The following is a 109,049-nucleotide window of genomic DNA, read 5'->3' as shown; positions in this document are numbered from 1 at the left end:
GTGGTGAGCTGGGGGACACCCGGGTGCCTCCCACCTATGGCAGGGCCATGTGTGGTCAGCAGGGTGCTCCATCCTCCAGCCTGCTTGTTCCCATTGGGTTGACCCATGCTGATGGGCACCAGTATGTCCCTTGCCACCTCCCTGTTTCTCAGCACCCTGTGTAGCTGTACCCTTGTGGCCTCATGTGAGGACAACAGCCTAGAGTCTCCCCTCCAAGTGCCAGCATGGTTCCAGGGGCATCTTTCCGTGGGCACCAGGGAGACAGTGAGGGGTCACCTCACATCTAGGGGTCCCAGCAGGGCTACCTGCCACCAAGCAGGGATGCTCGAGGCAGCTGCAGGCAGCTTTCCCAGGAGCAAACTGTTCTGAGCAGGGAAGGAGTGGAGTCTCTTACAGGCGACATGAGCAGATCATCCCCATCCTCTCTGCAGCCAACCCTTGTGAGGCCCCTAAATCTGCTTCAAAGGTCACTATGGCCACAGGTGTCTTCCAACTGCCCCATGGCCGTGGGCCTGACCCCAGGTCAGGGCCATCCATAAGCCCTCCTCCCACCACAGTTTGCTTAATGAAGACAAGATGGCCTGTCCCAATTAGACAGGGGCTTCATTAATCAGAGAGTGGAGGGGTCTGCCAAGGGTTCTGCCGCTGGCCATGGGCCCGGCGCTGGCGGAGCAGCTCAGGGTCACCGGTGCACGGGCAGAACTGGGCACACAGTGATGCTCTGCAACCACCCTGGGCCTGGCAGCATAGCCAAACCTGGCAAGGGGCAGTGGCCATGGGGAGAGCCCTGCAGTAGCATCCCTATGCAGGGCATGCAGGGAACCCTAAAAGCTGCAAGCCCTCCTCTGCAGCACGAGGGACTGCTGGTGCTTCCAGGCTCCCCCGCATACCTCGACTGGGGAAGGAATCTGCGCCTGCGGAGGGGAAGCACCAGGTGTGTGTGAGTCACACTGTGGGGGGAGCAGCAGCCCTATTCCCACCAGAGAACCCTACTGCAGGCATTCCCTCAACCCCCAGCTTTAAATCCTAAACACTCCTTCTACTCTTCCATCCACCCTTTGTCCCTGCAGCCCCAGGCCGGTGCCCTGCAACGACAGCGTCCCCAGTCCCACTGGAACATCCTCAAAGCTGCTGTCTGTCCTTTCCCAACCCTCAAGGGCCAGCAGCCAGTGCTGGTTCCTGCAGTCTAAGGCTGGGGTTCCCCATCTCCTGGCTGGACTGGCCCCAAGGGAGCACGTGGTCCTCCTGATGGCATTGATCAAAGCGTGCAAACCTGATCCTAACCCTAACTCTAACCCTTCTTTTAGCCCCAGCCCCTCGCCCTGCAGCCCCTCGCTCTGCTGAACACAGGCACACGCAAAGCACCAGGGCTGAGCCTCTCCCTGCCTTGCGCGTGCCTGGCAGACGCCCTCACCGCCGGCTTAATGGGAAGGGAGGGAAAAGCTGCTTTCTGCAGCCTGGGGTGCATTTCCAACCCCGCATCATGCCGAGCAGTGAGTCACGCGGCACAGCTGGAGCGGGGCTTTGGGCTGCAGATCTGCACTGCTTTGCTCCAGAGCGCTGCCATCAGCTCCGCTGTGCTACGAGCGGGGAGCAGCGAAGCCTGGATGGGATTCCGGATGGGATTCCTTTGCAGTCTGGCAGCAAAGCCTGTGTATGTGTGCATGCATGCGGTGTGGCGGCTCTCGCTCCTTCCCCACAGCAAGGCTGTAGGGATTCGCAGGCTGCAGAGATCCCTGCCTGGCATCTCCAGCAAGGGCAGGCAGAGAGGGAGGGGGCGGCTTCCACTCCATCGTGAGCTGGTGGGGGTTCAGCTCTGCCACTGCGCTGAGCGCATGGGGCTGGGACAGCTGGGGGCTGGTGCTACGAGGGGAGGAGGGACTGGGGGGGCCGCCCGCAGCGGGGCCGGTTGGGACAAGCTCCAGGAATGTCTCCCATCAGCAGCCGCCGCCGGCTGTCCCGGCAAAGCTTGGCATGGCTTCTGTGTGCTGGGGGAGGCACCTCGTGGCACCCCATGTCACGAAGCCACGGCGCAGCAGGGCAAAACCTCAAGCTGAAAGCCCTTCTCTGCCCAGAGGGATGCTCTCGCTGCTGGTTCATGGCCATCCCAGCATGATAGAATCGAGAAGCCTCAGTCAGGCTCTGGGACAGCAGAGGGGGACAGTAGGGAGGGGCTGTAGTGCCCCAGCTGCAGGGGACTGCCCACACAGCCCGGTTCATCCTGCAGAAATTCAGCTCCACGGTCCTGAGCACGGGCTGTGTCCCTCTGCTCCCAGCCCCGCTGCCCCCACCCACAGCAGGATACGGCTGTGCAGAGGGAACCCAGCTTGCTCGTGGGGATGGACAGAAGCACAAGGGATGGGGAGCAGCAAAGCTACCCCTGCATTCTACATGGGGTTGGTGCTGCCTTTCCCTGTGCTCACCCCATGGATCCTGGCACAAGTCTCTATCTGCTGCTGCTTTGCAGCAGCAAAGCACCCGCCCTGGGGGCACGTCGGTACAGCTGCGATCACTGAGCTCCCTGCCCTGCCCTGCCCTGCCCGTGGGCTCCGCAGGCACACACCGGGGTGATCTGGTGCACAGCTTTATAGGGCTCTGAGGGTTTGTTCTTCCTTCAGACAACAGCAGAGGTGACCACTGCTTGGACCCAGCTCCGCAGGTATGTAAGAGAGGTCACTCAGCTCAGCTGTCACAGCCCTATACCCCTGCACCCCCCCCACTTTGTATAGCCCTGTACCAATCTCCCTTATTTCCAGCCTGGGCTGCAAATCCCAGTGCCAGGAGGTTGGGGTGATTGCTCAATGCTTCCTCCCTGTCTCTATTAGAGTGTTTCACAACCCACACCCACACCCCTCTAGAAGGGGCCTGTGGCTCCAGGGGAGTTCCGGCAGCGCTCACAGAGTCCCCATCACACAGTGCTGCACAGGGGTGTGTGAGAAGACGTCCCTATGCACACCTCGGGTCAAGGCACATGAATAATGGCACACACTGCTTTACCTGCAGGATGACACTGTGCATCCATACTTCTTACACCAGTTAGCAACACCGGGTTCCCAGCAGCACCTCTGTTTAAAGCTGCCTACAGCATGCATGGTGTATGGGAAGGATAAAACTCTGGGCAGCGCTCTGCTGGGACATCCCATGGCTGAGGAATAGAGGCTGCAGAGGGATGGGAGCAGCCCTGTTGTGGACACAGGGATCTGTGTTGCAGAAGGATTTGCGCAGCACACGAGACCAGACTTGTCCTCGCTGCTCTCCCCTGAGAGGCTGTGCCATTGCTCCTTCAGCTCTTTGGCTGGGCGCCCATCTCCAGAAGAAAAGAATAAAAAGGACCAAACATCCGCCCTGCCCCGCCAGGGTGCATCGCTGTCTGTCACCATGGGAACTCATCCCCTGCGCGGACCCATCCGGGATGACTTCATATCTCCGTGAGCAGGAGGGCTGCGTCACCACCTTGGCACGGGGCCGGCGGCCACACGGCGCACGCGAGGACCCTCAGCCCCACAGGCAGGGAACAGCACTGGGAAGGCAGAGGGCAGGAGCTCTGCACCCACGGGGACAGATATAGGAACAAAGGGGGGCTCTCACAGTGGTGCCACGCTCACCTGTGAGTCACAGCTGCGTGCAAGGCAGCAGGAGATGGCTGTGTCCCCACGTCACTGGGGCTGCGGCCAAGTGCAGCACATCTGGAACAACTATAAACAAAGTGGGGAAGCGGGACAGCCACGGCCACATGTGGTTTGGGCTACAGGAGGCCTTCAGCCTCGCAGTGGGGGGGAAGGAATGGGAGTGCAGAGCTGCCACGTGGAGCCTGGGCGCAGGGCACGCAGAGCTGGGTGCGCTGGCATCACTTCGTACCCAAGGAGCCAGGGCAGCACCTGCTGTGAATCGGCGCACTGCGGAGTTGGATGCTGAGGTCAGAACACCAGTTTTCTGAATCTGAATGCGTTATCAAATCCTAAATCCTAAATCTTGAAGCAACACAATGGTAGCACCCTTGGTAAAGCATTAAAACAATGAACCACCCCTTCTGTCCTCCATTCCAAAAAGTGTCAACCCCTAACCTAAATGTAACACACAAGGGATAGGCAGCACATTTCCTTTGCAGCTTTATCCAAGTGCTCACCCTTCACCCAAGGTGCACACATGCAGGAAATCACACACAGCACTAATGCAGTTTGTTACAAACACTGTGCCTGAGGACCGCTCCGAGTGCCAGCTCCCCACAGACAGTTGGGTGCACAGCAAGCTGAAGGCTCAGCATCCTGATGCTGGAACTTCCTGGTATAGCACTCGAGTATTGAAGCTCCTGTTTCAATATCTTAATTACATAATTAGCCTTGCCCCAATCAGGTCACATAGCATTCAATCCATCTGCTGTCCTGTGCTGTATGATTCTCATACAGAGCCTTAAACCATTCCAGTGTGCAGGAAGTTCAGCAAGCAGCTCCAGCAGGCGATACAGGGCATCCAGAAAACACATGATGGAATGGAGCTGGAGAGATGAAAAGTGAGAACCACTGATCCTCATTGAGTGGCGTGTGGGGGTAAGGCAGCTTTAATGAGGATATCCAGCTCAGGCTCATCCCCTTCCACCCAGGCTGCTGAAGAAAGAGCAGAGACAATGCTGACAAGTCCTGCACCGTGCCCCACTCAATCTCACACCGCCAGGGATGGCTGGAGCTGGCAGTCAGGCCTGGATGGGCCCTTTGTCCGCTTCTTTCCCAAGCAAAGAATGCACCACAGCTTTAGATGAGCCTTTCCCATAGGGGATTTCAGGATATGCATGCAGGCAGTGCTGCTCTCCTGCTGTGCCATGTCTGCATGTGGCACAGAAGGCACAGTGAGGTGGAGGTCTGCCACACGCTGGTACCACCTCACCCCAGCAACCCCGACCTTTGCTGTGGCGATGCTGCATCATAAGGAACATTCAGTCTTCTTGTGAGCCTCAGCAGGAGAGCTGGTGGAGAACTGGCCCGGAGGGCTGAGGGCTCTCTCCTCCCAGCAGCTCACTGGCACCGAGCAGAGGCACGGCTCCAAACCTCCCTGGTTCCCTGAGGACAGGCTTGGCTCAGCACCTATGATTAGTATCAACTGTACTTTCCGGGGGGTGGGGGTAATTAGTTCAGGTGAGGCAACTACCGACAATTGGCTGCTGCAGTCCGTGTCTCTTGGCAAGCGCCCACATCCCCAACAAGCAGCTCACATATCAAAGGGGCTGCCTGCTGCACAGGCAGACCCACCCTGCACAGCTGCCCCTGCCCCACATGCAGGGGGTACTGAGAGCTTTCCTTGCTACATGGCCCAGTGCAAGGCTGCAGCATGGTGGAAAAAAAACATCATTGAGGTACTGTGCAGATGGCTTCACAGAGCCTTGGGTATACGTGCACAAAGCATCCTCCTTCCCAACCCCTCCTTTCAAGGTGTCAGAGGGAAGATGATTGCCTGGAGGTAGTGGAAGGTGTAAGCTTCAAAGAGGGAACTATGTGGAGGAAGGATGAGACATTTAACTGCGCAAAAGAGGAGGGAGCCAAGGCCAATTCCTACATCAAATGAAGTTTATCAGCACATTCTAATGGGATCCCAACTAACCTTTCAAGTGAAGTAGCAAAATAAAACACTTCAGCCATTGAGAACTAGACTGGTCAAAGAGCCCTGACAAACAATCCTGCATTGTCCAGGCAGCCAGGAAACAGATTTATTGGGTCACCCAGGCCATCTCCAGTTTCAGAGAATTGTCCTGTCCTAGGGATGGTTCCAACTCCTCCTTTGGCACTGCTGCTGTCCTTCATCAGACAGTGGGAACCACAGGAAGGGGAGGAGAGAGGTCCAGGAAAACACCTCGCTTTTTCAAGGTTCAGGAAGAAAATTTCGGGCAGATGCTTCTGTCGTGCCAGATATTTCCCAGGTTGGGTTCTCTTGGACTAAGGCTGCTCTAATGGTGGAACAGAAACACATGCCTGTGGCTCAAACAGTGGCGACCTGCCAACTGGATCAGGGCTTCACGTCCTCCAGCACAGAGGGACTCAGCTGCCAAGTATCTGATGAGTCTGCCCGAGTTCCAGGTTGTGCTTCCCAAGCCCCTCATCACTAAAGCTCTGCACACAACGCTGCCCACCAGAGCACAGATCCCACTCTAGATCAGATACATTTCGCATGGATAAAAGCATGTGTGGAAATAAAACAACCACCACCCTTCCAGCACTGCATAGCCCAGGCAGCCTTGCAGAGCTGCAGCTGCACGCTGCTCTGCACCACCTGCCTCTTCTGCACAGAAACAAAGCCTGTGAAGCAACAGTTGCAAAGGGGGTTGAATCTGTTCCTCAGGACAAAGTAGTGCAGGAGGGGCTGCAGATTTACGCAAGGAAAAGCCTTTCCAAGAACCCCCCAACAAAGAAAAGGTGTAGGAAATGCTGAAGCAACAATGTACTTCTGCCAGAGCGCTTTGCAGTTGGTGAGAAACACAAGGAAAGAAAGATCACCAAGGGGGAAAAAAAATATATCAAGCAATGGAAGACAGGAGGATTACAGGCTAATTGCAATCACAAACCCAAGGCAGAGCAATTTAGTGGTTCCACAAGGCGTAAGTGAGCTTGTTTGGTTTTGCAGCCCTCAGTGCACTTCCAACGAGCCAGAGCTTGCGATGGTAGTTAAACCCAAATTGCAGAGAACATTTAACAGTTTCAAACTTGCCTACTATACGCAATGAGTTCAGACACACTGACTCTCTCCTCAAGAATCCAGATTCAGCACAAATGATTTAGTACACTGGATTAGTCTCAAGTGTAATGACTAACTCTTAGAAACTTTTACACTATTTTTAAATCCCACTTGTCAGGGCAGCACCTAGAAATTAAACGAGAATCCCCGGGAGACCAATTCCAGAGACAAAAACCAGAGAACCTTGCAGCTTCCCAGCGTAAGCTAGTGCCACCTGGTGGGAAGCTGCCCTTCAAACCCTCTGCTTGGTTTCATCCTTTCTGCTTTCAGTTCTGCGTTCCAACTTCCTGAGGGCAAAATACAGGAGCATCCAGGTAACTCTTCCAGCTAGTCAGACTTTGAGATATCTTCCAGGTGCAGGACAGGTCATTCTATACTTCAGTACAGATGGGTGGGACTGTCTGGATGGATGGTGGCTCATCTGTATTAGGAACATGTAGGTAAGTGCTCACTGAGCTGGCTTACAGCAACCAAATTCCTAAAGATGACAGGCACCACATCCCAATAAGGGCTCTTGAAAAATGACTGTCTAGCAACAGTTCAGCTCCTCAGAACTCCTGATTCTGCTCAGCTGCACTGAGGCAGCATCAGGCAAGGCCAGGTTGATCACCTTCACCAATTAAAGCAGGTGGTAGGGACTCAGCTGATCAGTTTTGCATGAAACTAATCAAGGAGAGAGACATTACACAGCTTTTCCCAGGGAGGCAGCCAACCCAACAAATGGGCAACAAATAGCAAGGACAGAAATATTACCATCACACCTCAGGGCCAGGAAGAGGCAGCCTTTCTGAAGACACATTCTGATCTCCTTGACAAGCAGTAATGACAGCACAGAAGTCCTCTTGGGCAAGGGACTTTCATTTTCATTTCTACAAAGCAGGAATGCTATAACCCCTATTTGACCACGCTGCCACTCCACAGCACAGCCAGAGCTTCCTCAGCAGTTTCATACCAGGGAAGAGATCCTGCAGCCAGCCTAAAGACAAGACTGCTGGCATGGCAGGACAGTGCCAGCTCAGGACAGAGTGAGGAGCTGCAGACAGACAAGTTTCTAGCACGAGCTCTGACAAACCAAGGCTTACTGCTCCCATACCTCGCCAGTTTGGTCAGATCAACAACGCCAGCACCTGCGGCCCAGCAAGACACAGTCAGCACCTAGCAGAACCAACTTCATAGAAGATATATTTATCTTTTTTTTATTGTACATTTAACACCAAGACAGCCATTTGGATAGGACTCCTCCTTGTCCCACAAGACGTTCAGAGCCAGACAATTCTGGGAGCCCTGTCACAGTACAGAGCTTCACTGCTCCATCCAGCAGGGACACATCCTACAGACGGATCCAGTACATGCCACTGCGGATACGGTTATAATCCAACAGCTGTTCAATGGGACCTGAGTGAACAGAACAAGAGTTAGTCACTGGAGCTGTAATTAAAATCACCGTGTGGTTTCCCATAGCTGTAAAGCAGATGGTGGCAGAGTATACCGTGCTCATAATCCAGAACAGCTACATGCAAAACCAGGTAACTGCAGCTCAAACCTGAATCAGGAAAACTGGCAAATGCCGTCTCCTGACAGAGAAACCATTGCTTTTTATTTTTCTTCCCCTCAGAATAGGTTCTTTGCTCATGTTCTTCCACAACACCCAGTACAGCTTCACATACAAACATGAAATACAGGGGGCAACCAAATAATGGAAATTCTGGCTAATTCTTTCCAACTTCCTGCTTGAAAATCCTCTCCCTTCAGCACTGCTCTACTTTGCAGGCCCAGAGTAAGCAAACGCAAGGAGGAGGGGAACCCACGATGCAGGAAGGAGGAGGCAGCAGAGCTGAGCTGCTCAGGCAGGTTTTCTGGGAGGAATTTATCCTTGGCCAGACAGACATGCCAGAGCAGCACAGCAGGACTGGGCCCCTTCGCTTCACTTACATAAACCACCATGACCCCAGGGTAAGGACACCTGGCAGATGCCACTGGACCCACACCCAGCTATGGGACTCCCATTCTTAGTCACAGCTCCACATCCAGCAGAGGTGGGAGGACGGCCAGCAGCTCACTGTCACTGCGTCTCCATCACCTCCAGGTTTGATCTCCTGGCAAACGTGCTTTGGCACACCTAATGTTCAGAGGCAGGAAGGTAATAACAGAGCCAGAGCACTTAAGAGGCCAAAACAGACGTATACAAAGTGCCTGCACTTTGCTTCTGCTCAGCTCTTGACCACCCCATTTATTGAGCTACCCCAGAAGAACTGACTGGTCACTCACCGACTGCTGCAAGCGCTGGGCATTTGTCATAGATGTATTTACTGCATACATCCCTCACCATTTTTGCATCAACAGCCTAATGAGTAATAAACAAGCAATTAATGACCCTTCTGGCAGACTTAGATTTCTCAAAGCTTGAAGTTACTACTGTTATTACATATCAAGATAATTAAAAACGTGCTGTTGGATCCACAAGGGCCATCCACACCAACTGTCCAGCCCTGGTCAGCAAGGACAGCTTATGCTCTACACAGTGCACTCCTCTGAGGGTACTGAAGACATAGCAGTCCAAAATCTGAAGGCTCCAAGGGGATACAACAGCTACACAACTATACAAATTAGATGGTGGCCACCTCCAGGACAACTATTAAAGGAATTTCCAGTTGGGTTGTTTAACAAAGCTGGGATGTTTAACTCTCACTGGGATGGAGTGGATTTAGACTCAAGGTCACAGGATACATCAAGTCTTTGCCAGTACTCTACTGTACTCCTACTAGTGACCTGAGTGCCTGGGCTCCAGGCTGCATACCTAAGGGAGAAGTAAGCCTTGCATTACTGAGGCAAACTAAGGCCAGAAAAACGGCAGTGCCAAGTGTGCTCAGGACTCCCAAAGAAAACAAACAGGTACCTACAGAAATCCTGGAATCCCATTCCTCCAGAGAGATACGGCGTCCGTAATTTAAGAGATGGCTTCCAATTGTTTCACACACTGGAGTAGTACCTAGGTGTTGAAGATACTGTCAGCAAAGTTGAACGGTTTCCCAAATTTCACAGCCTGATCATCAGCCAAGGCAGACAACTCTAGCCATTAACCAGGTTCTAATGAAGTCACAGTAATCACACTAAGCAGCTTCAGCAGGAATTAAGCAATGCAAACACTCTTCCTGATCTCCAAAGCATTACTGCCAAGGCAGACCTGCTTGAACATCTAAATTCCAAGTTCACCAAACAGTACATATGTATTATTCACTTGCAGCAGGAAAACGACAACAAGTTTACAGACTCTGACAGAGTCAGAGTAAGCCTGTAGCACAACAGACTGTAATCAGCTACTCTGAAACCATAGAAGGAGAAGGAGAAAGGGAGTTTTGCCCAGCACCTGCCAATAGTACTGTAATACATCTAGCAGAGCTCCCACTCCCCACTAGAGATCCAAAAGCACTGAACAGCTTTTATTCTATAAGCCAGAACATACCATCCAGCTGAGCCACCATGGCACTCCGCAGATAGTTCTTGGCTCTCTTCACTTCTGACTCCGTGGTGCTAGTGCACAGACGCATCCTGCAACAGACACAGGACCACCAAAGCTCTTAGAGGCGTTTGTCCGTTCAGGCAGAAAGCGCATTCTTCCCTTCCCAAGTCTGCAGAAATATGCTATTAGCATCACTTGTCTTGCAGGCCTGAGATTCAGTCCTGACCACCACAGCGTAGCTAAGGAATAGAGAGCAACAAACAGCAGGAGGCAAGTGAAAGAGCTGAAGCTGATAGGCAGGGAATATCAGCCAACAGTTTCCATGCTGAGTTGCACTCACAAAGGTCTAAGCAGCTCTGGTGTCGACTCTAGCTTGCCTATCAGGCACAGCAGCAAGCGGTCTGTGGTATGCTATCACAAGAGAAGGCAGGCGTGTCAGCTATTCCCACACATGCCAAGCTGCTATGGAAACTGATGCTGAAAGAATAAGACAGTTATATAGAATCTGTTTGGACTCCAGCTGCTAAATCCCTTCCTCCCCTGCCAACCGCAACGTCTCTGGGGCAAGGGCTAACTCCATCTGCTCTATTCACAGCACAGCACGGCTCTGAAGCTCAGATGCAACCTTGAACCATTAATGGCACGTATGTATACAGAGTAAGACCAACAGAAGGCCACAAATGCTGGCATGGCTCCAGCAGCAGGGCATGTGTCAGTCACAACACAACCGTTTGGAAGACACGAACTCTGCCTGCTTTGCCCAAACCTAACGAGACAGCAGGCACATGTCTTTTGTACGTTTGTACCTCAGAGAGCCCTGTCTTTAAGGAAAGGTCTTACTTGTACAGAAAGAGCCAAAGCCTCAGTGCTAATGTGTGGAAGCTATGCACCAAAGACCTGAAGAACCCAAAGGGATTAAAATCCTCAAAAGCAATCCTGACACAATTACAGAAACCACTGACAGGATCACACAACCAGAATGCAAGTTACTGAGGCATTCACGCAGAGATGCAGCACTCTGGAGGCCAGACATGACCTCCACCAGCTTACCCTCCCACAAGGTCAGATCTTTTGCCAAACTTGTACTTACCACTCGCCCTGAGCACAAAACATCATATCATCTACAGACAGAGGATCAGCAACAAAATGAAAACCAAAGAGGCCAGTATCAGAGTAGGAAGTGTTGAACGTCTGGAAACTGTGGCAGAGTTTATGCTCCACAGCGAGCGCAGCTAGTCTGCTGGACTGGTGCTGTAAGGAAGGAGATACCATCAGCCATTTCAACCAGACAGACTCCTCAGAGCTCAAATTCCTTCCCCCTGAGCTGTTTTCACAAGGACCGCAGACAAGACAGAGTGTAACGCTTTTCAAAGGAGAGCTTAATTTAGGCTCTTCATGTGGGCAACAGATGAGAGTCACAGTTGGAAAAGCCACACACAATGGCCTAGAAGTCTATACAGCAAAATCTTTTCTCTTCCCAGCAGCAGATGAGGAACTGGTACATATACCGCTATAGGAGTGGAGAAAATGGCAAGTACAAGGTTTCCCAGTAGCAGGGGTTAGCAGTCAAGACAAATTATAGACAAGAAAGGATGTAGTACTGGGGCTTCATATAAGTTCCAACTGCTTTACACCTGCAAGGCAGGCCTGCATCATAAGACTATGGATTACTCTGTCCTGTTTCTACCATTGCTCTCCTGACTGAGCAGTCAGGTTAAGAAGGCAGGAAAAGCTGCTGAGAATTCATCACTTGAATTTCTTCCAAACAGCAGAAAAGGCTCAACTCATTTCCTAGCATCACATCTTAAAAACTGTTCTGGGTTAGCCTCCATTAAACTTCCATTTTCCACATCTCTGACCAAAGCTGGAAACTAAACAGAACAGCCTCCCATAAATCCCTTTCATCTGGTGGCTCCACAGTATTCTACAGAAAAGGCTCCAGGCTCTCCCTGTCACATTCCCAGGTCTCCTACCTTGCCACCTCCAAACGTGCGGTCGTAGCGTCCCATGATAGCATTTGCCACATGCAGGACAACGTTGTCGGGATCAGCCCATCCTGGCCCCTCCACAGCAAGAGCAACATGGGCAACAGGCAGAGCATCGTCTCTGGCACGGATCTAGGAAGTCACCAAGGAACAGAGAAGAGCTGACTGAGCATGGTGATTTTGTCTGCAGCCTGCTGCAATCCCAAGTTGACAAACCGGAGAACTTAATGTTACCCCAGCGAAACAAAATTGCCTCAGGCTCTACTGAGGACAAATCACTTGCTGTGATAAGTATTTCCATTAGATGTTGTGAGCAACAGCCTCACATTCTTACTGGACTTTGTTTCTATCTAAAACCCAACATATTGTGGCAATAAGCCTAAAGAACAGAACATGGGAACACTACCAACACGCTGTGCTATCAGCTTCTGAGATGCGTGAACAGGAGCGACTACAGCTAGTCTTGTATCCATTCAACAGTTTGGCAACAGCTGCTTGTTTTGACTGGAACAAAAACAACTTTACCTCACTCCCTGTGAAACGACAGCGTGGCAGAATAGGCACAGTATCTTCTTTGTACGCAAAAGACAACCCACTGAAGTGCTGCCTAGCTGCATCTACCAGTTCCTTGTGAGAAATACCTGGCAACAGGAGAAGTTGATAGAGCTCCATTTAATAAAATCATGTTATTTCACATTAGAGATGCATGCCAAGGGGGTTGACCACCAGAGTCTCTCTCTAGGGCTTACCTCCAGCAGCTGCCAGGACCATACGAGGTGCCTTGAAGTGAGTATCAATATATGAAGCTAGGTCTGCTCGAGTCAGATGCCTAGAAAGCACAAAGAAATACCTAATAGATCAGCTTCTCAGAGTTGAAGGGATAAGAGACTGAATTCACTGTGTAGAGGAAAAAAGTGATGCTGCTGATTCAGTTAGTTATAGGGTAATAATACTTCCCTGAAGTACAACTGTACTGCCTTTTTTGCCTGCACTCTAATTCTGGAACACAGACAATGGAAACAGGTGTTCAAGAGGAAGAGTTAAAGACAGTGTTCACACGCAGACTAGAGTATCAACCCTTGGTACAGGGAAACCAAGGCTCTAACAGGTGTGTATGCTTGAGGCCACCGCTTTAATGAGCGCCACTAGCTCTTAATGCCTTAAAGGTGTAAGCCAACAAGTATGGGCAAAGGTTCAGCCAAGCCCTACCAGCATCAGATCTTGCACAAAGACTGATTCTAGAGAAGAACACGTGCAGCATTACACATGTACCAGCATCAAGATGGAAAACACAGTCAAGACATGAGAAGCCCATGGGCACGTATCACCTCCACATACAGCCTCACTTACTCCCTGCATACACTCCAACTGGTTTCCTTGCAGGAGTTACGCACCCCAAGGACTGAACCCACAAGCTGCATAGTGCAACCAGTCTGTAGCTCACTTGATATTCTCTGTGGTCCCCTCGACGGTGCGGGCCAGTGCAGTGCCTTGGAAAGCAGTGGCATGAAGGTAATCAAAGGTGACGTTTGTCAAGTCATTGTCCATTTCTTCGAGCTCCTGAAGGATGACACCACGCTCCTTCTCGATCTGAGATTCCTCCAGTGCACAGTTCTGCACAACGTCAGCCAGAAGCTCAACCACTGCAACATATTTGCTACATTAGCAGTCTTGCTGCCTCACTGCTACCCAGCACTGCTGAAAGGAGAAAAGACAGACAAAGCAGCAGGGATACAGCAAGAGGGGAAATAAACTGTGCTGGGATGGTGGCACAACACAACATATCCTTTCCCACAGCATCGGAGAAGGACAGATAACACAGTTTTAGCATGAAGAAATCTCTAAATCAGCTTGCCAAGCATCGGTGATAGCTCACCATTGCCAGCAGAAAGCTGGCAGAAGGTAACAAACACAGAAGGTGATGCATGCCAGAAACAAGGTACCGTTGCAGAAACAAGCTGAATTCCTGTGGAGAGCCTGCAATATCTATAGCATAGTCCACATCAAAAGTAGGACTGAGTCATAACAACAGCTCTGACTCAAACCACCTCCTCTGGACAAAACTGACCCAAACAGCAGCCTGCACACTGTAGGAAGCACAGAGCATATGCGATATCCACAAGAGTGGCACTGAGCACTTCTGGCACAGTAGCTGTTGCTGACCTCATTTTCTTAGCTCCATAAAGCAGCTACACACTACTGAACCCTAGCCCCTGCCTTCCAGCAATACAGCACAGCCTGAAGAAAAGAGGTCTGCAAAGCTGCTTTTAGGCACAAGTGAGCTTGCAGCCTTAAAGCACCATTTCTTGGCAGTGCTCCCTCCAATTGCCAAATACCATCTTCAACTCACTACTCAGCAACAGCCTCATTCCCTGGTCAATTGCTAGAAAGTATACTGGTGGGGGAGAAGCACCTGCTTTTCTTCACACTGCCATCCTACCTTTCGGCATGTCCTTGGACAAGGCTTTTATGTAATAGGCAGTCTGCTCACGTGAGGTGTACCCATTAAAGTGAGCTCCCATACTCTCCACTTCCTTCTCCAAGGCAGCACAAGGACGCTTCTTTGTGCCCTAGAAGTATGCAGAAATACAGAGATAGTGAACAGCTTTCCCATGTGGCTGAAATAAAGCAGTAAAAAGAACAGTAAAAACCTTATACAATAAAACCTGTCACTTGATTTACAAAAACAAGAGCTAGTGCAGAAAGCAAAATATTTGGCACTTGGCTTATTTACTGTAGCTAAAAAATGGCTGAAGTGTATTTTGAAATGCCAAATGAAACCCAAAGGGAAGGAGAAGATCTAAGCTAAAGTACAACGGTGGCTGAAAAATCACATCAGTGTAAGTAAACAAGGGCAAGTCACCACTAAAAACAGGAAGCAGGTTTCTAGCCATTTAACTAGCAGTATTCAGAAGATACCAGAATAGGAGCAGAACATGGCTTCTGAAATAGAGCTCATCCTTAGGGAGCAAAACAGATACTGCAGTTGTCTGCAGTGACATGGGCTGGACTTATATCAACAAGCCCCAGGCTTAGATGCTTTTTGTCCTAGGCCTGTTAGCAGACACAGCTAGAGCAAAGCATGAGATGCAGTCTCCAAATTTCATTGACCCACCAACAAATCCAAAGATAAACAAACAGTTATAAGGAAATGCTGCATTCAGCTCTGCCTGCTACCCTGAGAAAACGTGTTTCATCAGTTTTATGAGTGTGTTATAGTAAGGAACAACAGCATCTGAGAATCAGTCCAACCTATGACTTTCCTCCTTCAAAAGGAAAAATACCAACTAATAAATGACAGCCTTTGTTCATGCAAGTTGCCCCACATTCAAACAAAGAACACCATACAGACTAGATGCTTTTTAAAGTTTATTGTTATGCTATACGCAAAGCCTCTAACATTCAGATGAACTAATTCTGATTCACACCTACACTTCTTCTAATACCTACAGCCTCCAAAGCAAGAACTAACGTGTCAGTGAACTTCTGCAACACTGTCTCCATTGTCTTATGCCAGACCCAGTCTTACCTTAAATGCCAGATGTTCCACGAAATACCCAGCCCCACTGTTCTTCTCATTCTCATAGCGGCTCCCAGCCCCAATCCACACACCCACCTAACAGCAAAGATATCAAACACACGTATTAGAAAACTAACAAGCAGGCAGTATGTTCAAGACTCATGCCATAAGTGTAACAGCAAGGAAAAGAAGCCTGCTTCAACAGTAGCTCCAAAATAGTAACAAGCAACTGGATTTTGTGTTGAGGACGTTCGGATTTTGTGTTTCACGTTGAGGGACATGGTTTAGTGAGTACTATTGGTGATACATGGATGGTTAGACTGAATGATCTTGAACGTCTTTCCCAACCTTGGTGATTCTGTGAACTATTTCCAGCACACATTCAAGCATTTAACACAGCAGTTTCACAAAAACCTTTGACAGGTTTGCCAAAGATGAAACTACTTCTGGTCAGTTACAGCTTACATGTGGGACTACATCAAAAACTACAGAGCTCAGGAAACCAGTACAGTGCAAAAGCTTGGCCAGACTTGTACAAAGCCAGGCTAGGCCTCCTACTACTACAGCTTGACTGAAGTCTTCATCAAACTTCAGTTCAAAGCCAGGTTTGTCACTGTGGGAAATCGGTGACAGTCTGGGCAAAGCTGACTACTGTCGAGTCCTCAATCTGCCTGAGGCTCACCGTGCACGTTGGCTGGCTGGACTCCTCCGAGGCCACCCGCAGCCCGTTGTCCAGCGTGGTGATGTTTGTCTCAGGGATGTTCTGGAGTGTCTGCGCGTAGGTGGCGGTACCGCGGTTCCTTGTCAGAGGCAGCAGGGCCGCCTGAAATGAAAGCTCTCAGCACCAACCAACACCTCTCCTCTGCCTCACAGGCCTCCAGCACGCAGACAACTGGGCACATTGTCGGGCCAGGCCGGTGAGAGCGGCCTTCTCGCATTCGCGGCTCCCATCCGCCCCTCGCTGCCCACCCGTCCCCATGACCTTCCGGGCCAAGATACGGGCTGAATTCCGCCATTCCGCCGCACAGCGCAGCCGAGCTGCCCGCCCGCCCACCCACTCCCCCAACCATCCTTCCCAGCCGCCCCACCGCTGCCCCAATGTCCCCACAGCGACTCACGCAGGGATGCGGGCCCCGCAGTAAAACCCGCCCGGCCGCCCGGCATACAGAGGACGCCGCCATCTTGTCCCTGCAGCGACCGAGCGGGCTGTAGTACGCCTGCGCGAAACAGGAGGCGGAAGGAAGGAGCTGAGGGGCGGGGAGGCGCATGCGCAAAATGCTCAGCGGCTCTCGCGGGCGGAAATGTGCATGCGTGCGGGGACAGAGAGCTGGTCCTCGGTGCTGCGCCGCCTTGTGGTGGGAGGGCGCGATGACAGAAAGGGTTTGGGGCAGGGCCCGATCACCGGTACGCGATCACCGGTACGCGATCACCGGTACGCGATCACCGGTACGCGATCACCGGTACGCGATCACCGGTACGCGATCACCGGTACGCGATCACCGGTACGCGATCACCGGTACGCGATCACCGGCACAGGGACGGGACTCCCGGCTTGTGCCCGCGCCTGGTGTAGGTCTAGACGACGGAAAGGGAGGCACGGTGGTTGCGGTGAGCCTGGGGCCGCCCGCAGGGAGCAGCGGGTCACGGCTGGCCCAGCAGCGCCGTTTGCACAGATGAGACCTAGCGGGCTGAGGACGCCTTTATTGAGGAACCCGTGCTGTGGTGGAGCCGTGCTGACAGCCCCAAGCATGGAGCAGGCCGGCTCCAAGCGCCCCACGCTGTCCCACAGAGGCTCCAGGCCCCGGGCAGGGAGGCGGCGAAGCCCTCCCGGCAGCATGGCCCTGCTCCTCCGTTGTCTCTTCTGCAGGGCTACATTTTGGTGCTGAGGTTCGCCTAAGGGGGCAGAGAAGAAAGTCGGCTGTGCCGTCCCGCAGAGCGGTGGCAGTGGGGAAGGCGGGGCTGGGCGCTTACTGGGGCTGGGCGCGTCCCCCCATTGATGTGGAGCACGGCATCGTTCACCGAGGGGAAGAAGCAATGCTTGGTGATGGTCGAGCTGAAGAAGTTGCCCCGCTCCAGCTGGGCAAGAACAGATGCTGCACAGAGGGAGAAGCAGTGAAGCTCTGGCACCTGGCACCAAATGAGCCTCCCACCCCCCTGTGCTCCAAAGGATGCTCAGGACATGACTGGACAGCCGGTATCGCAGAGCTCACACTGGGACCCCAGAGCAATGTGCAGCCAGTGTGGACAACCTGGCACCCCATGGTGTGGCTCTGCAGCTACTCTTCTCTGGGGGAAACCTGGGGTAGGGGACACCATAGAGGGCACAGCAGCCCCGTGGCCAGCAGCTGTGTCCCACAGAGGTGGCTGTTCCCTGCAGAGGCTGATAGCCCTGTGGTTTCTCCTCACCTGGGCAGCTGGCAACAAAGACATCCACTTCTATTTCATGGAAATCCCTGAAGATCTGCAAATGGTAAAAGTCATGTCAGGGAAAAGGGATGAGCAGCCATCTGGCTGTCCTTCACCTGCACCACCCCTGATTCCTTACGTTCTTCAGGATTTTGATGGAGACTGTGTCCACAAAGTTGACGGGGCTGAAGTCCAGGATGACAGCATGGAAGTCAGGCTGGGGCAGTCCCAGTGAGCGCAGGGTGGGTTCAGCAGGTGTGCTGCCCTCCTCTCCACTCAGCTCAATCACCGCAACGCCTGGCCCATTGCACTCAGCCTCTGTGTCCTGTGGGAAGACCCCTTCACCACGTGGGTGCTGGGGGCACTCTGCAGGGCAGTGTCCCCCCAGGACCCTGGATTTGTCCTGCCCTATTGTGCATTGGGGTTTGGAGGAGCTCTAGTTGTGTTATGGTGGTGGATGTGCCAGAAGCAGGCACTTTGCTCACACTCAAGTCCCGCTTCTAAGTTCTTTCCGGGTCACCTTGTGGGCTCACCCCAATGACTGGTACTGGCCTCATTAGACTCCTCTCCCCAGTTAGCCTTTGCTCTCACTCTTCATTTTGATGATTAACTTGCCACAGACTGTGAATGACTCACCAGCTCCCCCATCTAATCATTAATGACTGCAACCTCTTCCACTGACGTTAAAGGTGATGCTGATAACCCAGATGCGTGCCAGTGCCTCTCCCTGTTTGGTGGCCGTGGGCCAAACTGAAAGCTCCATGGGCTGCCTAGCATGGGCAGAAGGCTAGGGCCAGGCAGGGAAGTGGTGTGGGACAGCACGAGAGGGGGGTGTTGGGAAGCACCTTTTTTCTCTTTGCCTTCTCTGCTTTCTTTTGCTGTTTCTTCAGTTTCTTGAGTGCCTTCTTCTTCTTCTCGATTAGGCGATCCACATCGATGCCGCTCTGCAAACCCATACAGCCCCGTGGCCATGGTGTCAGGAAGAGGGGCAGAGCCTAGGGGGCTCAGTAATGCCGTGGAAGTATGTGAGGGACGCCATGCTGCTGCTAAGCCAGCCTTGATGTCCAGGACCACATCTCCCCTGGCCACAGGGACCTGGGTGTTGTACCCTGCCTGCTGTGCTCAGGGCAGATTTTCCTACCTTCTTCTTCAGTGCATCGGAGTACATCTCCACGTTGGCAAAATAGATGGTGGAGGAGGAGCGGAAGATCTTTATTCCAGGGACCTCCTGTGCCTGGGGATGGATGGAGTGGGTTTGCTATCCTGTGGACAGAGATGTGCCCCTTCTTGCCCTCCCTTAAAATGCCCTGGGGGTGCTCCTAATTGCTCCCACCTCTAGGGGGTGCTTCTTCCCTCACCATGCCAGCACCTTAATGCTTTTACCTTCTTGTATTCAGCCACATCCTTGTAGACATCGGTATCGGTGACACGCCCCAGGATGGAATAGTGGGGGCTGTGGGGAGCAGAGCAACAGGCTGTTCCTGTGGGCTTCCTCTGCCCTTGGGAAACTGTACCAGGTCCCCAGCACTTAACTCCTCAACAGCCCCGCACCAAGGACATCCTAGTGCTAGCCTTGGGAGTTAGTACAAATGTCCAAGGAACCACATCTCCCTTCTGCCCAGCCCAGCCTAAGGGTACTCACAGCTGTGTCCGGAAGATGACAGTGAGCAATGCAAAGGCCACTGAGGCTCCCAGGCCAATGTCCAGGTTCAGCAAGAGGGTGGCTATGAACGTCACTACCCAGACCATCTAGAGAGGGCACAATCAGTTGTGCCATGACCTAATCGCATGGCATCATAAGCCCCGGGGAGGGTTGAGGAACTCTCTCAGGGCCAATCAGTGCCCTACCAGGTCCACACGGTTGGACTTCCAGAGTGTGCGGAGGTCTGTGAACTGCTTGAACATGCCTTTGAGATTGATGATGATGATGGCAGACAAGATGGCCTACAAGAGAAGCCTGCATCCATGAAGGTGCCAAGGGCACATCTGGGGGGCACTTGGCTGTGCCCCACATCCAAGGCTACCTCCAGTCACTTCCCCCCCCTGTGCTGCCGTGATACTGGATGTGCAGGACTGGGAAGTGATGTGGAGGCTGTGGGACTGGCTGCACCTTGGGCAGGTCATAGAAGAGCTCTCCGATTTTCAGGATGGTTACCAGGATCACCAGGGATGAGATGACACCAGCCACCTGAGGGGAGAGATGGAGGCCAGGGTGAACCTGGATGTTCTCCTTGCCCTGGTTCATGCCTCCCAATGTTGACACCTCAGTGTGGGGATGTTGGGAGGGATTTTAGAGAGCAAAGGCAGGCAGAATCACCCGCACCCACCTGGCTGTTTCCCCCTGTGCTCTCCTGCACCAGGCTCCGTGACATAGAACAGCTGATGGCGAAACACTGGAAGAAGCCCCCCAGGAAGTTGGAGAGGCCCAGAGCAATCAGCTCCTGCAAGGACAGAGAAGCACCATGCATTCTTGGGCTGAGAGCTGTGAAACACTACAAAGGAAGGGGCTGCATATGTGTCAGAGCATCACCTGGTTGCTGTCCACTTTGTAGCCATGCTTCAGGGCAAAAATCTTACCCAGGGAGATGCAGATAGCATAACCCACCACAGCGATGGCGAAGGCATTGCCCACCACCTGCCCAAAGTAGCTGACGTTAGGGACCACAGGCGGCTTCAACCTATGTCCAAGGCAGGAAGATGGGGCTCAGGAGGGGACCTCGTGGGCACTGTGGTGCCCCAGCACAGCTGCCCTTGCCATCCAGCCCCACTCACCCACTGGGGATGTTGCCCACCACAGAGATGCCATACTTGGAGTTCAGGTTGACACCATAGGATATGCCAGTGGAGATGATGATCTGTGGGGGTAGCTGGGTGAGGCAGGGCCTCCCTGCAGAAGCACACTCATGCAGGAGGACAAGGGGATGTGTGCCCTGGAGCCACCTTTGCAGAGGCACCCTGTCCCACCCCCCATCACCCTGCAGGGCACAGAGACATCTATGGGTGATGGCACCTGCCCCAGGCCATGGCTGTGTCCCCTTGGAGAGCTGGGACAGCTCTGAGTACCGTGATGAGCTCGATGGGGATGGGCATGGGGAGCTTGGCAGAGAACTTGTGGTTGAGCTCCTTCACAATGAAGATGGCCACCATGGCAATGATGGCTGTAACCAAGGTGCCCACATTGGTCTCCGGCAGCTTCTTGCAGATCTCAATGAGGGTCTGGAGGATGCAGGAGGGAATGAGAGAAAGCAGATAGATAGCTTGCTGTTAGCTCTTTTGGGGAGACTCTATGTATCCTGTAGGTGATGCTTTACCACATCTGGGGATTCCAGAGTGTCAATGAGCCCCTCACTCACCACAAACAATGAGAGTGGCCCTGAGTGCTCTCCTAGGGAGACACCAAAGACATTCTTGAGCTGGGAGATGAGGACGTGCACAGAGGCAGCAGTAGTGTAGCCACGCACTAGTGGGTCTGAGAGGTAGGTCACCACAAAGCCAAACTGCAGGAGGCCCAGGGCCACCTGGAAGGAAAGGTGACAGTAGGAGGTCCCACAGCTTGTGGGCATGGGGACACCACAGCCACAAGTCCATGCTAGGTCCTTACCTGGAAGATTCCTGACAGGACTGTGATGGTGGCTACCAGCTCTACCCTGGCAGCATCCCGCTGTGCCTCATTGACTACTGTACCATTGGTGCCATTGTCAAACTCCATAAAGTCCTCACTGGGCACCAAGGAGTCTGTCACGCTGCCAATCATGACGGATATGACAGCGAAGGGACCTGGGGATGTGCAGGAAAGGAGTCCAAGTTCAGAGCTTGGCAACCAGTTGGGGCCTCTCTGAGAAAGTAGGCACATGACCACTTGTTCAGTGTGCCCATGGTGCTTTGGCTCTGTTTTGGCCAACTGCCTTCTTGGTGAGGTAAAGTGAAGGCAGAAGAAAGGCCCCTCCACCCTCTTGCTCATTGGCACGGCAACGTTGTGCCATAGATAAAATCTCATCCCTCTCATTCTCTCTCCCTCCCCTCCGTTCCCATGGCCGCACACAGCCCCTTGGCTCACCCACGGAGTTGTGTCTGGATGTCCCGAAGAAGAAGTAGAGGAAGACGGGGTAGAAGGAGGAGTAGAGGCCGGTGACAGGTGGCAGCCCAGCAAGCAGTGCATAGGCAAGCCCTGGGCACAGCAGAGCAGGGAGAAATGTTATGGATGGATGAGTCCTGGCCCTCACCCCTTGAGAACCTCACGCAGGGCACGGCATGGGGACACATCACTCACCCTGGGGCAGGTGCATGATGCCCACACTGAAGCCTGAGGCAATGTCCCCAAGCAGCCAGTCCTTTACAGGGTAGCGGGGCAGCCAGCGCAGGACAGGTAAGAAGCGGAAGAGCAGGGACTTGGCGGTGGAGGCTGAGCATCTGCAGGGGAAGGAGTGGGAGCCAGGGCTGAACGTAGGGGCACCAGCACTGCTGGGCAGCAGAGGAACCCAGAGATGCAGCCCTGCATGGATCACCCAGCTCTATTCCCCCAGCCCTACCTTGCCTTCGGGAGACAGTCGCGTGTTGAAGTCTTGCTGGGAGGCTTCCTCTGTGCCAGCTCCTCCAGGTCAGCCTCACTCAGAACTTCACCGCGGGGCTGCCCGGGCCGGCGGCTCAGCACCATCTCTGCCGCCATGGCCCCTGGCTCTGCTGCACTGCTGGCAGATGAGAGATGGCTCAGTCGCACCCAGGGATCCGGGCAAGGGGCAGGGAGGGTGCCAAGGTCACAACAAGAGGTGCCTTGAACGTGGCACCGGATTGCACTGAGTCCAATCCATCCACCTCTGTAGGACAGCCTTGGTGCTGACCACCTTTCTGCTCCATCCAGCCCAGTCCAGCACCCTATACGTACCGCAGCACATGCAGGGCAGCAGGCCAGCACTGCTGCAGAGCAAAGCCCCGGCCAGCCCCGTAGACTTTCCTGCAGACTTTGTCCCTTTACACATGAGGGGAGCAGGAATTTCAACCCTTCGTGAGTGTCACTGGCTCACCAGTGCCCCAGCCCCCTGCACTGCAGAGCAAGGACTGAGCCAGGGGCACAGAGGTGTGGGGTAGGGATGGGTTCATCTACACAGCCGGACAGAGATGTCTCTGCAGCCCAGGAGCCCTGCCCTGCTTGTGCCAAGGTGCCTCCATTTCTATGTTGCTTGCCCAATTGCAGCCAGATATGTGAGTTGCTCGTGGGATGCCCCAAGAAGCTTAAGCCCCTGCATCTCCCCCAGCCCCCTTACCTGCTGCACCCGCACCGGTTGGTGCCGCCAGTTGGGTGCACTCTCTGCTCCCTCCTATTAATACCTGCCCGTGATCTTTGAGACACCGCTCCCTCCCATCTGCCCTCCCTCCCACCCTGCCAAGATTCCTGGGAAGCCAGCACCTTATCACTGGGACTCCTAGGGGCACTCCTGTAGCCTCACCACGTCCCAGAGCAAGAACTATGGCCTGGCACAGCAATGCCTGCAGCCACTGACCAGGTCACCTGGGGTACTTTCGTTGCACTGCAGCCCCTGCTTACCTGCTGGAAATGGGTGTGCTGTGCCCTGTGGACTGCCCCACTTTTCCCCAGCGTGCACAGACCTGGCCATTATCTTGTTCCAAAGTTCCCTGTCAGGTACCATCGAACTTTCACACCTTCCTGCGTTCCTGCTATTGCCGTTATTTCTGGAGTGCTTCCAAACTATGCCTGGCCCAGATGCACAGTAGAGACACAGCCAGCCATGGATTGGGCTAACTGGCCCCGACCCCATGTAGTGTGAAGTCAGCGGGCAGGGCACAGCAGGAGTTGGGGAGTCCCAGTGGCTCTTTGTGGTGGGACAGGACCACAATCTCCAGGGTCAAAGCAGCCTGTTCCCACCCCATTGCACAGGCAAGGAATCTGCCCATGGCAATCACACATTCAGCATGACCCATCACCATGGCCATTGCACGCAGACTGCTCATCCAGCTTTCAGCACCAACAGCACCAAATACACACCCCTTGGTCTCTGCAGCATCCCGACATCTCTCAGTGCCTGCTCACTTGTTGTCTCCCCACTGATTATTTGCTCACCTGGCACTAAATAGGAGGCTGTCACAGGCCTCATCTGGTAGCAACTCATAGCACCAGATACCATTTACTGCCTGCTTATCACTTCAGCTGCTGGCCCCTGTCTGACACTGGCACACCCAGCCCATGGCCACTGGGCCACCTGATCATAGCCCTGCCTCCCAAGTGTTCCCAGCAGCCCTCCCTTGCCAGCCAGGTCTCCAGGCCCATTAGCACGGCAGGACCTAGGGGCTGCCAGCATGCACCACCCATGGAATGGGAACAGTGGCAGCGCCTGGGGCTCAGGCTCGGCCCCAGCCTCCATCAGGCTCAGCCCCCGATAAAGACAGCAGGGGAGGGAGAGTGCTGGTTGACAGCAACCCTTGCTCTGAGTGCTGTGGGTCAATACTGCCCTTTGCTCACATGCTCTTTTCCCTCCGTCAGTAAGGAAGGGAGGAACGGAAGAAACATGATCATGCTTGGTGCCTGCTCTACTTCCCTGTGTCCTCACCAGGCTGCTGGACACGAGTGCTGGCCACTGCCATTCCCCTACAGCCCAGAGCCAAGGGCACTGCAGCAGCTGACTCCACTTTGGGAAGCCCCTCACCCAGGACTGGAGACCTCTTCCAGCCCAAGGGATGGCGGTAAGCTCCCACCACGTCATGGGTGCAAGGAGAGAAAACAGAGCCGGGTGCCATTTTATAGACTTTTATTTCCAAATCTGGCACTTCCATGATACACTTTTACACAGCCAGGGAGGGAGCATGGGTATCTCCCTGCCCAGAGGATTGGGATATGGAGACAGAACAAAAAGACCCAAAACAACAACCAAAACCAAATCCCCAAAGGAACAAATCCAAACCCAAGGAGGGTGCTCCCAGAGCCCAGGTAACAGCATCACACTGGGGTTGAGCCACAGCCATGCAGGCTGCCCTGCTCCCTGCCTGGCCCTGTACTACAGGCACAGCCGCCCCGATGCCATCAGCTCCACCGTGTCTTAATTATTTTTTGGCACTTGTCTCTTGCTCTCCATTTGGCACTAGTGGGCTGCGGTCCCCTTGCCCAAGCTGGAGAGAAACATGTAAACGAGCGGTCCCATAGGGTGTGTAAACATGTCAGCGGGGAGACGGGCCTGTGGAGCTGCTAAGCTCCGTGCCAGGAGCAGGCCCAAGGCCTTCCCCAACCCGAGACCTTGGCCTGCCCAGGAAGAGCCCTGGAGGACAGCAGCACAAATCCTCCCGTGTAAACATCCCAGGCTGCGAGGCATGGCAGTGGGGTGGCAGTAAGGCAGTGAGCACCATGGCCCTGGTGGCACCCGGGGACAGCTGAGCAGGGGCATGGCCTCTCTGGGTGGGCCAAGGGGAGTGTGTCAGCCCCCCAAGCCAGGGGCCCTGCTCCGAGTGTAGGCACAGAGGAGAGCCAGCTGGTGGGGATGGTGGGGGCCCTGGCTTAACAAAGAAGCATGCAGAGCAGCCTTTCCAGAATTTCCAAAGGGCAAAATGCCATTTGTCTCTGTCTCTCTCCATCCAGGCTGCCCGGTGCAGGGGTTCTCTGCTGGCAGGGCCTGCATGCACAGAGTCTGCAAGGAACCAGCTAGAAACAGCTTCTGCAGGCGATGCCTGTCCAAAAGACCAGAGAGTTCCTGCAGATGCTTATTGGCTGCCTGGCACCAAAACAGCCCAGCCTACTTTTGAGCTGCCCAAGCAGTGCCAGGGTTACCCAGCTCTGTGCCTGAAACCCTTGTTCTTGCCCCAGATCATGGACAGGGCCAGCCCCACACCAGAGAGGGCTGAGGGAGGCTGGGCTGCAGGGCCAGCACAGCTGCAGGGCACTGAGGGATGCAGAACAGCAGGAGGACCCTGCTGAGACACCTGGGGAAATGTGGGGCAAGGAGCAGAGGGCGCTCACTGCCTGCTTCAGGGAGGGGACTGAGTGAAGCTGGCAAAGCCATGAGGTCTGCTTAGCACTGTCCCTACAGTCCTCTAGTCCCTAGCACCCGAGGGAAGCCCGAGAAGGGCTGCTAGCAGACAGACGCCCCAGGTCCTGGAAACAGACCACCCGCAAAAATAACCATAGAAATTTCTCTTCTCTCTGATTACAAAGATACAAAAAGGTAGAAAAACCCTCCTCCACCCCCATGTCCTGGGCTCCATTTCTGTCCCCCTGCCCCTGCTCCATGCACGCACACACACATACACCCACACACACGTGCACATCCCATGTAGAAGTGGGTTGCAAAGGAAGAGTTCAGCCCCAGGGGTCTCAACACAACTCTCCCCTGAGCAGGCTCCTGCTATACCTCTCACATCAGGCAGGCAAAGGGAGCAGAGCAGCAGAGAGCCTGGAGGCTCCGGACGTGGGTGGTTGGGTGCCAGCCCCTCAGCCCTGAGGGCAGGGAAGGCAGAGTTGGTTTTTGGGCCTCTGACCGCCATCAGTTCTGCCCCTGCCCCTGCCCCTGCCCCTGGGGATGCCAAACCTTGGCTGGTAGTGTCTGGCTAGGCAAATGGCCCTGCCTCTTCTATCTCTCTTCTGGATGTCTTCAGCCCCTCAGGAATGGCCTTCGTTTCTCATTATTCTTCTCGGAGAAAAGAAAAGCAGCATTAAGACACAGCACTCCCCTGGGCTCCAGCTGCACTCCCTGCTGCCTCCTGGCTACACCATATGGGAACAGAAACCCATGCTACTGTGTCCAAATCCCTGAGTTCAGGGAAGAGGAAAGAGGGAACGGAACAGGGATGGATAGCAGCAGTGACAGTGAGATACGTGGCCCTCCCCTCCAAGCTGAACCCCTGAGAGAAGAAGCCAGGCAGACAGACAGTGCCCAAGACATGGCTGAGGAAGGATACACTTACTCTGAGTCTGGCGACAACTCCGAAATGCTGTGAGAGGTGCTGGAGTGAGGTGTTGAGGGGCACATTCCAGAGGGCGTCAAGGTCTGCATGGCAGAAGGGTTGGCAGTGATCTGGGGGCCTGAAGGAGTGCTGGAAGATTGCACCGAGGACAGGACAGAGGTGTTAAAAGAAGCAAGGATGGAAGATAGGATATCTAACTGTTCAGTGGAAGGATGTCTGCTGGGGATGGCCTCCAGGTTCTCTCTAGAAGGCTGCCTCCTAGAGAGCGGTTCCAGGCTTTCCCTAGAGAGCTGTCTCCTAGAGAGACTCCCCAGATTCTCCTGTGAGGGCTGCCTGCTAGGCACTGTACCCAGAGGCTCTCTGGAATTTGATTTTCTGGAGAGAAAGTCCAGCTGCTCTCTTGAAGTTTGTCTAGATGATGCTAGTTGGTCCCTTGAAGGTTGTCTTCTAGAAAGCAAATCCAATTGTTCTCGAGAAGTATCTCGACTTGGCAATCTGTCTATGCGGTCTCTGGACCCTTGCCTACTTGGCAATGTATTTAGCCACTCTTTTGAGACCTCTCTTACCAGCCCACAGTCTAGCTGATCTCTTGACCCAAATCTGCAGGGTAAAGTTTCAAGGTGGTCTCTGGAGCCCTGCCTCCGGGGCAGTGTGTTCCCATGATCTCTTTGACTGGCCCTAGGAGCAAGTAGATCCAAGTTTTCCCTTGACCCATGTCTGCTGGGGAGATTTTCTAGGTGTTCGGTAGACCCGTGCCTGCTGGGGATAGTGTCCAGCTCCTCCCTGGACGCGTGCCGGCTGGGCACCGTTTCCAAACACTCTCCTGAGTTGTTCCTGCTCAGCTGCTCCCGGGACATCTGTCTCCTCATCAGCATGTCAAGCTGTTCCCGAGATGAGTACCGACTGGCTGGCTGCGACAGGCTGCCAGCCCCGGAGTAGATCCTGCCATAGGAGGCAGCGGGGACAGCCCTGTGACCCAGCGTGGAGGTCTTGTACCAGGACAGCTCGTTGGTCATCCTGCCGACAGACGGCAAGCCCTGCAGAGCTGGAGGGTACTGGAGGCGGTTCTTCAAAATCCCTACATCAGACAGAAAGAGAAGTCACGTCTTTGCAGAGCAGTGGAAAAAGCACGAGAGCTATGGGAGATAAACCTCCCCAAGGACATGACAAAACAGATGCAATGCTGAGCCTTCGGGGCCACATCCACCAGGGACAGGCCAGGCTGCCCTCAGGCTGTTACCTTTTCTCTGCCGTTGTGTCTGGGTGAGGGAGTTCTCATCCCCGCTGGTCAAGGCCAGGTCTGGCTGATTGTTGTTGGCCGCGTCCTTGTTGATGTCAAACCCCAGTTTCCGCTCAGAGCCCCACTTCTGTAGGGAGCAAGGGTGAACCTCACACTCGCCCAAAGCCGGCCAGTACGACATGAGGTCGTTGCCATCCACATCTGGTGAAGGACACACCGCCAGAGAAGGAGAGAATTCTTCTGTGAGGGGTAATGAAGCCGTGGCAAGGCACAGCCCTTCCCCCATGCCACCCCAAGGTACAGCAGACCCCTGCCAAAGTCTAGGGGGGGGAAGGAACTTGCCTTTGGGAGCAGTGTTTGTGGGGTTGGTGAGGAGGCGCTCACTGTGTGCTGCACGCTTGAACTGGCGCGGGAAGCGGCCCCGCAGGCGCACATTCTCCTCACTTTCTGATGACGGGATGGAGAGGCTGCGTTCCTCATCCAGAGACAGGTCACTGTCTGAGTCCGAGTCCTGGTCTGTATGGACATGGTGTGTGTTGGGGTGACATTTGGAAAGAGAGTGGATGAGACTTATCATCAGTGCAAATGGGAAGGACAATTCTTGCCTCCTTCGTTTTTAGCTCTCTGGAAACTAGTTATGCCCTTTCCCATCTGTCCAGGAGGAGGCTGTGCTAAGTGACAAAGCTGCTGATTCTTATTAGCAGCCTAGTTGGGAGTCACAGCCAAACACCAGTGGGAGGACATAACCACGCAGTCACAGCCTACACAGGGAATAATTTAAGCCAGAGCTAATTTGGGATACCTAGGGTTAGACCCTAACCCAGGTGCTTACCTCCTCCAGCATCACGGTGGAACATAGCCACATCGATGTCTGTGGGGCCAGCGTGACCCAGCAGGCTGTGATCCAGAGCTGAGCCCTGACGTGCTGTCATGTTGTCTCTGAAAGACACAGGGTCCAAGCAGTGACACCAGCACGAGCCCTCGGCTCTGCCTGGGTGCTCCTGGCATCCTGCGCCGTGCCTACCTGAGGTATCCCCGCTGGCTGGAGTGGGTGCGGGCAGAGCGCACGCTGCTCACCGATGAGATGGTGGAAGCCCCCAGGGTGATACGGATGAGCCCGCTCTCCTCAAACAGCGCCGTGTTGTTGTAGGTATTGGGGCCCTGGTAAAGCAGAGAGAGAGGCACGGACTTTTAATGAGGTGCAGCACAGAGAAGGACCTTCCCGTCCCACCCCTTAGTAAAGAAGGGACATCCCTTCATCTCCCAACAAGCAGCTAGTCCCCAGCTCTCCAGGTGCCCACTTACCTGTGTGCTCCGAGCAGTCTCCTCACTCTGCCCCTTCTTGCCAAGGCAGGCCAGCTTCCAGGCTTCTTGCACCTCCTCATTCAGCACACAGAAGAGGACCAGCACAGCCAGGCCCTGCAGGGAGAAAAGCCATGAGCACGATGGCTGCAGGGAGAGCCCCTCACAGCAGGTTGGCACTCTGCAGCAGGGACAGGAGGGGTTGGCAGTTGAGGGCTATAAACACAAGCCCCCAGGCCAGTGGTCACGGGAGAGGAAGGAAGGGCCAAGGTGTCTGTGAGGCAGGCAGTGCTTGAGGAGTGGCTGTCAGGGTCCCCTGCAGCACCATCAGCCCCACGTGGGTATCCTTAGCAAGGAGCCTTGGGGAAGCCAGGTGCCAACCTCTTCCCCAGCAGCAGCACACAGGGCCTGGAGCAGCCAGCAGGTCAGTACCTGGGTGCTGCACATCCCTTGCACCCCTGTTGAAGGTGCTCACGGTCTCTGCAAAGCCCCCCCGCAATTCTCAGGCTGATTATGGGGGCAAAGAAATTACTTTTGCCCTGTGAGCCTGCCCTGGTGGAGGCTGGGCAATTACCTGGAGGCTGCAGAGGACAGTGTAGAGGTAGTGGAAAGCCAGGACACTGTTGTTGACAGCCAAGAGGCCAAAGAGCCAGGTAGCGCTAATAACTAGAAGCAGAACAAAGGAGCTCCGTAACGTCATGCTGGAGGGAGAGAGAGACAGACAGGCACACACACACACACAGAGGTTAGCACATGTTGTTAATCTACAGTTTAGTGCTTGCAGACAGAGATTCAGAGGGGAAGGTCTCCTCCTGCCCAGCCCTCCATTCTGCCCCACTGCAGGCACCGCTCAGCACAGCAGTGCTGCTCACTCCTGACTGCAGGCCCTTCCCTTCTGAAGCACACATGGCAAACGCAGGGCCCAAATGACACGGATCGTTTGGAGCCACAGAGAGCAGCTGAGCCAAGCTCCCAGAGGAGGGTGAGTGGGGAATGGTTTCAGAAGGAGCATTGAGGAGAAGAAGCAGCAGGTGCTGAGATCCAATGTGAGTAGATGTGAGGGATGGCTGTCAGGGCAAGCAGGGAAGAGGGACAGGCTGGCAGGGCAGCATGGAGATAGGGAATTTTAGGAACAGTTAACACAGCCACCAGGTGGGAGAAGAGAGTGGCTGCAAGACTGACAGATGCACTGAGCGGCACTCCACAGTGGTGGAAGAGGGAGGAATGATCACTGAAAGTGCTGAAAACTAAGAGCTGCAGGAGCTCTGCTGGGAATTTGGCCACTAATACTCACAGAACCGATTTCTTCTTGGTCTCCTTTTGGCCTGGGGAACAGGACATCTTGGCCACAAGCAGGAACATCACCCCATTCATCTGAAAGCGTTGGCACTGATTAGAAGCCGTGCCAAAGGCTGGCTCTGACCTGATACCCCCAGGGCAGAGCATGAGCAGATTCCAGGTCCACCAGGCCCATGTGAAGCTCCCCTCCTTGCCCCTTCACACCCGAGCTCTGGCCTCCCCCAGGTTTGGCTGGTGCCAGGAGGGACAGAAAGGGGCTCTAACAGAGGGAGTACAGAGAAGGGAGCAGGCAGTGTGCAGCCAGGGAAGGGGCAAGTGTCTGTGGTGCAGAGAAGGGAGGCAGGAGAGGGCTGTGGGTGAAACAGGACAGGGTTTTACCACAATGACGACAGTAATGGGGCCTGCAAAACTCCAGACCAGCTTATCATGAACGGAAATCCAGCAGAAGTCAGGGTTCCCATAGCCCTCAGGATCCAGGCCAACAGCCAGCCCTAGGGAAAGAAGGGAGAGGACAGCTCCAGACCTAGCAGGTGCTCCATGCCTACTGAGGGAGCCATACAGAAACACACTGAGGGATCAGTTGTCCTCAGAAGTCAAAACAGCCTGTGATACATGTTTTCAGCTGCATAGCACAGCCCCCCTCCCCTCCCCACCTGCACACCCTCTTTTAGGACCACACAAACAACCCAAATGGCTGGCTGTGGCCTCACACCCCACCAAGGTGACACCAGGGGCTCAGGAGGCTGCTGAGAACTGGTGTTTTTGGCATGGCCACGGGACAAGCAGCTCCTACCGGTGATGATGGCAGGCACTCCCCAGCCGATGGCATAGTAGAAACGCATGGCCCCGAAGTTGACATTGCGAGCTTCGGTCTGCATGCGATAGATGTGGAGGCCCTGGACGAAGAGCCAGGCAAAGGTGGAAAGGAAGAAGCAGTGGAGGAGGATGGCAATCACTGTGCAAAGAAACTGGGGAAACAAAAACCATTCAGAGACAGTCCCACCACTAACTGCACCAGCCACACCTCCCCCCCAGCCCCATAGTGTGCAGCCCACAGACCTGATTTTCAGTGTGGTTGATGCCCAAGAGGAAGAGCAGCTCAGAGAAGAAGAGAGTGACTGATATGTTGGAGTGAATGCCACGTGTGTTGGACTTGAGGCCTTTGAGGCAGGTCAGGAAGGAGAAGGTCAGCAGCAGGGCCACAAGGGAGAGAGACACCAAGGAGTAGGTGACAATTGCCAACGTCTCCAGGTCACCTTCTAGTTGCTGCAGCAGCAGAGAAACAAAGGCCAAAGGCAGTGTTACAGGGAGACACAGGAAGCTCTCAAACTCTGTTCGTGCCCCACACAGCCTGTTGCTGCATATCCTGGTGGCTAACAAACCCCCACTACTGCCCACAGCCCTGCAGGCTGAGGTTACCTCTCGGTGCGAGCTGTCCATCAGAACCCCAAAGGTGCCAAACTGGGAACACTGGCAGTGGACGTGCGTGGTGTTTCGGTACACAAGATCACAGTCCCTGGCTGTCCAGAAGCCCAATGGGTTTGTCCTGTGGCCACCAAAAAGCAGATAATATTCAGGGGAGAAGACATTGTGGTGTATGTGGAGGGAATTGCAAACAGCCCACTGGCGAGGCTTTTCTACCAGCACTCTCACAGCTGAAATACCAGACTCAGAGCACTGCTGGGACTCCACTGTGCCCTCCCAGCAGGAATTAATCCCCTGCAAGAGGGTGGAAGCCCCTATACCTCAATGCTCTCCATTCAGAGCTCAGGAGACTCTGGGAACTAGGAGCTGCCCATGGGAAGCAGCTCAGAGCAAGCAGCTTGTGGCACAGAACTGGGCCCAGTCATGTTCAACTCACGGGCTGGAGTGGTTCCACTGGACACAGAGAGGTTTGCTCCTGTTGGCCGTCTCCAGCAGGCGAAATTCCAGCACGAGTGGGGTGTCCAGGGGCCCCCGCAGGAAGGTGTGATTGCTGAACACAGACACACTCACAATGGGGGAATTCATCACAGGATTCTTGGGGAGCCTGCAAGGAGCAACAGAGCTCTACCATCACCATACCTGGGGGCTGCAGCCCTCCCTGGGGCATCCCAAGGCCCTGTGCTGACATCTCGGAAGGAACAGTTCTACTGAACCCACACTAAGGGGTCAGGAAACATGGAGCATAGTAATTCCATGGCAGGGACAGGCTGGGAACCAAACTGTGGCTACTGAACAGACTCTGTGGCTGCCAGTCCAGCCAGCCTCTTTCCACCACTGCTCACGGAGGGTGAAGAGGAGGACGTACCTGACACTGCGACGATCCACCTGGTAGCGTGCAGGTAGCAGCCCCCCCAGCGTGCGGTACATGATGAGGATGATGACAGTGAGAGCAGGCTCAGGCTCTGGCAGTGCCTGCCTTGGGGAGGAGCTCTCCACAGTGTAGTTTCCTTCACCCCCAGGCACCGTGGGCACTGATGTGGGGACAGCTGAGGCACAGAAGGGGATGGTAAGAACAGGCAAGGCCAGCACACAGCATTCCCCAAACGATGCTCACCTTCAGCTTTTGGGGGGCTCAGCACTGACAGTGGCAGCACAACGTGGGTGTGGGGGTCCCAGGCAGGCTGGCCACGGAAGAGGCTGCTGTGGTAGCGAGGGTAGCGCCGACGGATGTGTGAGTGGTTCTCCATGCGGTCGATGCTCAGCACTGCAGAAGAATGAGGGAGTGAGAAGCATCTCTAAGGCAGCCATCTGGAGAGCATACACTCCAGGTGGGTGATGCAGGCAAAGGGACTGCAGGAGCCACAGGGAAAGTTCTCCTATGTTTTGGTGTGATGTGAGATTCAAGCATCCACAGCGCTCCTTCCCAGTGCAGCCCCCTCCCCTGTTGTAGGGGTTCAGCCCCGCAGTACAGGGCGATGGAGGCGTGCTCTGCACAACCTCAGCCAGGCCCCACCACCAGCTGGCTCCTACTCACTGATGTTGGGGGTGACGACACCAACAGGGTTGAGGTAGGTGAGTTTCATGTTGCTGGCCAGCGTGCCCGAGTAGTCCCGCAGCTGCTCCATCAGGCTGGCACTGCCGTGCTCGCTGTGCGGCAGCATGGCCCAGTGCTCCCGGTTCTCAGGCGCCAGCACAGAGCTGCCTGCACGCAACAGGTTCTGCATGGGAGAGACAGCAGAGCATGCGGTGAGCCCTTGGAACACAGCCTGACCGCTCATGGGCTGCTGGCACTGTGCCCTCTACCAAGTTTGCTGCACAAACATGGTAGTTTCCCTTACAATGGACACTGCCCCATCAGCAAGCATCATGCAAAGATGTCTTCTCTGCACCTCTCCATTAGGGATTAAGACCCCTCTTTCGCTTTCCCTCCCCCACACTGAGCAAACCTGGTGCTCTCTGCCTTTCCTCCTCCCTCTCGTGCTCCAGCCTTGGCGATGCAGGTGGCCTCCAGCGGTCTCACCTCTGTGGGTCAATGCCTGTGCAGTACTGAGGAGCCCAGAGCTCCTAAAGCAGTCTTGTGATATCCTCAGTCCCTACACAGACCCAGGTGGCTGACAGAGCAGAGCAGCATCAGAAGGCACTCTAATTTAAGGGAAGCTCTCACCTCATTGAAGTGGGCATCCTGCGTGGCTGTCAGGCCAAAGCCATGCTGCCGGCTTTCAAAGGCCATCAGGCGGGACAGCAGGCGGTAGGTGATGTGCACATCATTGCCAAAGTAGTGGTCCATGTGGTCTGTCACGGCCCGGAGGCGGTGGGCCAACTTCTTGGCTTCAATCGTGTTGAGCTCAGTCTCATTCCTCTCCAAGCCCTCCAGCTGCCAGTGGGAAGAAAGGAGAGGATTAACTCATCAGCAGGTTCCTCCCTGGAGGGCATTACAGTTCCAAGAGATCGGGATGTGGGGTGCTGCAAGTCCCACTGCAAAGCCCTTTCCTATGCTAAGAGCCACAGAGAGCTGAGCTCCTGGCTGTGAGCTCTAGTTCCTACATCAGGGCTGCAGAAGTAAGGGGGGGATTACCAGCATGGAGAGTTCCTTGAAGGCAGGTGAAGTACAGTTGAAGAGATCTGGCTCCAGCCAGCCCTTCTCCTCATCACAGTGTCTGACAGCTGAACCTGAAACCAGGAGGAAGAGCAAATCAGAGGGTGCAGGACATGTAGCTCCCCAGCTGCAACCCCCAGCAGAACTCTGCACCAGTTAACCCCAAAGAGCAGCAGTGGTAAGCAACAGGAAGAGCCTGGTGCACCCCAGAGCCATCTTCCTGCTGTGCAGAACTGCAGCTGTTCCACCCTTGGTCTGCACCTCCTCTGTGAGCTGCTGCCATGAGTTGGGCTCTGAGCACACAGCCTGCATATCACCAGACACCATTACACAGCAATGCAAAGAGGAGTGACCTGGTAAGGCTCTGGCTGGAGAAATCCCTGGTTCCTGGTGAGCTGTGCCTGTGTCCTTAGGGCACATATGATCCCAGTCTACAGAAGCCCAGGCAACTCCAGGCTCTCCCTGACTGGCAGACTGCAACGTCTGCTGAGGCCCTTCTATGTGTGGGAAAGCTGCTGCAGGAGTGCAACAGCAGGTGAACTTGCCCTGGAGATGGTGGTGCACTCCTAGAGGTTACAGCAGCCAGCACTGGGTACCAATCCCTGGTTGGTGCCCCAGCACTGTTGGACAGCAGCAGAGATACCAGAAGTGACAAGGGACCGGCTGTTAAGTACCACTCACACCAGGAGCATCACCATGCATGCTATTAGACACACGAAGTGGGGTGATCCCAGTACCCAAGACCCTCCTGAGGAAAGCGCTAGGGCAGGGGAGCTCACCCAAGCCCATGGTGTGAAGAAGGCAGCAGCACGCCCAGGGAGGGGTGAGGGAGCCTGCAGAAGATCCCAAGGCCCAGTGCCCATCACTATCCTCAGTTCCCAGCTGTCCATCTCAAATACCCTCTCCCCAGCAGCATCAGCACAGAGACCAATGCCACTGCAGGTAGGAGCAAAGAGAACAAAGCAACACCTGTGCTGCTGGCCTTTCTTCCAGCACAGAACAGGACCGTGCCGGTATCTGTAGCCTGGCTCAGCTGTAGATCTGGGCAGGATCTGACCCTGGGATGCCTGCACTTCGCCTGCCAGCCAGATAGCAGGACCTTGTGCTGAGCTTTGTGCATCAGCTCTGCCCTTGCTCTCTCACACCAAGCATCTCCCTCCTTCCAGCCCACAGCAGCTCCTTCCCCTCCCAGCCTAAGCAAGCAGGTGCCCACCAGGACAGCCAGCACATGTCCCAGCCACGGAGGAGAGCACAGTAGCCTTCCGTGCCACCCAGAGCCCATGCTGCAGGACAGTGGGTAGCAGGGACTGCATGCAGTTACAGCCAGCTCAGTGCTGTTAGTGTGCTGGGAGCAGGGAAGCGGTGCGTAGGAGCGGTGAGGCCAGGCAAAGCATTGAGGAAATACTCGGTGGTTCCAGAAGCAGCGGGAAAAGTGCAGGGGTGTGCAGGGTGCCAGGCAGGGAGCAGGGAAGGAAAACCATGTGGCGCAGCCCTTACAGCAGGGAAGGAAGGAGGTGGGAACAACCTTACCTGCACCCCTCAAACCTGAGCACGGATGGCGAGAGAACCAGGGAGAGAAGCGACAACAGTTAGGAGCCGAACCTGCCTCTTCCCAGGGCGAACGGCTGGAGAAGGACAGGGTTTGTATTGTCCCCTGGGGCTTGCGCTGCCCTGCAGTCCCACACACCCTGCTCACACCTCTGCCATCAACCAGGACGGCCTTCTCCAAGTGGGGCTGTGACTTCCACCCAAGGAACTCACCGAGCGGCACGCCATGCCCTGCTCCCCGCACAGCGCTCAGAAGGGGCCCAGCTGTGCAGCACCAGGTGCTACATGTGCCCAGCTGTAGTGTCAGGCCTGACCCCAGCCTGGCTGAAACTGAGAGGTGACAGAGAGAAGCTGGGGATGGAGGCTGGGTGACAGCACCAACCCTGTAGGGGCTCCCAGCCCTGCACCAGCCCCCTCTGCTCGCCCTCAGCTTGGTGCTTCCTTCTCCATTTGCTATCTCCCAGCCCTCCAGACCAGCTAAATGGGACTGAGACAGCTTGGGGTGACCTTGCTGGGGCTGTGACAGCTCCTGCACAGCAGTGAGATTCTCCCAACCCTATGGCACCCCTCACTCACCCAAGGAGCCTTTGGGACACAGCACCACAGCCGAGAAGCCAAACTTGGTCTGAGGCCACCACACGCCTGCTTTCAGGCTTTTGGGACATCCATCATAGAGCACTGCAGAGACAAGCACCCCAAGGACCAGTCACAGTGGGCAGCTCACACCAAGCCCCACGGTGCCGGTGCCGGTGCCATGCCACCTCCCCACTCACCCTTGCAGCCACTGGGTGTCACCTCAGCGAAGGGGCTGTCACAGCTGTTGCATTGGCGGCCGATGACTCCAGGCCTGCAGTGGCATCTGCCGGTCTCCTTGTCACAGGAGCGCGAGGAGGAGCCCACTGGGTAGCAGTCACAAGGCAGGCAGGTGTCGCTGCCTTTGGGGCGGTAGTGGAAGTCCTGCAGGGAGATGGGGACGGCCATCAGACAGCCCATGGGGAGAGCAGGAGCCTGGGAGCCATGTGAGTGGGAGCTGAAAAGGGTCTTGCTCTCCTCTCTGGGTGCTCATCAGGGACTCATCACAGAGACCCTCGTTTGCAAGCATCCTACTGCCCCTACTGTCACCTTGCTGGGCCAGAAGGGCTGCAGACAGGAGGTGAGCAAGGAACAGGCACAGAAAGCAGCACCTCAGCAGCTGCCAGCCCTGAGGAGTGGACAAGAATCATCAAGGACAAAGAGGGCTCCAGGGATGCAGGTGAGTCACGGCCCCTCACCTTGCAGTGGCACTGCCCGTTGGTTTTATTGCAGTCAGGGTCAAAGCCCTTGCTCACATCGCAGTTGCATGGTCCACAGGAGGGGTTCCCCCACCAGCCCTTCGGACACTGCTGGTCCATCCTAGGAGAGAAACACCTCCAGTGTTACACCAACCCAATTTCCTGGGCCTTCTGCCACCAGCCCGCCTGCCCAGCAGCTTCAAGGAGCAGGGTAGCAGCAAGGTGTCACACAGCTGGGATGGGAGAACAGCACAGAGCCAGGCACTGAAGGCCCTGCCGTGTGCCACACATCTCACCTGTGCTCGCAGTACTGCCCGAAAAAGTTCCCTCCGCACTCACACACGTAGCCCAGAGGTGAGCCCGGCCTGCGGCGACACACCGACTTGTTCTTGCAGGGGTTGAGGTGACATGCATCCACACATTCTCCCCCATAGTACCCTAAGGTGTTGACAGAGAGCAGAACATGAAGAAAGTACCTTTTCCCAGGAGGGGTCAGAGCACCCCACAGTAGATCTCAGGAGGGATTCTGCCCTCCACCAAAGCTAATACATGTCTGGCAGGGATTTCTAGGCACACAACTAGCCCAAGGGAAGGGCAGGCCGTGGGAGTCACAGGGCAGAGAAGTCTTCTCACTCTAAGTGAGAAGAGCAATGGGGTGGCAGAGTGCTGCATGCCCTACCTGGCTGGCAGACACAGGAGTAGCTCTGCCACTCATCCTTGCAGATGCTGTTGGCTGGGCAGGGGCTGGAGTCGCAAGGGCTGGGCACGCTGCAGCCAGCCTCCACCCGCAGGGCATGGCTGGGCTTGGGCAGCACGGTCCCAGTGATGCTGTCACCCAGTCGCACCCCCTGAAACACAGGAAAAAAGTTGAAGAGCCAGGAAAAACACAGAACACTTCAGTCTGCCCAGCCCCTACAAACCCCAGAGCAGGCACCCTTCCCATCATCCCTGCCACACTGACTAAAGGCTGCCCCCGCAGCACCTCCGACTCCCAAATGCTCAGAGGGAGCACATCTCCAGCAGGACGGACACTGGCAACAGCTGCTAGCCCACGTTTCCATGTTTCCCATCAGTCACCACAACAGATCCCTGGACAAGGAAGGCTCAAAGCAGTGGACTCACCTGTATGCAGCCCCGCAGCCCATTCTGCACCTCGCCAGAGCTGAGGACTCCACCCACATGCAGGTGTTTCACCTTCAGGCCATGCAGTTCATTTCCAACAACCACTGTGTCCTGCAGAATGTACAGAGGGGTAACATGGTGCAACTGCCATCACACCTGAGGGTGTAGGCGAAGCTTCCCCCACAGTTCCTATCCCAGAGCCGGGGTGTCATGCAGCATTCACCTGGTAGAGCCCAAAATCCAGCATGATGGTGATGACATAGCGTGAGTCCCGCCCGCTGCGGACATCCCGCAGCTCCAGCTGGAGGTCGTGCCATCGCCCGTCGTTCAGCTGCAGCTGGTCCAGCACAAGGCTGGTGCTGCGCCCTGAGCCCCGGCTCACCATGAAGGAGAGCAGGCCTCCAGACAGCTGCAGAGAGAGAACAGCAATGGCAGCAGTGAGCAAGATCCTGATCCACTTTGGCTGCCTCCAACCAACCCTCCCCGAGAGCTCTGAGCACAGGGAGGGAAACCCAGTCCTCTGCGTGGCCCTACCTGGCACAGCAGGGTGGTGTACTGGCCAGCATGGGCCTGCAGAAGCACGCCGTCCATCTGGCGGGTCCGAAACGCCAGCCCCAAGTACCATGGCACTGAGATCTTCATGTCTGCCTTGAAGTCCCAGCTCAGGACACTGTTGCCCTGGAAATAGTGGGCATGGTGCATGGCTGGAAAGGAAAGCGGAGATGAGGAGAAGGGACGGGGACCACCAATCTGCCCTGAGGCCTTTCCTCGTGCAACTCCATTTTCCAGGCACTGGTGATTCTAGAGCAGCAGATGCAGTGATGACAGAGCCAGCTCAACTCATCTGTACCCCACCCTGCGTTGCTGCGTGCATCCCCCTGTGCACGCCCAGCAGCTCACTCACCATGGCGGCAGTCCTTGCCCCCGAAGCCCACAGGACAGAGGCAGGAATAGGTCCCCCAGCTGACCGAGCAGGTGCCGCCGTTCTTACAGGGGCTGGAGTCACAGAAGCTGTGCTTGGCGTGGCAGCCTGAAGGTACCCAAATCACCCACATCAGCTTCAACCCACCTGTCACCTCCCTCCAGCCCACAGGGCAGGCACTGCTGGCACCCAGCCCTTCCCTGCTGCTGGTGCAGGGAGATCTGGGGCTGCTCCCAGGGCGGGCAGAGGCACAGGTACCTGCAGTGGTTCCGTTGTTGGCAATGTAGGAGGCCAGGTCGATGCGTTTGTTGTCAATGTACAGGTCTCTCATGCATCCTACAAAGTCCCGGTGAGAGACAGGGAAGTTTTCTGGCAGGTTAGGGACTCCTCCAAGGAGCAAGGGACCTGTGAGGTCCAAGGACCTGTGAGGAGAGAAGCCCTGTGAACTCTAGCTGGCCAGGCTGGGAAGTTGACATCCAGTCAAGACATCCCAGGTGTGAAGGACGGGCTTCGCTGGGGACACAGGTGCCCTGCTCCTCTCCCCACTGCAGGTCACCCCAGTGAGGAACTCACTTCTTGGAGCTAGTCTGCACTCCTTCTGCAGCACACGAGTAGTTCCCAATCTCACTGCCAAACTGCAGGGCCACAGAGGCGTCGCATTCATCCACTGTCAGGATGGCCACCTTGTCCTTGGAAGGGCCCTGAACCACTCCCAGGGCACTGAGCTTGGGCTGAAAGCAAAGACACAGTGTCAGCAGCACATGTCCCCCCAGATCCAAACACCCCACAGCTCACCTTACAGCAAGAAAAGGACAGGGAGCCTGGCACCACTGCACTCACTGAGCACAGCAAGCCGTTTGAGGTGGGTACAGATGGCCTCAGGGGACAAAGAGCTGGTGCACAGTTGGGCACGATACCTTGTTGTAGTAACGGAGCTGCAGCGTGTGCCACTGCCCATCGCTCACACCCCCAGGCAGGTATGGGCTCACCACTGTGCTGGACTCCCCTGCAGGGACAGAGATAAATGCTGCAGGAAGATGAACATGCAGAGCCAATGTGATCTGCACAATCAACACCCATCCAAGAGGGTCCTCAACTCCAAATCAACCCGTGGCCAGGCAGGAGGCGAACTCAAGGTGATCAGCAGCTGCAGGAACCCCCCTCTTTGCAGCTCCCATGGCCCAAATCCCACAGTAGGTAGGGCCAAGCCTACCTGTGGAGTACTTCAGCTGGACCTGCCCCTGGATGATCTCCACTGCCAAGAAGTCGTGCCGCTCGTTCAGGCGCCCATTGTACAGCAGGAGGCCGCCAGGCTCCACCGTGCTGAACCTGGGCAGGGAATCAGTGGGAACACTGGGTGCACGCAGGGAGCATGCGGCAGCACCCAGCATGGGGATGGGAAGAGAGGACAGGAGGTCCAGAGGGCCACCAGCAGAGGAGAGAGAGAACTCACGAGAGGGAGAGGGTGAGGTGGAAACGCTGGCGTAGGCCCCGGAACATGACAAAGGAGCGGGGTGGGAAGGAGCGCGTGGACAGCTCGCAGAAGGGGGTCTCGAAGCCGCCCGCTGGGCACTGGCAGCGGAAGCCCCCGTCGGCGCCATTGGTGCAGGTGCCCCCGTTGTGGCACACGCCGGGCTGGCAGCGCCCCGAGCGGCTGTCCACCTCGCAGTTCTCACCTGTGAGAGACAGAATGGGGAGTGTGGGATGTGTGCCCTCAGCTGCTCCTCACCCACGGCACCAGGAGCTCCCTAGCCCTGCAGGTGGGTGCTGGCACTTGGGCCAAGTAGAGAGGAACCCAGCTGGGTGAGGAAACCGACCACCTTGAACCTTGCTCACCTCCAGTGAAGGGCTGGGAACTCCTCCCTGCTTCCTCAGTGCCCACAGCTGACCTCAGGGCCAGCCCACCAGGTTTACCTGGCCTCTCTTCAGCTGGCTCTGCTCACCCAAAGGCCCTGGCGAGGCTCACAGCAGCGCAGTAACCAATTGCTCAGCCCTACGCCCCAGGCCTGGTTCCCATTGCTTGCTCACACACAAGGAGGAGGATGCGGAGACAGCATGAAGTGACAGTGAAATGAGCTCATTAACCCTTCTGCTAATGGCTGTTCACGCTTCAAATGCCAGGGGTTAATTACCACTGACTCCGCTTATCTCACCAGGAGCTGAGCAGCACTGAGGCAACCATCTGCTGCCGCACTCCCCTGCCTCCCTTGTAGCCACAGGCCACCTTCTCTCACCCCATGCTGACAGTGGCTGGGCACAGGTCTCCATGGCCTGGTGGGGCCTAGTGTGGCTGCAAGGCACTGGGGGGGAGTCCCAGGGGCCAGGATGGATCCTGCCCAGTGAGACAGCGGGCCCTCCCTGTCCAAGCTCAGGGGGAAGGCTGAAGCTTCCCATCGTGTTAGTGTGTCACCGGCTTAAAACTGCTTTGGATGGTCCTGGAGCCCATGGGAGGGGGACAGCTGGGGAGCCCCTGGCTGGCACTCACCACTGAAGTGCTGGCGGCACACACAGGTGTAGCCGCCCTCCTTGCGCGTGCAGGTCCCTCCGTGCAGGCAGGGGTTGGAATAGCACAGATTGATCTCCGTTTCGCAGTAGTCACCAGTGAAGCCCTGCGGGCAGCGGCACCTCAGGCCAGTAATGGGGTGGATGGGGCGGAACAGAGTGGACGGGGAGGTGATGAAGGGCGCAGAGCTGTCAAACTTGAGGACAGAGATACACTTCATGTAGTTCTGGCAGGGCTCCCGCAGGCAGACGTTATCATCAAAGGGCAGCACCTCCAGCATGGAGGCTCCCGTCAGCGCCATGCGCTTCATGTACAGCTGCTCCTGCAGCTCCTCCGAGCTGAAGTAGTGCCCACCCCGCGGTGCCAGGGCCGAGAAGCTGACGTTGAGCACTGTGCCACCCACGTCCGTGTCGTTCTGGATGTTGAAGATGAAGACATCCTCCTTGGGCGTCGCAAGCACAGTGGCCACCCCTTCCAGGAAGGTGGCCAGCAGCGGGGAGAGGAAGCGCTCCTGCCACATGTTCTCCAGGCGCACTGTGATGCTGTTGGCCAGCATGTCCTCTGTGATGATGATCACCCGCAGAACACACTGGGCTGTCACGCTGTGGATGCCGTCTGCGGGACAGAACAGAGATGTGCTGCAGGTCTCCTCCCTCCTGGCTCAGTGTATGAATACAGTGTGCTGCATTCTTGGCTAAGAAACCTTGAAGTTGTAGCCCAAGGAGTAACCTGGGTGCTACCTGCACCAGGCTCTCCTCTGAGATAACTGCCAGGTTCCTTCCTCATTCTGGATCTGGGCAGCCGACTGAGCTCTCACAACAAGGATGCTGCTGAGCAGCAGGCAGAAGGCAGCCACAGCAGGAGGTTGGACAAACACTGGAGCCAGTGCCAGCACCCGGGGTGCTTTACTCCCCCACTGCCCCCCTCTGTGCTGCCCTTACCCACTCTCTTCCTGCCATCTCTTTCCTCTCTCCTCCAGGGCCTCCAAGGCTTTTGTGCTGGTCTCCCTGCTTCCCCTGTCTCAGCATCTGCTCCACATCCCTTCTTCTCCAGGCCCACCTCCGGTTTGTTTAATTCTCTTTCATCTATATTTTCCTTGGAAACCATCTCCCCGCCCCTCAGGGCCTCACACCACGTGAACCACCTCCAAGGCAGCACAATGCGCCCTCCTTTGTGGCCCCAGAAACATCTACTGAGGCCCACCAGGAACCCCACTAACCTGGCAAAAGACAGCAACCCATCTCCCAGGTCATTCACATCATTCCAACACCATCAGCCCCACACGTCAGCAGCGCAGGGTGATCATCCATGACTCCATCTCCCACTCTACATTCACCAAGCCCCAAACCCAGTGTTTCTTTGGAAACTCTGCTCTCCATCATCATCACCACTCCGAGACACAATTTGAACTAGCATTTCTCAGCAGGAACACCTTCTATAAGGTTCACCTCGCAGCCAAGGCCACCTCCTTGTCAGCTCCATGCAAGAGGAAGCAGATGGTTGGAAGAATGACCCTCTGTAAATGAAAGGGGGATAAAAAGAAGAAAACAAAAAGCTACCAAAAGAAAACCCAAAGCTGGCTGGAGGCACTGACCCCCATGGGAAGTATTTTAATCACGGATGCTCAGCCTTCCTGATTAAATCCTGTGGCTGGAGAGCTGGTGCCTGGTGAATATTCATGCAGCAGTAAGAGGTACCCCAAAACATGCCTGCAGGACAAGGAGAAAGGCCTGAGGCTCTGATCACAGTGCTGGGCAGTGCCAGGTCAGCATAGCTGCAATTCCCAGAGTGACATCTAACAGCTTCAAAAGCAGCGCAGCCAGAGACAGACCCCATCGCCCCTGTCCTCCTCACTGCTCCCAAGCCTCCTGTGCAGCACCCACCCGAGGGACTTTGGTGTCCTGTCACCAACAGGGCACACTCAGGCTTTCGACCACTCCTCCATCCTACAGGCCAAGAAGCCACTGGAGGCCATTGTGTGAGCCCCACTGCCACGTCTGGTTGCCATCAGCATGGCATGGCCAAGCCTCACTAAAACCCCACAGGGCTTCTGCAGAACTCTCTCTCAGAAGTAAATCATAATTCCCAAGACAGCGCTATGAATGTCGTTCTCCCAGCATCAATAAAGACAGGGACTGAAGTATAATAACCAAGAAGACATCAGACCCACTCCCTAACCAGGAACAGAAACCCGCATTTCTCATCACAAGTCACGGTCAGCTCCTCCGGCTATAGGGGACCTAACAGGGAGGAGGTTCCTGAGACAGGGCTCCTGAGGAGAGAAGCGATACAAGTTGCAAAAGGGAGAGGCAGCCCTGGGACTCGTGCCTGACTTGAGAAGAACGCCGATCCGCTCAGCCCCCGGAATGAGGGCGGCTCGGAATGAGCAGCCATTTCCAGCACGCACGGCGCCCACGTGGCTGCGAGGAGCTGTCCGTGGTGCTGAGCCCGGTGGGTCCCCCAGAAAGGCGCTGGTTTGCGGTGGCCGCCCTGTCCCTGCGAGCCCCCAAGCGCAGCGGCACCCAGCTACGAGCTCGTTGCCTTCCCTCAAGAGGAACGAGCTGGGCTGGGGCAGACAATGCAGCCCTGGAGCTGCACGGCTACGGCGCCGGGGGCGGACGGGCTGTCGCTGGAAGCCTGAACAATGAAGAAGGGAGCAACAAGCCAGCTCTCCGCAGCTCTGTCAGAGCCAACAAAGGCCTGCTTCCCACTGCCTCGCTGTGTTCCCCCTCTCTCCCCCCCCCACTGCACGGCTCTTCCCCCTCCATTCTCCCCTCTGCTAGTGCACCTCTCCTATTCTCCCATCCTGCTAGAAGATGACGACACACTAATTGCAGGGGCCCTCTCGCTGCCAGGCAGCTCAGCGCAGGACTTTGCAATGTGATTTTCTCCTGCCTTTGTGAGGGGTTAAGTGTGCAAGGAGGCTGGGCTTGCAGAAACACACTGGGAAAGAAGCTGAAAAGGTCAAAACCAGCCCCCACCTCCAGCAACCAGCATGCGTGTGTGTGTGGGGCCAACCAGCCCTGCAGCTACAATTAGTCCCCAAAGAGACTAATTCCACCGATGGCTAGAGCTGGCCATGCCCTGAACAGGTCTGCTAGAGCCATCACTCCATCTTTTGAAATATTTTTTCCTCCTGCTGAATAAGCTGGATAGAATGGGGGTGGGAAGGGTGTCAGCTGGTAGTCAGGGGAGAACTGCAATTTAAAGCACAGTTCTCAAGCGTGCTTTGTGATTCACTGTTTGGGCCCTTCAAAGAGGGCTCCTGCCCTCCCTTCCCCAGAGCTGCTCCTTGTTTCAGCACTGGATGGATGGATGCCTCCATTTCAGATGATGCATCCACAAGCAAAGAAAGGCTTGCAGTGCTAGCAAAGCTCAGGCAGCTTCACACACAGACACTACCTCAAATTCAGACAAGCCCTGGGTTGATCTGTGCCCCACCCCCTCCTAGCGAGAGGTGACCGTTATGCTTCCCCTAACCACTCCAGGGAGCCACCACCAGCATCTGCATTTGGATACTCCAGCAACACAATGGGAGTTTTAAACACCTCTCTCCGAAGTCCGTTACAGTCATTATATGCAATGCGAAGTTGACTTCAGAACACAGACCCCAAAATTTAGAAGCCACAGGCATCAATAGATGTCATGGCCAGAACCCAGACCTGAATTGTTTGCTTAATGGTACCCTCCAGCAGTCCAGCCCATCCCTCTCCAGTGCAGCTAGGAAATGCATCCTTTCCTGGCGAGGAGAACTCGCCTGGGGCTCGGAGTAGCGTGGCCAGCTTGGCCACCCCAGGAACACACAGTTTGCTTGGCCAGCACCCCAGGGCATACATCACTGATTCACTGGTGACAGCATCTCCAAAGGTGTCTTGCTGGCAGCTAGATGAGATCCTCACAGCTGAGTAACGATGCTTTGTTCTTTCACACCACCAGTGATCTCAGCCCCTTTGCAAAATGCTCTCCTACAGCATGCAACCCTTTCCAAGATTCCCAGACCCTTCAGCATTTCCCGATTTGACGTAATTCCCCATCCAAACCTTGTTGTCAGTCCCAGCCCACACAGATTCACAATGGGCTGCCATGCAAAGAGGGACTGTGCAAAGCCCCCCAGGGGATAACACCCCAAATCATGCATTTAAAGGTTTGCATGCCTACCTGTGACAGTCACCAGCATGGAAGCCACGAGTGGACGGTTGTTGTCCAGCTTACGGCTCAGCCTCAGCTCCCCACTCGACTGGTTTACAATCAACAAGTGCAGTTCATTTCCCCGTTCAAAGGTGTAGAAGAGACGGTCAGACACATCTGGATCATACGCTGGAACCTTCCCTATGACTCCGGAGGGAAAGGTATTGGATTTATTGGACACATAGTTATTGAATAGGATCTGGAAGTTCTTGAGAACAGGGCTGTTGTCGTTCTGGTCAATGAGTTTGATGTGCACCGTGGCTCTGCTGACCAAAGGGGCAGAGGTGGCCTGCACTACAATCACATACTCTGGTTTTGTCTCATAATCCAGGTCTATCAAAGCCGTGAGCTCTCCAGAGAAGATGTCCATCTGGAATATCTCAGGGATGTTGCCTTCCACAATTTGATACATTATCTGGGCGTTGGGTCCCTCATCCGGGTCAATGGCTGTGATTTGAGCCACAACAGAGCCTACAATGCTGTTCTCTTTTACCAAGACCTCAAACTCCTCAGCTGGAAAGACGGGGGCATTGTCGTTCACATCCTGAATGGTCACTTGGATATGGACAGGAGTTCGCTGAGCAGGGATGCCCCTGTCCACAGCATATGCAGTCAACTCATAGACCGGGACATTCTCCCGGTCCAGCCTGCGGACAGTGCGAATGATCCCTGAGGTGGGTTCTATGGTGAAGTCTCCATCCCCATCCTCCCCGTTCTGGAAGGTGTACTGTACTCTCCCATTGGTGTGGGCATCCCGGTCGGTGGCAGAGATCTGGAGCACGCTGGTGAAAGGAGGTGCGTCCTCAGAGATCACGCCCTGGTAATGAGTGCTGACAAACTGGGGCGCATTATCATTAACATCATTCACCATGATTTCAACATAGGTAGTGTCTGCTTTCTGGGGGATCCCGTTGTCTTTGGCTGTGATAGCCAACGTGTAGGTGACCTGGTCCTCATAATCCAGCTCTGCCTGGAGAGTGATGGCCCCCGAGTCCGGATCGATGCGAAACTGAGGGACGTTGTCTTCTAGGTAGTACGTGATGCGAGCGTTTTCCCCCACGTCATCATCTGTGGCACTGATCACCACCACAGTGCTGCCCACGGGCCGGTCCTCATTGATGCTCACAGAGTAGTGCGCACTCTGGAATACCGGCCTGTGCGTGTTGGCATCAGTGATGTTGATGTGCACATGACAGTTGTCCCGCAGCGTGCGGTCGGAGGCCGTCACAGTGAGCACGTAGCGCCGCTCCTGCTTGTAGTCCAGCGGCAGGGACAGAGTGATGATCCCCACTCCGCCCTGCGTGCTGATAGCAAAGCGGTTCCGCGTGTTGCCTCCTGTGATCTGGTAAGTGATGGCACTGTTCACGTCCCGATCGATTGCCGTGACACTAAGGACGCTGGTCCCCACAGCCGCATCCTCATTCAGGCGAATAAAGTACTCCTTCTGGGTGAACTCGGGGCGATTGTCGTTGACATCCATGACTGTGATGGTGACGCTGGCGGAGGCAGATAATGATGGAGAGCCGTGATCACGAGCCTCCACCCCAAAAAAATAGTGCTCTACCAACTCCCGGTCCAAAGGCCCGCTGACCGTGATCCATCCTGTGGCACTGTTCACCACAAAGGGTGTGTCGGCCGAGACCCCGGTCAGCTTATACTCCAGACGTGCATTCTCGCCATAGTCTGCGTCCACAGCCTGGATGTGGATGACGGAATGGCCGAGAGGCGCGTTCTCCAGGACGGAGATTTGGAAAGGGGTGCTGACAAAGATGGGGGCATGGTCGTTGATGTCCACCACCTGGATGCTGGCCATGCCGGTGTTGTTGGAGAGCGGCGGGCGGCCCGCATCCTGCGCCCGGATCCTCAGGGCATACTCGCGCTCCACCTCAAAATCCAGCGGGGCAACGACCTGGATCTCCCCAGTGACACTGTCGATAGAGAACTGGCCCCGGCTGTTCCCACTGATGATGTTGTAGTGGACGAGTGCGTTGTTGTCCTTGTCCAAATCGGTGGCGGTGACGCGCAAGATTTCGGTGTGTGGCCGTATGTCCTCCCTCACCTGGACGATGTAGCGCTTCTCACTGAACTGCGGCGTGTTATCGTTCTCATCGAGCACCGTGATGTACACCTTGACGGTGGCAGAGCGAGGTCCCGGTTCCCTGCCCTGATCGTTGGCTTCCACCACTAAGGAGTACCTCTCCATCTTCTCCCTGTCCACCGGCCCGCTGGTGGTGATGAGCCCAGAGCGCGGGTCGATCTCGAAGACGGCGTGGGCCGCCCTCTCGTTGACGAAGCGGTAGCGGATGTTGGCGTTGGGCGGCGAGTCGACATCGGTGGCACGCAGCTGCAAGATGGGGTAACCCTCCTCCACATTCTCTCGGATGGTCTCCCGGTACTCGCCCTGCTCGAACACCGGGTCGTGGTCGTTGCGGTCGGCCACGGCGATGGCCACCATGGTGGTGGCAGACAGACGGGGCGCCCCGTGGTCAGCGGCCGTCACTCGGAAGTAGTGCAGCTCCATGCTCTCGCGGTCGAGGGCTTGGGTGGTGGTAATGAGCCCGGCGTGAGGGTCGATGCTGAAGAGCTCCAGCGAGCGGCTGTTCATCAGCGCGTCCATGGAGTACACCAGCCGCCCCGCCTCGCCCCCGTCGGGGTCCTGCGCCGCCACCGCTACCACGGCCGTGCCCGCGGGCTGGTTCTCGGCCACCTCCGCCTGGTAGTTGTACTGCGGGAACAGCGGGTGCCGGTTGGGGGCCGCCCGACGCCCCCTCCGCGGTCTCGGCTGGGCGGCGCGGGGCGGGCAGCGCGGCGGGGAGCGGCGGCGCGGAGCCGCGGGCGGCCCCGGGGGAAGGGCGGCCGCCCCAAAGCGCGGCGCGGCGGCGGGACGGCAGCCCCCGAGACACGGCGGCCCCCGGCCCGGCGGAGCGGCGGCCCCCAGCCCGGGGGGAAACAAAGGGAGCAGCAGCAGCGGCAGCAGCGGCAAAAGCGGCGGCCCCCGCCGGGCTCGGCGGCGGCTCGGCGGCCGCTCCTCCGCCGCCATGCTGCTCGGCGGCCGCCGCCCGGCCCGGCCCGGCCGCACGGCGCTGCTCTCGGCACCGCCCCCCGCCCCGCGCCGCGCCGCCGCCGCCGCCGGGAGTGGCGGCTCCTCCCGCATCCCAACATGGCCGCCCCGCCCCGCCGCCATCTTGGGGAGGGAGGAGCGGCGGTGCGGGGTTGCCCGCCGCCGGCCGGGGACGGGGCGCCGCTGCGGGCCGGCGGAGTGGGGCGGACGCGCGGTCCCATCTTCCCAGGGCGGCTCCGCGTGGGCTTTCTTACGGCCCGGCTAACAAAGATCGCGGCCTCGTACGTGTAACGGCCCGAGGGCGGGCGGGCTCGCGTCCTCGCGGGCGCTCGGCATCCCGCGCTGCCGCACCGCAGCGTCTGCCGTCACGGAGCCCCAGCAGCAGGGCCCATGCTTTTAAAATGTGCTGACGGCTTGCCAGGTGACTTGTGCTAATTACCCAGCTGACAGCTCGGGGAGGATGAGGAGCAGTGCCGGGATGCTCGGAGCGCTGGAGCACCTCTCACATGGGGACAGGCTTCCAACACTTGAAGGGAGCACGAGTAGAAGCAGGAGTGAGACCGGCTTGTGACAGGGCTGGATAGCAGAGGGGGAATGGCTTTAAGCTACAAGAGGGGAGATGTAGGTTAGATGTTAGGATGAAATTCTGTGCTCACGGCAGCGAGGCAGTGGCAAGGCTGCCCAGAGCTGCGATGCCCCATCCCTGGAGGTGCTCATAGCCATAGATGGGGCCCTGGGCAGCGTGAGCTGGTGGGGGGCAACCAGCCCATGGCAGGGGGTTGCAATGAGACGATCTTTAAGGCCCCCTCCAACCACACTGCAGGGCTCATCACGGCCAGACAGGGCTGTGCTCACACAACTCCAGTTTAAGACATCTTTATTCCTCTGCATGTTACACTCAGTGTTTAAGAAAATACAGCATCCCTTTTGACATTCATACATTTTTACACAGGAAAAATAGGTTTCTCTACGAGGGCGGTTATTAAGCTTCAGGCATTCCCAGACCAAACCTTTCCATTCCTGAGCATGACGGTGCTCAGAGCCCAGGCCTGTGAGCAGAGCTCAGCTGTTGTCTCCTAAACCTGTACATCTGTGCCCAGTGCTTCCAGTTCCAAACGCCCATAGCTTCTACACAGGGTACTGCAGAGGAAGAGCTGGGGACAGGAGCGACCAGACTGCGCACACGGATACCTAAGGGACCCACGTTAGTGTGTGACTATCTGTAACAGGGATACAGGTTAGTCCTGTTGGCTAGAAACCTAAAGGGGATATAAATAAGGGTTCCCCACTCTCGTGCATGGTCACAAACAGCCACTGGACACCAGGCGCACGCTGCCTCACGGACAGGAGGGCAGCGAGCAGAGCTACTGCGAAGCTCAAGGCAAAAAACCCACAGGCGTTATGAACAGAGCACTGCCCACATGCAGCCCCTTTGCCTGGGGCAGTGCTGCTGTGGAGGCAGCAAGCAGCAGCCGTGGCTGCACAGGGCACTGTTTGTGCCACAGCCACACCAAAGGCTCCTAACAGCAGCACCAAAGGGTCACAGTTCTAGGCTGCTGCAGTGTGCAAGATACTCAGATCTAAATGTCACTACAGAAAGCGGGTTGAACAAAGCAGCTGCTGCACTAAGAGCAGGACCCCGGGCGCAGTGCTGCCCCAAGCGTTAGCTGCAGGCCAGCAGGGAGGGTCAGGCTCGCAGGCGAGGCGCTGGGCAGTGAGCCACTGCCTCCCGGGGCAGCGCTGCAGCACATTGGCACGAGCAGCAGAAACAAAACAGATGTTACAAAAGCTTCTTCCAAGCACCAACAGACTCCACTTGGTCACTGCAGGGAGAGATGCACATGGAAAATAAAGTGATGCTCTAAGGCAAAGGCCTTTCACTTCAGGACGGTGGGACACCAGCGTAGCTAAACACACCCCACCTGGCTGCTGAGTCCCTCTGGGCTCTGCCCTTCCTGCTGGCTAAAAATGCCTCCTGCTCAAGCGCTGGGAGCAAACCAAGCACCAGCACCCAGCCTGCTGTGCCCAGCGCTGCCCTCCCTGGAGCACCAGGCCCCAGGGCACCCTGCTGACACTCCTACAGGGCCGGTGAACACTGTCCAAACCTTAGGCCTCGCACAAAGGAGGATAAGGTATGAGCTGTACTGGAAGGGAACAGGGAGAAAGTGTCAACAAGAGACGCCTTTGATCCAAGTGGTTCAAACTCGAGTCTGAGGGGCGGTTAGCTGGTACCAGGGGAGATTTCTGGGAACTCCTTATAGATCTCCAGGATGATCAGTTTGTCCATCTGGCACTGCTGCTCCTCCTCCTCCTCCCCCAGGATGCGCTGCAGGATGCCCTGCAGGTCAGAGAGGCGGTGCTGGTGCTGCAGATACGGTGTGGAGCGGATGATGGCGTGCATCAGAGACAGATACTCCATCCTCAGCTGCCAAGTGGGAGGGGAGAAAAAACAGGGCACAATGAAAAACTCAAAATGAGATAAACAAGAGTGCCAGCCTCCATTATAGCATGAGCACAGGAGCAGCTGCTGCTGCATGACCAGCCAGAGAGAACTCCAAAGGCACTGCTTTTCTGGAGGACTCATCATTAGCTATGGAGAACTGTGCTTTTCCCACATCACCTCAATAATGCTTTGATCACTCCCAAGCATAAGCACATTCCCTGCCTCTAGCACTAATAAAACACAGGAGATCCCTCCTTCTGCTACTCACAGAGGGGCTCTTTTCCCAAAGGTCGCTGAACAGAAGGGCACAGACCACCAGAGCCTGGCAGACCTTCCTTCAAACACCTTCCCACTGCCATGTGCCAGGCAGGATAAATCCTCCCTTCCTCCTCAGCCCCTCAGACAGAAATGTTCTGCCTGCCCCAGCACTCCACCCCTGTCTGCACCATCAAGCCCCACAGGTGAGGAGAAACACCACCGCTTTGGGACCACGCTCCCCTTCTCAGTGCCCATGGCTTTGTGTGAGCACCTTGTCTCCAGGGGAGAGATCAGCAATCTGCCGCACCAGGATGTCTATCAGGACCATCATGTCTGTGTGATAGAAGATGCTGGCTGTATCCTTGCTGGCAAAGATGTCCTGCAGGAACTTCAGCACCGAGTGCGGCGGCTGAGGCTGATGCTTGAAGATACAAACTGGATCATCTGGGGGTGGCAGGGAGATCACATTAAGCCACACACTCCCTGCTGCCCACCTCCTCCAGTGCCAACCCCTCCATTGTTCCCCACAGGTTTTGGGGAGGCGCCTGCCCCCACCTCAGCCAGTTGCTCCCTGCCCATGGCTAGCTTTTGTGCCAGCAGTCCCGAGTGCTGTGCACAAAGTCGTGTAATCAGGATGGCAGCTCTGCAGGGCACCAAGCTGAGACCAAAGTCATTAGCATTAGCATTAATCATTGTTTATGTTTCACCTAACATCCTAGGTGAAAGCTCATTAGCACATTACCTCTCAGTGCCTCCCTTTCTTGCTCAACAGCCACCACTCATTTTCTCCCTGGTTTATTAAGTCTGGTCCAATGACCCCTCTGAAAAGCCCACCAGAGCCTGCATCAGAAATAAGCTTTCACCATGGAGACCAGGCTAGGACTGTTCTGGAAGCAATAAAAGAAACACCTCCAAGTTTAAATTACCCATTTTGTACCCTGTTTTCTATCAAAACATGTCCCTGCAGACCACAAAAGGGGCTATGGATAGTGCAGGAGGTGGGCACAAGAGAAGCATCTTCCATTGGTTGTGGTCCTGCTACTCCTCAAAGTAAGGAAATCCTTTTGGGGAATTTAAATATGAAAAAAGCTAAACAAAGGCTTTTGGACAGGGCCAGACATAGAAACACTGAAATGCAGGACGCCGTCAAGCTGGTATAGCATGGAAACTGATTTGCGATCCCAAAGAGAACTGAAGCCTGAGTAAGACGAGCTGCAAGCATCACAGGGTGAGTTATTTACCAGCATATCAACAAAACAAATCTCAAGCTGCAAAGCCCCTGTGCTCCAGAAGGTATTAGAAAGCACAATGGTGGCATGCAGCGCAGGCAGAAATACCTGGCACTGCTCTGCCTGCAGTGATCTCCAGCTTTCTAACAATCTGCTGTGCACAAGCTCTGTGCATACAGCGGATTTCACTCTGCCCGGAGCAGGCAGAAAGCTAACCCTCTGCTGGCCAGTCTGAAATGGGAAGCTTCACCCTAAGCAGCACGTCAGCCTGAGCTGACAGCTTCTCAGCTGCCTGCAGCCCCAGCACCCCCAGCTCTTACCAAGCACTGTTCCCAGGAGCTGCACCCCCTGCCAGGCGGGTGACAGTGCTGCACTCACCTCCCCTGTTCAGCAGCAACAGCAGCTTCTCCGTGAAAGTCTTGACATTGGAGTGCTTGCTTATCGTCATCATGATCACGCTGTGCTCTGGAACTAGGGAAGAAACCTGCTCAGCACATCCCTTTGTTTGCTGAAGACAACAGTAACAAAACAAAAAAGGAAAGCAGTACAGGGCTCCCACTTCACAGCATCGCTCTGGGGAACTGCAGGGAACCAACCCATCAGGGCTACCAAAGTTTTCAGGGTTTCAACCCTGAGGGCACTCAAGGCCAGGCTGGATGGGGCCCGAAGCAATGGATCTTGTGGTTGGCAACCCTGTCTGTGGCAGGGGTTGGAACTGGGAGATCTTTAAGGTACCCTCCAATCTAAGCCTCGCTATGACTCGATGAACACGACATGTTTCAGCAGAGTTTTTGAATCGACTGCACAGCTGCAATGCAAGACAAATGAGCAGGCAGAGAAATAACAAGTCAATCCACTGATAAGCAACCTGAGCATCATTTAACAGGTTCTTAGCATCAGAGAACAAGTCACTGCTCTCAGCTACACCCCAGGTGTGCAATGGTCCCTCAGAAACATGCTGCCTGTCACACATTATCGCCCAACTACTGCATCCAGGAACTCTATGGGTATCTGTGCAAAAGTGCAATGAATGAAAGCAGCAGAGCCTATACTTAATCAGCCTCTGTGCAATCAACTTTCACATGAGATTATAAACTTCCACACAAATTTTAATGAAGTACAACTCATAATAAGTAAATTACTAGACACGTCCTGCTGTTTTATCCTCCCCTTTCTCCACAAAGCCACGGATAAGGTCATGAAGCAGAAAAGCAGTAAATAATTAAATACAATTGGAGCAACAGGAGATTTTGCAAACTCACCCATTGTCCAAACTCACTCAGGGTTAACAAGTGGCAGGACCTTGCACTACTTCCCAGTTTTCCAACAACAAGCTTTGAAGCTCCCAGTCAGCCCTGCAGGGAATGGGCAAACGCCCTGCTCTGGGGATCACAGGCTTTGTCTATTAAGGAGCTCAGCAGAGGAGGGAGGATTGACAATGAGGGAAAGTAGGAGAGAGTGCAGCTCAGGCTAAGGATAATAATCTCAACTCCAACGTGTGAGCAGTGAGTAGGGTTCAAGAAGTGCAGCTGGGTAAGCAGAAGGTTTGTGAAGACCTTCTTAAAGCAAAAACTTTTTTTTCTGGACAGATACCAAGAAATGCCCATTGAAGCATGCTCCCTTCCAAATTAGCTGTGCCTACAAGTTAGCCATACACGTGTCCTGTAGCCCAGCAGTTGCTTTGATCCAGCCAGCTTGCATGTACAGACAGAAATCCACTGCACTTCATGGCTGCTGTGCTGTAGAGGGTCAGCTGGTTGGACATGGGCTCTCAGCCTGATTTTCCCTCTAGAGTTTTGTACGGTATTTGAACAGACAAAAGTAGAAACAGTGTGCTGCTGGAGGCTGAGAGAGCTGCACAGGTTGTCACAACACCATCAAGTCCCAGTGAGATTCTGCATCCCCACTCTTCATCCCCTCACTGGTCCTGACCTCTGGGGTCCTGCCAGGGCAGACTAGCACCAAACCGACCTGGAATATGGAGATTGAAGGCCAGAAGGACGTTGATGAACAGGTCAGGGAGTTGGTCGGTGGTGTCTGAGGGCAGCCCATCTTCAATCACATCCAGCAAGAACTGCACAAACTGAGAGTTGAGATGTTCTGCAGAAGGATAAAGACAGCACTTACATCACCAGGAAGGTACACCAAGCAATGAGGGACCACGTGAGCCACTTCTCCGTGCCTTTAGGCTTAAAGCCACTACTGGAGTGCCAGTGTTAGCCACCAGGAAGTTAACAAATGGCTTTGTGCAAGAGACAAATGGCTCAGAATTACCCACAGTTCACACAAATGCTGAATGCTCATTTCCCACTGGCTTTTTTTAAATTTATTGTTTGAGTAAACAGAATGCCAAATTCCGCTCCAGCTGCTGTTCCAGCACCACTGTCACCAATGAAGGCTTCAGGTAGGCAGAGATTTGTATTCTTGACCACTGGTCTAATCCATCTATTTAAAAAAAAAAAAAAGGGTAATCATCCAGATCATTAGTAATAACCCATTTTTCAATTTAGCTATTAGGAAAGCTCAGGAGCTCATGCAAATAAGTCCACCTGCTGGAAATAATTGCCAGGGTTACACGAGGAGAGAAAAGCAGGAGATGTGAAGACTCGCTCCTCAGTCCCCACTGCACCAGCTTATACCTTGCACGTGGTTATTGGAGTGTTAAGGTGAAGCTGCTGAGGAGATAATTATAAAAATCTTCATTGCATTTCTAGGAAAGCTGAATCCAGAGCTTCCCAAGTATTGGGAACACAACACGGCAGGGGAAGAAGCGTGCAGAGAGCACTTTCTAGCTGAAGGTTGACATAAAAGAAAGGGTACGACAGGCAGAGCTGGAGCAATGCCTGCACTTCCCTCTTGACTGCAATACTCTTAATCATCTCCACTCGCATGAAGAACTTGAAATTCACAGGGTTGTGCCACCTTCTTACCAGGGAGAGCAGGGAGAGGCCACATTATGCAGCTGATGGATTGAGTGGACATTCATGGAGCGATCTGAGTTAGCATCAGAAAGAATGTGTCTGCGGCAAATAAGAGGTGAGTGCTGTAGTGCAGGGCACCAGTACAACAAAACATTTGGATGAGTACGCTGCTGAGCCACAGTGCTGGGCAAACTGCTCCTTCTGCAGCGTGGCAGAATGCTTCTGCTCCAAGCCAGATTTGTGCTGCTCTTACTGAAAACCTGGCCTCTCCGCTCTGTGTTTCCATCAGGGAGACTCCAGTGGTGAAAAGGAGGCCCTAATGTCACCTTGCTGCCATTGAGCGTGCCCCAAGCTGTCCCACAAAAGCTCCATCCCCAGGTGCCCCATGACCAGCGCTGACACACGCACAGGCTGCTCTTACCATAATGATGGTATGGAAGGGGCTCCCCCATGGAGAATATCATTGCCAGCACCAGGGCAGAGTAGCACATCTTCTGATGATCTGCAAGAGAAGCCCAGAGGTTCTGCCACTGATTGTTCTGAGGGTTTGGTGCAGCACCCTCAGCTGCTAAGCCACATATTTAATACAGACACTGCACGCTGATTGCACTGCTCTTTGTTCTCGTATTTACTGAACTATCAGGGTGTTTTCCTGTTTAAGCACACGCCTTCTGCACCATGCATTGCTAAATTAATTTAAAAATAATCACAACAGAATTCTCTTTTTTTTTTTCTTTCCCTTCCACTTAAGAGGACGTGGGCAAACTCCACGTGAATAATGAAGAACCTCCCCTGCGCAGTCCCAGGACGCAGCCCATAGTTATGCAATTACTGCACCCAGAAAAAGCATCCATCTGGCCACCCTGAAGTGCCGCCTGTTCCAACCACCGCCGCCCCCGGAGCGCTGCACTGCTCATTACCACCTCAGCTCTGCTCCACTTCTGCTACCTCAGCTCTGCCTGGAGGGATGGAAAGTCTCTGGGGAGACCACCAGGTCCCTGCCCACGGCTCAGGCCATGCCTCTGCCCACTGCCCAGGCCGCACACACCTCCACCACCAACACATCCTGCAGCCCGCCGGTCCAATGCCAGTCGTGCTGGCAGCAGCTCCAAGTGAATATTCCACAGCCGGTGCCTTCCCTGAATGTTAATTAACGGATACACCTCAGTAGATTTTTACAGGGAAACAAAAGTCACAGGATATGAGCTGTGTGATAACAAAATGCAGCCTTCGTCCAGAGCGGTGAGGCTGAAGGAAAAGCTCCCTTCCATGTATGATGCTTCCCTGGTTCCGGCTCCCCCTCCAACCCAGAAAGACTTCTCTGTGCACAAATCAATCCATTTCTAAGTGCTAGCCAGCTCAATTTGATTTTGACCACTCAGGCTGGTGCCATCATCATTCCTAATGCTCCTGGAGTTGGCTGAAGGACTTGCAGCAGTTGGCAGCTTGCAGATTTACTCTCAGAACAAGAGAAGAAATGCTAGAGAATCATTTCAGCCCAATAACCCTGAGAATCCACCTCCATCAGCAGAGGCTCTATAAACAAAGAGCATGCAGACTTTGCCAAAGCTCCACAAGACGCCTGAGCTTTGAAATAGCAAACACTTCAGTGAAAACGTACATCATTTGGGGCCCAGCTAGAGATACTACACACTAACAAGATCACGAGTTTGTATGAGAGCAGCCTAGACAACGCGGCAGCAAAGAGAGCTCCTGTTAAACAGAGAGGGAGGACACTGAGTAACTTAAATCTAATTCATTCTTATCTAAGAAGCTCCCAGCTATAAGGTGTCAGTGATACCAAAGCTCGCAGTAATAGAAAAAGGATCTGACAGCAGCAACAGGCACCTGCACAGCCAGAACTGACAGGCAGAGGCGCTTCCAGGCACCACCACTCAGCCACTGTGGGCACGTCCCACGTCTGGCTGTGCTGTTTTCCCAACTATTCATCACAAGACCTCTTCACTTCTCCATCTGAGGCGCCTGGAGCTGATTATCAGAGGCAAGGTGAGGCAGAAGGTAGGTATGGGGAGCTACTGCTCCTGTGTTCTTCACAATGCTTTCACAAACAGAACTTTTCTCTCGTTTCAGTGCTCCTTGCACAACAATGATCTGAGAACCAGAAGCCAGCACTGAACATGCAGTTGTAGCAAACATAGAGGAAGAGATTAATTAGACATGGGATGGGGGGGAGGGTGGTTACGCATGTCTCTGCCCCATCTGCTGTGAACTGATGTCCATTTGTAGCAGCTGACTGCAGGCTCCACTGCTACGGATGCTGGATGGGAAGTTGCTGAAAAGAGTCTGAAAGCTGAACAAGGAGCAGATCTGGATTAACTTGGTGCACTCATTCAGCACACACTCTGCAAGTGTTTGAAGCACTCCCACTGCGATAAGGCTCAGCCAAGGCTGCATTCCTTGACATGCTTGCATCATCCTGAAAAACAGAGTCATTGCCAGCCAAAGCATAGCATTTTTTTTTCTTCCAGAGCAGCACCAGTGGCAGCAAGTGAATAAATAGCATCCAGAAAGCTCTCCTGAAGCAGAGGGACTTCAGTGACATCAGACTGGTAGGTGTCACTGAAGTGGCCATGAAAGACAGAAGAGATGTGGCTGTTTGCTCACCAGCCCGTGTTCCCTCAGCACTGGTAGGAGGGCTGCTATTCTGTCTGACAGGGATTTCTCAGCAGCCACCAAAGACCTTGCTTTTCACCTCCAAACACAGCAGGGCAAAGCCAGGGCACAGGGAGCAGACACAACTGTCTGCAACTCAAGTAAAGAGAGCCTGGCAGCTTGACTTGCACGTACACTGAGCTGCAACAGGGGAGAAAGTCACAATTACAGAGTGGATTATCCCCGTCTGTTTTCTTTGGAATTGTTCTGGCTAATTCTGCCTCGCTGTGCCTTATTATAAGCTCTTCTAATGCTGATAGATGCGCAGGCCAGCCGCATCAGAGAGAAGTGGCCATCCAGAAGCAATAAGACCCAAGCATCTGGCAGCAGAACTGGCCAGCAGCCAACACGCCTGCCTCAGCCCCAGGGTAAAGCTCCTTCTCATCAAAGGCACCCAGCATCCAGGCACAGAGCTTCAGCCTTGGCTGTTCCTCAGTAACAAGCCAGGAGGGATCCTGCAGAGCTGCGCAGTGGTCCCCGGTGGCTTTGTGCTGGCACCAATTGCTCTGGCCCCCGCCATCCACTGAAGGGATTAGCTAGTGCATGGCATGTCATGGATCAGCTGCTATTCCCCAGTTCCTAGTACCAAAATAAGCTCAAGTCGTTCCAGTGCTGAAGGTCGTGTTTTCACGCAAGGCACTGCTTGCCATTTGGCAGTGGGACATGAAGCAGTAAGCACCAGGATGGCAGGAGGGAACTACTGATGCCCTAAGCCACCTCTGAAGGACGGACATGTCTGGATCAAGGATGGTTACCTCTCTGTAGCCCTGCTGTGAAGGCCAGGAGGACTGCACGCTGCACAGATGGAATGCTTGCAAGTGCCTGCTACAAGCTTACTGTGAGGAAGGCAGCACTGCATCATGACTTTGGAAGGCTCCTGTAAGCAAAAGGAAGAGCAGCTTTTACCCTTTAACTGTACTGCTTGAGTGTTACCTCACAGAGGGCAAAAAGCATCTCACTTGAGAAAAATGTAAGGAAAGAAGAGACATCACAGCTGCAGGTTGGAAACCCAGGGAACACAGCAGAGCCACTTTCCACCCATTTCAGGTGGGATGCTTTTGGGTGCCCAAAGCAGAGTCTAACACTTGTTGGGAGATGATCCAATTCAGCAGAAGTGCCACGTGGACATCAGCAAGATGTGCAGAAGTCCCCCATGTCAAAGCTTGATGCTCTGCAGGCAGAGTTAGCTGTGCTGTCTGGAATGACGCAGTCCCTGGAAAGCACCCAGGACAGCAATGCAGTGACCAGGTGGGGCATGGCAAGCAGCTCTGAGAACCTGGGTCAGCCCACCCCGCCTGCATGAGGGCAGCTTGCAGAACAGAGCAGACGACTGAAATAAAACAGAAAACCTTTACCTGGAGACAATCTTTATGAATTAGTGACAGATGCATAATAAAGTTTATTTTTGGCTGCACAAAAATCAGGAATAATGTCAGAGATGCACAGTCATAGTTCCATAACCAAGTATTATTTGCTTCTCAGGCAGAAAAGCCTCTTCCTAGAGAAGAGGCTTCTCACGCATACCCAGGAAAAAACACCAACAGTGTGACAGGCTCACTGCATATAATTGATATGCTGCGGTAACACAAAGAGAAAGCTAAGCCGACATAGGCATAATGATCTCAGTCCCTTTCCACACTAACCTAACGTGCATTGTGCTGCCCTCAGTGCTTTTCAGTCATCCCCCACCTACGAAATGCCCACACTGCAAAGCAAATGTGACCACAAAGCCTTCCGGAGCAGGCTTGGCTCCCAACCCACCTTCCTATCCAGGCACCAGATCAGCCCCATTGCTCCTGTCCACAGCACAGATGTTCAACACAGGCTGCAGCAGCATGCTGGGGACAGGGACATCTATTTTGCACATCCATGGTGGTCTTCTTGGCCATTTACTTGGCTCACAAGCAACGGATGTGACAGTCCCCATTCTGAGCAGAAATATCCTACAGTCTCATCACCAAATTACACTTCTCCAAGAGTCCACAACACCCACAGCAAACCAGCATTATACAGACTGTGTCAGGGGACAGGTAGCAAGACCACAAACACTAATATTCTGACTTCATCCAAATGGTCACTCAACAGCTACTGCAACTGTGAGCTGCGTTTAGAACAAAACAATGCACTTCCAATATCTGCTTGGGAAGAAATATTGAACACATCAAGCCCAAAGGCAGGAAGGACGTTCCTGCTAACAACAGGGACAGGTCATCCTAACAAAGGAGCACAAAGTAGGAGGAACATGATGGCAAAGCCTGGGTATGGAAGGCAAAGAGCAAAGGAAAGCAGGGCTGTAGCAGCTCTGCGATTTCATTAACAGCATGACCACCCCTCCTCATACACAGACAGAGAGGGGGAAATTTCCTCTGATGCAACACACATCTCATCTGTCACCAAGAAACACCTCCAAGACCTGGGATAGAACACACAGAAAAACTTCCAATAAGGGGCTGCAGAGATCTGTAGGTGCCTCCTGTCAGCATCACGAAGCCGACTGGAGCAGCTCAGAACGTGCTTTAAGACCTCTCCAAGCAATGACACAGATCACTAGTGGCACGTTCAAGAACTGGAGGGCCTTGCACCACTGGACTGAAACATCCCCTCTCATGCATTCTCCATTTATAGCTGCAATAACCTGAGTAACTGTAAAAACAGGCATCCACGTCCCCAGAGCACACAGAGCAGTCAAGCAGCGACAGGCCACTAAGGCTGCTGTAATCCATCTCATGGGAAGATGTCCCCAGTGACCCCAGGACAGCAGCCCCAGCTCACCCTGTGTGTGAGTCTGCATGTCCCGCGCCAGCTCCATTGGCAGCACGGAGTTCACAAGCGTGGAGATGATGGCAGCATCCAGGTTGCACATGGCTCCAAAGCACTTCAGCAGCAGCAGCCTCAGCGGCACCCTGTGCTCCTGCAACAACAGTGTAATAGATCAAATGACGTGCTGCATGAGGGCTCGCTCTAAGGTGAGAGACATAGCTGGGAGAAGCTCCTGCTGCTGGGACAGCTGCAGACCCTCCTAGAGTAACAGTAACCCCAGCAGCTCTGCTGTCTTTCCAACAGTGTCATAGGATGCCATTTTCCAGGTGCCATTCACAACTGGGCTGGTGCAGGTTGTGGCCTGCTGCCCACTGCTCTCAGATACAGACAGCACCCAGCACTGAGCTCTGGGTTCAGACATAGAAATGAAGGCTGAATGCAGTGAGGCTTCTTGTGCTGTAGCTGGGCCCTGAGGGACAGGATGGGGAAAGCCTCCAACCCCAACAGCATCCTACAACAGCCAGGCCCAGGAAGAAGCAGAACAAAGCAACACTGCATAGGCACTGAAGACACAACTTCCACTTCTTCCTCTGAATACTGATTTTCTTCCTCGCTCCCAAGGCTTCTATTCACAACCTACTTTCCCAAGCAAAGCTATTTACTAATGCACAGGAGTGCATCAATTAAAAGAGGAGCAGTCCCAGCCTGTCAGCTTACCCTAGGCATCCTCAGAAATTCTATATTATAGATGCTGATTCTGTTCCTCAATGGAGCCATCAAAAGCAGCAAGCTTTACCCTTCACACTGCTAGCTACTGCTTCAGAGTCCGTAGCATTCTCTGCTCTTCCATACAGCTTGTATGAATAACGTGGCATTGCCCAGCACTCACAGGAGGTATGCTACAACTCCATTGCGTTCACAGGACTGCCCTACCCAGGGGGAACATGTAACATACGTTCATCACATAAACTTCCTCTTTTGCACCTTCAGGGAAATCTCAAAAAGAAAGAAATGCAACTCATGCTGCCACCTTACCATCTGATAATATGCCACCAGGGACAGGATGGATTCAAATTCATTCTTCTTGCACATTTTCTTGCAAACTTCTGGGTCTGCATCTGTCTGGAAGCAGGAATAGACAGGTCAGCCCAGCGTTGCATGATAGCAGTAAGGTGGCTGCTGCAGAGAGCTCCAGGGAGGCCAGCTGCTTGTTGGCTTCAGCAGCCACAGCCTAACCATCTCTCAAAGAAACTGAATGCAGAACAGAAACAGCTCAAGAACTGACACATGGAGACTTCTGCACCAAAGCTCTGCCATACAGCACATCTTAGGCTGAAAGCATCTCAAAACCCATGACCTGAGCAGTATCTCAGTGCGAGCATCTTACACACAACAGCTCCAGTTTTCCCACAGTGAGAAGTATTGTACCTCCCACTCAGAACCCCACTAAATCAGGAGGAAATGCACCAATCCACCCCTTTTTCTTGCCCTGCGGGCCTCACAACAAAAAGGGAGGTCATGTGTTGAGCTAAAGAGACAATGGCATTTACTCCATAAAAGATAAATCAGTTCTGCTCATACTAGAACTGATGAAGAGTACCAAACAGGTGCCATAACAAAGATGGTGATGGCACCTGTAGCAAAGAGCACGTCACTGCACCAGATGACAGCTCCTGTGCCATTGTGTTCCCTGTACAGACAGACTTGTACATGCTTGAGAATGCTGGGACAGTATTTCTCACTGCCACAACGTACCTCTCATACATACAAATATGCCTGCTATATACAAAAATACCTGTTCAGAAGTGAGGTTTTCTATTCTCCTGTAATAGGGAAATAACAGCCACTGTAAAAAACTGTTCTGTAATTCCTTAAGAGCTTTGCAAGGCGGAGCAGAAGGATCACAGACTTTCCACAAACAGTAAGGGATACACAGGAAACCTCCACTCTCTGAAACAGCAAGTCTGATGGCAACACAAGGACACAGGCAGCCAAATAAAAGGAGCTTCACCAGTGCTGGAGTGCTGTGCCGTGCCTACAGCAGAGGAGTTGGCTCACCAGGATGCGAAGCAGCTCCTCCAGGTAGCAGCAGATAACATTCTCATCCTCGTAGAGCGCCCAGCTGCGCTGCTGAGCATCATCCTTGTGCCGGGCCAGGTCTGCAAAGATCACCTCCAACCGCTGCTCGTCGTGACAGATCTGTCCTGAGGGCAGCCCCGAGCTCAGGTCCTGCAGGACAGCAGAACAGTGGTTACTGGGGTCCTGGCAGCTGGCTGTTGCTCCATGTGGTCTTTGACTGAGGAGTGCAGCTGACCTCATTCAGTCAAGAGCTGGCAGCAAAGACACAGCCATTATTTCAGCTTTCATACTTGCTGGGCCTCCTCCTCCTTTCCTTGCACAGCTAGTGCAGTGAATGAATCAAATTGGACTCCTGCCCTCAAAAATAGGTGCCAGGACTGGTGCACAGTCAAAGTCTTTAAATCCAAGCTGTCACCACCCTGCTGGAGCTCTGGCGGGCTTCTGAGAATGCTAAGGAACCCAGGAAGCCTCACTCAAACAAGCTGCACCGCTTTTTGCTTACAGCCTGCCACTACCTAAAGCCAAGCCAGTCGTGCCAGCGCTCCCAAAGCCATGGGAATAAGACTTATACCCAAGTCTTTTCTGGATCACAGAACTGTAGCACTGACACAGGGCAGCACAAGCAGGGCACCAGTGGCACAGGCACCCTGTGCCAAGCAAAGGGCTGTGCACCTTCTGCATGCTGGGAACCCCACGGCCAGAAGGGGGGAACGGCTCCGAGTTTATTAACTGCAACGTTTAATCTGCTTTATTAGAGCCAGGATTGCTAGTAATTTGCTTTGTGGTATTTGGGGTGTGAACTAATTAAGACCTTGATTCAGTGGTTCAATTATATAATTAAAGAAGCGTTCTTATCGGGGCTGCTCATTACATAAGGTTTGCCGAGCAGATAAGGAAGGAAGGAAGGAGCAGTTCAGCTTCAACAGCAGACCCTGCCTGTGTGATGCCATGGGAAGCTGTGGATGGCCAAGCAGGGAGCTGCAAGGCTGGGGCTCGGACAGCACGAGAGCTGTTCCTCCAGCAATTAGCACACAGACGATCCGTCAAAGCATTAATGCATTCCTCCTCCTTCTGCACTCACATTTCTTTCAGTATCTCACTAAGGGGTACAGCCAAACGAGTCGGCTCTGAGAGCGCTCACCTTGCTGACTGCCATTATCCTGGGCAAGCACAGGGACAAAGGCTCCCTTGGAGGAAAGACAAACCCCAGAGAAGCACCCGTGGCTTGTTAAAGCCATTCCTCCTTTAAGCACAGCCAAACTCAAGAACAAAGTGGAAGAGAGGGCGTGATGCTGTCCCAGCTGAAGGCCCTTCTCTCCCTGCTAACAGCCCACTTTTAGGCAGGCACCTGGCAGATAAGGAGCAGCGTGAATAAAAAGGAAACGGCGCGGCACTTCCACCTTCACAGCGCACTGGGAATAAGAGCAAGTTAATGGATTCTGGGATTGATTCAGTAAACCAGTGATCTGACTTCAAATTAAGACTGGAACGGGAGCAGGAAGGACATAACTAATTAAAGACTGCAGCACAAGAGGCTGAAACAGGAGTAATAGCTGCTACAACCAGAGCAAAGTTTTAATCAGGGGCGATATCTCACTTATGGAAAAAAAGAAAAAAGAAAAAAGAAAATAGCAACCTTGAAAAAATGTGCAGAAGAAGCAACAACCACGTATTTGCATGGATTGGAGTGCAGGGGGATTTCAAAAGTTACAAATTAAAGACAAAATGCCCTTGACCTAGAACAGACAACTCAGCAACAATCCTGCATGGGAACCCCTGAGACGACGCAATGATTTGGTACAACGAACAACACAGAGTCTGCAATAATAACCTGTACCATCACACGATGCTCGTGAAGCCAACCACCTGCAATGACACACAGCAGCCCCTGGAACTGGCAGAGCTGGTCTCCAACACCAGTAGGAACACCAGAGCCTGGTGCCAGGTGAGGCGCTATCGGCAGCATGACAAAATGACTCCTGTGGAATTATGCTTACTGTATCCTGAGAACAGGTGTTAAAGATAAAAATAACATCCCACCCTTGTCCAAGATCCTAATAACAGCAAACAGAACCTCTCTGAAATGAGTCAGAGCCAGAGTGTTTGCTTGAAAGAGCTCAAAATTTGTGCTGAATCGCACACTGACTGCATTGTTACTGAAGAGGGAAGCAATTAACCACTGGGTCACGGCCACAAACTGAGAATTCATGATTGCTCACAGGACACTATTCAAGTAGATTATGATTCCATCTAAAATTTGAATGCCGTAGTTTTCATATTCAAATGCCTCGGAATGGTTTGCTATAATTGTGCCACTAGCGATGGAACTCAATCTCAGATGTCGATATGAAATGCACACCTTGGGGCTGTGCTTAACAAGTGGGAGCTGAAATTTATTCTCTCTCCAACTAAGGCACAGGGCCACCCAGACGCACTTTGCTATTTTAACAACTGCTGCACGAAGCATTTCTTTATTTCCCCCCTTGTGTGCCTGTAACAGAGGAAGGAGGAGCATGTGATCATTTGGTACAAGGTTTAGAACAAGGTCACGATAATCCTCCTCCTCCCGTGGATGAAAACAACGCTCTACTCTTTGGTGGTTGTAAAGAAGCAGCAGCTGAGGAGTGTGCTGTAGAACGACAGAACACCCCCGTGGAAAAGCAGTTCTCTTCGTTTTGAGGAAGGACCAAGCCAAGCAATGGAGGCTTTGGGTGCTCTACAGTCAGGAGAGAAGAAACACCTGCAGGTGTACAGTCTGCATTGGCATTTACGCAGAGTATATGTAGCATAGTATGAGAAAAATAAGTTTATACAATGCCTTACTTTACACGGTGCTTTTATTAAATGCCACGTATTGCTAAGGCTCCATTTTCTGTAGCTTCTATTTGCAGCACTCGAAACAGAAAACACCTCTTGAAAAAGTCACTATTGATTTCTGTCTGATTTTACACCACCACAATGGCTCTCCATGAGCTTTCACAACCCGTGGTCACTGCCATCAGGGGAAAAAAGCAGCAAGGAGAGTAAGCCTGCTGATTTGTTGCAGTCCCAATCCATCTTTTCGCCACAGCCATGAGCTGGAGCAGTTCCTCTTCCCCTTCGTGCTTCTGCTCAGGTAGTGCTAATTCATTCTACGCACTCAACATCCTCTCTAGGTTTTTCCCCATTCTTTGATGGCAAGCTCCTTGCCCTTGTATTTATTTATTTTGTAAAATCTCTCTTGAGTTCTTTAATACCTCTTTGCATTCCTCACTAGATGATCTTAGTGCTCTTTCCAGCCTTAATGACTGTGGGTATGGTGGTGATGGGTTGATGGCTGCACTAGATGCTCAGTGGTCTTTCCAACAGTAATGATTCTATGATTCAACCTTTTATGGATTAACAACAGCCCTCGATCTCCCCAGCTAGCTGTTTACCCCCAGCCAGCACCTTCCCTTTGGCATCTTCCTGCACTTCCCATTCCAAACATCAGGAGAGAACTTGTGTTGTGCTCCCTACACTACCCCAGCCCTTGGCACCAGCCAGCCTATAGAGCCCTGCTTGCTTTACCTTACTCTCCACTACGGAGATGAGGATCTGCTCCATGATGCCGCTGGTTGCCGGGACCAAGGTCTGGATGTGGCCGATGACCACACCGATGGCCACGCGTGACAGCTCATAGCTGAGGTGCGTGTTCCTGCGCACCAACTCGATCAGTTCGGCACCTATGGTCTTGGGAACAGATGCCACCAGCCCGCTGGGTTCCGGTGGCACTGGCTCCGCCATGGCAGCCTTCTTATCTTCGAGACAGAGAGAGCTGAATGCTTCCAGGTTTGTGGGGGCCGCCGGGGCAGCTTTCTTGCCCTGCAGAGTCTTCTCCCCATCTGCAGCGTGGGACCTTGAGGCCCCCACTTCGGATGGCGGTGCTGGGGCAGCCCGTTTGGCCTGAGGAGATTTGCTGGCCCCATTCTTTGGGGAAGACGTATAGCGGGAGTGGGCCGCGGGGCCGGTGTCCAGGTTCCGTGTGATGGTGGTGTGCACACTGCGGCTGGGGACGGGAGGAGGTGTGGTGGCAGGGCTGGAGGCCGCCGTGGGCAGAGCGGCGTCTGAGGCGGAGGAAGGGGTGTACAGGGTGTCCAGGGACGTGGTGCTCACGGAGGAGGCACTGGAAGCTGACCCAGGGATAATTTCAACGGCATCTGAAAGGGAACAATTAAAAAGCCTTAGCAACAGCATCAAAGGGAAAAAGAACAAACAAATTGCTACAGCACAGTCCATTAAAAGGCTCATTGTGCATGCACCAGAGCAGCTTAACTCCTCTTCCTGCCTCACTTATCTCAAAGCAAAATTGTACCGAGTTCCCTCCGGAGCATTCCCACACAATCACCTCTTTAGAAGGGGGAAAACTGCTCTATTGAGATGAATATCCTTCAAAGGGCTTAGTGTTTTACACCGGGGATGGGAAGGAGGAAGAAACAGGACTAAGGGACAGAAGAAGCCTTTTCCCCATGGCACAGCAAGGGCCTTTTTCCCGCACTCAGGATATGAGCCATCACTTTGAATACCGGTGCCTGCAGGATGCGTGCTGGCACAGGCAGCTGTCAGCATCTCCCTCCTGCCCAGACCTCTCCCCGTGGCAGTGACTAAACCGCAGCCAGCACCGACACCAGGGAAATATTTGGCTGACACACATCTGTAGTTCCTCCTTCTCAGCACTCCTGAGAATTTGCTCACAACCCCACAGCCCCACTGGCACATGCTCCTATCACAAGCCTATCACCGCATTATCTGCTCTAATACATACTTGTACCAAACTATGCCCAGTATCTTCTAGGGGCAGAAACATAACTGAGCCCTTCCCTGACTGTGAAAATTGACATTTACTTGGGCAGACATCGGGATGTCTTCACCTAGAGGTTGGAGAGAAGAGCTGATGGTGGAGCACACGTGACAGGGAGCTCAACTCTCAATGAAGGCAGCTTCACTCTGCACAAGTATTTCTGCAGCCTTGCAGGGTCTGGTTGGGATTTGTTGGTAGGTTTTTTGTTTGTTTTTGATACAACTGCTTGCCCCCAGGAAACTCCCCTTGCCTTTGAGCTACACATCCTTCCCCAGCACCAAGTGAGTGATTGGCAGGACAGCCACACAGAGCACCTGCCATGTGTGTCCCACTGAGCAATCCATCCTGCAGCCAGCCCCAACTCCCTGCTGCCCCCAGCCCCTGCCCTTTGTTTCTGGAGGCCACTGGGAGGAAGGCTCCTTCTCAAAGCAAGCACAAACTGTGCAGAGAGGCCTCCTCCCTCCCATGGGGGTTCAGCATCCCTCTTTTTCCTTCCTCTTCACCCATGTTTCATTAAATCAAGATAATGAGTTCAAGGGAACTGACCTTTGTGAATTTCCACTTCCACAGTGAAAATGGCTCAGTATCATTCAGGGAGCCAGTGCCAGCCCCAGGTTTCCATCAACTATGCACAGCTCAACAGATCCTCCCTGATTTTCACAGGGGAACATGGGTGAGCTTGACATGGACCATGTGTCATCAACCACGTATCCATCAGAGCACAGGAGAGCAGGTGGGCAGGTTGGCAGTAAGTCAGCAGCATGACTGCTTGTTTCCCCTCCAGTCCCTTTGTGCTGAGGGTGGAAAATCTCCTGCACTGACCCTGTGGTCCTGCTCTGCTCAGAGGCCCTGTAGGCAGGGCACACACAGCTGTGCCTTCGGCATTATTTCTTCTTCATACAGAGACCAACTGATTTGGTGGAAATCTCATCTGACCACTGTACAAGAAAGTGCACGATGGACTGGGAGCCAAAAGGAGACCTGGGCCTGTGCCAGAAGCACTGCCAGTGAGCTTCCCCTGGTGAAGCAGTGCATTTAGCACAGCCCTGATAAAGTCCTTTTGCCATTCTGGGAGAGCTCTAAGGTGCCGTGGGAGGGACGCAGCCCCATTGCTCCTGTGTTGGCCAAGTGAGCCGGGCCAGCAGGCAGCAAAGCCTTGCAGGAGGATGCCAGCCATACCTGGATGGCTGTGCCAGGGCCCTTGCAGTGTCAGGACCACAAAGGTTTCTCACCCCAAAAGTCACCCTTACTTTTCAGGGGTGCGGCCATCTGCGCGTTCTTGCGTTTCTCTGGAGGTGGGGGAGTGATGGGAGCTGCACGTCGGGGCTGCGGCGGGATCTGCAAGGAGACATTTCACAGCAATCAAAGGAGGCAGGCAATAAAGACATTCTGTTATGAAACCTTCTTCCTTGCGTGCGTAAATCTGCCCTTACATCTCTCTCACCGCTCTGGGAAGTTTTCTCAGGAGGACGGATTATTAATAGGCAGCTTCCTAGAAGAACAAAGCAGGACTCACACCCGCTCCATCCCCTCCCTGTGACAGGAGGAGCAGCCCTTGTTTAATTGCTGCGTTCAGCAGCACGCAGCACATGTCGTGTAGACCTGTCAAGCATTTACTCCTCCTTTCTTCCCAGCGCAATCCCACACACTCACTATGGCTTTACATTACTCTCAATAGCTCCACAGAGGCTGCAAACAGAGCGTGTATTTAGGCACTCTTCTGGAGAGATCCATTACATCAGCCACGAATACCCTAGCAGAAAGACAAAGCCAATGTGTAAATGCCTTTTCTACACTCTCATCGCTATTCCTGCTCATGCAGGAGGGAAAAAATAGGGTAGACCCCCTGTGCAATTCTATATGACCTATAGCAAAATCCATAAGGGGACTAAGGAGCACAATGCATCGATATCCCAATGCGCTGGGTCAGGAGACACGGTTCTGGGGTCCCGTGGGACTGCTGCATTTCAGCAGCTGGCTGCCTGCAATGTGCCTCTGTGTTTGGGGTACTACAGTTGCTGCCTGCAACAAAACCATTCGGCTCTGAATGGGAAGAGGAAGGAGGTGATGGCTGAACATCTCCCACAGCTCAGGCTGGGACCACCTGGAATCTGCTACAGAGGCACTTGGATCACCATGTTGTTGATTTTCTAGGTTTCTCCAGCCCTGGAAGAAAAGTTTCCCTGTGAGCTGGGCAGAGAGCAGTGTGGCACAGCCCAGGCACACAGGGCAGTGCTACCCAACCCACAGCAAATAGAGACTGAGTCCTGAGAAGTCTCTACTTCGAATGGCTCCAGTACAACAAGGAGAAAAAGCGTACTTAGTGTCACACAGCAGGTCACTCCTTTCCAAGAGCCTTCAGCCCATTGAGTACAATGAGGTACTGCTGCAAACCCCCAGGCTGAGCCCTGCTGTTATTGTCAATCCATCTCCCATCCTTATCTGCATGAAATGCTACGTGATACGTGCATCCAGAACTGGCTGGAATCCACAAAGTAGGTGCCTGCCCTTTAAAAATGACCCACACTGGTCCAAAAGGAGCGGGCACAGCTGCGAGCACCAAAGCAGATGAGGAGGGACTGAACAATGCAAGGCTGGAGGGCTGCTCCAACACGCGGCACGCTCAGCTGTGCTAAAGGCAAAGCAGCAGATAACAACCCGAGCTGGGGCTGCTTGGCATGGCACAGCCACAATTACAGGAGCAGTGGATTTAGCAGGCAGGCGTGGAGTTCAGAGCAGCAGCGCGACATTATTTGGAGGCTGCTAGGGCTGGGACATTCTGGAGTATTTCCAGGACTTCGTTCTCCTTTCCAAATTTACCACACGACTTTAACACAACCATTGCAGATTCGTGTCTAAATTAATAGATGCAGAACTAATGTTAGTGCAGAGCCCCACATAGCCTCACGCAGGCGGCTCTCCAGCGCTGTGAGTTCAGCCCCTGAGGCTGTGGGTGGAATGTGAAGCATCAAATGCATTTCACTACCAGACACGGGGGTGAGAGATGACCATCCCCTCTCTGGCCCCGTGCTCCGGAGTGGGTTTGAGCAGAGGGGGGGAGGCATCAAAACCCCAAGGGAAGGAGGAGAGAACGGAGGAAGCATCTCCCATCTTGTGCTGCTGTGGGGAAGGAGCAGAGACTCAGCATGGTGCCACCTCCATGCATTTCAGCCAGTTCAGCCTCCAGGGAACAAAGCTACTGAGAGGAAATTTGCACTTCAAATTCTGTTCATGATTTTATATGCAAACATAAAATGCACCCAGTGAAAAACACGCCCTGACTTCTGCTTTTCTGGAGTTGCTGAGAAAATTTAATTTTCAGCAGGACTCTCAGACAGCTGCATAACCAGATATAGTGAAAGAAAGCAGTGATGTTTCCTCCATTTCCTATTTCTAAAGCATACAGGAAACCCCTCTGCTGAGCAGCTATAACCTCAACAAGCCCTTTCAGCACAGGGCTAAGCTGGAATCTTTTTGGCTGCATCCTTGGCGCCATCAGACAGAAACAGCTCTGTTAGCCAATGGATCCATCCTGCTCCTTTTTGGCAAGCAACCAAAGCACAGACCAGACAGAGATGGGAAATCAGTGTGGTGAATGGACCTTCAGGTGCTCCATTTCCTAAGCTTATAGTGTGAAGCCTTGAGAATGGAGCTGGTTTGGCTGCCCAGAGAGGAAAACTAAGGCTAAGAAAAATGGAGTTTGTAGGGATTGCTGCATTCCACACAAGCTGGAGCTACCTTTGCACTCTGGGAACTTGCAATTCTTTAGGTGCAAAAGCAGCTTCATGTGCTGCAGTGACAGTCTATCAGTGCCTTATAAGCACTGCCTTCCTCAGATAATCGTGTGGAGATGAAGACAAACTACAGCGTACGTGCTCATCTATAGGAGAAAAAAATCACTGTGCTCAGCCCTGCTTAGCCTTTAGCCCTAAAACACAGCTGTATCCACACGGCATAATCGGCCACATCACTCTCCCTGAACAACTGCTGCATCTGTCCTTGTCCTTGGCCACTTCACTGAAGCCTCGCCGACGCCACGCAGTAACCTTGGAATTGTGTAACACTTATGGCAGTTTGCTTTTTTACATATAAATCATATTCCCTGCATCCTACCTTCAATTTATCATGACAAGAAGCATTCAGACAAAGCAAGGTCTTTGTTTCTTCATGATTTAAGCAGTAAACATTGGCACCCACAGCAGATAAACACTTAAGAACCAAAGATATCACTGTGCAGATTCAAGAAGAGGGAAACAAAGCAGTGCTGAGTATGTGGAGGAAGCTCTGCAGCTCACGCCGGTGCTGTTTTGAACCACAGAATCATAGAATGGCCTCGGTTGAAAAGGACCACAATGATTATTTAGTTTCAACCTCCTGCTATGTGCAGGTCACCAACCACCAGACCAGGAGCCCAGAGCCACATCCAGCCTGGCCCTGAATGCCTCCATGGATGGGGCATCCACAGCCTCCCTGGGCAACCTGTTCCAGTGTATCACCACCCTCTGTGTGAAAAACTTCCTCCTAATATTCACCTTAAACCTCCCATCGTTTCATTTTAAAACCATCCCCCCTTATTCCCCTTGTTTCACTAAGAGTTCTCTGGGGAGCTCGCAACTCTTTGAGAAAGTGCTCAGGAAACACTCAGTCTAGAGCAGAGCCTGCACTGTAAGGCCTTGGACCCTCAAAGGTCCCAAAAGTCATCAAGAGAGTGAACAACAGAGGGGCAGTTCCAGGCTTCATGGACACAGCACAGGATCAGCTTACCGCACCCGGGGATGCAGCGCCATAGCAAGCAACACAACACTTGCTCTGGGACTTCAGCCATAAAGGCATCTTATTAAACAAGCCAAGCAGCATTATCCCACTGAAGGAGGAACGCAGAGGCGCCCAGCTGCCATTACCTGATAGGGGCCATCATCCTCCTCCTCGAACTCAGTGTTTGGCAGGCTGTGGTGCCGCTCGTACCCGGTCCGGCACACGCCGTTGGGCTGCCGCGCCGCGTCCAGGTGGTGGTCGCTGGAGGACTGAGTCATCACCATCCCCTGAGGGGTGGGAGAGTGGCTTTTGCGGGACACGGTCTCCTTCCGGTGATGGATCAGCTTTCTGAAAAGGAATGATGACATCAGGAAGAGCACAGCTTAAGGAAGGGGCCGACATGATATATTGCTTTGGGGTTACGTGTGCTGGAATGGGTTATATTACTGCGAACGCCGATGCCAGTTTCATTAACAACTAAGGAAGCACTTCTAGGGGAGGAAGGAAGAAGCTTTGCAAGAAGCCCATGATTTATTCATCGCTTCATGGGAGAAAAATGGCTCTTCCTCAAGGGAGAGTCACATATTGCATTGCAAGCTCCAGAAATTGCCTGCACTTTAGAATCACTGTTCAGCTGAGATTAAACCAGCGTGCCTCAGTGCAGAGGGCGAGGTGTCAGAGGAGGAAAAAAATAAAATTCTCCTCACAAGCAATTATTTGAGAACGCTTTCAGGGCCCTGTGCCACACAGCCAACCACCGCTACAACTCCTGGCTGGCAGAGAGGAGAAAAGAGCCAGAGAGGTTCTGGATTTCTCCTCTAAGCCTACAGCTTCTTCTTCCTCTATGTACACCAAGGGTGTGAGGAGCGGAGCACCGCTATACTTGATGTGCTGGACCGGAGCCCCAGCAGCTGTCAGCAAAAGCACTGAAAAGCTCTCTGGGCAGGCACTTTGCAGCATGGGACTCAGATTGGTGGCGGCCATCTCTATCCCCAGGCACAGCTCACACCCTCCTGTCACACCGCCCACCCCCCACCAGCACCGTCCCACTCACTGCAGGACATCCCTCTGCTCCAGGTTGTATTTCCCTCCGTTCTTCATGGCAGCATTGTGCACAGCCTCGATGGCACGGTCGATGGATTGGAGGACCACATCCTGCTCCAGCACCTGAGAAATGCAACATCCCACATGTCAGCCCATTGCTTTAGCTGTGACTTGAACTTATGTACTGCTGGAGCTTACAGCAGGACGGATGGCAGTGCAACCCAGCTCCTGCTGCTCCTGCTGTTCTCACCACCCTGCAGGCACAGAGCCACAAATGTGACAGCCCTAAAGTCTGGTGCCCTTCAGAGTCACTTCACTCCATGTTTGCATTTTTGCTCGTTTTCTTCCTGCTGCTTGTTTTGCAACTTGGTGGCTTTTCCAAATCCCCACACCCAAACTGTCATAGCAACACTTAATCCTCCTGCCAGCCAGCTCGGCTGAGATACACGCCAGCTTTGAAACAAGACATACCCAACACACAGCAGGAAGCTGGGAAGAGCTGTGGTGAAGGGGCAAGGGAAGAAGGAGGTTTTCACACCTGAGACCCCTGCGATCTCATCAAGGGTACACCTGAATCAGCCTCTCAGGGACCGCAGAGCAGTAGAATGCAGCCCCTCCCTGTCAGGAGAGCTGCCCCCCCAGCACCAGAGTGCAGCATTCTGATAACCTGCCATGTATTATTTATTCCCTAATTACTAACCCAAATGTGAATTAACAACTGCAGACGGTGAGAAAGATATGCACACAAGGTGAGGATGGGAGCCCTCTGCAATCCTCAGCTTGGAGCATGAAAAATACAGGAAGTATTTTGGTTGCTTTGTTTTCCTAAGAAAGATCAGAAAAAGAGAAAGCAACAGGGGAAAACTTCAAAAAATAAAAACAAGTCTGTTAAAATACGCCTACCAAATTCACAAAGGTATCAGATCAAGGCCAAACCCAACACTTAGAATGCAGCTGTATGACTTCATTGGAAAGGAAGGCTACGTTCCTACAACCACAGAACAGCTTGGGTTGGAAAGGACCTTAAAACCCACCCAGCTCCAAGCCCACGCTGTGGACTGGTTGCTCCCCACCAGCTCAGGCCTCCCGGGCTCCACCCAACCCAGCCTCGAGCACAGCCAGGGATGGGGCACCACAGCTCTCTGGTAAGGATGTTATTCCACCTTTCACACTGCTGTGCCCATGGTCCATGTGAGCCCTGCTCCCCATCCCTGCATGCTGGCAATGCTTGCCACGCCATAGCTCTGCCGTCCCACTGCACCCACAGGCACTGCTGCCTTTCTACATGGCACGGCATTCTAACACTGACAGAAAAGCACAGTGACAACCAGCTTTTTGCTGCCGCGCTCTTCCCTGTGTTTTCCCACCCAACCCTCTATTAACGCAGCCCTGGCAGAAGGGCTCGAATCAAAGCGCAGCATTAACTTGCTGCTCGCTGAGCTGTGCAGATGGCAGATCCTCAGCTCGGTCACAGCTGAGACACGGGGCACCCACAGCCCTGCAGAAGAGCTGCCCTACAGGCAGCCCTTACATCTCAATTAGACCCCGGAATATCAGAAAGAAAACCAAATTTCTCCCTTCGTAGCCCAGCAGAGGAGAATTACAGAAGCATCAATAAATCATTATTTCCTCTCTCCTTGCTAATAACATGAGCAAATAGAGGACCTGCTCGGGGCCACCTGCCGATTTCCTTCTGTCCCACGTGGCACCTCCCTCACTGCCTGGATTTCTCCTCAGCTACCACCCCGTGTTGTTTAAATGCAGTCACACAGAAGAGCTTGCCCAGTAGCCCAGAATAATCACACCTTTCCTAAAGGCATTTTCCAGACAAGCAGGTTGACAGCTGCATCAGCGCAGACAGGCTGAGCTGCCCCACGTGTGCAAGACCCCACGTGTGCAAGACCCCACGTGTGCAAGACCCCACATCCGTGACAGCAGCCCACGAACACAGAGCAGGCTGAGCCAGGGACACACGGCAGCACCACCACGTCATGCTCTCACAACACCACGGCAGAGGACAGACGAAGTTTTGTCTCTGGTGACGGCTCTGTTTTCACGCAGCTGCACCGGCACTGCTGGGACTAGGGTGCGATCCTGCTGGCACATGCAGGCACAGACTGGCTCTTTGTTGCTCACACCAGAGACCAGCACCACCTCTGAGGTCACATGCAGCCCGTCCCCAGTCACCGCCCGGCCGTCTGCACGCTGTAATCCTTCCAGATTTAAATGATGGCTGCAGTGATTTACAAAAAGCCAGCTGGCCTTTGTTCTACAGCTCCATGGCACAGCGATGTACAGATAAGACTTCCCCCTTCCGAACCACACAGTTCATACAGAAATAACAGAACTCAGCCCTTTTGGTTTGATTTAGGAAATTCAGATGCTTTCCCTTCCCCTTTTTGCAGCCCCAATCAGAACACTTCAGTGCCCAGGTTGTCAGCCAAGAGACAGGCATTCACTTACTCCTCTCGGTACAAAGAAACTACGCCTGGCAGCACTTAAACATGCACCATAAAAATGCATCAGGAACAACGGGCAACCGCTCTGGCTGCTGAGCAAACAGGATGAGCAATGCCCCTAACCAACCTGCAGCATCTCTGCCGAGCAGTGAGCAAACAAAGACGTGGCTGAGCCCTGCTGACAAAGAGCCGGCCCGCAGACAGCCCGTGTGCTCCCGCTGACAGCAGCTGCTGGAGCAGACAGCATGAGCAAATGGGAAACGAAGAGAAGGGAGAGAAGGGGAAAGGGCTTCTGTTGTGCAAATCCCGCTAAAGCAGGAGGCAGAGCTCCCGGCAGGAGATGTGCCAACCAGGCAGTGCAGGCACCAGCGGCTCTCAGAATACACCAAGTCCAATGGGCAGCACAGGGGCACAGCCACCGAACTGCAACGGGGCTGCAGCCTGCGCTGGCTGAGCAGAGCTCTTCCTGTTATCTGCTCTCCAGGGGATGTCTCGCTGTCTGTCCCAGGTAAATAGCTGGCAGACAGAGCGTCCTGGCTTTAAGTTTTGGCTGCTCAGCATCCTTTTGGCACACGGTTTGCAAGATGAGTCAGCATGAAGCACGATCAAGTAATGGTCACTGCATCTGTGCAGGGGAAAGAAAAGAAAGCACATGCACATATTTTAGAGCTAACGCCTATACTGAAAAGGAAATTGCAGATAGTCTCTGTACTGTAGAAGGCTCAGGGTTAAGAACAGGATATATAAAAGTGGAAGGAAAGTCACTGCAGTAAAGTGCAAGAAACTATTGGAGGACATGTGATGTATAAGTAGCCTCAAGCCAACACTCCAGATGCCCCTTACTTCTCAGTGAGACTCAGTACAGCTCCCAGGTGACTCACATGCAGTTATCCTAAGCACATGGAGAACAAAAACCCTACATTTGTTGCACTTTTGGTCATGCTTAATTTCTAACTTCCAAGAGTGCTGGAGATGCCTGGGCCAGACTGCAAGTCTCAGCCCATATGCGCTCTGACAGAATCAGCAAAAACATGGTTGCAAGCTGAAAACACAGCCACAGAAACACCCTTTGCAGGTGATCATGTTTGCTGGCTGTTGCTTCAACGGGGGGTAAAGATGGAGTCAAGAAGAAACAAGCCTGGGAAGCCATGCAAGTCGCTGGCATTCAATTGTGGCGCCAGCAGGGATGGAGAGAAGGGAAAAGGAGATCCTTGAGGACTGCTCCTGCTAATGGCATTCAGAAAGCATGCTTACAAAGTCTCTCCAAAGTAGACAACTGAAAAAAAAAAATCATTTCTGTATGATGCTTCTTCTGCTGCCCAGAACCATAAAAAGACTGTGGAGGGTGCAGGTGCAGGACAGCAAGGGAAAAGGCACCAGAAGGGCTGGAATACACAACACAGGCTGCGTTGTTGTCAAGAGGTAAAGCATGCTAATTGGCCATAGAAAAAAACCCCAGGCCTGCCAATGTTCTTACTTATTAAGAGCTGCTGCTGCAAGCATATTTATTCCTGGTAAAGTGGATGCTTCTGCTGAGACACACAGCAAATTCAGGGAGTCAACACAATTGAGCTATCCTGGGACAACGATAAAGCCAATGTTAACTCTTGCTAAGAGCGAATGAAGACACCACGGACATCTGTAGCTGCATCTCACAACTAGAGCTGCTGCGTGCGTGACCGTGAAGGCAGAGCACAAACCAAAAAAGAACACCACAAACCCCACCAGAAGTGCAAACTTAAGACCTGAGACCTTGTGAGCTGCTTTTTGACTGGCAGATGGTGGGGGTGGACAATGCACGATTTTTCTGGGCTGCAAAACCGAAGACACAGCAACAGTTTCCGCGCTGACCTACAAAAGTATCTTGAGAATTGCAAGTCGAGCTGTGTTTATCAGTGGAAGGAGGCTAACTTGCTGTTATCACCAAATTCAGCTCAAGAACAGATACGGGGGTTGCTTTAAGTTGTTTTTTTTTTTCTCCCCCTCTTAGAGATTAAAGAGTTCAACTGGATTTGCTGACACTTCACCCACAGCAAAGCAAGAGGTGGGTCACGGAAGAAAAGCAATTCATTAGTGTCCACACTATCTGAGGGGAAAAAACAGCCTGCTGCTCGAGCTGCAAGTTATAATCCCAACTCCTTTTGCAGCTTAAAATGACAGAGGCTCAGAAAACACGAAGAAATTGGAACGGGAAGAGAATGTCCTCTTAGGACATTGTGCTAAAGGCAGCAAAACAGCCATAATCCTGTTTTCCTCACTGCCCAAGGCAATGAAGAGGAGAAACCTAGATTTGTTGGACTGCTTGCTTCTCACGTACAAAACTTTCACCCCAGCTCATTTGCCTTATTACAGCATTGATTTCTCACATCCACCTTTTCGCATGCCCCATTCACTCTCATCAGTCTCCATCTTGCTCAGCAGCACAAGGACAAATTAAAATGAACATATTCCAAAGAGACTTTCATGTCCATTCAAAGCGAGACAGATCCCACTGGACAGGAGATGGCCAGGGCTCAGCTCAGCCCCAGCAGAACAAGTGGGGCCCAGAGAACCCTCCGGTGCACAAGACCACCATGGGGCAGAGAAGGGCTGGAAGCTGTCTCAGAGCCAGCATGGGGCTACAGCACTCTCAGGGCACACAGCTGGGAAGCCCATGGTGGCTGTCTCTCCCTTTTTTTGCCCTCTGAATGCTCCAGGTGGAGCTGGCTGCCCTTCCACGCTCACACAGGGCTCAGTGATGGGATCCTGTAGATCAGGCTGATGGTTGCACCTGATGATCTCGAACGTCTCTTCCAACCTAGATGACTCTATACTCCACATGGCCCAGCTGGTAGATGGTTGTGTTCATCTACAACTCAGCACAGGACCGACCATTGTCAACACTGCTTCTGTTGGGAAAATGTGTTGCTCAGATATCAATACTGTATCACTGTGTTTAAAAGCTTTTGAAGTGATTGGAGCTCAATGTTACCTTGAGATCTTAAACTTCTAAATCAGATCTCAAGAATAAGCAGCTCAAGCATACAGCCATTCCAAATGTGGTTCATGCACACAGAAGTCTCAGATGCTGTCCCATATCACAAGGGGGAGGCTTCTAGGAGCCAAAGACCACAGACAAAATCATGCTTCCCAAAAAGGGATGCTGGAGGGGCTTGTTCCCATCCCTGATGTAAAGAACTATATTGTACAGCCTTTTTAATAACTTCACAATTATTTCAATGATGCAGTCCCCTCTTGTTATCGAGCATCCAAAGACATGCTCTAAACCAAGTCCAAAAACCATTACATGGGATGCATTTTTTAGTCTAAATCAAAAGGTGATTCTAAGGCAGACAAAACTTTGTTACTTAAAAGAATAGCAATTCAGGGGCACAGTGTCAGGTGGAAGAGCCTCCAGCTACAAACACTGACTCTGCAAGGCTCAGGGAAATCGCTAAGCTTATACATTAAGTGAAGAACTTTTCTACTCATTGTTCCTACTTCATGTACTGGGTTTTAATGCAATTATTCCTTACACATGCAAAAAAAACAAACAAAAGGATGGGCTTCCCTGACACACGAGCCCTTATAGCGTATGGTGAGTCAGAACTCCACCCAAGGACAGTGGTAACCCATTGCTGCAGGATGCTCCTCAGGAACAGGGCCAAAAGCAGGGTACTGCAGTCCCGTGAGACTCAGTGGGACTCACCAACAGGGCACAACACACCTGATCCTGGATGGTCACATCACGCTACCCCTTCTTTCTTCTTCTAATATACATCTTTTTCTCAGGAAGGGGTGGAAAAAGGCCATCTGTGAGCAGCCTCACTGGGTGCAGAGCTCACTGAGCTCACCCAAAATGGAGCTGTCATCACACGAGACTGCACGGCCACTGAGGTTTGCATTTGTCTGCTTGGTGGGGAGCTTCAGCTTGATCTCTTCAGGCAGCCATCTGTTTGGTCCCAGAACACACCCATTGTGGCACACAGTCACTGCACTGAGCCCAGCTGACACAGAGCTCCCAACCTTGAAAACCCGTCGACAGCAATTTGGATCTCCTGTTTGTGGCATGGGGTTGAGCCTGCAGGGCAGGACAGGCAGAGCCAGGCAACGCTGAGCAAACACCAGGCAGGAACAGCACTCAGGACCCCTTTGCCCCCGATGAGCCCCACCTCCCTCAAGGAGGGTCACTATTTTGGGGACCTTGCCACACCTTCATCCCTTTGTTTTTAGCTAATACAAGGCAAGCCTGCGAGCTGGGGCCTGCCCTCAGATTTCTGCCTTGCAAAGCTCTACCTCACTCGTAGTGGCAAAAAATAAACAAACCAAGAAATAACTAACAGCTTTTGCCTGAATGTGGAACTGGTGATTTAGCAAGACATGACCCACAGCCTGGAATTATCTAGCACGCACTCTGACAGCTTTCTCTTTTTCCAAATTAAACCCGGTGCGCAGCTGAGCAGAGCCCAGGACCAGCACACGTTGGCATTTCCAGGTCACGGGCACAGAAGCCGGCGTCTCACAGACGGCCTGCACGCACATGAGCTTCAGCTGAGCAGTGTGTGCAGAAGGAAGGCATGGCACGCAGCACCCCGTCCAGCTACAGCAAAAGGCAACAACCCACAGCTCAGAGAGGGTGCGATGCACTCGTGGCTGATTGCTGCCCTGGAGGCCACGGCTCCCCCACACTCCTCTCCCCACTGAGGCCATGGGCCCCATATCCTTCACACTTCCCTCAGTGGCAGTCATTCTGTAGCACAGAACTGTCTTCTGTGTGAAACCAGGCGACGCGCTGGCACCTCTCTGCTGCAGGGCAGGGACCAACCTGCTCCTTGCACATTAAATATCACCTCTACCGGGCTTTGTGGCACAGCTGTTTGATCCTCAGCACATGGCAGGGACTTGAAAGCAGCTCCTTCCCTTCTTATGTGAGCACAAGTTAGCTACAGATGCAACAAAGCAATCTGCACACACAGGCTCCGCAGCAGAGCAGCAAGCTGGAGCCGCAGCCTATCTCCTAACCCACCTGCACACAGAGCTCTGTCAGAAGCCATGCCTTATAACATTCTGGCTGTAGCTTTGACCGCAAACGGCATCAGCATCTGATAAGTCTAATTTTCTTACAGACTATCTAATGCTACAGTTGCACATGAAGGCTGCTGGCTCTTCTCTCCTGATGAAATTCTCTCCCTGCTGGAATTTATCATCCTTCCAAGGCCTGGACTGGCAGCTCATGTGATGCATGCATGATCTCGAAAGGGGACGACAAAGTTTAAATCCTTCATGAGGGAGCGTGACTGGGATGCCCTGAAAAATGCTGCTTATTTTTACATACATCTGAGCTATATAAGTAAAGGAAGAAAAGGAGGAGGCTGTTTCTGTTGCACTGAGATCTCTTAATGACCTTAACAGAGAGATTCAGCTGTTTCCAATGTTTCAGCTACTGAGAGACAAATACCCGTTTATATGGGATTTGACTTTCCCCTCAGGAATTAATATGCCCCAGACCTTGCAGGGAATCTTCTTAGGTCAGCCAACGACCATGATACTGTCTGCTCCCATCAAAGCCTTTCCTGGCACGCAGCCTGCACTGAGCGTGAATGTTACTCTTCTCCAGCAAGGAGAAGCCTTCACCCTTCTGTATGTTGTTTTTCCACAGTCATTAATACCAGCACATTTTCCCCCATGGAAAAGCAATCCAAACTCTGTTTTCCTGCTGCTCAGCACTCTTTCTTTCCCTGTGAGCAAACAGTGAGTTCAGTCATCTCCAGTCAGCCTCTACTAAGTTTCAGAGTTGATGTTTTTCCTGCAAATGGGGCGGCAGGAAGGATATCTACATTTTCTGTCTCTGAGGCTCAGCCATTTTGAACAGACCCTACAACAGCCTTAAAGTCAGCAGCCTAAAGGAGAGCCACAGAGGCAGCAGCCCCAGAGCCTGGCAGTGCCACCACGAGCAGTGGGACCAACAGGCACAGAGCTGTTCAGGTGTGGGAGCTCAGGTCCCAAGTTTTTAGATCTGATACAACAGCACTTAATTGCTTTTAATCAAAGTATTTTGAGTGAGAAGAACACATCCCCATGACCCCCCAGAAGACACGTGACCGAGCAAAAACAAAAACCAAAGACCATTAGTGCATTTCTACTTTAATCATTCAGAACTGTGAAAGATTGCACAACTTCTGGCCAAGATGTTCAATCTTTAGCTGCAGTAATTAGAAATGGTTAATTCCCCTGACTGTCATTTAATCTCAAGAATGAAACTTCATTTTGAAGCATCAGCAGCTCTGCTAGGATAGCATCTCTTATTGTGACAGCCCAGAAAAAAAATGCCTCATTTTTCAGCTCCTTACATGTATTGAGAAACACAGCCTCAGCTGCACAGCACTACCAGCTGCTTATTCTCCAAAATAAAACTTTATTTTTAGTCTAAGTGCTTATTCAGGATCTGTGCGAGCACTCTGATTAAGCTCTCACGCCCATTACAAGCTGTGGCAGATCTGGAACTGATGACACATGGCGATTCGGGCTCCACGGCAGTGCAGGAGATGGTCAGTGCCACAGCCGTCTGCTCACCTTCTGACCCAAATCACATCAATACCAGCTCCAGGAGGTGCTGCTGAACTGACCTGTTTGCTGTCCTTGTAGAAAAGCAGCCACGTAAGCCCAGGGCATGTGTCAATACTACAGAATGCATCAGGATGAAGGGGTTTCCTGCAAGCAAAGGGAGCTCACGCTTCACTCCTTTCCAAAACCCTCCCTTCTCTTCAGCTGAGGTAATGAAACACCATCCCCGTGCCTATCCAACCAGGATCACCTGTGCTGTGCCTCTGTGCATTTGCTTATGCTGCAGGAGAATTCTAAGTTGTTGCTAGGCTGCGTGAAGCAGTCTTATTTTTATCACATGCCTGTTTGTTCCTGCAGAAAAAGATAGAGCAACCTGAGGCATCCTTAAATTGCTCACTGTGCTCTCAGCTGTGTCCATGTTCTCACCAGAACGGCTCAGAGCTACCACTCCCCTCCTCACCAGGCAATGTTAACACCTCTGCCGACACAGGGAACACAGCCTGAGCCAGCAGGGCCTGGACACAGGGCAAACCTGCAAATCAGAAGGAAGCTGATGCTCCCAGCAGTGGGTGGCACTAGGAAAGCAGCCCCGTGCTCCCCCCAGCATTGCTGCAAGGGCTCAGAGCTGCTGCTGGCACTCACCTGGAGCCTGACGCACTGCTGACAGCCATGCCTCGCTTTACAATGGTGACTCCTGTTGGCCAGTCGCTCTCCTTGCTAATCAGGAGCTGCATTTTCCCTGTTGTGATTGGGGCGGAATTAATTTGCCTTGCAAAGGACTGTTACTAATTGGCATCAGTGCCTTTTTAAAGCTGAGGTTGGTCAGGAGGCTGACGCTCAGCAAATGGCCACAGCCCAGCTCAGCCAGAGGATGCTCTCCCATGCAGGGCCCCACTGCCATGCAGGTTGACTTCAGCTCATCAGAATAACACAGATAGGGCACTACCACAGCTGCAGGACAGCAGTTTGGGTCCTGCTGCCTCCTGCACCACTAGGAGAGTTCTGGCTCCAGAAACTTCATCACCAAATGAAGATGAGAGGCTGCAGGAAAAGCTTGTCTGTTTCCTGCTATGAGCTCCACGAGCACCGGGGAAGCCGCAGCTGAACTGAGCATCACAGGGTCATGAGCAGCTCTACTTGAGTGTCAGTGGGCAACCAACAGACTGCTGGGGTCACCCACAGCAGATGGTGAGCGACCTCTGAGTGCTTTGGGGCTACAGCAAAACATAACGTGAATAACAAACATAAGTTCAAAAGCAAAATGCTTTTTCCTGGAAGATTTTGAAACCAGAACGACCACAGCGGGGCAGCGCTGGAGGGCCGCTCCAGAAGGCCGCAGGGCAGAAGGCGGCTGCCCACCGTGACGAGCACACATCACATCGTGCCCGACGGGCAGCACAGAAGGGGCTGCAGGAGCAGCAGCCCGGAGCAGTGCCACCGCGGGGCTTTAAATAAGGCCTTCGCCCTGTAAATGAATAGCGCCCGTAAACTGCTTAAGGGCTTATACAGACGCCAGCCGTGCGCCCGGAGGCAGGACGAGCCGCCGCCAGGCTGCTGTCAGCCCCGCGTTCCCGTACCCCGGCGTCCCCGCGCCCGGCCGGCCGCCCGCACGGCGCACAGCCGCACTGCACGGCATCACCGCACGGCCGGCACCTCGGGCGCGAGACCCGGAGCGCTCCGCTACCGCAGCCACCGCGGTGCGACACCCACTCGTGCCGCCCCGGCGCGCGGCTCCCCGCCCTCCGCTGCTCCCCCGGGGCCCGCCGCCCCCGGCCCACCTGCAGCCGCTGGAGGTAGGAGGCCGGCGCGTAGCCCGTCTCCCCGGAGCCGGCCCGCGTGACGAGCCACCAGTGCTGGTTGCTGCGCTCCAGCAGCAGGAACGTCTCCCCGGCGGCGAACGGCAGCGAGTTGGGCTCGGCCGAGCGGAAGCTGTACAGGGCCCGGTACATGGCTGCGGTACCGCTCCGCGCCGCCGGCCCGTGCCGCCCCGCCGAGACGCGCCCCCGTGCGTCACCGCGCCGCCACGCCTCCTCCCCGTGCCCCGCCGGTGAGACCGCGCCCCCGCCTAGACCGCGCCCATCGCCGCGTCCCTTCGCAGCGCCCCCTGGCGGCGTGGCGGGGAAGTGCTGGGTGCGGCGCTGCGGGGCGCGCAAATACGTGAGCGGGGGGAGGGAGGGGTGCGAGGCTGCAAGATGCGGGGCTGCAGGCGCGTGCAGGGGATGTATAACATGGGGGGAGGGTGAGGCTGCAGGTACGGGGGTACAGTGGTGCCCCGGTGGGGGCTGCAGAGATGTGAGAAAGCTGCGGGGAAAAGAGGATGCAGGATTCACGGGTGCAGGGATGCGGGGCTGCAGAGAGGGAGGGGTGCAAACGGAGTATGCCGCGTACAGGGGTGTGGGGGTGCAGGAATGCAAGATGCAAAGTTAAGAAGTAGCAGGGATGTGGGGACACAGGGTGTGGGATGCAGGGCTGCAGTTAGCAGAGTTCAGCGTGCAAGATGCGGGGCGCTAGGTGCGAGGCTGCAGAACGAAAAAAGCGTGTTGCAAGATTCCGTGTGTAGGGCGCTGAGTGCGGGGAGCAGAGCGCAGGGTGCAGAGCTCCCCGCCGGGCTCCTGCTCAGCAGAGGGCAGCAATGCCCCGCGAATGGCCGCGGCTGAGCTGCAGTTCTCGGTGCCGCCGTGCCGTGCTCAGCAGAGCCTTCTGGCACCCACAAGTGTCCGTCTGCGGGGCGATGCTCTGCTCCTCCTGCTCAGAGGTGGGGGGGGGGGGGGGGGTATTAAGGACAGCGGGGAAGCAGCACCTCGCCGATGGGGCAAGGCTCTGGCTTGCAAAGTACGTGTGTCCCTCTCCCCATGGGGTGTGCAGGTGCTCGTGCCAGGGGCAGCGGTGGTGGGAATGGGCTGGTGCCAGTGCAGGGAACAGAAAGAATGGGGGGGGATCGGTGCTTGGAACAGAAACGACTTTGTGTTTCCGTACAGATTAGCTTGTGTCCCAGGGTGAGGTTTCCTTGCTCTGCACAATGTCAGATGTGTTTTCTGAGTGTGTCCAGGAAGGCTCCGTGTCCCGTGTGGCACCGCCATCACCGTGCAGAGCACGGCGCCCTCTGTGTTGGGCACAGAATGGGTCTGTCAGCATACAGACCCTGTGCCACCAAGCCAAGGGGCCGTGGGGAGCATGTTGGGGTGGCCAGGTCTACCTCTGCCCCAGGTAGGAGGAATGAGGAAATGTCCACATGGCAAGTGCAGCTGGAGCAGGAGTTGGGTGATGGTGGCCAAACCGCAATGCAGAGGGTGAGGATGAGCCCCTGTGCCTGTGGTGTGTGGGGGCAATGAGTGCTCAGAACTCACCACAAGCAGCTGCTGATTAGGAAACGGCTCTTAATTGCAAGCTGCAGGTAATTTAACTTGGCCTGGGTGGGGAAACTACGTCATGCGTGGGTGACATCTGAAGGCGAACTTCAGACCTCAGATAACGGCACCTGCATCCATTGCCCTGCCCTCAAAACCCAACACCGCAGCCCCCTGCTGCAGGGTCGGAAGGCAGCAAGCTCATTTCCCTGCTGGGTTTGCCAGGTCCCTGCACCCCCAGCCCTCCTGGAAGCCATCACCAACTCCAGGGCCCTCATGGTGTGGGGCTGCAGCGGTGCCCGGTGAAGCCGCTCGGTGCGGTGCCAGCGATAGGAAGCGTTACACAACAGTGCTCATATGATTGAGGGGCAGCAGTGCCAGTGCTGTGTACACTTATATAATCCCGCACTGCCCGCTCGTCAACAGGTTGCAAAACAGCGCTGTGATCGATCCTGCTACTTTTAGGCGTGCAAATATTATTGTGCAGCAGAGAGCTCTATCTGGGTGAAAAGTCACAGGGGCTCCAGAACTGAGCAGTGGGCAAGGCCACAGCATGGCCGGGTGCAGGGATGCAGCAGTGGTGCCTCTGCTCTCCTGATACCCCAGCAGCACCGTGCGCCCTGATTCAGGGACATACGGCCTCCAAGCTCCCTCAGCAGTGAGGAGAGGCAGCAGTGCAGAGCTGAGCTGCAGCCCAGGCTTGGCCTAGTGCAAGGCGTGCGAGGTGCCTATGGACGGCTTGGCCCAGGCCCAGGGCCCCTCCTTCAGCACAGGGAAGGAACATCCAGCTGCTGTCAACAGCTGCAGTTCCTAGAAACGGCCGAGACAGAAGGGCGGGTGGCAGAGCCTCACAGCCAGCTCTGCGTGGAGGAACAACAACAGCCCTGCAGAGCTGTGCCCAAGGAGGGGAAGTGGCTGTGGGACACAGCCCAAGTGGGATCTGGTGGGGGCACGGCTGGGGGCAGGCAACAGCTGGGTGCTTGGCGTGCTGCGGGCTCTGCATGACGCTGGCTCTGCATGCCATGAGCTGGGAAGGCCGCAGGCACACCCTCATTTCCATACAATTCAGGGAAGGCAGCTCCATCCCCGAGCGCTGCTCCCTGTCCCCTCGCTTTGTCATCGCCGGATTATATAAACCCCACCCCAGCTCTGTTAGAAACCACACCTGGGGGCTGCAGCTCCCCCAGAGCAGCTCGAGGCCCTGTGCCCACCACTGGAGGAGCACGTTCCTTCTCCATCCAGGCAGCCCATGGGAATTCCCTGCAGCCTGTCCCAGATCTGGGCTCAAAGCGACCCATTTCCATGAGGAGCTTTGCACAATATGGGGAGCACACAGCAGGAGCCCTGCTCTGAGTGCTGCTGCCTGCGAGGCCCCACAGAGCTGCTGTGTGGGTCAGGAATTACGGAGCCTGGCGAGGCGGGAAGGAAAAGCATGAGCATCAGGAAGCAGTGGGGGGAAGCAGAGCGGGGCAGGAAGGAGCACCCAAGCAGCAGGGATGCGCACCCAGCATTGCTTTGCTCCAGGGAGTTCCACAACCCGTTTACAACCCTGTACCCAGAGTCCCACAGGGGCCCCACTTCACGTAACTGCCTTTCTGCGAACACGAGGAACTGCTCCGAGAATCTGCACAGAGCACCATGGAAGGAAACCAGCCCCACTCTTGAACTTTGCGGGATAACATTGCATTTGGAGGCGCACGCTGTCCCAGCTGCCCCCACTTTAACCCTTGAGGACACCCAGGGGCTTAAATCAACACGCGGGCGCAGGAGCCGCCTTCCAACAGCCTGACCTCAGTCCTGTGAAGCAGCTGGAAAAAAAAAGGCAGCACTGTGCACTGTCCCTGCTCTCCCAGCCTGCTCCCCCACCATGGGCAGGAGCAGCAGAAGGAAGGGCTGCTGCCCAGCACACAGCAGCTGCACCTGAGCGCTGTCCTTGCACAGACACAGCTGTGGCACCAAGGGGCTCTGGGAGCACCCAGCGCTCACACTGCTCCCAGCAGCTCCCAACCCTCGCAGCAGAAACAAAGAGGACTTGTTCTGGAGGCAGCTTGCATCAGAGCAAATGCGATTGTTCTCATCGGATTTTGAGTTCCCTCCAGAGTTCGTACGTAACAGAAGTCCATTAGAGGACTTTATCCCTGCTAATTTCAGACTACAAAGTCAAACCGTGTATCAGATGAATCTGCACAGGCAGGCTTATTTATATGCTGCAGCAGCGGCGGGTGACCGCAGCCAGCCAGGAGACTGTCATTAGCTCATTAGCAGAGGGCATCGCATTTAAGCAGAACTGAAAAGGAAACGTCACGTTGCTGCAGGCGATCCCGCTCCTCGTTCCCGGTATTCTGACTCACACCTAGAGCACATCGCAGAGGACAGCAGGAAGTTTCACTGATCGCTGCCCAAGGAATTTTGCAACCCGCAGTGCCAACAGCAAACAGCCCCTGAGCACGCCCGGCTCACGTTCTCGGCGGCAGTTCAGCAGGGCTCTCTGTGGGCTGTGCTAGGCACAGGGACGCATGAAGCACCATCACGCTACTGCCTCTTTGCAGCAACCCTCCATCTCCACGTGCAGCTGCAAAACAGCAGATTGAGTGCAAAACGTAAACGTAGCTCTTTGACACTGCTGTTGGTTTGCATCTTAGTACTGTGGAACAAACGAGAAAAGCAACCACAAACTAACAAGAGTAAAGGTTAAAAAACCTCTATAAAAAGTACAAAAGAGCACAGGATGGCCGCTGCAGAGACTTTGAACAGAACCCGACAGCAGCAGGCAGGCTGCCTCCCTGCCCATGGCATTCCTGCTCCAGCCCCATGTGCTGGTACCCAGGGGATCAGCAGGACCCTCTCACTTCTGCAGCCTGAGCAAAAGACAGGCCAGGGCCAGGACCCCCAGCACCACCCCCCACTTCTACACGCCCTCATTTTATCCTGAGCAAATGGAATAAGAAACAGTGCTCCTCAACTTCCGCACCATTTTGCTCTTGCACTGTCATGCTGATTTACAAGCTTCCCAAGAGGAAAAGTCAGCCAACTAAAAGTGCTTCGATGAATAAACATCCCTCTTTCCAAAGAGGAACAAGTAGGGCTGCTCGGTTATCTTTACTGCAATTATTCACCCATCTTCTGACATTCCGACATTCCTTTCCCACCTATTTGTCCCAAGTAAGATTTTAAGCTGCTTAAGATAACTTGCAAGCTCTGCAGCTCTGCCCTACCAGCTGCTATTACAGCTAATCCTGTAGGAGTTTCTTACGTATGGTTTGGCTCATCTTAGATTAGGAAAATTTATATAGAAACGGGTTACACAGCAGGAGTCAGTTTACAAGATCCCAAAACAGGAAGCAGTTTGTTGGCTGTTGTAAGCCAACAGTCAGCCTCTAACAACCTTCATCCCTCTGCTCCCTCAGAGGCACCTTCTTCCAGACCCACACAGGCCCAGCTCTCCAGAGGCAGGTGCTCCAGCTGCTGGCCAGGCCCCAGCTCTCCATTGCCATGGTTCTCACTCACTGTTCTGGACAGGAGGCCCAGAAGAAATGCATTATTCCATGTGGTCTAACGAAAGCTTTGCTGTTCTAATGCTGCTTTTGCATAACCCCACCAGAAAGATCTCAGAACTTTACCTCCTTCTCAGTCAGCAGCAATGACACAAGCATCACTTACAATGAACAAAAGAATTTTATTGGAACGTATACACACAGGGATAACAGAGGTATCTGAGTAATCAAATATGGAATGTTTAAGAAAGTTAAAATAAATAAGGATACTAAGTTTTGCCAGTGCTAGGTCCAGCACCAATATAAGTAAATGCCCTCTGAACAAGTCTGACTCTGACAGGAGCATCCCTGCAGAGCCTGTAAGGATTCCTACCACCAGAAAGTGGCCAATAATTTTGGAATACAGAGTCACGACAGTGCGCTTTCTACTGATGTGCATTCACACTGTTTATTCGCTATTTTCGTCTCTTATTTCTTTAATAATATCTATTAAATTCTGAAGTCCAAAAACGTAACCCGTGTCTTGGCCCTCATGCACCACGCTATCTTCCCCATAGTACTTGCAGGTGGTGTGGGCAAAGTCTATCATGCGGACATCAACAGTACTAGCAGTGGGTTTGTAGGCATACGCTCCTGCCGACTCATCCGAAGACTCCTCTGAAAGGTCCTCCAAGTCCTCCGGGTCCGAGTCGACAGCAACTTCCTGCCTTTCCTTCCCGTCGTAGATGATCAGCAGGGAGCTCGAATAGAAGCGGTAGGACTCCTGCTTCTCCAGGACAGACTTGAGTTCAGTCAGTTTTTTAATAACAGATTCAAAGAGTTCCCTGCGCAGGTATTTGCCGTTATGAAAGAACTGGTAAAGTGCTTCTTTAAATCCTTGGACTGAGAGCTTTCTCCCATGGTACTTATTCATGAACATCAGCTGGCCAGTGCCTGCCTGGTACACCTGTGGATTCAAGCACACACAAGAGAAAAGAGGAGTTAGAACTGCTGGCACTGCTGAGAAGGCTGCCATGGAAAGCTCTTACACGATGATACGCCGCTCTCAACACTGCTCTTGCAGAAACTGTTTGCAACAACAGCCAGCAGTGTCTACGGAACTTTGAGGCTCAGAGGAAGTGGAAAAGTCTTTCAGTTTACATTTGAGCTTTTCCACTTGGAATGTATGATTGGGGAGTTTAAGTGAGATTAGGAAAGCTGCAGCCAAGATCTCCACGCAAGATACAACTTGTACTGCAGCCACTCGGACACCACCTGCCTCTGCTCACAGGCACACCAGTTCATTCCCAGGATGCTGAGCTCAGAACAGGACAGCAAATGCTGTTTCAGAAAAGCAAGGTGTGCCACCATACATCTCCGTATTTCCAAGAAGTCGGAGGTTCTCCTGCAGGAAGATTCTTCCTACGGGAAAGCACTCAACACAGCGCACAGAAAAAATGCCAAAACATCTCCACAAAGTAAACACGAGAGGTGCTTCTAAAGCTCCTCCTTGTTTTCCACCACAGGTCTGTACTGGAAGGCAAACCAGCAAGCCAGCCAGCTCAAATCCCTGCAGTGTGGTTAAAAGGCAGAAACAAAAGTGTGGGAGCTGCCTCGTGCTTTTCTCAGAATTTCAACAGTGAGCTGAACACCAACCATGCCAAGAGTCGTGCTGTGGAACAAGTCCCAGCAAACACTGCTGGCATTCCCAGAATCTGCTGGATGGGAGGAGAGGCTTCGGAAAAGCCTCAGAAACAAACAAGCTCTTTCCCACTTGTCACTCTAGGAAATACAGAAACAAGTAAACAAAGAACTCGGGTGAAAGTCCATGCACGGATCTCATTCAGCCCCTACTCTTACCACACTTTCTAACCCACTTCACAACAAGCCTACTTTAAACAGAAAGATCTACAGCTTTTCACAGTCTGCAAGACAGAATTGATGCTAGTTAAAATCTCGGCTAATTTCCATGTTTTATTCACAATGCATGTTCCAGGAGACCTCCTCAACTGCTTCTTACAGTTATCTTGCTTATCTGGAGGTGTTAATCAAATCAGTAATTTCACTACACAATTTTCAATTACTATTATGGTGCAGGAGCCTGCACCATAACTTTCTTGCTCAGAGAACACTTTCCCTGTGATGCAGGAGCTGCTACCTTCCACTGGGAAGTCATTCACAAAAGCCTCATTCCTCTCACTGCTCGAAATGAAGCACAGCATCTCAAGGACAACAACACAAAGGATGAAGCAAGAAATGAAAGTAAAAGACAATCAGAAACAGGTACTCGTCAGTTGCCTTACATGCAACTCACTTTCCTCTCACCTGCATGCCACAAACTCTGACTCCAATGACAGCTGATGTGCTCTGCTGACATTTACGGATTTGGTTCGCCTTCTTCTCTTCTGATGCATCATCTCCATGCTGTCGGGTTCCCATTTTGAGGTCCAGCACACACGGTACTTCATATCGAGATGTCAGGTTTTCCAGCAAAATGAATTCTGAAGTGCTAGTTAAGGAACCATCCTCACAGTGCAGCCACAGGACTTTAAAAGCGCTACCACAGGCATGTTAGTGCCATCATTCCAATCATAGTTATGCCCACTAAACAGCAGCCTATCAAAACTTAGTTGCAAACACCTGGTATTAAAGTACTTACCTACTCCTAGTTATACTGGTCTCTAGAGAAGATAAATGAGACAGGTGATTTCTTTGTTCATTTGCAGTAAGTGGGAAAAATGTAACTGAGGTCACAAAATCTGGCAGACAAGCCACAGATTCAGAACGACAAAGTACAGCCCACAAATACCTCAGAACACAAGGTCTGCTTCTGAAATATCACACACTTCCCAGGTAATTTATCAGTCACCTGATAAATCAGTGAAGCAGTGACAACTCTGCACAGCCACAAAGTACTTTCTCTCACTCTGAACAGTTTATTAGTCACTGAGATGTTCTGGTAACTCATTCACCAGAACTCCTCACACACAGGGATTTGCTTACCAAAGCATACAGGTATCAGTATCTTGGCAGGATTTACTGGCTGCATGCAAGCCTGCATATAGCAGGACCTCCCCCAGCCACCCAAACAGCACCAAGGTTGGAAAAGATCATCCAGTCCAACTGCTCACCCACCACCACTCTTTCAGAGAATAAGGGTTTCCTACAGTGAACAAGTTGGAATGCCTTCCAACTCAAGGCCACCTCTTCTTGTCCTATGGCTAGTTATGTGGGAGCAGAGCCAGACCCCAACTTGCCACAGCCTTCGTTCAAACAGCTGCAGAGAGACGAGCCTCTTCTTCTGCACACTGAACAACCCCAGCTCCTTCTGTTCAACTGAACAACCCCAGCTCCTTCAGCTGCTCCTCATAAAACCTGCGTTCCAGGCCCCTCACAGCTTCACTGTCCTTTTCTGGACACGTTCCTATGCTCTACTTGAAGCTGCAGAGCACAGAAGCATGCCTCAGCTTTCATGTAGTCACTGCTTTTTTCTCATGCTGCCATCCTGACAGTTTATATTCAGCTTGTCTTTATCAGAAAGGCTCACTGTAAGGAGACTATTAAAGCAGACCACTCCATCAGACCATCCCACCCTATATTTCAGACAACACTGAGAAGCTGCTGAGAACGGAAAGCAGCAACTAGTTTTTGAGATCCTCAGTACTGACCACAGTAATGGCTCTCACCAAGGGAAAAAAGAGTCACTTAACTTCTCCCCTCCTCCAAAAGCTTACATTAATAAGCCTGTTTTGTGGAAGATCCCAAAAGCTCTAAAGCCTTTCCATTAACTAAGTCCCAATCTGCAGAAGTTACATGGATTTCCTGCCCTCACTACTTCACAGCATGCTGGAAAAGCCTGCATCCTGGAAAGTGCTGGCAATCCCTTCCAAGTCACCATGTAAGTGACTGCTTCACAAAGATCCCTGGGTTGGAGTTAAGCCTGCACTAAGTTTTTATCTGTCATGTTCAAGCAATAAAAAGCAGAGCCCTACCCATTCCATCTTCAGGAAAGGATACTGTACTGATTTCGGTGTTTTGCATTTTCCTTCATCCGCTGTAACTGCTGCTGGTGACATTTCATGCTCCAAGGATTATGCTGCTTAAGCTGTGAACTAATATTTCCTTTTTTCTCTACAGTATAATACAAAACTTCAGATTTCTTCAGCCACTCAAACTCTTCCTCTAGCTTATGACTAGAAAACAGAATAAAGCATTAGATTAGATTAGAAGTGAATCAACAATGAACACTTAGTTTATAAAGTTAAACCCAGTGAGGTCTGTTTTACTTGCATTCTCTAACAGCTAGCACTAGTTTTTTTCCCCCTTTCTGTACATTCAGACAATTAGCATACAGGTAAATTAGTCAGAAAACATGCAGTAGTTCAATGTATGCATTCTTTAGCTGTCTGAATTACTTCCAAAGAAGTAAGGGATACTTCAAGGTATCCTTACCCTTGCTAAGGTTAGTGTTCTAGCTCAGTACTTCACAGCTCACAGAGCTCACAGCAGGCATAATTATGAGAAAACGTGAGGGAGAACATGATGAACAGAGATAAAGCTGGCTTCCTACAACAGCACAACTGGAATGTGATGGCTTGGTTGTAACACATCTTTTGTACAGCACTAGAAAACCCTTCTTAGCTAATTGCAGCAAAAAGCAGTCACCATGCTATCAGGCTCAGGACAGGGCAGTTTCACAACTGAGCCTGACTGCAGTGAAAAGGTCAGGAAAAAGATGAAAGAAATGAGAACAGAAACTGAAAGCAGAGATGTGGAGAGTTCTCTGGAATTCTGGAGACCTTATCCCAGTTTGACAGCAAAAAATGCTATGCTTCAACACTCTGCATCCCAGCTCTCCCTATTAAACCTACCTTTTCATTTTTTCCTCTTTCCTGTGCTGTCGGACCCACTCCTTAGATAGCTTCTCATTTTCTAACAACACTGTCTTTTTGTTAGTCCATCGCAACAGCTTACTTTTGGGTTCACAGTCAGAATTATCTAAGTTTTCCAAGTTATCGTGGTCCCCATTTAATGGATATGCTATTAGACATAAGTTTCCATCTTCATCCTCTTCAAAGCTCACTGACACCACGCCTGAAGAGAGAAGGGACATAAGCAGCTGTGAATTGCTGAAGCAATAAGCAAGCCTTTTACAACACACAACATTAAAAATACAGCAACTTTTGTTTTTTTCTCTTACCCTGGTCCTTAGTTTCTATCTTGCCACAGGCCAAACCTCATTTGCCAACCTAACAAATATCAAAAGACCTAGACAAAGATGATACCTTAAAAAAGACAATTTATCATAATGACAGAATATATAAAAAAAAAAATCTGTTCTCTCCAATTCAGAATCAAGTAAGAATCAAATAATAACAGGAGACAATTTCAATTAATAAAAATGTTTATTAAAAAACCTGACTGGTCTGACCCTAAACGAGATGTCAAACATGTTAACAACTTGCAGTAAAAATCTGCACAAAAAAAAAATCCAAACAGTGAAAGCTTTAAGTTGTTGCATGACAGCAAAGCAAAACCCACTTGTTCAAACAGGATTTGGTCAGCAGAACCCCAGGGGAAAGACTTGCAAGCAGAGCAAAACAAGATGATGTCACACGACAGTGAAACTAGTCCGAGTGCATCCCTCTTAAATCACTACATTGAATTACACATGCTCTTCTTTTTGGTATATATTTTATTGATAGCAGCAATGCAGTAGTGTTGTGAAATCAATCACACAATGCAGTACAGAACACATCTGTGGTACACGGAGACGGCGAACCTTGAGAACACTTTTCTCTGACCCTCCCTCTGCAGAGGCTCTGGAGCACCGCGCTGCATTCAGTCCCAGCACAGTGCTCTGACACAGAGCCCCCCATGCTAACATTAGCATGTTTCTGGGCGTGCTTAAGCCATGACAATGTCTGAATTGGTTTTAGGTTTTTATTTTCCAGTCCCCTCTCCTTATCCTCAAATCAAGTTCTTGCAGCTCATCTTTGGGCCAGAGGGAGAGGTCTCGGCGAGAGATGGCAGGCAGCTCTGACACCTACAGTGCCCATGGGAGGGGGTGCAGAGGCTCTGACACTCCTGCTGCCACAAAGGAAAGGACAACAGGAAAAAGGGGGGTGGAACCAGCTAGCAAATGGCCTTTATCCTGGAAAAATAATAACAGAAGGCCCAAGTGAGGCCCCTTATCCCCTAAATCCCTCCCACACTCCCCAGAGAGCCATGCAATCATTCAGAGAGCCGTACAATCATTCTATTACATTCTGAAAAGGATCGCTCAAAGACCACATTTTCTTCCAGTCCCAAAGAACTCATGTAAGAGGTGTCAGTCTCTGCCAGCACGCAGGCAGCACTACTGGGAAACATCTCTGAAGTCTTCTGCCAGTTTCACAAACAGTGCAAACGGTCACCCTACAGCTGTTAAAGTCAGTGTGCCATAAAAAGCAACTCCATTTAAAAAATGCTTCGGTCATTATTTATTAATCACCAACCAGCCATCGATGGAACAACAAAGAAAAGAATTTCTGTTAACTAGTGCAATGTTTAGGAGAACTGGAATTTCCACTCCTACATAAGATCTGACTCAGCCTCATCACGGCTATTTGATCTTTGCCTACCTAAACGCCATGGATTTTCGTTTCCTTAATGACAAAACAACGCTGCAAATATTTAACAAGACACTTCACCAACGTGTATTTATTGTGATCAAAATGAAAGGACAAACCCCCAAATAAATGAGATCACAATTAAGCTTACACACAACACCACCCAACTTATCAAATTCCTGTAAACAGACATCAAACAAGTGGTGAAAATTACTTACAAATCCACAAAAAAGCAGCAGATAATTACTGAAAACATCCGCAAGCTGTTAGTGACTTACCTATGCCTAAGGGAGATATATGGGCTATCACCAGCAGAGCTGCTCTACTCTAATGCTGTTAGGCAGCCCAAACACCAGCTGGGCAAGCATTTCCACCCTGCATCTCCACAGCCTGCCTCAGACAACATCAAAATACATGAAAAGAAAACCCCAAAACCTCTTCCACGCAGAAGAGATTTCAGAGACAGCAGAGCACACAGCACGCTGGTATTGCAGAAAGCAGCAGCCTGACCCCATCCTATGGTTCTGTAACTTACCCTCATATTGCGGAGTGAATTTACGCATTTCTGTTGGGAGAGTCTCATAGAACTGGTGCTCCCGCTGGATAAGGGGCTTACAGATAGTCTTGTCATTAAACCGGAGGACACAGGAGTGTCCCCCGACCTGGTGGACAAAGGGCTCGAGCAGGACTCCCTTGGAATAGTGCTCCACTTCCATAGCTCCAAATGCTGGGCTCATCCTTGTAGCGCATTAGACAGAGGGAGGCAACGGCGTGAGGGCGGTTCCGAGGCGTAGGTCCCGGAGGCGCGCAGGCGGAGCTCCAGCCCAGCGGTCTGTAAGGCAAGCAGAGGAGCACCGATCTGAGCACCCCACTCCGTCCCGCGCGCCGCTCGGCCGGCGCCGGACTGCGGGCGCGCTCGGGACGCGGCCAGACAGATCGCCGCGCCTCGGCCCGCCCACCGCGCCTCGACCAATGGCAGTCACCGATGGGCGGGGCCAACAGCTCCCGTCCTCCCGCGCCTGCGCAATGCCGGCGATGGGCGGGCCGTCCCGGCACGCAGCGCAGCAGCACCGCCCCATTCGCCCCTGCACCACCGGGCGCGGGGTCACGGAGCGCAGCTCAGCCCGGCCTGCCTGCATGTAAAATTTTAGTCAAATCGCTCTAATTTTAGACAGGAGCTTTAATCATTAACTTTCTGCAGCGAAAACAGGCTCCTCTTATTTCGTCTGAAGATCATTACTCAAACAACAACGCACTTAGTTCAAAGGGATCACAAAGCGTTCCAGGTCACGGCTCTATTTTTATTTGCCCTCCTTTGTTACCCGGCGGCTTTCCATTAACCGAGAAGCAGCGCCGCGGGCTGCAGCACACCGCGCACGGCACGCCCCGGCCGTGGGGGCATTACTGGAGTGAAAGCACCACTTCAGGACACGGATCGATCGTTCGGTTCCAGCTCCGGGAATGTTTACCTGCACCACAGCTAACAAATCGATATTCTACTCACTACACAGCACTTGGCTGTTTTTTCTCCCTTGCTTTCAAGAAGTGTAACAGCATTACCGAATTAGCAAGCTTCCCTTCCAGCACATTCCGTCACCGTGCTGTGACTGTGTCCCCAGAGACGCCCACAGCACGACACACAGCTTGTAGGCAGGCAGGTCGGGACCTCTCAGTGTCACCCCAGCCATTTCCCAACTGCAGCAGTTCCACATCTCTCCAGAGTTGCAATTGGGCTTTCCTTGCACCAGCAAGGCTTCTGGTGCCTCCAGTGCAAGGCAGAGGTTTGCTGGCACTCACTGGGGGCAGAGCTCAGCATGCACAAGGCCATGGGGGAGCACAGCTCCGTGCTGGCACTGAACATGGGCACTGCAAGAGGGGCTCTTTCCAAGACAGCAGTACAGCTCTGTGAGCACCTTCCTGATTATCCTTGACATAGAGACTGGCAGCAGTGATTCTGGCTCCTGGTTAGCACCAGTCCTACTGCTGCAGAAGCTGCACCAGGAGCTCAGTCTTACAGACACTGCTCCAACACAGGGCCGTGTAGCAGAAAGCACCTGCAACACAGCCAGCACTCAACACCCTGCTTACCCAACGCACCTTCAGGGAACTTGTTAGCAGCAGCTCAGCTTGTTTGCTTCACACAGGCCCAAGCGGTGCAGACAACACTCCTGCCCATGGTGCAGCACATTACTTGGCAGCAGTGCTCCCAAGCACAGCCCCCAGCAGGGCTGCTCACACTCCCTTCGCTGCTTCCTGAAAAACACGGGTCTGGCAGCACATCATACAGCACAGCTTCCCATTCAAAGGCTAACAAAGCAAGCTTTTTTATAGCTCTGGTATTATAAAAATAGCAGTTATGCAATGTTTAAAGGAGGGAGGGAGAGGCACGTTAGAAACATCTCCACAAGCCAAACACCATGTGCTCAGTGGGGATGATGTGAAGGCTGGAGAGACAGAGGGAACTCGCACCAGTAATGACAACTGACTGTGCCTGTACGAGTGAGCCCTGCTGTAAGCCTGTAATGCATATAAGGTCTGAACAGGGCAGCAGTGCCCAAAAGGCGATACGCCTGCACGCCCCGCCAGCGATTTATATCTCAGTGAATCAAGCAGCTTAAGTTGGCCCTGGGAACAATGACTGTATTTTACCCTTCAAGGTATGAAAGATATCTGAGTTCAAGTTGTTTCCATGCCACAGAGTGGCCTTCAGAGGTATTCTCATCAGCATGTCACAGCAAAAATACCCTTAAGATTGTGCTCTGTAATGCTAAAACCCCAGGATTTTTACTACAAACAATGTGTTTGCTATTTTAACTTCACCTAATATCGGGAAATTCACCACTCAGCTTAACAGAACCTGAATCACAACTGTAAGGCCCACCAGAAACCCCTGTACCATCCCTTTCACAAACACCATGCTTGCACAAACAGCCTTGCAAACATCAGATAGGTTTTACTTCCTTCAAAAGGAAAGCTCTAATGTAAGTCTGGCTGCTTCTGACAGCAGAGATCTCAGCCAGGATGAGCACAAGTTTACACTGCTTTTTCCCCATTCCATGCCCAGCTTGTTACCAATGCTCTTTAGGCAGGACAGAGCACACAGCAGCCATCTTCCAGCATCTTTATGCCAAACTCAGCGTGCTCTGCCCTTCCCCACGTGCCCTTATTTTCATCCACACATGACAGCGACTATAAAAGAACAGCACCAATAACTCATGTTTTCAGAGTTTTAAAATGCATCTTGGGTGACTCCACTCTTTGGAAGGTATTTTATGCCCTTACTGATTCTTAACTCAGTCCAATATGTGACTGCATTAATGAATACATCCCCAGGAGATCCCAACTAAGCACCAACTCCCCCCTTCCTAACAATCTCACTGAATAACCCTTTTCCCCAACACCCAACAGCTAAACTGCTGGCTCCAAACCACCTTTCTGACCCCCTATTAAAGCTGGGCTTCCCTGAGCTCAGACTTGCACACACCAGGGCCCACCTGCAGCCTCCAACAGCCCCCACTCACTCAGCCATGCAGTGACACAAACCAGGCAGCAAAGCTTTCTGCCCTCCTTCCCACAGCTCACTGCACAATGCAAAAGGGAAGCTGCCTGCAGAGCTGAGCTGCTACAAAATGCCCCAACCCCACAGAACCAAAGATGAGTCCCTCCTACAGATTCCAAGGAAGCCAAACCACACAGATGGGCAAATGTGAGCAAGCAGAAAACCAGTGACCTACTGGAAATGACAAAGAGAAAACCGGTCCAACCTGAAGAAATGAGAACCAACTGAGAAGGGACAGACAAACATGCAGCCATCAACATGGAAAGCACCAAAGGAAGTTTGTGAGACACCCACCACCTGCTTTGTGCACACTGGAACCGTACTGAGGGCTCAGTTGGAAGTCAGTGCCATGTGCAAACAGAACAGCCTTCACAGCTGGACCAGCATAAGCACACCAAGAGCCTGCAATGCACCTATTTGAGTGGGATTTTACCAGCACATTCCAAACCCTTACGTGAGCACACAACAGGCAAGCCTCGTCTTCCATTACCAGCGCTGTCAACCTATTGCAAATAGCAAGGTATACTCCTTGAATACAAGCTACAGAGCAGAGGGATGCAACATCAGGATGTCAAAACTGTTCAGATAAATGCTTCCTAGATTTCCCTAGATGCAAGAAAAAGACACAGGGCAGTGGCATGCTGTAGATCTGCTAACAAATCTTCCTAGTGTCCACAACACTTCAGTCTGCATCTCAGAAGGCTGCTCTATCAAACCTGCTTTAAAGGACTGGGGGAAAGGTATAACTTAAACCATGGGTCTGTGACTACTCACACTAATTCGTTACTTATAAGTACTGGTAAGGAAAAAAATGCTGAGCTGTAAGTTCCTATGCAAATGAACTTACTTTTGTCTTCTTCTGCAGCAAATCAATCAATATAACAATCTTTAAGTGGTCATTCAGAGACATGTACGTGCTCATCTCTCAGTTACAAGGTGTTGTAAAAACACCCAGCAGGAACAGTCACAGGAGTTAAATATCAATTCCTCCATACCTACACATAGAGACAACATGTGCATTCACTTTCCAAGCAGCAAGACTTTGCCTCCAGGCTTTACAGGTCGGGATGAGAGCGACAGGAGTCTGGCACCGTAAGATGTGCTCAGCACCACCAGCTCACCTGCTACAAAGCAGCCACTTCTGCCTGCTGAACATACAGTGCTTGGTCTCTTCTATTGGTCTGTCCCACCTGCTTCTTAGAAATACTGATACCAGTTTTTTTTCTTCTGATCTGTTCTTATGAAACCGCTGGCAACTGCGGCAACACAACCATGTAGGTTGGAACAACAGAAAGGCTTCACCAGACAAAAGAAAGAAAATTCTTTCAAGTTCTTCCCTTAATCACACGTAATTAGACTGAACCTAAAACACAGAATTACGCATAATTCAGGAACAGAGTTATACAAAACATGTTTGCAAAACCCTTTTGGGAAATCAGCAGAGCTAAGTAGACAGCAGTTTTGCTTGTATCAAGGTAGAAATCTAATCTTATTTTTGACCTCAGATCACTAACAGATGGAAGAATGCATACTTATTATCAGATGGAAAGTATCTGTTCATCTAGAAATTAAAGCAGCAGCACTTGCCCTCCTCCAGTTACAGGAACTCCTATTTCAAGCTGTAAACATTTTCCTGTTGTATTACTGGAGAAAATGCAGCAATAAAACCCGAAGCAAATCCACTGGCATTAGCTTTTCAAAAAAGGTCTGTGCTCTGTGCCAGAGCTCATCCATCACTGGCACATGACAAGCAAAACATAGCTGAAGTATTTAGCTCTAAAAAAATCATTCCAGCCTCTTTGTAAATCTCTGCTACCTTTACAAATCTTCAAAATTAGCAATAAACTTAAGAAGAAAGGTCAGGATTGTTGAAAACACCTGGAAATACCCCAGGTTCCTCATGCCAGGCATGCTGCACCCACAGGCCCAACTCCACCGAGAGCAGAGAAGCAGCGCAGCTCAGCCTGCAGGAGCCAGCAGTGCACAGCAGCACCTGCTGCAGGCAGCCCTTGCTGCAAGGAGCACTGGGCCCTTCCACCCAACGCTAACACTGTCTGCAACCTACAAACAGAACATCAGGCACTGCAGTGCCTACACACGCATAAAGATGGGCACTTAGCATAAGGAACAAACAAAAAGCAGCATTTTTGCTAGCTCCTTTTAACCATGGAGTTGTTTTCCTTCAAATATAAGCAGCGGTATTTACTATGAGAAAAACATTGCTGCTCAAGTTGAGACGTGCATTTACAGCTGTAAGTCTGGAACAGCTGCAGAGCTGCTTTTGCAAGTGTCGGCAGGACTTCTGAACACAGCCCAAACAGATGAAACTAAGAATGACACAGCACACATATCTGTGGATAACACACTGACAGCACAAACATGTCAAAGAAATCTGCTGTATCACGTTCCATCACTGCTCCTCACACACAGCTGCTGCCCCTTACCATGCCTAAGCCAGCTCAGAATGACTAGGAGAAACACACAGCCCTCTCGCTTTGTCTCGGAACACAAGAGAGTAACCAAGGCAATTTGAGAGCTTATACAGCTTTTTCTTAGCGGATGAAGCCACTGAGCTGAGGGAGGGAAGCCCTTAAACCTCAGCAAGCAGGTCAGGGGCTCTGAACAAGCCTTAGAAATACCAAAAAGCAACAGCTTTCAGCTCTCTGCACGCCCTTTGTAATCTGCACGTTTAACAATTACACAAACAAAGCTCCAGCAAAATGCCAGCTTTCTGTCTCAAAGCTATTTAATCTCCCTGAAACAAAAATAAAGCCAAGTTACAGGTTACTAAGCATACCCTGCCAGAAAAGAGCGTGCAATTCTAACCCATGTGGTATTTCCAGGGACTGTGTAATTTAAGAGCTCACCTCTGTGCCACGTAAAATGCCATGGAAACTAAGAAACCCGAACCGCCAGAACTAAGCTACTTGAACTTCCTATTTAGAAACTGATCCATCCTAGGACAGCACTCTGACACCGCTGGCCAAAAACACCGGGTACTATAAAAAGACAATGCTGCCCTTTGTCATGGAGAAACCAAAATAGCAGTCAGCCTTTAATCTTCTGAAAATAAGACAGCAAAAGCTAAATTACGTGGATTACACAAGCAGAAGTGCTATTCGAGACACAAAAAGCCACCCAGAAATTCGAGCATCAAGGTTGAAATAAACCCATGCATACATCTTTCTCACTGCCACAAATTTAGCAGCCTGGCACTCCTAACCCCTCAATAAAGAGCTGGGCACCTTTCTGAGCAGCCCTTGGAGCTGTGACTAAGCTGCCCTGTATGTGAAGCTGCTCAGAAGGGAACCTGTCAAGTCTTTCACAAGGGTTGCATTTGCTGTATTGCAGGAAGATTTTTCTGTCTGCATTCCCTTCAGAAGTCCCAATCCCTGATGCTTACATGGACAAGCCTGTTAAACTGCCCAAATCCTAAAATCTACCCTTAACTCCCTGAGAAAAAGGTCCCGGAGGAGCACCAAAGACCTTCTGTAAGTGAACCAGCAGAAGAATGATGCCAACAATCCACAGCCACATACTGCACGTCTCCTGTTTACATGTATATGCACTCATACCATCAGCATACGTCAAATGAAGCCTAGTTCCTTCCAGCTGAAAGCAGTCTCACAGCAAAACAAGACAGCAGTAAGACGTGACAGCCACATTTCATTCTGTGCTTCCTCAAATATTGGGTTTCAGACTCAACCTCGGATCAGTCACTGAGCTTTTGCTGCCCATCAGTGAAGGTTCCTGAGAGTCATTCACCATATCCTTCTAACTGCGTTCGTTTCAGAATGCACTGAACCACCCACAAACACATCTCTAACCAAGCCACACAGCCTGAACTTTCATCCTTGAGGAATCATATATTACTGTGTGATTTTTACATGCGCCTCCTGTCCCCTTCACGCTTCTTAAAGACACCCTGGAACCAAGTTACAGCAACATTTGGTACCAGCCAGCAACTCCCTAACACAAGGGAGCATGGCTGCCACAAGTGTATCCACTAGCCAAAGAAGGACTTGGACAGGATGACTGCCAAAAGCCTCTTTTCTCCTCTAAACTCTGCAGTACAGCACCATCATTCATGCTGTGCTCATATTCCAATTGTGTGTTTCTGAAGAACACCACTGTCAGAAAACAAAACACGTCAGGGAGAAATCAAGCTTATGGAAGGTCATGGAAGACTACATTTTTTGAAATCAAACTGTGTACAGTGATGTTAAGTCATTATTCACCCAGACAAGAAATAACTGTTCAAAATTTGCTTTTTGTCTCAATAGAACAAGTGCAAGACACTCCCATTACCACTCGGTTCAGTGTTGCTACTGCACCTTTATTCCACCTACACCTCATCCTTGAGAGGCTGCTCACTTCCATCAACTCTGAAAACTCCAGTATGAACACATCACATCCATTCAGTTCAACCCCATGCCTTTACTCCCACTGAACCAACCTTCTGAAAGAGCCAATACCCCACAGACATCAAGATGATGCCCATCAAGTCAGCAGTTCCACTTTGTAACAAGGTGTGCCAGCTAACGTCAGCCAAAGAATGATAAATAATTGGCCATCATGTTCTTAACCATATATCCAAAGTACAAGTGCTGTTCTTTGGCAAAAATAAATGAAGAGTAATTGCTAGAAGGAAACTGTCAGCATCAGTAAGCACAAAATTAGGCAGTGCCTACAACTCCTGTAAGGTTTCAGGCACTACTGAAGCCTTCTGCATCACAGCACCGCGCTGCTATTTGGGCACTGTCGTCAAAGCCATCTGTGCCTCAAGAAAATAAACCCAGCAGTTCCCAGTGCTCATTCTTAACAGATTCAACAGAGCTTGTGAAAATAAGTACTTTGTCCTGGTACAGAGCTCCCCGAGCTCTAGATGTCAACTGGAGCATCATCAGCCAGTTCCAGCTAATCAGCCCAATTCTGTTAGTGCCTTCCAATTCTCTGAACTTCAGCACAGCTGGAACAGGATATAGTGACCAAGACATACAGTTCCATGATAGGCTGCTGTGTGAAATCAGTAATTGGCCTTCCTGTCTGCCCTATTAACTGGCTGGACAGCACTTACCCAGCTCCAAACCAGCCATGACTTGTGCACCCACTGCTTCTCAACCACTCAGCGTGGCAGATGCAATGAGTTCGTCCTCATTGAGCAAGATTCTCAGAGATCAAAAGAGCTGTAAAAGCAAACTTTTTCTTTCCCCAGTACAGCAATGCAAAACTGGACACAGCGTGGTTCCAGCTATCTTCAGTAGTAAGTATCTGACAACCAGTACAACAGAAGACTACCTTCTGTACCTATTATAAAGGTTATTGTTAGTCCAACACAACCCAGCAGAGGCACGCTCAGAACCTCAAGGACTTTCAATACCTAAAGGGAGCCCACAGAGGGGAGGGGAATCAACTCTTTGAAAGGGTTGATACGTGTAGGACGAGGGGAAATGGTTTTAAGTTGAGGGAGGCGAGATTTAGGTCAGATATCGGGGGGGGAAATTCTTTACCCAGATTGTGGTGAGGTACTGGAACAGGCTGCCCAGAGAGGTTGTGGATGCCCCATCCTTGGAGGTGTTCAAGGCCAGGTTGGATGGGGCCCTGGGCAGCCTGGTTTAGCATTAAACGTGGAGGTTGGTGGCCCTGCATGTGGCAGGGGGTTGGAGATTCATGATCCTTGAGGTCCCTTTCAACCCTGGCCGTTCTGTGATTCTGATTCTGTACTGCCATGCAAAACAAGAAGTGCCCCAAACCATCACTGATGATTCAAAGTTCATAAACACTTTACTGGACATCACCACCAACAAATCTGCATTTGAACAGTTTTATCTCCCTTATATCTACAGTATGTCAGATTCTGCAGCAGCAATGCGTGGCTACTCACAGCTCATTACATTGGGTCACTTTTTTTTTCTTTTTTTTTTTTTTCCAAAATTGAAGAATGACATCATAAAAATAGTTATTATGAAAGGCCCAAAATAACATCATCATGAGATATTTCTAAGAAGAGACATAGAAACAGTTACCTACAATTATACCTTAAAACTACACAACGTAGCTCTTCGTATCTGAAAGCCATCCCTCTTCTGGATGCATTAACCTTGGGCAAGACTGAAAGCCAGGTTCAAGAACCAGCGATAGAGGAAAAATCCTCTCCCTGCAATGGAAAATTTTCATCTCTTCAAGCAAGCCACAGAGATGCTGAGCCGGGTCGGCGTTGCCTAGACACCAAGTGCTGCCTCCTGCCAACAGGGACAAGCTGCGCATCAGCAAACCAACAGCTGATAAGTGGATGAACTGAAAGAGACAGCGAGTTTTTGCGCACACTGGTGTAAAAAACCTGACTTCCTCCACACCATGGCACTACCCCCGCTCACTAGGTGCTCCAGAACTGTTACAAATACAGAGATATCAGCATAACAGGTTAGAATCTACCATAGTTCTTATCTCCACATTTATAGGTATACCTAGAGCAGAAAGTGCAATCAAGCTGATTTTGTTTTTGTTTATCTGCAACTCAGTTTCCATCCTTTCAACCTTCTGCTGCAGCATCTCACTGAGGAGAGAGCATCTCACATATTCCACCTGCCAAACAAGTTCTGTACTCGAGCACTGGTGCAGAAATGGTAAGGAAACCAATGAATGTCTTCAGAACAGAAGCTGCACCTCAGCCTAGCACTGAAAGCCACATCAAACCACTGCTCACTCCCAACCCCCACTGTCCCCACAGGGACACTGCTCTGCTCCGAGAGGCACACGCCTCACACCAAAACCACTGAGAGTTTATTCCAAATCGAAACCTTATCTAATTGAGCTTATTCAGACAATAAAGATTTAATGATTAAGAGCAACTAATGTTTAGCTTATCATTTTGGGTGGGACTTCCTTGTGGACAGTCACCAGTAGGTTTTTCACTGCCAGCTTGAGAGTAACCTACTCCCAAAGCCAGAAAGCAGACATCTGAGAGGACAACGGGGAATGGTTTTATGCTAAGATGGAGGAGGTTTAGGTTAGATATTAGGAGGAAGTTTTTCACACAGAGGGTGGTGAGGCACTGGAACAGGTTGCCCAAGGAGGCTGTGGATGCCCCATCCCTGGGGGCATTCAAGGCCAGGCTGGATGTGGCTCTGGGCAGCCTGGTCTGCTGGTTGGTGACCTGCACACAGCAGGGGGTTGGAATTAGATGATCACTGTGGTCCTTTTCAACCCAGGCCATTCTATGATGCTATGACCTGTGACCACAGCAGGGCACAGTTACAACAAGGCTCCCCTACTTTCCCCCAACCTCTTCAGAAAACAAGAACATCCTTAAAACACCCTGCCTCCTCCCCTGCTATCAGAGAACAATGATGAGGCACTACCACAGTACCGACATGGCAGAAAGCCCAACCACAGAGGGCAGCTAAGTGCTTCTTTCTTTAACATCTTTCCTCACCCTGCTTTTTCAAAGCAGCATGCCTGACAAATGCAAAGTATTCTCTGCAAGCAACTGGTAGGGCAGGAATGTTTGAGAGCACAAAGCCCAGCACTCACATCTCATCACTACCCAGCTGTCCAGCTCCATCCCAAATTGCTGTACCACATGCCCACCCTGATTCTGATCTACTTTGCCTCAAGAATAAATAGCAACATAAAACTGCTTTATTTGTATTAGCAGAGTACTGCGGACAATTTATTATTCCAGAAAGCTATGAAGGGAAGAGCTAAGAAGAAAGCTTTTCAATTAAGGTAATGAATCTCAATTTATGGAAAAATACTTGGCCAAGTGCAAGGTCTTACTTTTATTAGAAACAAGTCCATTTGGATGGCTGTAATCCTCGCCAAGCATCTTGTGAGCCCTCCTCCCAAAATCCTTCCCACCACCCTTACCAGCAGACACCTCTGATCACTTCAGATGTTTATGAAGAAGAAACAATGCTTTCTGGATTCTGGCAGTTAAATTGTTGCTGTTTCCTACTTACAAATTATAACAGCAGCATAGTAAACAACAAATAAATGTTACCTAATGATTCAGTTCTGAAGTACGCGTGTGCGTGCTTTTGTATATGAAGCCACGAGACAGGATGAGCAAAGATACCAATGTTTCAAGGCAGTTCAAAACCACACAACTCGATGCTAAGCCCTTATTCCAAGACCAACCCCAAAGTGCCCAGAGATGCACGCAGCACAAAATCACACGGGGACATCCAGAACCCCAGAAATAAAAGCTGACAGACCAGAAGCAAAAGGCAATTAAATCCCAGCTCGTGTCAGAAGCGAGATTCGCGCTATGCACGTGTACTTCACACAGTGGAAACGAGGCCAAGGACACATCGGGGCGCGAGTCCCACTGGGCCGTTACCATCAACAGCGATAACGCTGCTACGCCGAACGAACGCCTCCTACGCCGCGGCCGCGCCACAGCCGCGCCACCCACCCCGCGCACTTCCGATTCCCCACACCGGGGGCAGTGGCGGCGCAGCGTTACGCAACGCATCCTCCCGTGCCGCCCGCAGCGCCGCCCGGCCCGCGGAACGCCGCCACCTCTCGCTCGGCACAGATGGGCACGGCCGAGCCGCCCGCCCCTCCCGCGGCCCCGAGCTTCCGCAGAGCCCCGGTCCCCAC

At 52.6% G+C, this 109,049-nt stretch overlaps 5 protein-coding genes across 11 annotated transcripts in view; all 5 read right to left on the bottom strand.

Moving 5' to 3' along the window:
- Nucleotides 1–7,900: 7,900 nt before the first annotated feature.
- Nucleotides 7,901–16,937, bottom strand: LOC125698811 (cytochrome b-c1 complex subunit 1, mitochondrial). The gene is made up of 13 exons (XM_048957616.1): nucleotides 16,804–16,937; nucleotides 16,368–16,508; nucleotides 15,695–15,781; nucleotides 14,606–14,735; nucleotides 13,610–13,808; nucleotides 12,915–12,994; nucleotides 12,691–12,806; nucleotides 12,154–12,297; nucleotides 11,271–11,431; nucleotides 10,184–10,269; nucleotides 9,621–9,709; nucleotides 8,989–9,064; nucleotides 7,901–8,115 (listed from the first exon to the last, which is right to left on the bottom strand). The coding sequence occupies exons 1-13, from the start codon at nucleotides 16,864–16,866 to the stop codon at nucleotides 8,051–8,053; spliced, it is 1,437 nt and encodes a 478-aa protein (XP_048813573.1). The 5' UTR covers nucleotides 16,867–16,937; the 3' UTR covers nucleotides 7,901–8,050.
- Nucleotides 16,938–17,377: 440 nt separating this feature from the next.
- SLC26A6 (solute carrier family 26 member 6) lies at nucleotides 17,378–23,089 on the bottom strand. Of its 3 annotated transcripts, none has more exons than XM_048957088.1 (20): nucleotides 22,974–23,089; nucleotides 22,621–22,776; nucleotides 22,362–22,501; nucleotides 22,149–22,259; nucleotides 21,693–21,868; nucleotides 21,445–21,609; nucleotides 21,155–21,307; nucleotides 20,864–20,946; nucleotides 20,622–20,769; nucleotides 20,419–20,532; nucleotides 20,202–20,279; nucleotides 19,940–20,035; nucleotides 19,734–19,840; nucleotides 19,475–19,544; nucleotides 19,233–19,325; nucleotides 18,937–19,035; nucleotides 18,231–18,416; nucleotides 18,092–18,146; nucleotides 17,657–17,778; nucleotides 17,378–17,578 (listed from the first exon to the last, which is right to left on the bottom strand). In XM_048957088.1, exons 2-20 carry the CDS (start codon nucleotides 22,755–22,757, stop codon nucleotides 17,555–17,557), a joined length of 2,157 nt encoding a protein of 718 aa, XP_048813045.1. In that variant the 5' UTR covers nucleotides 22,758–22,776; nucleotides 22,974–23,089; the 3' UTR covers nucleotides 17,378–17,554. The 3 variants fall into 3 exon arrangements, with proteins under 3 accessions (XP_048813045.1, XP_048813046.1, XP_048813043.1); XM_048957089.1 differs by having other exon boundaries at nucleotides 22,621–22,779; nucleotides 22,974–23,064; XM_048957086.1 differs by having other exon boundaries at nucleotides 22,904–23,013.
- A 1,761-nt stretch (nucleotides 23,090–24,850) lies between these two features.
- Nucleotides 24,851–49,451, bottom strand: CELSR3 (cadherin EGF LAG seven-pass G-type receptor 3). 4 transcript variants are annotated; one of them, XM_048957084.1, is made up of 36 exons: nucleotides 46,382–49,451; nucleotides 42,206–42,838; nucleotides 41,174–41,396; nucleotides 40,934–41,049; nucleotides 40,638–40,726; nucleotides 40,294–40,451; nucleotides 39,979–40,142; nucleotides 39,703–39,828; nucleotides 39,333–39,502; nucleotides 39,022–39,207; nucleotides 38,799–38,909; nucleotides 38,356–38,524; nucleotides 37,973–38,114; nucleotides 37,677–37,797; nucleotides 37,179–37,362; nucleotides 36,982–37,083; nucleotides 36,388–36,402; nucleotides 34,837–34,931; nucleotides 34,426–34,635; nucleotides 33,796–33,979; nucleotides 33,376–33,525; nucleotides 33,127–33,307; nucleotides 32,698–32,865; nucleotides 32,256–32,382; nucleotides 31,896–32,102; nucleotides 31,630–31,804; nucleotides 31,215–31,327; nucleotides 30,832–30,911; nucleotides 30,112–30,238; nucleotides 29,541–29,654; nucleotides 29,260–29,396; nucleotides 29,068–29,174; nucleotides 28,578–28,751; nucleotides 28,236–28,436; nucleotides 26,996–28,073; nucleotides 24,851–26,718 (listed from the first exon to the last, which is right to left on the bottom strand). In XM_048957084.1, the coding sequence occupies exons 1-36, from the start codon at nucleotides 49,449–49,451 to the stop codon at nucleotides 26,691–26,693; spliced, it is 9,435 nt and encodes a 3,144-aa protein (XP_048813041.1). In that variant the 3' UTR covers nucleotides 24,851–26,690. The 4 variants fall into 4 exon arrangements, 2 of the variants coding, with proteins under 2 accessions (XP_048813041.1, XP_048813042.1); XM_048957085.1 differs by lacking the exon at nucleotides 36,388–36,402; XR_007379233.1 differs by lacking the exons at nucleotides 24,851–26,718; nucleotides 26,996–28,073; nucleotides 28,236–28,436; ... (1 more) ...; nucleotides 29,068–29,174; nucleotides 30,112–30,238 and having other exon boundaries at nucleotides 29,286–29,396.
- An 881-nt stretch (nucleotides 49,452–50,332) lies between these two features.
- Nucleotides 50,333–85,470, bottom strand: NCKIPSD (NCK interacting protein with SH3 domain). Of its 2 annotated transcripts, none has more exons than XM_048957090.1 (13): nucleotides 85,234–85,470; nucleotides 74,464–74,576; nucleotides 73,556–73,757; nucleotides 69,905–69,992; nucleotides 67,385–68,013; nucleotides 63,815–63,985; nucleotides 62,792–62,878; nucleotides 61,769–61,907; nucleotides 56,745–56,825; nucleotides 55,374–55,502; nucleotides 53,781–53,873; nucleotides 52,445–52,617; nucleotides 50,333–51,897 (listed from the first exon to the last, which is right to left on the bottom strand). In XM_048957090.1, the coding sequence occupies exons 1-13, from the start codon at nucleotides 85,402–85,404 to the stop codon at nucleotides 51,694–51,696; spliced, it is 2,280 nt and encodes a 759-aa protein (XP_048813047.1). In that variant the 5' UTR covers nucleotides 85,405–85,470; the 3' UTR covers nucleotides 50,333–51,693. The 2 variants fall into 2 exon arrangements, with proteins under 2 accessions (XP_048813047.1, XP_048813048.1); XM_048957091.1 differs by lacking the exon at nucleotides 85,234–85,470 and adding an exon at nucleotides 84,098–84,201.
- Nucleotides 85,471–90,458: 4,988 nt separating this feature from the next.
- IP6K2 (inositol hexakisphosphate kinase 2) overlaps nucleotides 90,459–109,049 on the bottom strand; it is an 18,853-nt gene continuing 262 nt past the window's right edge. The window contains exons 2-6 of the mRNA XM_048957466.1: nucleotides 97,422–97,718; nucleotides 95,147–95,369; nucleotides 94,293–94,468; nucleotides 92,601–92,776; nucleotides 90,459–91,242 (exon numbers count right to left, since the gene is read on the bottom strand). Of these exons, the coding sequence (XP_048813423.1) occupies nucleotides 90,745–91,242; nucleotides 92,601–92,776; nucleotides 94,293–94,468; nucleotides 95,147–95,369; nucleotides 97,422–97,623 (1,275 nt within the window). The 5' untranslated portion in view covers nucleotides 97,624–97,718 and the 3' untranslated portion in view covers nucleotides 90,459–90,744. The remainder of the gene's footprint in view (nucleotides 91,243–92,600; nucleotides 92,777–94,292; nucleotides 94,469–95,146; nucleotides 95,370–97,421; nucleotides 97,719–109,049) is intronic.

Source organism: Lagopus muta, chromosome 11 (assembly GCF_023343835.1).
Source record: "Lagopus muta isolate bLagMut1 chromosome 11, bLagMut1 primary, whole genome shotgun sequence".
Taxonomy (NCBI): Eukaryota; Metazoa; Chordata; class Aves; order Galliformes; family Phasianidae; genus Lagopus; species Lagopus muta.
Note: the sequence above shows the minus strand (reverse complement) of the source record. Positions and strands in the feature narration are given on the sequence as shown.

What these genes read in the sequence shown, in the direction of transcription:
- LOC125698811 (XM_048957616.1), bottom strand. Translation starts at nt 16,866, where the DNA reads ATGGCGGCGTCCTCTGTATGCCGGGCGGCCGGGCGGGTTTTACTGCGG. An exon ending in CCAGCCAGCCAACGTGCACG is followed by an intron (nt 15,782 to 16,367) that starts GTGAGCCTCAGG and finishes CTTTGCTGTTAG; the next exon opens with GTGGGTGTGTGGATTGGGGC. An exon ending in TTTTGTGCTCAGGGCGAGTG is followed by an intron (nt 10,270 to 11,270) that starts GTAAGTACAAGT and finishes TGTCTGTTGCAG; the next exon opens with GATGCGTCTGTGCACTAGCA.
- SLC26A6 (XM_048957086.1), bottom strand. Translation starts at nt 22,983, where the DNA reads ATGTGCTGCGGTACGTATAGGGTGCTGGACTGGGCTGGATGGAGCAGA. An exon ending in AGAAGGCAAAGAGAAAAAAG is followed by an intron (nt 18,417 to 18,936) that starts GTGCTTCCCAAC and finishes GTCTTCCCACAG; the next exon opens with GACACAGAGGCTGAGTGCAA. An exon ending in CCATCAAAATCCTGAAGAAC is followed by an intron (nt 18,147 to 18,230) that starts GTAAGGAATCAG and finishes TACCATTTGCAG; the next exon opens with ATCTTCAGGGATTTCCATGA.
- CELSR3 (XM_048957084.1), bottom strand. Translation starts at nt 49,451, where the DNA reads ATGGCGGCGGAGGAGCGGCCGCCGAGCCGCCGCCGAGCCCGGCGGGGG. An exon ending in AGCTCCGTTACTACAACAAG is followed by an intron (nt 40,452 to 40,637) that starts GTATCGTGCCCA and finishes CTTTGCTTTCAG; the next exon opens with CCCAAGCTCAGTGCCCTGGG. An exon ending in CAACAACGGAACCACTGCAG is followed by an intron (nt 39,829 to 39,978) that starts GTACCTGTGCCT and finishes GGGTACCTTCAG; the next exon opens with GCTGCCACGCCAAGCACAGC.
- NCKIPSD (XM_048957090.1), bottom strand. Translation starts at nt 85,404, where the DNA reads ATGTACCGGGCCCTGTACAGCTTCCGCTCGGCCGAGCCCAACTCGCTG. An exon ending in AGGATGATGGCCCCTATCAG is followed by an intron (nt 69,993 to 73,555) that starts GTAATGGCAGCT and finishes GTCTCCTTGCAG; the next exon opens with ATCCCGCCGCAGCCCCGACG. An exon ending in ATCTCTCCCCTGGAGACAAG is followed by an intron (nt 51,898 to 52,444) that starts GTGCTCACACAA and finishes CCCACTTGGCAG; the next exon opens with CTGAGGATGGAGTATCTGTC.